Source organism: Micrasema longulum, unplaced genomic scaffold (assembly GCF_059751315.1).
Source record: "Micrasema longulum isolate JH-2025_06_02 unplaced genomic scaffold, ASM5975131v1 h1tg000710l, whole genome shotgun sequence".
Lineage (NCBI taxonomy): Eukaryota > Metazoa > Arthropoda > Insecta > Trichoptera > Brachycentridae > Micrasema > Micrasema longulum.
The window spans coordinates 164,577-289,689 of NW_028277906.1; the positions used below are offsets into that span (position 1 = coordinate 164,577).

The window sequence follows — 125,113 nt, forward strand, 5'->3', positions numbered from 1 at the left end:
AATAATTACTACCTCAAGACAAGATCTGGTCTATCTTAGTGATTGTTTAAATCTATAAAGACTTACATTAAAAAGTTCAGATCTTGTCTCGGCGACACAATCGGGACATTAATGCATGCAAGCAGCAGTTTGTGCTGTGCTGATCAAGGAACAGCACATTATTATTTCGCAACCAGCGTATCGGAACATTGAATGCCACTTGTTCCAGCAAGATTGGTTTGTAACCAAGGATATGTACAAGAGTTTCATTATTTCAACTGATTCAAAATCCTTTATAATAAAATATTTTTTTTAATTGATTTATTATTGAATTATTTTACCGGGTTGTAATCCCGTGGCTAGTGTCTCGGACTCGCGGCTCAATGGTCCGTGGTTCGAATCCCAGTCTCATTTCCTAATAGTGAGTTATTTACAACTCGTTGAAAATGGCCCTCAATATAAATTTTTGGGTAAATCATAAGAACGCAAATATTAATGGAAAAAAAAAATTAAAAAATTAAAGCCTTTACAAGTTTTCCACTCAATGTGCTGATTTCATTGAGAATACGTAACCAAAACGTCTGGCAAATCATTTTGCATATAATTTGGACTTAACACATTTTTATACAATGCTAATTGTTTTATAATTGCCTCTAAATACTTTCACGTAAACTAATTAGAATACCGCTTTATGCATTTGGATTGCTTTGTATCGTTCTACGTATTATTATTTCCTACATTTAAATATTTCTAAAATAATTTGAAAGTATTGTGCCCGCAAAATAAAAACGGAGGAAAGAGAAACGAAAACCCGAAAAAAATATTTTAAATTATTTATGAAATTAATATACAAAAGTAATGAAAATCTAGATCGCTCCTAAAAAATGAAAGTATAAGTCACGTTTCTAATACAAAAAAATACATGAGAAATCGCCATATAAATTAAATAATAAAATCAACAAAAAATCTAATTCAATTGTCCTTTGCTCCAGACTGACCTTATAGTAATAACACGCCATTGGCTAATAGAGTCGCCCGTACGGACAAAACCAAACCAAACTACAAAGCAAAACATAGGCCGTAAGTAGGGGAGAGTTGGATATTGGCGAGCCCCTAAGGTATATTGCATTTTGCAACCACAACTGAACAGATATTTTAATTTCGATTACATTTATAGGTACATACATCTATTAACTCTAATAATATAAAGGAAAATAATAGAAAATCAGCTGTTTGGTAAATTTTCTATGAAAAAACAAAAACGTCATCAAAGCGCGGTATAATCAAACCGGGTTTTTAATAGCGCGCATTTAGTTTGATATTACCGCGCCTTTCTCGATCCACATATAAGTTTAGTTTGAAATAGAGACCTTATTTAAAAAAAACAAAGATAAGTCCAAATTCCCCACAAACAGCGCATAACTCATTGGAATCGTCATTCACCATGTCATCATCAGAATCATCATCATATAGAAAGGATACCTCTTCATCACTCGTTTCGTTGCTGGATTCCAAATGTAATTTCTTCTTGTAACCTGGTTTTACTATATTTTTACATCGTTTATTGCTGTTTTCGTCCTTTTCTTTTTTGATCTTTCGTTTTAAGCATTGTTTTTAGAGGTGTGGCAGTTAGAAATAGCGCGCGCGGCTCAAACACGCTATTAGCCAACTGGGTCATTTTAGTTTTAAAAAAACATATTTGAATAATTATATTATAAATTGAACAAATGTATTGTTTAATGTAAGCATGAATAAATTCAACTCTGTTTACAATCAAACAAATAGTGATATAATATATAAATGCCACATACCTCCAATATTTAAATCTAACGAATATTATTTTTAAAAAACACACCAAAAAAGAGATCGACTGTTCCAACACGTTTTGGACACCGGAAGCTTCTGAAACAAGTGTATACTGGAATCCTACTATAAGTCAATTGTATTACTGTAATCTAAAATGTTCAAACTTGCATTGTTTGGGAGATAGACGGGGGCGCGCCATTATCAACCGCGCGCCAATATCCAACGCTCCCCTACTCAGATCAAGAATGAGGAAGTTCAGTGTTTTTTATTTATTTTTTATATTGTTTGTTAATATACTATCAAACTAAGCCAAAAATATATTTAAAAAAATATATATATCGCATTATCAGCGCTTTAAATTTTTAAAGTTTTCTTTTGCTGAAATTACTCCGCGTGTGACGTCTCAAGTTCTCTCCCGCTTCTTCTCGGTCAGTTCTGCCGATTGGTCCGTTGACGGTAAGTTAACCGGAAATCTTCCTCCACTCTGTTTTCATTGGTTGATTCGTGTGAACTTGTGACGTCGTTCAAAGTAGTTTATTTTTATTAAAATATTTATTATATTTTTTTTCGCACATTTTCTTACATTTTTATACAGCAAAACAGAATCATTGTGGTATCGGCATAACTTTTATTTGTAATTCTAATTGTTCTTCGCATAGTAAGGATAAATATTTTTTGTATTAATCCAGGATATTTATACAAATTTTACTTTTCAAATCCAATCCGAAAATGACAATTTGAAGATTGCAAAAAATACAACTTCATTATTTAATTAATTAAGACAGATATGAGGGTACTATTTGCAATCCCAGCAAAATCCATCTTTCTTTATTTTGAGCAAATCACAAAAATCTGATACAATACTTAACTTCAACTTTTTTTAACTTAATTTTTTTAACAATGTTTGAGCATGTCCAAACGCTTGCAGCCCGGCTGGATCTCCTCCCCAGCGAGTTATTCATATTTAAATTTATTTCAACATAGAGGGAAAACACGTGATAAAGGTTTCAGCTCTTTAACTTCACAAAAGTCAACAGATGGAAGAGTTGAGGAAATGTGGATGTTCAAACGTAGACAGAATGGTGAATGTTACACAGTGTGTAAAGTGGCCACTTAAACCAGCCAATGGCAGGTCATAAGCCCAGTAAATGCCTAGACTTCCATACTCCCTTCTCAGTGGTGTTTTCCATCTCTGTTGAAATAAATTTAAATATGAACAACTCCCTAGGGAGGAAATCCAGCCAGTCTGCAAGAATTTGGACAGAATCAAACATTGTTGAATTACTACCTGGTAAAAGAAGAAGTACAAAAATTTGAAAATTGTTTTCAGTCGTTGCCTAGTTCTGCCGGATGAATCTCACCCACGTGATAAAGGTTTCAGCTCTTTTACTTCACAAAAGTCAACAGATGGAAGTGTTAAGGAAATGTGGATGTTTGTTTATGTTTATGGGCAGAATGGCGAATGTTACACTGTGTGTAAAGTGGCCACTTAAACCAGCCAATGACAGGTCATAAGCCATGTAAATGCCTAGACTTTCATATTCCGTTCTCAAAAATGTTTTCCCTCTCTGTTGAAATAAATTTAAATAATAAATTTAATTTTATACATTACAATTTTGCAATACTCAAGTAGAGGTTGCCATGTTTGCAACACACCCGATAATTTAAAAGTCAAGTTCTTACAAATAAAGCCGGATTTTTAACTGACAATGTTATAATTACTATAAAAAATTGTATTCTGAATAAGTTTCAATTAATATCTCACTTTTTTTAGATTTTGGATTTCGCCGGGTTTGCAAGTATCAATCTCATATATCAAGTCTTGTATCCTATGCCGACTCACACCACAGCCACACAAGAGTTAAATCGATGCTAGCACATTGGTTCGTAAGTACGTATACATCGATTGAGGAGTGGGCGAGGTGTGAGGAATACCTCGTCCCAGAAGTAGGATAATTTAGAGTTGCAACTAAATGGAGGTACTTGACGAGTCCTTCGTTTAGGTGCCTTGAAATTAATGAGAGCTCATAGATTTGAGCAGTTCCATGTAAAGTTAACAATCTTTAAAAAATTCAGAAATTCTTTAACTTTTCTTTTCTCAATTAGTTTTAACAATATTATGTATCTTTTTTGGGTAATACCGTGTATGTTGGATTTGATCCGACGTTTCGGCTACCATTGCAGGAGCCATCTTCAGGGAAAACTGTGTGTTTTATAAAGAAATGTATGTGTTTATGTACTAGTAATTTGTACCGTGTCACAGTCAGCAGTAGGCACATTTCTAGTTTTGTAGGAAAGAATAATTATGTTTCTGTACTAGTAATTTGTACTGTGTCGCAGCCGGCAGTTGGCACATATCTATTCGTTTTTGTCATATGTAGTGCTGGGAACCATGTTGAATTTAATTTAAGCCCGTCGTCATTGTTTATATTATCTGGATGTCTGTGTATTTCGATTGCCTCTTTTATTATTCGTGCACTATAATTACTAGGTTTATGTAGAATTTTTGGTTCAAAGGCGAAAAAATGTCCTGTGTCTATAAAGTGTTCCGCTATTGCGGATTTATCTGGATGCCCAAGTTTACACGCTCTTTTGTGTTCGTCAATTCTCTTCTTTGCTGTGCGCCCTGTTTGTCCAATATACACTTTATCACATCCTTGGCAACTTAGTTTGTACACGGCTTCAGTTTCTAGAGGATTTTTATCTTTTGGGTTTACTCAATGGTCTTTTATTCTTCCCACAGTCCCAAACGTTGTTGCAATATTTTGTTTCTTCAGCACTTTGGCTATCCTGTCAGTTACATTCTGTACATATGGCAGGTATGCAGTCCCTCTGGTAATATCTTCTTCCTTGTTCTTCTTCGGATCAAATCCAACATACACGGTATTACCCAAAAAAGATACATAATATTAATAACAGTGACCGTGAAAACCTTCGCACCTATATAGTTTTAACAAGTTCAAAGTATTTCATAGAAAGTTAAAGTTGTAAATTTATATCTGATTCCAAGTTAAAAGTTGAAAGAATTAAAATGTTTTGTTCAATATTTTGTTTTCTTCGTAGCTGTAGACGTGTGTATTAGGGTGGGCCGATATTTTTTAAATGAAAGGGGTCTTAAAAGTTGCCTTTTAGATAACTCGGAATTAAAAAAATATCAAAAAAATATTTGGTACTACTTTTGGCCCTCCAACCAGAGCTTGGAGTTTTCGAAAAAGTAGATTTTTTGCGCTAAACCGACTGTCATTTCGTATTTAAGTAAGACAATCAGTCCAATAAAATTTTATAATGTGCATTAAACCTTATTAAATAAGCATCTAAGGGCGTGAGTCGCACTTTATAATAAACTTTTTGTTATAAATGGGTAGCATTGTTTTAATGAGCCATTGTTTTCGTCAATATTCGCCAGGCGCTTAACGGAATCCGTTCCGCGGAGTGTAAACTTTTTGCATTTCGGTAGTTTTAAAACGTGTCGAATTTGTAATGTGATTAAGTTATATATTTACTAACAAAAAATAATTTTTAGACTGTGATAAACTTCAAACCTCAGTTGAGGACCAAAGGTAGTATAGAATATTTTTTTTAATATTTTTTTCGTTCAATGCGATCCAAAATGCAAATCTTCAGACCTCTTTCACTTTAATGTCTAAAAAAATAAAAAACTTCATACATCATCGGCCCACTCTTATTTATTTATTTATTTAATGCACAAAATACACAATTTTATCATACAGCACAATTATTATTTTTTATGTCCCGACTTGTTAGAAAATTCCGTGTTAAGTCGGGACTCTTCTATATATAAATCAAAAACATGTATTAACATATTAAACAATATACAAAATAATTTAAAGAATATACAAAATAGTCAAAACAATATACAAAATAATAATAGAAAAATATAATGGACTTTGTCCGTAAATAAATAAATAAATAAATAAATAAATAATATTAAAAATTTATACATATTGAAAAATAGAATGCAGAAAAGTTATATAATAATACATTGCAATATGTATTGCAGTATGAATTGCAACACACAATTCCTCTTTCTTCTCTAACTCATATAGTGTCCATGCGGCTCGACTGTGGAATCATCTCCCATCCACCATCAAAGATGTTCCTACATGATCTCTATTTAAATCACGTCTGAATAAACATCTCCTTTCTCTTCCTTAATCTCTCCTCCTTTCCTTTTTCCTCTTTTTTCCCCTTTCCCATTGAGTAATAGTTTTGATTTAAGGTAATTTATAAATAAATACGTTTATTTCTATTTTTATATATCTTCAGCTTTTTAATCTTTTTTTCTATCGAACATGTTCTGTAACTTGATTTATAAAAATAAAACTTTTATTTTATTGGTTAGTTGGAAGAAATTGCCATTTGGCAATAAGCCCGCCAATGTACAAATAACATTATGTACAAAAAGTTAACTAAAATAAAAATATGTTATTAATCATTTATAGTTATTTGATAATTCAATTCGGTAATTAATTGATAGTAAAAATAAATACAAAGTGTGTATGTATGACGCGTGTGCGTACTACTGGCGAATTCGCCCTATAATAAATATTAGTCGACAATTGACCGCATTACTGTTATTTTTTTCTTATTGCTCTATGTTAAACTTATTATTATTTTTTTATTTTTCATTTATTTATGAACAAATTAAAACACAATATTACAACTAAATACAATTTTTTACAATAATCAAATAAATATATTTACATTAACGTTTCCCGTTACGTAAAAGAAATAAACAATTCTTGTGTACATAATGGGAAGTGACGTCTTACAATATATTATTTTATTTTAATCAATAATGTTTTTAAAATAACATATATAAATTACAAAAAAGATGTTAACGATGTTATCAATCAGTGTTACGTAAAGAAGAATTATAGATGTATTTTTTTACTTCTTTCTTAAATATATTGTATTCCTGACTGTACTTTTAATTATCTTTGTTCATTTCATTAAAGAAAAATGTTCCACTGTAAGTATAATGATGTTGTGCAGTAGTTGTTTTTAATTTAGCAATTAAGATATTACCACCTGTTCAAGGTCGCGTACTTACGTTTTGAGAACTAGAAATACTACTATTTATTTTATCTTTATGTATTTGAAGCTAACAATTCTTTTTATATAGCAATTTTATACCTAAAACCTTAATTTTTTTAAATAATTGAACAGTGGGAAAAGTAGACGGTTTTTTCAAAATAACTTTTATAATTAATTTTTGTATTTTTTCATCTGGTAAAATATTGGTTTTAAAAGCACCACCCCATCCGATTATTCCGTAATGTAACATAGATTGGGCGAATGCAACGTAAATTGATTTTAATTTTTCGATGGTTAATATATTCCTTAATCTAATAAAAACATATTAGATTAAGGAATATTAACAGAAAATTTATGGCATAACACGTAACATAATAATAATAACATATCAAAGCATACGAATATTTTTTACGTACGCTTATTCCAGTATCTCGTGTATAAGATGTGAATTATTTTGAAATCGAATCCACAAATTAGTCACGATCTTTTACTGCTCACCAGACAATACGTCACGCACAGTTCCTGCCTCCTGCGTGATGCGCCGCCCAATAATGGATCCTTATTATGGATCCACTTACATAATAACAAAGGTTGAAAATCTATACGCTCCTGGTATTCCATTTAGCTTATAATACATTCTTTGAAAACAATTGGTGAAAAGTTGAATTTCGCTATAAAATTGTCATTTTCATCGTTTTAAGAAAAACGTAGTATTTTCAAGTATTTAATTTAATCACAATTTATTTCAAAAGCACAACAGTTAAGTAAATAAATGCAAATTCAGTTATTTTATCTAACAAAGATCCTATTTTTTTTTTTATTACATCTATTACTTTATTTTTTAATATGTTTTTTTTTCTCTTTCTACTCGGTATTTTGCTATGTTTTTTTTTATCTTTCTTTAAATATGCTTTTTACCGTACAACATACATTAATTTTTTTATTATGACTTTAAATATGTTTCTTACTATGTATTCTGTTTTTATTTCGCATTTTACTGAGTTTCAAAATATTTTTATAGACATATTTATATATTTTAATGGTTTTTACTATGTTTTCACTGCATTTATTACTTTGTTTTTATTATGTTTTTTCTATGTTTTTTTCTACATTTTTACTATGTTTTAACTACATTTTTACTAAATTTTCCCATGTTTTTACTACAATTTTACTGTGTTTTTATTACATTTTACTATGTTTTTACTACATTTTTTACCATATTGTTACTCCATTTTTAACTTTGTTTTTCACTTTGTCCTGTATCTTTATAACTGTTTCTATATATTGATTACTGTTTTTTATATTTTTTTGACAGTCTTAGAACGGGGTAAATAACTCTAGTTAGACAGTCAAAGCAACTTTGCAGAAATTATAATTTTGTGGATGTAATATAATGATAATAATAAATAAATAAATAAATAATTATATAGAAAGTAATGCTGATATTGATATAATATAATATAATATTTCATTGATCCCAAACTTTCAAAATTTTTCTTCTTTTAAAAAACACGTACACTATACTGGATTGAAACTAAAGATATGAACTCTTTTTTTCTATGATATATTTTGTTGCGCTTTAATGATAAGGAATATTTTTGTGTTTTTTTTAATTTTCTATTTTATTTTTTAATTTTTGTACTATAAAAAAAAAGAAAATACCTACCTAATAATCTTTTACAGAATATTTTTTTTTTTTCTTATTTTACACAAAAATATTATAACTATCTATTTATTATAGGAGCAAAAATTCATAAACATTTCTTGAATACTCACGAACAGGCCGTGCCTTTGTGGGATTTTATTGTTTACTATTTTTACTGTTAATATGAATTTCTTATATTTTTAAAACTCTGTTTTACCTCTTATGTATATGGAAAAAAAAAAGATACATAAAATAATTATTATAGAACTGTAACGCAATGTATTAAATTAATCAAATAGTCCCTTATGTTAGTTAAGTAAAATAATTTGGAAAAAACTTTTAGTATAATTTAGCGTCATAACTTTCACAACATCAATAGAATTTAAGCTAGTAAATTTTAAGAAAAAAATATTTATATGTATATACTTTGTTTTTACTTATTTGCGCATGTTGTGTTTACATATAATTGATGAACAATATCTAAACATAACAAATTGTGATTGTTATACCAATGTCTTAGTATTGCTTATTTTTTGTGAACTATAATGAATAATTAAATTAATTAAAAAACTTAATCTTTATACTGCAAAAAAAAGCTCCAACAACACGCTTCTCCAAGCCACTGCAGGGTGGATGCATTCACCCCTGTTCGAGGTTCAAGCGATGGCTGGAAATGCCGAGACCGCCATAAGTACATAATATATGAGTACATAATATATTACTATTTTTCTTTTTTATTCTTTTCTTACAAGGTAATTATTCCTCGTCATCATCATTCCCTTTCCGCATCTAGTGGTGCATAGGGCACTGCATCGTTACACCAATCGCAGCGTATCTTGATCATTTTTGTTACATGAATTTCGTCCCAACTCAACATAGGACTTTTAGTCCCTTGGAATTGGGACTTATGTCTCAAATAATGTGTAGTAAACTGCCTTCAAGTAAATAAAAAAATAAATGAAGGTACGATGATCAGTTTTACGCTTCCGGTGCCAGTCTAGGGGACTATGAAATATTTTAGTTTAAAAACACCCTTTTAAATAAATATTTCATGTCAACCATATCGGGTATTAAACTTGAGACCTCTTGTGTGGTAGGCAAGTTCGCTGACCACGACACCACGAGGCCGACGTTAAATTTGACGAAATTGATTATTTCTATTCACATTTGTTTTTTACTATAGTTGAATTTTTTTAGAAAGTTGTAACTTTAATTTTTTTTAATGTATTATACATATTATGTAAGTTTCTTCTACATTTTGATATTAAAACTAGCGGACCCGACAGACGTTGTTCTGCCCGAAGATTGGCTTGCCTGCTATTACCTTGGAAAAATACTTTTCATTCATAAATAGGTACCTAGGTACTTGTTTAGGATTGAATTCCAAAATTAAAATTATTAATTTTCAAATATTGAATTTGTGAATGTAACACCGGTGAATCGAAACCAGCCAATGACTAGAAAATGCCTAGATTTTCGTATTCCCTTCTCAAAAACTTTATCTCTCTGTTGCAACAAATTTAGTTATAAATTATGGAATTTATGTATTACTGGCCGGACTTATAATATACCTAGCAAATTATTCTTAGATTCCTTGGCCGGCTATTATCTATTTACAACCCTCGTGATAGTTTTATTATGCACCAATACACGGGTAATGGAATAATTCCACATTCTACCTGATTATCTGCCACACCCCGTATTGGGGTAAGGACTAGGGGTCCTGTGCCCAGCCAACCTGCATTGGTTTATTTCAGACTACAGTAAAAGTCCACACGGCACGGTAAGATAATATTTACGTATTTACTTGTAATATATTTTTATTTTAATAATTCATTTAATAGCAGGCAAACACACTAACCATTATACCTCGAGGCCGACTCATATCCAATTGATTTCCTTTTGCAGGATTTTTACCTAAAAGTTGCTACTGAATAAAAAAAAAAATATAATAATGAAAATAGGTACGTTAGATAGTTTATTCAGCCTTTACTCATAATTTTTACGACATCGTCAGACTGGTGGGAGATCAAACAAATTTCATGTTATAATTATAGAAGTGCAGCGGTTGTAAATCATATTTTTTTATAATTATTTGGTGTAATGTATTTATTTAGATATTGGTAAAAATAAAATTTGAGTACCTAGTTATACCTAAACTAATAAATTAATAAAATAGTTTAAATTTAAATAATTTTTAGTATAAAGTAAACACAATTGTATGAATTTATGTTTCGTTTGAATGTATATAATAAAAATGGATGTAAAATATAAATTTATGAAGTTTTATTAAATACGTATTTGGATGACATGTATTTAAATTGTATTAAAACTATAACAGGGGCCGCTGGTTGGTAATTTCTTCGAAAGCCATGTCCCTGGACCAGGACCCCGATTGCAATGGGAAGTTAACATTTATCTTCAAATTTGTCTACAAAGTAAAATTAAGTTCTCTCTGTGAAATACAGAATATGCATACTATTTTTTCTTCTAAACATGTTTGATTATAGGGTACGGACGAAGATACTTTAAATGTTCATGCAAATATACTCATATTCGTACACAAATATCGGTTTTCTTTATAGACAGTCGAAGATAACTCGGTTAACTTCCAGTTGTAATCAGGGCCTTGGGGGTAATAAAGTGATTCTCTAAAAGTTTAGTCTCCTACCAGTCTGACGATATCGGCCACGACGAAACCCGGTCACTGGTAAAAATTATAAATAAAAGTGGAATAAAACTATACACGTATTTTTATTATTATAATTTAATGCTGTTCCACCAAGAAATGTCAGTAGAAAAACTCAATAATTTTTTTTCTAATGCAGAAATGTCAATCCATCCCCAATTTTACCATGCCGTGTGGATTTGGTCCACCCGTGTGAAATGGGCCGTTGAGTTGCTAATATAAACTGATGGACTTACATAGTACAAAGGCAAAGTAATGTCAGGTAAAAAATATTTATCGTCGCACGCACCCGATCGATGCCGATTGTGCAAAGAGGTAAATCATAATATAACATAAACATTATTCTCTACCTTTCGTAACAAATACAAGAATTACTAGATACTCCACCCTGATGCTGCAAAAAAAATTAATTAATACAACCTTCGGTCAAAGAGGATTGGCCTACTACTCGGTTAAAGTGTACAATCTACTTCCATTATCCATAAGGACAATTAGTTAGTACTCACAGTATAAAATTGCTATTAAGAAATGGATAGTGGAGGTGGGTTGCAAACGGATCGATGAGTGGATCAAGCCAAATACGTAAAATGTGTGTACTGTTTATGAAATTTGGTCTATTGGTCCATATAAATTTGTTATGTTTTTTATGATTATTTTAGTTTTTTATTGTTTATTATGTTAATGATAATTAGGTTAATAAGATTAATTACGTTTTTTTTATTGTTATTATTATGTTAACTTTGTTAAATAACTAATTTAAGGAATGTTTCACATTTGTTAAACGTTTCCCTTGACACGGGATACCCCAGTGAGGGAACATTATTCTGTATAAAAAAAGGAAAACAAACAATGTAAAATTGTGAATAAATAAAAATACAGCGTATCTTAACCACCTTTCAATATTTCATTTCTACAGTATGTTTTTAGCAAAATTTAAACACCATTCGATGGCTGATATAAGCATTAACCTATCCCTTACTATCCCAAAAACATCCGTGCGTTACGGTGCTGCATAAACATTACAAATTAAAAAAAAAAAAAAAAAGGTAATGTAGTATTCATAGGCAATTGCTTCAATTATTTAAAGTTGAAGTCAAAAGTGATAATATATTTAAACTTATGGATAAAAACACGAAAAAAACATGAGTTGATGCTCGCAGTAAGGGCGAAAGAACCGCCCTAGACAAAAGTCGCGTAGCTACTAACTGGCGTCTGGCAGAAGTACTAGAAGCGTTGCTGTTCGCGAGTATGACGCGTAAAATTGTCTCTCTCGCTCCTGAATATACCTGTGTTATCGAAAAAGAGGCGTAAAAAGTGAGCGAGACAATTTTAGATTAAGATTACTCTTTCACTACGTATTCCGCAACATTTAAACACATTGGTAAACATTGATTTATCTCTGTTTTTTGGGAAAATTCTTTTTATGTTCCCAATAAGCATTAATTATTTAATAATAAAATATTTTAACCGATTCGTAAATGTATAACGGAGAAATACCGAAAATCTCAACCCTTAATTTATTAAATTTATGGAGATATTCAAGTTTTAGATGCTATGTGTACTAGCTACACATCACCGGGAAGGGAGAGTTAATATGTTGCTACGAACGTGTCATAGAAATTAAAAACTTACAACCGAAACATTATTCATATTGTTTTATTTTTTAAATATGTTATTCCATAAAAAAGGGTGTGTTTTTTTTGTTTTTCATGATTATTGAAGACATTATAGGGAAATACCACTTTTTTTATTTAAAATTTTAAAATATAAAGGCATGTGAAATACTGTACAGTTAAATTTTTTTTTTTGCTTATTATTAGTAGCATAAAAAATATTTTTCAATTTGTAATTTTGAATTCCTTCAAAAACGGTCATTCCATTGGCCACGCACCTAATACATCACGAATCATGTTTATTTGTTCGTGGCCATTGAAATTTGTTTATAACATTATCACGAATCTTGACGTCACAACCAAACACGTCGCGTTTTTCTGGAAACCTATTTTTATTAAAATTATTTTTTTACATTTATGTATGAAAACATTTCGCTACAATATCCATATTGATTTTTAAAATACAATTAATTTTTCTAAATCCATTTTACAAATCTTTATATGTATTCGTAGTATGTGATATTTCCCTATTATACGTAGAATTAACGAAAAATTCCACAAAATGTATGGAATTTAAAATGCTTGTAATTCTTTTAAAAAAACTAAAATTTAAGATTTTGCCAAGGCGGTTCTTTTGTTCTTAAATTAAATAATATGGAAATTTATCACGTTAAAAAAGCCTTCAAAAATGATATTCCCTTAATAAATAATAAAAAAAAAATTCAGTTATTTGATTATTTATTCAAAATTAATCAATCGGGTACCCCACCTCTACCCCCCCCTCCCTTTCAACTCCCTACCAATTCTTCAATATAAGATTATATATTTTTTAACTAAGCTTAGTGCATGTTTAGACATGGTGGTGTTCGCATCTCTATAAGTCTGCATGTGATTTATGTATTTTTGCCATTTTCATATACTACGGTGATGGTGAAGGTGGTGTATTTTAGTATGTGCATGTTGGTGTAGTGAGTGTCCTGATGAAGAGACGGGTTCGTCTCGAAACCGGTAGACTAAAAAAGTGGTTATATACTAATATTTACCAACATTAGTTAATCTTATATTTTAAACACATTAGACTTCCATATTTCGTTCGTAAAGCGGTTTTCCATCTTCGTTGAAAAGATTTACCAATCTTTTTGCCAGCTCTATACAGGAATAGTTTGTCTATCTCTTTCGTGCTATCCTCTTTCTACTTTTACTATTATAGTAAATGTAGGCACCTACCTTAATTTTAATTTTGACAGGATAAGGTGTGTTACAAAGTAGGTACCTTACCTTAACCACACGTCCGATATTATACCTGTGTGCACTCGTCTTAATGATATTTCGTTCTCTACCCGTGTCCTAGACTATTTTATTATAAAAAAAACAAAACAAAGTACAAATTATTTTTGTGCGGGGAATATGGAAGTCTTGGTGTAATGATCTGTCCTAGGCTGATTTAAGTGACCACATTACACGCTTTGTATTATTTACCATTCTGCCTTTATTTTAAAAACATTTTTTTTTTAAACTTCTTTTTTGCTTCTGTTTCACGCGAATAATGTACCAGGTCCATTTTTTCTACGATTTTGTCCAGTATCAACTTTACCTGCTTATACGATGCGAATCGCTATCCCAGTAATTTAATCCGCGTAGCCTTAAATTTGTTGAAGAAATAATGATAAAATAAAGGTTTAAGTCAAAAATTTCAAAACCTGAGCTCAATAGTTCAAAAGATGTGTTGACTTTAAAAAAAATTCTCTCTATTTTGTATCATTATTATTATAGTAAACCTCGCAATTAATGTTTTAAAATTTATCTCAAGAATATTTTTCATTTCCTTTTAATTTATTATTAGATTTTCAATCATAATTCGTAATATAATACATCAAGAAATATATTTTTTTGCTGAAATAATAAATAAAATTTTGAAAAATAAATTCGATTAATTTTTACATTGCGAAAATAATATTTATTCGATATTTATTTTCATTTATTTATCCTCAATCCGCCAATCTTCCAAGTGTCGACTTTAACGAAGTAAAAGAGCTGAAAACTTAATTTATTTCGGCGAGATCCTGAGTCCTGATGGATGTTCAAACATAAAAAAGTGCAAATGTTGCACAGTGTGTAAAGTAGCAATTTAAACCAGCCAATGGTTAAGCCCCGTAAATGTCTAGGTTGCCATATAAAATTCACAAAAATGTTTTCCCTTTCTTATTTTTATTCATATTTAATAAATTGCAAATATTAGCAAAAGCGTAACAATAAAAAAAAGTTGTTAAAAAAGGTGATATCGAATTTTATTTTAATTAATTTTTTAAAGGTAGGTAAAAGGCAGATAACGTAATTTCTTAATATGCAGCCTTTTTCTGACGCAACTCAGTTCCAAGAAATATTCGGTGAGAAATAATAAAAAAGCTCTTTCATCGTTATTTCAGAAAATTAACAACTCGAAACTTCCCAGCACATTTCAATGAAATGTCGTTTATTTTACCCGCATGTTTTTCTCGATGTGTTGATATTCCCGCCATTCAAACTAACCAAGCGACATTCACTTGCTCTTCGAATTTCAAATCCGTTTCAGTTTGAAATGTGCGTTCGCTCGGTGCTGACGAAGTTCGGTCGGTTGGTTCCCGCCATTTGAAAATAAACAAACAAGACCATAACCTACAAAAGTTTATAAATCATTAACCAAAGATAAAACGCGCAAAAGTGTAATGTTATGATTATTGTACAAAAAACTAAGTTACGTTTTGTGCTCTTTGGAAAATAATCAAAGTTTGTTACATACAGTTCAATAATTATTAATATTTTTTATTCCACCTCAGTTCGTTATTCTTTGCGTTTTGTGATTTTGTGAAAACTGAAAATTTTACGATTGTTGAAAATATATTTTTGTGACAAACGTTAATGGATTTTTAACCACACTATTTTATGGTAAGTTATAATAACAAACATTATTTATTTATTTAAACGCCTTGTAGGCGTAGTAATTAATAATTATAATTATTTAATAATATTATAACATGCATACCTAACCGAAAGTATAAATAATACCATAATATTATTATACTGACTTATTTATTTGACCAATAATTCACCCCCTAACTGGCATCTTCAGACAGGTCTCTCCGACTTCAGACTAGTCGATAAAATCGATTTGATCAGTGATCAGTAATTTCCCATCACTAATGAAATTAGTTTGACAGCTGTCATTCTAATCGAGCTATATTTTAAGGACTATAGTCTACAGTAAAAAAATCACAAAATCAGTCCGGTGTTTATTTTTTATGTAAGACAATGGCACTACAATAACTAATTATTTAAATAGACAACAATCCAATGTCTCCAATCGTGCTAATTTTCCACCCGAGTACAGCTGAACGTAATCCGACACATCCCGACCGCAGGTTTGAGCCGAAGTTACGGCTAATTTTTGGCCGCAACTTGTTTTATTAGCCGAAGCTGAAACCGAAACTTCCTTCGGTCATTTATTTATCTATTATTATATGTCGACGTTATTCGGTGTCCCAGTCTATGTCAGTATATGTCGACCCAGCATCATTATTCTATTCTAATACAATTTTCCCGAGGGAGTGATATTATTTTTCGGGATGACAAAAAATATTTATTGTCTTATTCTATTCCTAAGCAAAAAATCACGGTAATCAGTCGCTCCGCTGTGATGTGACGTAATATGAAAGAAAAAAACAAACACTCTCTCGCATTTATAATATTAGTATTGATAAATATACCTATGTAAATTTAAGTCTTAAAATAGTACAAATAGCACAATATATGAATGTCCTTATCTTAACTTATATCTAATTATAATTAAACTATATTTATTTATATATATATATATATATATACGTCCTAAGCCAATTACAACAGTTACATGAAGAAACATAAATGCAAGAAACTGAACAAAAAGAACATAAAACTATTTAGCAAAGACAAACAAGGGCAAAACAATAACTGTATGCAATATATTTTTTTTTAAAGGGGGGACCTAAAACTTTGAGCTAAACCATGCCAATCCAACTTCATCCCACACTGTTTAGTATATACTAATTATTGACATTAAACTTATTTATTTATTTTATCTAATATAAAATACAAATACATAGTTTATAAAATGTTTATACAATAGGTACGGTACATTCAATATAATTTTATTTTTATTTATGGATGTAGCCACTCCACTGGCCCACAGGCACATTTCTAAACTATATTGGTGTATGTACATTTGGTAATGTATCTGAAATAAAACACGTTCATTGGATTTTAATTATTCTTTTATTATTTTATAAAAGAGGATATATTTAGACGCGTTTCGTCTTGTTATGACATTTTCAAACCAACTTAAATATTTACAAAGTTTCCTTATTAACTAAGTTAGTTATACCCTCATTTATATTTTAAAAAATAAAGTAGAATTAAAATCCAATAAACGTGTTTTATTTTGGATACATTACCTAATTTAATATGAAATTCTACAGATTGTCTGCATGCGCAATAAATATGTATGTACACTCAAAAGAGATTGCAGAGAACAAAACATTTTCAATTTTAGGAAGAACCAGATGATTTTTTGGTATGGGATCATGTAAAATCACATACAACACAATCACTAAACCACACAACCTCTGCAACAGCATATTATCCTATCAAACCACGACAAATTTGAAACTAATTCACATTACAAAAGTAAGCTCCAAGAATTATCCCGAGAAAAAAAAACCTATACACAAGGGTAAAGTCGATGCTTAATTAAATTACTTACTAATTATTAAATACTTATTTAATTTCATGACTCAATTTCAATGGTAATACCAGCATGCGCATGCTTCTTTCCCTTTTGAATGTATTATTATTAAAGTTTAATACATCTCTCGCATTGGCTTCCATGAGACTATTATATAACTTTTAAATTCTATTTATGCATGTTTTTTGCTGCATTAGTGTTCACGTCAGCAGCGTAAAATAATTTGGTGCGGTGAGTACGTTGTGGGTACATGAAAATAACTAAGTAAATTAGCTGAGTCAGTAATTTTATTAATTTAAGAAGATTTTTGATGAATTCGAATATTGTTTTTCTGTCTCTCTTCCGGCCTAAAAGACAATGCAAGTCGGATTGGTTATGCCTAACTAAAATCGACCAAATCGACGTTTCGCCGTTCCGTTTTTCGCACCTCAAAACTTAACCAATGTTCATGTTTCAGAATAAAATTTTCCGTGTCGGTACTTTTTCTATCTTTCAAAATTATTTATCATGTTTGTACACTGTGCGTCCGAAGGCGGCAGATAAAATTGAGCGCTTCTGTGAGTTTTTGGGTGGTCCTAGCTTCCATAAGAAACAATTTATCAAAAAAGCAAAACAATTTAAATACGCCAGTAGTATATATCTGTTAGCTGTAAAAAAAACACCGCTGTAATGTCATAATCCAGAGAGGAAATACGATAATACGTCTATATGAAGAAAAGTCAGACCGCGTTTCCTCTTAAAAGGATGAATAAAAACTTCAAGTCATCAATCTGTGTTAATTAACTCTTGAGTGGCTATGATGTTACACTAGTCGACAAAGGACACAAGACTTAATATATCTCTCTTATTATTTTTAATGATAAATTCGTATTTTTTGAAATATTCAAATGGACATTCTCACATCCGATTTGGAAAGTAAAATTTGTATAACTATGCTAAATGTTAATACAAAAAATGTTTATCCTTGCTACGCGAAGAATGAATGACCGCTAATTCAGCAACACATCTATACAGATACCTTATACAAGAGAGAGCACGAAGGTAACAAGGAAGACAGAGACGCTGTTCTGCGGTGGGTGTTGTCAAAATCAGATTCAGTCTTTAGTCGGACGATGACAGTGATGGGGACGCACGCGCGAACATGAGCGGCGTACTTGTGATTTTTAATTTACTTTGCTATGACAGAGGGAAATTATATGTTTATTCGCGTAAATTATGGAAAAGGAATTATTAAGCAGTATGTCTCCATGTTTTTTTTTTCAAATGTCTGAACTTTAGAATATTCCGTCTTCTACTAGTGGTAACACGATGTTACATCACCGCGCGCAAAGGGATTATTTGCCACAGTCAGTTTAAGAGTCAAAATGAATTATTTATAATTTTGAAGATTCATAAACTTTCAAAATGTATTTTCGCTTCATTGTAATTATTCGATTGGTGATTATTTCAGTATCTTAGACATTGAAATAATAAAATATTTAAATTAATTTTTAAATGATAACACCGAAATGGCTCTTTGTGATACGAACACAGACACAACAATATATTGAAACATGATATTAAGTATAATACTTTCAAAATTATTAACAATAGTGACTACAATAAAAGGTAATTACATATTATGTACACGTGTTATTAAATTTAATATTAAACTAAACACATTATCTTTTAACACTGTACAAGAAACGACCATGAAAATAATAACACATACCTACAAAATTACTTCCTGTTTTGACAACAAAATGATACCGAACATTATATATTATCACAGATACAGAATCAGAACACACCCTGAAATACCTCCAAAAGATCTAAAATGTTGCCCTCGAGAGAAGGACAAAATGTACCTATGTATGTCAGTTGAAATCCATATTCGAAACACTAATTTTCCATTTGAAATAATTTATTTTACAGAAACAAACAGTCAGCAATGATATAATAACATTAAAAAAGATACGGTCTAAAGACAGACAACCTAAATTTCAAAATAAAAATCATACACATTAAATTGTGGTACAACAAATAGGTGTATTTGTATGAGAGTAAGTGTAGAGGTGTATGTTAAGTAAATAACAGCATTTATCGATATTATTTCTGGCCGATTACCTTTCGTTCCCATCCTTCCTTTGACCCATCCTTATGGTACCTACCTAACATCAAGATAGAAGATATTCAAAATTAGAAGATTTGGATTTAGAACAAAAACAAAACAACATTTTTGACTTGACATAAAATCGGATAAAAAGTGGTTGGAATCGTCGCGCGTCGTGGAAAACATTGTTACATTTAGTATTTCATTTTGTCATCCAGTGCCAGAAATTGAAGAACATTCAGATCATATTAAAGGTAGGTATCCATTCCATATTCCTATCCTTTCTCAAATATTTCCCAATAACAAAACTGAATGAAATTCGTCTTTCATTTACAGTCCGCCTTTTCGTTATCAGTGTATTTGTGTGTATTTTTATGGGAGGAAGTGTTCAGGTGAGTGTAAGCGTGAGCATCATTAAATAGCAAGTGGGAGCGTATCGCAACTTGAAATAATGAGTCTGAATTTGTTTTTGAATAAATTAAGGGGCATGTTAAATATTTCAATAGATGAAAAAAAAGCATTTAAGTTTGAGCAAGAACGATAGAAGAAAGAGGGTTGTGAATAGTTAGTGCATAATTAAACAAGTGTTTATTATTTGTATGTCTATATAGGTTGTCTATAACTAATATGTCGTTTTAATTTATTGAATCGGCATTAACTTTGTAAAACTTCGTACTAACACCTTAAACAAAGCTTGTAAAATTCGTAAAAGTATAACTTTTTAAAGTAAACAGTTGTAGATGAAAATTCTGTAGTGTATTTTAGTATTTACATTTTGGGGTAGCGAGTGTCCTGACGAAGAGACGGATACGTCTCGAAACCAATAGACATAATTTAATTCAGGTTGTGGTCCCATGGTTAGTGTTGCGGAATCACGGATCAGAGGTCCGAGGTTCGAACCCCTCTCTACGGCAACTTAATTTCCATTTTCTAAAAATGAGTTATTTACAACTCGTTGAAAATGGCCACCAAAATTAAAATATATTTGGGAAAATCATAAGAACGCTAATATACCGTTAAAAAAAGTCGATAAGTGGTTATATTTATTATATATGATAAAATTTACTAACATTAATTTAAAAGTTTACATAAACAATATTTTTTAATTTATCATTGTGCATACCTGCAAAAATATTACCAGTGATTTAGCCTGTCGTTAAATAACAGACTGTTATATTGGGTAGGTATCTACGAAAATGAAAATCATTTGCAGTTCAAATAATTATGGATATGATCAATGTGATCACTAACCAGACAATAGCCTCCCTTGCTGGACTTCCGGTATTTCATGGTATAATAATAAATGTTTTTTTTTTAAGTGGTTTAAAAATAGTTAAAATGTGTTCTGTTATCTACCTACTGTAAACTATTTTTTGCTAGTTGAACATAATTATTGAATAAAGGCAGTCTAGACTGCTTATATTGCCTTAATGACAGATAAAGATGCACAATGATGCATTCATTCAATGCTGGTACTTTACTTTGTGAATGGATCATTGACATTGACAGGATATTTCAATGTCAAATAGTAAAATTTATATGTACCTACGTATTTATTTGATTTATTAACAAAATTTGCTTAACAATATTTTGAGTTTATCTAAATTTTGTAGACAAGGACTGGATTCAACTCTCTGGGGAGCTTTTAACATTAACATATTACAACAGAGATGAAAAACATTTAAGAGAAGGTGATATAGAAGTCTAGGCATCTACAGGGCTTATGACGTGTCATTGGCTGGTTTAAGTGGCCACTTTACACACTGTGTAACATTCACCTTTCTGCACATATTTGAACATGTATATTCCTTCAATTTTTTCATCTGTTGATGTTTGTGAAGTTAAAGAGCTGAAACCTTTATTTATGCGGGTGAGATTCATCTAATTGAATTATTTCACCTACATACTAGGCAACGCCTTATAATTTTATTTTTTCAATTTCTATACTTCTTCATGGACCAGGTGGATTTATCAACAATATTTTGAGTTTGTCCAAATAGTAGTGCGGGAGTACACTTAACTTAGAAAAAGTTAAGTGTACTTTTACTGTAAATTTACTGTACTGTACTGTAAATATTAGAAATTAGGAAGGCTGTAAATAACAATTCAAATTTTATTGATCATCAAATAAATTTAAGCAATAGTATATTTTCAATATGTTTCCTCTCCCTAAATGCACATATAATCCACCAGTTCCTAACCCCTCCCTTTGCCACACCCACTCTACCCTCACTGTGTAAAATCTCAATATATATATATATATATATATATAACTCTTCTGTACGTGTGATGTCACTGAACTTTTCCTAAATGGCTTCACCGATTTATGTGCGGTTTCAGCGAAATGTAGATCTTTGCGCTGTGCGTGTTCGTAAATATATTTTTTTTTAATCGAATGTTTGAAAAAAAGTTAGAAGTATAAACCTTTTTTTCATCGACCTACCAGGGTTGCATTCGACGAGAACGCATGTACAAAAAAAATGGAAGGATGTTGTTTTTTTGTGTTTGAAAAAATGTTTGTTTTTTAATGTTTACAATTTTTTTATGGATCCCAATCAGATTCTATCCTTACATTCCATATAATTTCTTCCCATTTATATCATTTACTGGATTTTTTGTTATATTAAAACTGACATTAAATACATTGTTGAAAATTGCATTCATGAATAAAGTACTCCCATGTTGGTGAAAAGAGCCCAGTTCGACATTATTACAAAGAATGCTATATTTGAAAATGAATTATTTTATGTTTTGAAATTCAACTATAAACAAATCCTTGGGAATCTACTTAAATTCAATATTTGAATATTAATCATTTTTGGTTTTGGAATTCAATCATAAACAAGTACCTAGGTACCGACTTATCAATGAAAAGTATTTATTCAAGGTAATTTCAATTTCAATTTCAATTTTCATTTTTTTTTTCAATTTTGTTTATTCATATATATGTGCATTACAAAATGGAATATCTTAATTCATACATATAAAAATAATCAAAATAATTAGGTAAAGTTAAGTATATATAAAAAAAACACATAAGTATACATAAAAAACATCCAGATAATAACATGTTAAAAAAGCAAGAGAATCTCCCTCAGAGACGTGAAAAATGACAATGTTTAAAGTAATATTGTTCAACATAGAGATAGCCCTTCCAAAAGGCATAACCATTGGCAGGTTGGTCCTGTTTATTGGAATGTGAAATAGTCTATGCTGACGCTGTCTAAGGCAATTATCCGGAACATAAGTTATTTCGTGCAGGACAACGTCTGTCGGGTTTGCTAGTTTATGTATATAATGTTAGTTTGTATTTCAATATATTGAAATATTTTTGTTGCAATAGTAAACAGTGCCTGGTATTATAACTTTGTTAAACTTTTTAAGCTTTTAGGTGAAAATTTTTAATGGTGGAAGCCTACATATTTCCTTTGTTTAAACGACGCACAAGTTTCTTTAATCCGTTTGTTATAATGAAGTAAAAACGCATTTCTCTAATTTCAACGCGTTTAATAACCGAGACTGTTCCGTATTTTGTACCTGTTACATGTACCGTACACGTGGCGAGTCCATAAAAAACTTTCAAAGTTTATTTTTAAATTCAGTGAATACATGCATATTTAATTATATACTGCGCGGGCGATTATGTACATATATTCTGTCTATTGTAGATAAATACTCCAGTATAAAAATAGTTATTTTACACAATGAGAAAGTTTAGTGTTACGGAAATTGGACATAAAAAAATGATTTCATTCACGCGGTAAAAATTTGATACTTATAGTCCTTAAAATAGAGCTTGATTAGAATGACAGTTGTCAGCAAAAGCGAGGACATAACTTTGTAGTAACGTCTAAGGAGTGATTTATATTGACATACGAAAAATCATTCGTATCTGGCATGTTATTTTTTTTTTTAATACAATGCTTGACATATAAATCAACATAATTATATAAAATCAGCTTAAAAACTGATTTTATTTTTAATAAACTGCATTATTAACGACATTCTTACAAGGCTGCGTCATTTTGCAAAAATTTTAGAGATGAGATAAATTGATCAACGTAAATTGATCTTATAAAAAATAATTAGTTTGTTGTTGTTCATGAAAAAAATATATTTAATGTCTTATTTTTTTGTAAATAATTGTCTTAAACACACTATAATAGGTTTGTTTTTGCGTTTTTATATCAATTTTCGGAAACAGACTTTCATGTTTGCATGAAAAAACTGATAAAATCGATTTGATCGGTACATGATCAGTGATCAGTAATTTCCCATCACTATTGACGTTAGTTTGGGAGCTGTCATTTTAATCAAGCTAAATATGAAGGACAATAGTTATGTCACAATAGATCTTCACAGGTCGCAGTGACGTCGGGAGCTTGCATTGCGCTGACCCCCACCTCTAAGAATGTACGGCGAAATTTCTATAAAATTATTAAAAATGATTTGTATAAAATCGAATTGCTTTTAATGACGTTATAAGTTCTTCTAAATTAATCAACGGTAGAGTGTCGTGATGGATTTCCAGTTTCCGTAAAGCTAACCCACCAATCACGAGAACTCACCGAAGAGACCTAGTGACGTCACGCGCGGAGTGATTACAAAACAATGATATATGATACATACAAATGAGGGCATTGGAAGCAAAGATAGCAACCTCCAAAAAAAAATTTTTTGGTTATGATGCCATTCTGTAGTTAATCAACATTATTTTTAAAAAAATCATGAGTGTATTTGCAAATGTGGTTTGAAATCATACTTCTGATAGTTTGGAAGCAAACATAGCAATATACATCAGCCATTTTATTCGACAGGCTTGAGATTTAAATTTTCAAAATGGCGTACCATACAAATATTAAGATAGTTTTTTGAATTTTTGTTTCTATTAAAGATAATTTATTAGTATCTTAACGGTTAATTTCAGTGAAAATAACATTTCTAACATGAATACTCTTTTAGGCATTAGTGTAGTAGTTTTGGTTAGATTTCTCGAAAACACCAAAACAGGAGTTTGCTATCTTTGCTTCCATTGCCCTCAAATATCATCATTATTTTTTGGCTTAGTATGATAGTTTACAAAGACATGCAGCTTATGAATGAAAAAACCGGTGTATTTAACTAAACTGGTCATAATTTGTATGTCTCCTGCAGATTATAAGTTATTTTCATTCGGTATGTTTTATACCGCAGTCCATTGCGAACCCATACGGTATAATGTGTACGCGAAAGTAGAATGGAATTCGATTAAAAAAAGGCAATACAAGTTCTAATGTATTCATTGAGAATTGTGACGTGACACATTATATTATGGTACTTTCATTCCTAGAAAAATGTTGTTTAAGTTCCTGCTTTGGAAACTTATATAAGATACCATTTTTTAGTTTAAAGGGGTAGGCAGGGAGGATAGAACGCCATGTCACTCTGTCTTTGCATACAGATCTCGCTTCCTCTGCATTTATGGGGTTCATAGTCCATAATCGATGACACACACGTGCTAAAACATTTCACCTGAAATAGTGCGATGACCGAAGAAAGCAATGTCATCATTTTCTATAGAATCCAGTACATCATATTATAATGAGTATTATTCTATTAAAATCTATAACTTACTTCCACTATCTATTAAAGCAATTAGTAATGAGAAAATGTTTAAAAAGGCTATAAAAAAATGGATAGTGGAGCTAGGTAGAAGTAAAATGGATTGTCTCATTCGCCCATACCAATGCTGAATCAACTGCTCCACAACTGTATAGCTTATGTTAGGTTTTTGTTGTTTTCATTGTGTGTTTTGTAATATAAATAATATAGATGTACATAAATACCTTGTTTTTAAAACTGTCTGAATATTTGTTAATTATGTTTGTTTTTTAAGTTAGTCTTCTTTGTTTATTCTCAAATGTAATTTAAAAAAACTAAATTGTTAAGTGTCCTCGGCACGGGAAACCCCAGTGAGGTCACATTATTTTTATTATTAATTATAGTTTGTAAGCGAAAAATATGAATAAATAAATAAATAAATGCTACTCCAACAGTATTGCACATAAAATCGGGAGCATCGTTCTGCGGTAGATTGACGTAGTCTCTATCATGAAGAAATGAACTGCAAAGGAACATGGTCTATAAATAGACCATAGGACGCAGTCAACGTAAGTCAGCCCAACGATTTCAGTGCAGTCAGTCAGTCCAGCTCGACGCAGTCACTTAGTTCCTGCATGTAGTTCAAGTGCAGTCTCTTCAACCCATCATCGCTGCTACGCTTAGGCTACTCAACCGAGTGTTGTATCTTATTCGCCATGTAATAAATACGCATTAAACAACAACCTCGTGCCTTCTGTTAATATCTAACTGGGGTAGGAGCTCCAACTCTCAACAACCTAATTTCTACACATTCATGACCTGTCTATCTTCAAGCATTTGTTGGATTTGGTCGTGTCATGTCTTTCTCAGTTTTCCTCGTTTTCTGCAGCCATCAACATTCGCACCGTAGATCCTTTTAGCCGTTCTTTCGCTGTCCATTCGCTCTACATGTCCGAACCAACGCTGCGCCCGTTTCTTGATTTTGTCGATAATGCTTGTCTCAGCCTTACATAGTTCTACCGCATGCATACCTTACATATGTTCAGTTTATATCTTCATGAAATAAAATATCATGAAGTTGCGATATAGGGTAAAGCTCACCCAACTTTCAAGGGTCTACTGGAGTACCTCAAGGCTCAATGCACTCACGTGGCCGACCTTGGTTGCACTTATTTATACGAAACTTGTACCTAAACAAAACCTTACAAATAACAGTGTTTACCCATCCATAACACAATTCTCAGCTGATTGAATAACCTAAAAAGCGTTAAACTGGTGTCTATGCTCAAGGCTACGACCTTTAACGATTCACTGTGAATTTTACTGTTTTTTATCTACAAAAACAGCAAATAATTTATGGATATTTTCTTACCTTCGTCTAGTACGCGAACGTGACTCATTTATCTATTTAAACTATAGAAAACGGTACACGAAAATAAACAAGGACATATCTATTATGTTATGGAAATTTGAGTAAAATATCAGTACTCTCAGTAAAACGCCACGCTTGCCCGACGAATAATGTTGATATTTAAGTTGGTGGTTTATGATACTTTTGTAGAAACCACAATTTCTGCTACATGTCACACTGTATCACTCACTCCACATTAAGAAATGAGCTGGAATCAACCACCACATGACCAATAGAGGTTCTAATAATAAACAATATGTATTGTTGATAGGTTTTAAGTTGTTATGTCGTAGGTTCAGCTCAGGGGAGTTCATTTTCATCAGATACCTTAAATAGATTTTGTGTAATGTTATGAATTATTTATTTATTTTTGTAACAGTAGCAGATTACCAATTTTATAAATAATAATTATTAATAATCTGTAAACTAGACGAATTCTTGTCTTAACGTCGTCAGTTTTTTTTCATAGCTTTGATTTTTTTAGTTGTATTTTATTTTAATCGTACTTGTACGAAGGTAGGCTGAAAACTAATGAACGAAATGACCTTCAGAAGCACGCCAGGTGGCACGTGGAAGTAACATTCCCCCTCTATACGCATGTGCAGGATTAAAGGTGTTGCGTTTATCCAGTGTATTTTGAGAAGCGAAAATATGGAGACGTGTTTTAGTGCTATGTCAACGCGAGTTAAACAGTGTGCTGTTATCGAACTTTTGAGAGCTGAAAAAGTGACTCCTACTGAGATTCATCGTCACTTAAAGGCTGTTTGTAGTGACGATGCTGTCACTGCTATCCGTGGCCCTGTTATAGGTCCTGTCGGATATACAGATCTGGTGGCTTCCAAAAAGAATTTCAAGGCTTTTAAAAAGTTTTGTAATCATTTCGGCGAATTGATTATATCCAATTAATTAAATCCCAGTCAGTGGAGAATTTACTTCCCGCTTTTCTCAATCCAATGAAGTACATGTTATGTACTTCTAGATTACTTTCTTTCAGCACAAAGATGCTAAGGCTACCGGATTACAGAGAGCTCTTTCGGGCAGCTTTTCTCGTTTGACAACGAGCAAATTATTTGAGCACCGCCAAGGAGACTTATGTCCTCAGATGCGGTGTGCGGTATGTGGTGGGCAAGCTGTTGATAGGGCTACTAAAAATCGACGGGTGATAAAATTTCGTAGTTACGAGTCTGGAAAAGCCATAATTGTTGATGAAACATGCAGCGGACGTCCGATCACTGCCAAAGGCACATATAAATTAAAGTATGTGAACTTCACCAGACGCCTCCAGGAGATCCTATCGCCACCCAGGAGCGTGCAGGTGTGAAGAAAATGCAACTTGGGTCAAGGCTCTCCGGAGGCATTCGCAGCAGGTGTCCAAGCCAGACCCGCTGCCACACCTTCTGGACATTTATTACAGGTTATCGGAGACTGCGTCCGTTCTCGAACTTCAATGCAAGTGGTAAAATCCAATCACCTTCCACCTAATATTTTTCTCTGGAAAACTACTCTCATAACTCAGAAATTTAACATTTTGAGTTTTGGTAAAATCATACAGAGTTGATAGTTGGAATTTCGTTCTTCATATTACGATTCTCTTATTGAAATATGTAGTTGACAGATGCCGAACGAGAGGGTAGGGGTAACAGCGCAGCGGTATAATATTTTACATTCAACATACTTGTCCCTACTCCCCTATTCCAATCCTTAATATCACATGATCCCTATGGGTTAAAAACGTCAATTAAGTTTCCATTGAATCACAAACCCCGGGAGATCTAACTGTATTACTTCAATGCATAGTGCAAGCACTGAATTAATTCGTTTTTGTGTCTCATTGCCAATTTACACACCCAGAAGCCTAAAATAAAGCTGACGTTTATGTTCGATGACAATATACTAGTCAAATAAAGTGCATAAACAAAACTAAACCGACCGTATTGCACACTTTATTTAAAGAGTCTATCTTTTATTCTAGTTTGATAGGGCGGTAGTGTAATACCCATCCAGCCATATTAAAATAAACGCAAAGCATACATGATTTTTTAGTCGAATAAAGTGCATAAACAAAACTAAACCGACCGTATTGCACACTTTATTTAAAGAGTCTATCTTTTATTCTAGTTTGATAGGGCGGTAGTGTAATACCCATCCAGCCATATTAAAATAAACGCAAAGTATACATGATTTTTTAGTCGAATAAAGTGCATAAACAAAACTAAACCGACCGTATTGCACACTTTATTTAAAGAGTCTATCTTTTATTCTAGCTTGATAGGGCGGTAGTGTAATACCCATCCAGCTATATTAAAATAAACGCAAAGCATACATGATTTTTTTCAAATAATAAATTTAATAGTTTTTTAACATTTATTTTAATTTCTCTTTTTCATTTTTATTTTTATTTGCCTTATTTCAACGATTTCTTGTTTTATTTGACTCATTTCTATTAAAATATAGTATACTGTTATAGTTTTACAAAACATTTTTTTTTTTAATGAAATTAGCCATAAAGTTTTGGGTACGTATTTTGATAGGAAGTTAAAATTCATTTTCAATTTTATCTACAAAGTAAAATTAAGTTTTCTGTATGAAAAATAGAATATGTTTACAATTTTTTTTCTAAACATGTTCAATTACCTATTACCGACGAAGATACTTTGAATTTTGACACAAATATTCACAGTTTCGTACATAAATATCGATATTAGTTTATACTGTCTCAGTATATACCGACGAGGAAAGCTGTTCACAATCGCGGCCCTGGTTTTATTTTAATTTTGTTGTACTCTTTACATGTTTGGCAATTATTTTATAAATTTAAATTAATGAAAACATAATTCTTACCTGTATTGTTGTTTCTATGTGAAACTCGTGATTGGTTTTGTTATTTGTTGTTACTTTGTATGTATTGTTTCATTTTGATGACTGCGTTAGTTTGAAATAAATAAACATAATAAAAGGTCAACAATATTTTGAGTTTGTCCAAATTTTTGTAGACAAGGACTGGATTCAACTCCCTGGGGAGCTGTTTACATTAACATATTACAACAGAGATGAAGAACATTTAAGAAAAGGTATTATAGAAGTCTAGGCAAATATAGGCAGAATGGTGAATGTTACACAGTGTGTAAAGTGGCCACTTAAACCAGCCATTGACAGCTCCCCAGGGAGTTGAATCCAGTCCTTGTCTACAAAAAATTGGACAAACTCAAAATATTGTTGATAAATTACCTGGTCCATGAAGAAGTATAGAAATTGAAAAAATAACATTTTCAGGCGTTGCCTAGTATGTAGGTGAAATAATTCAATTAGATGAATCTCACCTGCATAAATAAAGGTTTCAGCTCTTTTACTTCACAAACATCAACAGATGAAAGAATTGAAGGAATATAGATGTTCAAATATAGGCAGAATGGTGAATGTTACACAGTGTGTAAAGTGGCCACTTAAACCAGCCATTGACAGGTCATAAGCCCTGTAGATGCCTAGACTTCCATATTACCTTTTCTCAAATGTTCTTCATCTCTGTTGTAATATGTTAATAATAAAAGGTGTTAAAATGTGCGTGAGTACTATGGACGTTTATAAATTAATAAACGTTTTACTATAAATGGAATGAAAATATGAATTTATGGGGTTCCCTGGATAGTGAATAAGTGTGGTTACATATTACATTTGAATATAATACAGTAATTTATTACACAATACACCGGAGATATTGTGTATGACATGCGACATTTATGGCTGGAGCCAATGTCCAACCAATCTTGACTGGTTTCACATAATTGATTTAATATTCATGATTTCAATCTTCTCCCGAGAAGTTTGAATGTGTTGAATATATGTAATTTATTCAGTACTCAACGTGCTTAATGTAATGAATTTAGAAACACATGTGTGGTTGTCACCTACATTCTCAAAATGTAAATTATTAATTATTATAACCTAAGTTTAAAAATATGTGTGTGGCAAATCAGTAAATATTCCTGAAAAATCTATTATTTATTTTACACTTTAAACATTTTATATACATACTAGCGAACCCGACGGACGTTGTCCTGCCCGAACGTTGGCTTGCCTGCCATTTGCTTGGAAAAATACTTTTCATTGATAAGTAGGTACCTAGGTACTTGTTTATGGTTAAGTTCCAAAACATAAAATAATTTATTTTCAAATATAGAATTCCTTTTTGCAAATGTCAAAGTCGGCTCTTCACACCAACAGGGGTGCACATTATTCATGAATGCAACTTTCGTTTTTCATGAAAAATGTATTGAATGTCAGTTAATATTATTTTAGTACTCGTAGATATTACCGAAAATCCAGAAAAGAATTAAATGGGAAGAAATTATAAGGAATGTAAGGAAATAATCTAATTGGGATCCATAAAAATCTAATGTTGTTTGTAAACATTAAAAAACATTTTTTTTAAACACAAAAAAACAACTTCCTTAATTTTTTTTATATGCATTATTCTCGTCGAATGCAACCCTGGTAGGTCGATGAAAAAAAGATTTATGCCTCTAATTTTTTTTTCAGGTTCAATTGAAAATTTTAATATCTACGAACACGCGCAGCGCAAAGATCTATATTTCGTTGAAAACCCCATGTAAATCGGTTAAGCCGTTTAGGAGGAGTTCAGTGACATCACACGTACAGAATAATTAATTTATTTATACTTACTATAATATTACATACATTTTTTGTACACTTTGCCCAACTAACAAGAGTACATACCCATTTGTATTTAAATGTATAAAGAAAATAAGGGCGGGCATATTGCCTTCCTTTCAAGGCAATTTCTTCCTACCTACCCAAACCGTTCAGTTTGAGAAAATAAGAAGTATGTGGATATCTTCAAGGTATTTAAATACAAAACCTTATAATTTTATACAAAATTTGAAACAAAAAAAAACTAAAAATCTATACTATACTATAAAGAGAGGGGGGGTGGAAGGAGAAAGGAAAAACTCTAATATTTAGATTGTGACATTATTATATAATTTTTCTGCATTATATTTTTCTATTATTATTTTGTATATTGTTTAATATGTTAATAAATATTTTTAATTTTTAATAGAAGAGTCCCGACTTAACACGGAATTTTCTAACAAGTCGGGACATAAACAAATATAATTGTGCTCTATGATAAAATTGTGTATTTTGTGCATAAAATAAATAAATAACATAGGATTTTACATGATGTCACTGAGGATGGTACTATACATTCATACATATATATATATACTAACCATAATATGCATAACCATCCTAAATAACCACATTTCTTACTTACATTCCAAGATGAGCAATCGAACAAATACATCATATTGTTATTTAACATTATCTGCTTCGTGATATTAGTTACAATTGCAAAACATCTATAAAAAATAAATTATAAGAATGAGTTAATTTTACATTAATAAAAAAAATGGCTTAAAATTATTCAGTGCAGATTATGTATTACTTTCGAATCGATAAAACTAATGTGTAATTCAAGAAAGTAAAGTCGGTGCAACTTTCAAAAAGCGAACGTTGCAAATGACGTCAGTGCAAAAGTGCGCGAAACTGGCATTGATCAACAACATAACTTAAAAACTGTGCATTAATATCCACCCGGGGCTACAAAGCACGTTCTTGTCGATCCAAATACCCGCTTGGCGCGTTCTTGTACTATAAATCAGTATCGAGGTATTTTAGTGACACAGTTATCAAAATTTATTCATTGAGTGATTTACGCTCCACTGACTGGCTTCGTTTATTCAATTTCTCGTAAGTCTTCATGATTGACTCTGGTTTTTTTTTCATCTTTATAGATCAGGTTGAGGTTATATTTTCTGACTCGAGCTTCTTTTATTCCTCATAAATACTTTGAAACTGATACCACATGTTTTTAGATGGATTTATTAAATTACCTTAAAAAAACCCATCATTTTCGGTGGTCAGTTAAAAATTGTTTGTCAAATGTTTTGCTGGCCTTTTAACCAACTGGGTTAATAGAATCAAAAAACGTGTTTTTGCTGTAACGCTATGGGATCTGTTCCTGATTTGAATTGCTAATGTTTCTATCGATCGTGATAATATAATAAATGTATGGAGCATAAAGATGATATCCAATCTAATCAGGCTTCAAAATGTCTCAGTTTAGTAAGAAAAATATCTTTAATACATCATTTTATTTGACTGATTGTTTAATTTTTTCAAACAACAGATTACTAAAAATACTCACATGGCCACATACAAAACTTAGTACATCTAGGCCAGTAATCCTTCATAACTGTCCATACCATGCGAGTTATAAAAATCATAACAATTTTCATTAACTAACCAAAAGATTAAATAAAATATCAAAAAATATTGAGAAAAACTTAAAAATGAATTATTTGAAAACCCTCTTCTTGAAAAGGCTCAAGGAGCCTCCAAAGATAATGTAAATGTTTTTCGCAGTACCTTGGTATAAAAAAATAATTAATTTGTGAAAAGAAGTTCGAACCTCAGACCGAAGTTCAAAAAACAGAAAATGTTTTTACAACTAGATTCGGATTAATTACTTTTAATCAATCAGTTTCTTTATCAATTTATGTATAAAAAAGTATTTCAGGTGCTTTTAGAGGTATTTGTTTTATAATTGAAGACAGGAGTGGATAAAGGTGTACAATTAATTATTGATAAAATAACACTTCATTCGCTCTCAAAGTCGGTTTTCTTCGTCTTTTTGAAGGTACATGTAGTTGGCATTATGTCAAACGGCTGGACATTAAATCTTAAATTATCATTTTTTTAATCATCATAGCAAGGCAATGCTCCTTCTGGCCCGCTAACTTGTAATACCAAGCATACCTAAAAGGTACAATGTTGGATACTGCAATGGGTAATATCCCTCATGTTCAGGCATCGAAGATACTTCTTCTGTATTCTCTTCACTATGAGTAAGCGGCTTCTTCAGAACCCCTGTATACTTCTTTCGATCCTCATTACATGACGTATCTAACAGTGATGGATCGAGTCATCGTAAAATCACCGTGCCTTTGAAGCAAAAAAGTGTCATCTAATACTTTTTGATTAATTCCACACTAAGTATGATCTAACGCCTCGTTCGTTTTTGACGGCCGTTAGTACTTATTTGTCAAATAATTATTCTTGTTCGTCGGTTGAGTGACGTGATCTGCTTATTTTGATAAGCCTCTTTCTTAACCCTTTTCTTAGGTAATGCTTCTTTATTTTAGTAACATTGTATCCACGGAGCGGTCGGAATATAAGTACACCATATGAAACAGGGTTGTCTTTTCTTGTAAACTGTTTTGCTTCTGTTTGTCACTATTGTATGGATTGATTTAATCTGGATAAGGATAGTGGAATTCTTTTGTATACGTTTTCTGAATTCTAATTCGTCTAGATCCTTTTTGTCTCCAAGTGCTTTCTCGGTAGCTTGTAGCTTGTAGATTTTTTATTCTTTTAAATTTATTATATCTTTAAGCGGGGATCAGCTTAGAAATTTCGACTCAATGATGGAATTATTATTTTATTACGATGAATTATTATTAAAGACTATTAAAATCAAAGAGAAAATGAATCCAGGGTCAAAAATAAATAGGTAACTAGTGGGGTAACCACCATAATTATTATCTATGAAACCATAAATTAAAAATAATATTTAAATTCGTGTCTTCATAGAAAACACTATAAATAATAGTGTTTGTTCGAATAAAATTATCTACATCATTAATCTTGAGACTTACATTGACCCAGTAAGATCCGCAATGACTGACAGCTTTGTTTTGCATATTTATAGGTAAATTTAATTGGTTATGAACACAGGTGATATTCCGAAGTAGACAATTAAAACATTTCCACCTCGAACTCATTAAAGTATAATGCACAATATAATGAATAAAAATAACGTAGCCTGTCAAATGATAGTAGAAATCGGTAAAAATCTGAGCTACAAGTGGCTTGTTTTGTGATAAGTTACGACAAGGTTACAACGATCTAATTCTACGCTGCTGTATTTCTCATATATATAAATATATATATATATATATATTACAAAAAAAAAACGTATCCCTAACTCTATGAGACCAAGAGCCATGTTTTGAGTTGGGATACAACATAATAGAAAGTGGAAGCATGCATTTTATTAAACAATACAAAAATTAAAAATTATTAGATAAAAATAAATTTTAATAAGCATCTGGACATCACGCTTAAAAACATATAAATCCATGCAATATCTTAGAACCGGGTTGTGGTCTTGTGGTAGTATTGTGGACTCACGGGCCAAAGGTCCGAGGTTCAAATCCCACCCTACCATAATTCGATTTCCATTTTTCCAGCACAAGTTATTTGCGACTTTTAGAAAATGGTCTGAAAATTTAAATATTTGAGTAAATACTAAGAACTCAAGTATTTCTCTTTAAAAATAAAAAAATCTCGCAGCAGTCTCCTGCAATGGTATCTTTCCTTAGACAAAATCTGAACTTGTACACTTCTCCTGAAAACAGCTTGCGTTTTGGAGAACTTAATACGTTCATCCAAGACATTGAACACTCTTGGGGCCACAAAAGAGAAATTTCTCCGATCCAAAACGTACGTGTTTTTGTAATTGAATTATTCAAAGTACAGGAAAACATTGTAAATGCATTCTGCTGGGTTTTCCTTTTGTAACCGCATGACCAGAAACGTGTCAATGAATCTTTTTTTTTAAATGTCTGATGTTATTGTAGTAAAAGTATGAGAGCACCAGTGCCCTCAAGAGGAAACGCGTTCTGACTTTTCTTTATACAAACGTATTCCCATATTTTCTTCCTGGATGGAATAGAGCAATAATTTTTTACACATAAAAAAATATTTAATATTTACCATTGTCGTGTCTCCATTGTTTTTTTTTCCTTTTTATCTGCCATTTTTGGACATGCGGTATACAAATTTGACAAATAATTTTTAAAAACTGAAAACGCGTCAACAAACTATTTTAAACAATCTACAAATACCTAGAATATGCGACCAATATAACAATATATTTACCGAGGCTGATATTTTTTGTGACAATGTATGTAAATTTAGGTCAAAAATTATAGAAATTTTGAGAGAAGCAGACATTTAACATTATTATTATATAAATATTTCTTTATTTCGTTTCTTTTACATTTATTATATTGAACATAATTTAAATTATTGTATTAAGTGTAAACATTTTTTTTGGTGTATGCATTAGTTTATTACACTAATATACAAAGAAATTGGCAATATATGTGTACATACTGTTTGTTTACCTAATAAATAAAAAAATAAAATAAAAAAACGCAGAAGGTAATGATACAGCAAATTTCATTTTGATGCTCTTTCTAAACAACCTAATTGGTTCAGTTTTGTGGTGCGGATGACGGGACAACGAAACCTCGATTTTGTCGATTTTAGCCAGCCATAATCAGTTCGACGTGCAGTTGTCTTTTCACGCAATATCGGAGAGACGTCTGCGAGAGACTGACAGAAAAACTATGCACAAATACCTATTCATTACAAGTATCTGCCACTTGTAACTTCTACTCTTTTTTGGCAGAATCTAGTATTATTGACCTCAGAGTGAGGTTTTTCGTTATCATTTACTTCCAACGATTTACATTAGAAGTTCCGATGGGCGGGGCGTGTCTGTTTACAGAAATCGTTGATTCTTGATCTTACTTTCCCTCTCGTGAGTAATCTGACATATCGCGGTGCGGTCAACGAATTATTATATAGTGTAGGCTCAATGCAAACGCTTAGCTAGAATTACAGCAATTATCTAAATATTTTTTTCAAAACTGGTATTACTAAAATTACACACATTTTATGTATATTTATTTAATACGTTACTTAATAAATTATTTTTTTAAATGATACAATGGTACCGACCGGTTTCTGGGCTACTATGTGTACCTTTATCAAGGTATTATATTTACACGTGCTCATAAAAGAGCACGTGGTAGCTCAAAAACTCGCGGGAAATTAAACAGGTCATAACGAGTTAAAAAAATTAACTAGTTTTTTTTTCGTTAGTTTATATTTATTCGCTTATTTATTTATACACTTCAATTCTGTTGTTTATAGAGTGCTTTAAGATATTAATATGTTGACAAATACCTTTGTGTAATATGTAATATACTAAGCGAATTTATACCAAATAATCGCCAATTAAATAATTGACGATATTAATCATAATTATTTCAACCGATTTGTTCAAGCTGATTTCCTCTTTTTGCCAATAATAAATTGGAAACTTTGTTTTTGAAGCAAGGCAGAGATACATTAGATATATCAAAATATGAGTTTAGTTTATGTGTTTCGCTTTTTATTGATAGTTTTTTCTTAAATCCCTAAGACTTTTTACTCTCTTTTTACTTTAAAAAAAAAATTGTTTTATTTACCATATGTACAAATTTTTAAAATTACATTTTTGATTTTATTTTTTTCTTTTTACTAGGTATTTTGCTGTTTTTGTTTGTAATTAGTTTTTTGGTATACATGTGTATTTTTTTACTATGACAATAACATGTTTCTTTCTAGGTATTTTGTTTTTACTACGTATTTTTCCTGGGTTTTAAAATATGTTTTTTACTATGTCTTTTATTATGTTTTTTACCATGTATCAGGTTGGGGAAAATGTAATTTCGTATTTCGTGCTCTTTTTTTTCAACTGAGTATATCTCGTTCATTATTGGTCACATTGGATCATATGATACGGCGTTGTAAAGGTGTGAATGTATACTACAAACGTTTTTTGACAGTATTGCGCTTGGTCTTTTCAGTCGTGAACTATCGTGCGTTGAGTATGGAGATTTTTAATAAATGAAAATAATAAAAAAACATTTTTTTTGCTAAGCAACTCGAAAATGTTTTATTTCAATAAAATTATGATAAATTAAAAAGTTATTGATTCAAATATAAATTTTATTTTATTTTATAAATAAAGTGTATGATTATTGTAATACAATATTTCTACAAATTAAGCCAACACTTGAGAATCAACAGTAGCGAGATAATAAGTGCACCTGATGGTCTTCTGATGAAGATGTCCCTCTCTGTAACGCGAGCACGGGCGTGTCTCAGGAGTCTCTTGTAATTCCAGTCTGGTAATGAGGCGTTTTCTCCGCTCGAGGCGGGACCCAGTAACCGCTGTAACCAACAAACCTGCATCAGCAACCGCCGACCGCCAACCGTCAACCAGACACGCCGACTGTATAGACGGAAGCGTCTCTCCTCAGAAATCGCAACCCAAATTTACTAAACCTTTATAGGACACCCGGGACTAAGTGGTACATAAATATATTACCAAAACAAAATTAAGACAGTTAATGTTAGCAAATATTAGTATGTAACCACTTACCGACTTTTCATGTCTACCGGTTTTGAGACATACCCGTCCTTCGTCAGAACACTCACTATACCAACATGCAAATACTAAATACGCTTTCACCTTTACCATCGCCTTATTTACAAAAATTACATGAAGAGTTAAAGGGGAAGCGAACACCACTATATCCGAACATGCACTAAAATTAGGTTTATAATATTTAGTGATATGTTGGGGAATGGGTTGCGGTGGGAGTTTGGGAAGGGGAGGGGCGAGGAGTTTGAAAGTTACACGATTTTTTTAAAATTGGGGGTTTTTATTTTCTAATTTATCGTATTACTAAGTCTTATATCTTTATCGAGTATCGTATAATGTACACAATAATATCTCAATAACGTATCAGTCTTCCACTCAACATTTTCAAATGCAATAGGTTTGTTATCTTAAAATAACGTATTTTATTAGGCTTGCAAGACGTAAGTATACTAACACAAAATATGTGTCCGATAAAAGGTTAATAATACTACATTAACATCACTATCGCCAATTGCTGCGTGCTAGGAAATTCGGCCCTTCTGGCACCAATCACACGACCGTGCGGGCCTCATCTTACCCACCCCTTTTCATCATAATTTCATTATCCGCTTCTAAGGCACTGTATTGGCACTGCAATTGGCGCGTATCTAGGTCATTTTGTTACATGAAAAGTAAAGTAACATTGAATTGGGTTGTGGTCCCGTGGCTAGTGTCTCGGGCTCACGGATCAAAGGTCCACAGTTCAAATCCTGACATTTTCTAATAATTAGTTATTTACAACTCGTTGAAATTGGTCCTCAAAATGAAACATTTGGGTAAATCACAACAACGCAAATATTTCGTTTTTAAAGAGAAAAAAAGGTCATCAGTCTAACCCCTCAGGTGCCAATCCAGGAACATTGTAATTTTGCCGGGTTGAACCCCCGTTTAAAACCAATAGTTCAGCCATATTCAGTATTTATTTTAGCTTGTTTTTGAATCACAAATACAAAAACAAATTTTAAATCGTCGGAGATGTGGTAGTGAAACAATATCAAAGTGAAAGTGGGGTGTTTTCATTTTTTAAATTTATTTTTTGACCTTTACAATTTATTCTTTTGGAACCTTTGTATGGTAAAAAGCCGTTGGGAGTGTTCCTATTCAAAAATTTCATGGGCATTGTTTCGGTTATGGCGTGTATAAATTTTAATTCGTCTTGAAGGAGTATGTGAATACAAAACTGTCGCGTTCAAGAATTATACAAAGTATGCAACAATACAACGTACAACCGTCATGTACACACATTGAATTTAAAGTTTTCAAATAACCATTACTTGTTCGAACCCAGTTCCATGGCATATAATAAACGAATGAATTACTTTCTTTGTCAATTGTTTAGCTATGGTTCTTTTGTTTTTTGTTTTAGTGTTGCATAATTTTGTGTTATTAATTTTTATAAGCTTCGTATGTTTCGCCATTAGAATGACGCTTCCAAAAATAACTGAGTAGGAGCTTAACATAGAGGTAACACGTGCGCGAGTAGGTATACTGGTGGATTTTTATAAACTGGCGCGAGCGCTATAGTTACACATACGCATACGCTATACTAACATGCAAAACCCACTATACACCTTCACCACAGTTGTTGCACAAAAATATAAAATCAACACGACATGCGTTTTAATAAGCACAAGCACTGATGCTGGTTGGCATGTTGGTTTAATTGGTGTCCTGACGAAGAGACGGGTACGTCTCGAAACCGGTAGACATAAGAAAGTCGGTAAGTGGTTATGTACAAATATTTAATTACATTTAGTCAACGTATAAAAGTTTTCACATCTATTAGAAAAGTTTTATTTTTGCGTAATATTTATTAATAACTAATGTTTTCATAATGTTTAACCAATTTTAAACGCAAAAAAAAACCACCACAAAAAATGTAAGAAAATCATTTAGGTTATTTGGGGAAAAACCGTTATAATATTGCCTTTTTTGTAGTAACATACTGGTGGATTATTATAAGCTGGCGCGTGCGCTATACTTACACATACGCATTGCGTAGTATCCGTGAATAAACCCATGGTATGACATCGCACGGCATACGCAATATGAAAATAATCTCTGTCTCTCTCGCGCTCAGACGCGCTTATGAGCGTGACATAGACAACTATTGCTTTATTAGTTGCTAATGATATGGTAATACAATATACACAGGATGCTTCTGCGTTCGTCTCAATTTCGCTGCGATTCTCAATAGTAAAAATATAATAATATGTACGAGTATTAAGTTATGGATTAAAAACACTGGTTTATAAATATGTAGGTATTTTCATTTAATGGAATCACGAATAGGTCGATTATGTAGTGATGGCGCTTTCACAAAACTTACACAAAAACATTTTTAATGTACAGAATACTGATTTAAAAAAACTTGAAGTTTTATCTGTTATATTTATATTTATATTTCTGCTGTGTTTATATTTAATCTGTTATAATTTTTAGTTGATCTTAATTGGAAACGAGGAACTAGAATCTAAACCGTCCATGCGCTCTGTGGCTGCTAGGCGTGCTGGGATATTTATTTCCTGTACCGCGCCCTTGAGGTGATTTTCACAAAAATGGCACCATACAAATTATCAAACTAAATATATATATAAATAAGGTGTGCGTTGAACTTGAGTCATGAAAAGTGAAATGAGTGAAGACCTGCAAAATATAAACGGTAAAAATCCTAATTCTCCACTAAAATTAAAAAATAAAAATAGTTTTTGAGCGTACTCATTTACATTTTTCATTATTCCATGTCTGCTCCCTAGTTGGAGCATATGGTGTCCACAAAGATCCTCCAAGCATCTCTATCGGCTGCCGGCTCCTGTGGATCCTCCCAAGTCAGGTTCGCGTCCCGTAGTTCTGACACGAACTGCCGACGAACAGTCAGCAGTGGACGCCCAGGACGTGGAGAACCTGACGCCTTGTAAAGTAGGCAACCGTGGTCAAGGCTCTCAGGAGGCATCCGCAGCACATGGCCAAGCCAACCGTATCGCCTCCGCTTGATGACAGTTATCATTGGACTTTGCTCCATCCATTGTCACGCGTGTACTCAAGATGTCTTTAAATAGTTTTTTTATCATCAGGAAACTAAAACGAAGTACTTAAGTGCTACTGAAAGCAAAAAATGTTTACCAAAATATTTTGAGCGAAAAATGAAAATTCTGTGTTTTTTGTTATTTTTTCAAAACCTCGGCCCTTTGCACGGCAATTTGTGCGATGCTGAATTTTTCAAAGTATATTTGGTTGATATGCTTGCCAATACGCAAGCTTTGAGCCCAGTTTGTATGCCGTAATCGAAAAATAGCTGCTTTCAACCCGCCCTAATTACATATGTACAATTTTAAAAAAAGAGTACATACGTAGGTACTAACTATGCACGACACTCTTCTATTCCGCGTTTACATTCCTTAGCCAACAAATTGACTTGTGATACAGACATTTTTAATACGACAATTATTTATTTTAAAACGTTTTTAAATGCACTGTTTAAAACTAATTATTAATGTCGTAATAAAACTTTCTTTTTCATGCATTTTTTTCTCTGTTTTTGATGTGTATTATTATTATACTATCTCTTTCTTAAATTAATGTATCAAATATTTTTGTGCACCCTACAATATAATTATCTTCGCATATATAATTCCTCTGTACGTGTGATGTCACCGAACTCCTCCTAAACGGCTTAACCGATTTACGTGCGGTTTTCAGAAAAATATAGATCTTTGCGCTGTGCGTGTTCGTAGATATTAAAATCTTCAATCTAATATGTAAAACAGAAGTAAGGAGCATAAATATGTTATTCATATATCTACCAGGGTTGCATTCGAGAAGAAAGCATTTTAAAAAAATGAAAAGATGTTGTTATTTTGTATATAAAAAAGTTTGTTTTTAAATATTTACAAACAGCATTTGTTTTTTGTGGATCTCAATCAGATTCTTTCCTTAAATTCGTTAAAATTTCTACCCATTTTTTTTTTTTACTGGATTTTTGGTAACATTAAAATAATATTCAATTCAACACATTTTTAAAAATCGTATTCCTAAATAAGTACACCGTTTGTTGGTGAGACGACCGGAGTTTGACGTTTGCAAAAAGAATGCCATATTTAAAAAAATATTTATTTTATGTTTTGGAATTCAGCCATTAACAAGTACCTATATAAATGTAATATTTAAATATTAACAATTTTTAGTTTTGGAATATTATCACAAACAGGTACCTAGGTAAGCTAATAGCAGCCAAGCCAACGCGCAATGCTGGGACAGGACAACGTCTGACGGGTCTGCCAGTATCTTATATATACTCACTGTAAACTAATTTTTATTATTTGTTTATAACATTAATTTGTTAGTACCATTTTTTTATACGTATATATGTTTTTTTTTTATTTATTTAATAGCATAATTATACATTTTTACAATTTAAAAAAATTTCACTTGTTATATTTTTACTAAAACTAAAGTCCCACCAAGCCACTTTATGTATAAATATATTTTTGTTTAAATTATTTACAAGTTATTTACAATTTGCTTTTTAATTCAATCACTTTTCTTATATCCATATTTTTTTCTTTTTTACTACGTAAAGTTCGACTTTTTATTTTGCATAGCAGTATGCTTTTTATTGTTTCTACATGTATACAAAAAAGGGTTGTTTATTTTTTAAATTATTACTTGCTATGTTTTGTACTTACCTGTTTATTTTTTGTAAATGCCCCTTGGGCGTATTGTAAAATTAAATAAATAAATAAAATAAATCAATAACATGTTAAGTGAAAAGTCAAAGGAATTTTAAACATGTCCATATTTTCACGGAAATGAATAACGTGCTTAGTTTATAAAATAACTAAGATTTTTAATGTCTAAGAATACGTGATGATGAAGCTTTCACAAACTGTAAGACCAAAGAGCGTTGGTCGCACAGAAATAGGTACTGTGTACTGTGTATCAGTATGACATAGTTTCTTTTGTGATAAAAAATTGATTGGATTCCACCTGATATGATAGTTGTATTGGAAACGTAATAAATAAGTTCAATGGATGTTGATTTTACAAATAATACAGTTGTACATGTTGGCTGTCATGTTATGCGTGAGGTTAAGTGTTGAATTTATTTATTTTATCTTTGAGTTAAAATTTTAATCAACAGTATTTTGTTTATATATATAATATGTATATATAGTTGGATAATTTATATAGCGCCGTTTTTGTGAAAATCACCTCAAGGGCGCTGTACAATAAATAAATATCCCAGCATGTCTTGCAGCTTCAGAGCGCATGAACGGTTGGGATTCTAGTTCCTAGTTTTCAATCAAGATCAATTAAAAATTATAACAGATAGAAGCTAGATTACAGGACGTCTTGCAGCTACAGAGCGCATAGACAGTTAGAAATTTAGCCCCCATTTACACATTTTAAAAATTGAGAAATAAATTTAGTGTATTAATGATTTTTTAAATCGGTTTGTGGTCCTGTGGCTAGTGTCACGGACTCACGGACCAAAGGTCCGTGGTTCGAATCCCACTCGACCCCAACTCGATTCTCAAAATTAAATATTTGGGTAAATCATAAGAACGCAAATATTTATTTTTACTTTTGAAAAAAAAAATAATATATATTTTTAATTTTTTAATTTAATTTTATTTTTGCACCACAACAGGCCAGGAGGCCCAATAACAGCGGTGAATAACATCACAGAACACCCAGGCTTGAGAAAAATCACATTTAATTTTTGTGTTCTCATCGGGAATCGAACCCGGAACCTTCCGTCTGTGAGTCAAGCGTCTTGACCACTACACCACGGAGGCCGCCTAAAAATAATGTCCAAATGCTTGCAGAAAAGACTGCATTTTACTCCCTAGAGAGTTATTAAGATTGACATTTGTTGCAACGGAGAGAGGAAACATTTTTGAGAAGGAAACATAGATGTCTAAGCTTTTACACGGCTTATGACTTGTCATTTACTGGTTTAAGTTGCTACTTTACGCACTGTGTAACTTTTCCCCGTCTGCCTTTTTTTAGTAAATGAGCTTATACACTTATTGATATGGGTGAGATTCGTCAAATACAAACAATCATCAAATACAAACAATAAGTACTTTGGCGGTCTTACTGCTAAAAGCAATATCTTCCAGCCAACCAAAAAAACACAATGGTCAAAAAAAGAGTTGGTCAAAAATTTGTACTAAAAACAAAATATGTATCAAAAGATAGATACATGAAAAAACCCAATTAATTAAAAATAACAGCTGTTTTTGTCAATTAGGACGTCTGAAAAGTAAAGTATTAAACAATTAATTACTAAATTTATCATAATACGGAATTAAAACATTTAAGTTTGTAAGTGAAAATTCTTGATGGAAGTTCATTGTAATTTATTATATAAATAAAACACGAGTGATACTTTAATACCAGTGGTCTCGAGACCAGTCTCGAAGATGTCGCGAAAGCGATGAAACCGGTCACCGGATATTCCAAATTTGTGGATTAAAGTATTTCTCGTGTTTTATTTATATAATAAAATACGGAATCAATATGTGTTATCTGTTCATTTTACATTGGGTTTATTTTTACCGGTCACTTTTTGTTCCAAATTTGTGGATTTAAGTAGGTATCACTGGTTATTTATTTATATAATAAATTAACGTTTTACAACAGAGATGAAGAACATTTAAGAGAAGGTTATATGGAAGTCTAGGCATCTACAGGGCTTATGACCTATCAATGGCTGGTTTAAGAGGCTAACCAGCTAACCAGATAAAGGTTTCAGCTCTTTAACTTCACAAACATCAACAGATGAAAGAATTGAAGGAATATAGATGTTCCAATATAGGCAGAATGGTGAATGTTACGCAGTGTGTAATGTGGCCACTTAAACCAGCCATTGACAGGTCATAAGCCCTGTAGATGCCTAGACTTCCATATTACCTTCTCTTAAATGTTCTTCATCTCTGTTGTAAAATGTTAATATAAACAGCTTCTCTGGGAGTTGAATCCAGTCCTTGTCTACAAAAATTTGGACAAACTCAAAATATTGTTTATATAATAAATCATAATAATTTTTTCACTTTTTTTCTCGTAGATTCCCCCCTTAAAAACTTATTGGGCCATTAATATAACGTATCTATAATATCGTATTTAATTTACATTAGACTTTGGGCCATGCAAACAAGCTTATTTATTCGAAATGATTTTTTAAGCATGATTTATATATTTTTGTTTGTAAAAAATAAGCAGATGTTTGTCAGATAAGTTGTCAGGTGTTGACACAATCAAAATCATTCACAAAAGAGCGACTTGTTCCGCAGACGCAGAGGGGAGTTAAAAGGGTAGCTGTGTTGAAGCTTAACATTATTGTGAAAAGATTTTCGGTCAGACCATGCTATTTGTAGTCTGAGGGTCGAACATTGATGTTTTCTACAAAAAAACTATTAAGTATAGCTTACCTGACTAGAAATACACAATGGCTTGTCAATTTTTTTTATTTTTTATTTTTAAATTTTTTTCAACAGAGGGAAAACATTTTTGAGAAGAGAATTTGGAAGTCTAGGCATTTACAGGGCTTATGACCTGTCATTGGCTGGTTTAAGTGGCCACTTTACACACTGTGTAACATTCACCATTCTGCCCATGTTTGAACACCCACATTTCCTCAACTCTTCCATCTGTTGACTTTTGTGAAGTAAAAGAGCTGAAACCTTTATCAACAGATGGAAGAGTAAATGGAAGCTGAGAACTCACACGAGAGGTAGTATCATACATGGTCAATATAGTGCAGGCAATTTATAAAATAAACCAAAGTTGGGAACAAAATGCCTAACACTCCTCTAGTGGAACGGAAGGCCTGTTGACTGCTGCCAACAGGCCGGCTTCTCCTGAAGAGTTTTAAGTGGTTTCCTCTCCACGTGAGCAAATGCCGAGTTCCTGATTAGCCCACATCAATATATCCCTCCCGATCCCTATAGTTTAGATAAATTTTAAGATATTTAATTGCAGAAAAATCCATTTTTTGAAATATAAACCTTGTATATTATAAGCAAGGTAAATAATAAAGCAACTCCCATTTAAAAAAGGATGGAAGAGTTGAGGAAATGTGGGTGTTCACACATGGGCAGAATGGTGAATGTTACACAGTGTGTAAAGTGGCCACTTAAACCAGCCAATGACATGTCATAAGCCCTGTAAATGCCAAGACTTCCATGTTACCTTCTCAAACTGTTTTCCCTCTGTTGAAATAAATTTGAATATGAATAACTCCTTAGGGAGGAAATCTAGCCAGTCTGCAAGCATTTGGACATACTCAAACATTGTTGAATATTTTTATTGTTTATTATTTATATGTTCAACGGCTTATGGCCGAAGTATTAAATATATAATCGTTAAAACGAAATTCAAAAACTAGTATATGCCTGTACAATAAACAAACGAAATGGAAAAAAAAATATGTATGTAAAATGCGTACTTTATCAATAAATAAAAAAAAGTGAAATCAACAAAACACGCATTTCTAACATTAGGTAGCATTTTACAACTCGAATTTTTTTATTACGTACTTATATTGTATTTAAAATGTATTGATTTATAAAATTAGTTTAAAAATATGGATTTGGCATAAATTAATATAAATGCTAAATATCAGTATTAAGACGACTTTTTTGCATTACAACAGGCCAGGAGGCATAATTACAGTGGTGAATTACAGCACAGGATACCCAGGCTTTAAAAAAAAAAATATATAAAAAGAAATATTTGCGTTCTTATGATTTACCCAAATATTAAATTTTGAGGGCCATTTTCAACGAGTTGTAAATAACTAAGTAACTTACTAGGTTGTAAATAACGAGTTGTAAATAACTCACTATTGGAAAATGGGAATCGTGTTGGGGTAGAGTGGGATTCGAACCACAGACCTTTAGTCCGTGAGTCCGAGACACTAGCCACGGGACCACAACACGATCTATTTTGTGGTCTCACCGAAAATCGAACCCGGAATCTTGGATCTGTGAGTCAAACGTCTTAACAACTACATCGCGGAGGTAGCCTTTAAAAAAATATTCTCAGTGTTATCGAAAGGAGAAAAAATCTTTTCTGATATCTAGAAAAGAAATTAGTCAAAAAAATGGGATTAATTAGATTTTTTTTTCTTTCTCTTTAAACGAAAAAAAAGGTGTTACACATCCATACAAAAGGACTTAAAAGCGGATATATGTGTATAAATATTTTTTGAAACTGGTTCAGTCAAATTAATTTTATTATTAATCATTTTAATAATACACCCAGTAGATAAATAGACGTGTGGTATTTTTACCTTTTAAAGTAGGATCTCGCACCTTAGGTAGGTCAGCCACCTGGCATACTAACTAAGTGGGCCAGATACTTTATTTCTATACTGTCACCTCCTTCACTCTCGTGACGCGGGTGCGTGCCTCGGTCGGCCTTCTCGCTCGCTCGCCCTGCATGTATATATATATTTATATATATATATATATACATCCAACGAAAGTGCTGCCGAAGTAAACCAGTTATGCAAAATAAATTAAAAGTTTAAAGAAATGAACGATTCGCTTAAGGAAAAAACAGGATTATAATAGCAGTTCGTTCCTCATATCGATCAACTTTGCTTTCTTTTCCCACCATCTGGGCCTCGATTACAGAGTTATCTTCGTTTGTCTATAAAGTAAAATAGAATTTCACGTTCGAAAATGAATATAGTTGTATGAAAAATTGAAGTATGTATCTTTGTCGGAAACCTGTAATTGAATATGTTTAAAAATATCAAGAAAGGGCCTCTGAGATGGTTTGGTGATGTAGAACGAATGGACGACGAAAGAGTGGTACAACAAGTATATATGGCGAAAATGAACGGTAACGTGAGACTAGGACGACCAAGGAAGCCGTGGCATGATCAGATAAACCAAAATCTTAACTCTGGTCATGTCAAATGCAGACATAACCGAAAGGCATGTATGACAAGATGTATGAATGTGGAAGAGACTTGACATGTATGTCAGGATAAACGTGTGTGGCGGTCCATTTTCTCTGCCTACTCTTACGGGGAATTGTCGTGATGGTAGTAGTAGTAGTTTTAAAAAAAAAATGGAAGCATATAGAACGGTCCCAATTTTTTTTTGTTTATTTATTTATTATCATGTTATCGTACATAAAATTATACAGTCGTTACAAGTTGCTTTGGCCGTCTAACTATGGTTGGGTTAGGAACATGAAAAGAAATTGATCGCAACAGCAATGGGACATCATTTACAGCATAAAGTATTTTGAAAATGCCTATAAGATCCATCTCAGTTCTACGTTTCTCCAATGAAGACAGATTGAGAGATTGCTCTATTTCAAAATAGGAATAATTACCCCTTCGCAATCCGAGCAACCATGCCACTTTTCTGAGAAAATGGTGTTGGACAGACTCGATATGGTCAATGTAAGTCCTACAGAATGGAGACCAAATCGGAAAAGCGTATTCTAGATGGGGTCGAACTGATAATAAAAACATATCTCGGAACAGAGACACGCACAAAAAAGAAGCTCAATGATTCCTTTAAAAAATAGTACCAAATGTGTTCAAATTGCTGATTTCAACAACGTACGAGTATCTAGCAGACACTCATTGGTATATTTCGCTTTTGCTTAGCGGATTTGAAATAGCCTACCTATTTATTGGTTAGCCTTATTTGGTTCGGCCTTCACAGAAAAATGTGCGCGATATCAAGTATTGATAAAAACTCGAGGCTAAACAACTGCCAGAGCCAGATACGTGCTCGGTATGAATTGAGTAAGAGTCATCTTAATACGATGTTATACGGCGAATAAAAATATCTTATAATCAATCAATGTTTTGAGCGGAATCTCGGCACCTGTTTGGTTAATTAATGCCTTGTGGTTTGTTCCAAATATTATTCAAACGTCTGCGCGTACTGTGTAAGCTTTATTAATAATTATGTATTGCTAAAAATTAGAAAGCCGATAAAAGTTATACTCGGACTAAGCTATTTATGTAGACATGTAATAATATAATAAGGTATGACCATACCGTATGGTATACACACCAGGGGCGAACCGTGTATAGAAGCGATTATGCGCAGCTTACCATTATATTTGACTAACTATAATAATGTTTTATTGTAACTTTATTTACAGAAAAACAAATAAATAATAAACAAATCATTTCCACCGTTTGTATTTTTATCCTAATATAAATATAAATATTAATAAAGCGCGCCCAGCGCTTGCGGTGAGCCAAGAAACTAGCGATTATTGCAGCTTATTTTTTCATACAAATAAGTATACTATATTTTGAATGTACTAACCCCAGTGCGGGTTTTTTCCCCTAGATTAAACATGCAGATTACACAAATCATTCGAAGATTCTTGATTTGGAAAACAGTATTTCAAACATTATTTCTTAAAGGCTATTTTTCTTTAAGATGGTTCTTTTGATATAAGACTATAATTACTTTCGTGCGTCATATTGCAGGACATAATATTATGGCGCTCGACGCGGCCGTTTTTAGCACTATTAATTTCTAGAACAATCTAGCCAGTTGACATTTCAATTGAATACCTAATATCGACTGAATTCATACTGCTATTTTTAATTTATTTTTTGATGAATTATATATTAAAGTAATGGATAATTTATCTATATAATATAATATATCACGAAGTTACATAGTTTGAGTTGATTTTTTTTATATTTTTTTTTATTTAAATCTTAAAGTCACATATCACATATCATACATATTGTTATGTGTGTTCTAATAATAACATTGCAAATATATTTAATTTATAAATTGTTTATCACATATGTCTTGACCATTATTTTAAATTTTGATATGTTTTTTTCTTCATAAATATTTTTTTCCATTTCGTAATACTTTTTAATTGCTTTAAATAATAATAATGCTTTAATTGATTTCATAGATGAGAGTTGTTGTATCACACAGAACCACAGAAAAATATCAATTTCTAGTATAAATTACTTACATTATATTATGTACCTCCTATGTAGATACAAATATATGTCATTTTTTATAGCTTACCTGTAAATAAAATCACCATTTGCCACTGATACACACAGTCATAAGGATATCAAACTAAAATCAATATTGAAACGACACAGGGTCTACGGTACTATAGTATAGTACTGGCAGAAGTTTTCTAAGTGATAAATAATGAAAGCCTCCTGATAAATTGGTGGCTTTCATTATGTAGTTGTCAAGACGCTTGCCTCACACACGGAAGGTTCCGGGTTCGATGCTGTAAAAAAAAATTAAAGAAATATTAGCGTTCTTATAATGTATCCAAATGTTTCAATTTTCGGTGGCCATTTTCAAGGAGTTGTAAATAACTCACTGTAAGAAAATGGAAATCAAGTAGGGGTAGAGTGGGGTTCGAGCCTCGGACCTTTGATCCGTGAGTCCTCAACACTAGCCACGGGATCACAACCAGATCCCAGTGAGAAAACAAAAAACTAATGTTTTTTTTAAGCCAAGTTCATTGATGTAATTCAGTACTGTTATTTAGTTTCCTAGCCTGTCTGTTGTGGTTCAAAAAATCTAGTATAAAAAAAGTTATTTTCATAACGATAATAACGAAGTTTAGTACTACGAAAAATTGGTTTCCGGGTAGCCAATTTTTCTACGTTTAGTGTATATTAACAGGCACGGGGTTCTACCTTTAAATGGCAGCACAACTCACTGACGACAACTCGGGACGTCTTTTTTAATAGTCCACTAAAAAAGTGCCGAACACCCTCATTCTTGCGGCCTCCGTGGTGTAGTGGTCAAGACGCTTGACTCACAGACGGAAGGTTCCGGGTTTGATTCCCGGTGAGAACACAAAAATTAAATGTGATTTTTTTCAAGCCTGGGTGTTCTGTGATGTAATTCACCACTGTAATTGGGCCTCCTGGACTGTTGTGGTGCAAAAAAGAAAAAAAAATCTTCAGATAACCATATCATGCATTTTACGTGTAATGATTGTTTTAGATTTTAAGCTGTCACAAAAATAATATGCATGTTGTATTTATTTATTTATTAATGAAATCATACAGTCTTTATATAAAACAAGGTACAAATTAACAATTTTAAAAAGTAAGACCAATTACAGATTTCACACTAATGAATGCAGGAGGAGAGGGGAAAAATAATTTAATTCTAAAAAAGTAAAAATAAAAATATTACATAAAAAGTTCATAAAAAGGAGAAGACATTGTAAAGCTACTCTACTTTCCTCCCTCTCTCTCTGCTTCCATGAACAATCCAATTTAATTGTAAAAAAAATCACAACTAACTATAAATTATTCGACGCAGGTAGTAGATGTGGGTAAGTATAAATTAAGAGTTGAAATCAAATGATTACAATTAAAAGTAAAAGTTAAAATGAAAAGTTTAAATTAAAATTAAGTTAAAAGTTTAAATTAAAAGTTAAAATTAAAAATTAAAAAGTTAAAATTGAAAGACAAAATTAAGAATCAAATTAAAAGTTAAAAGTCAAGCAGGAGATTAATTTAAAATGTCTTTAACTGATCTGATAAAAATATGGTATTTACAATGTAGTATATCGTTAGTTGTAATATTGAGTTTTAATTTGTTATTAATAAATAAAAAAATATTTTATTTTATTGAAATAAACGGCACTGGGCGCCTTTTACATATTATTTACAAATACAATTAAATATACATACATATAAGTATAATTGAACGTAGTTATGCAGAAAGCAGCCAGTCCACAATTTTGGAAAAATGAGATATTGATGTTATCGGGTGCAGTAAGGTCGATTCTATGTTTTGCTAAAAACAGCCAGTCCGCTTTCATACAAAAAACTGTATTAATCACATTCGGAAAGAGGTGTCGATCACAAAAACAATATTTCTCAATTTGCAGAAAACACCCACAAAACTAGAAAAATCTTATGGAACTTTAAAAATCTTTTAAACTGGTCAAATACATAATAAAATTCTTTTTTGTAATATTTAAAAAAAAACTTATGTATTCATTGTTTATCATTCGTTAAAGTCAAAAACATTCCAACTATTGTGTAGATTTAATGGTTCTTGACTTCCTGGACGCCCACTGCTGACTGTTCGTCGGCAGTTTATGTCAGATCTACTGGACGCGAATCTGACTTTGGAGGACGCAGAGGAACTGGCAGCCAATAGAGATGCGCTTTCTTTGTGCTCTTTGTGGACACCATGTGCTCCAACTAGGGAGCGGACATGGAATGAACGTGTCTGTTTAGTTATGCGTCATTAGATTAGGTAGTATTTTCTTAATTATTAATTTTAAGGCTGGATGTTGAGTTTTTGTACTAAACTGGTATTATATTTATGGTACAGTCAGAAACATATGAATTTAATGTCAAAAGATAGATTTACATTTATGTATGATCCCTAGGTCTGTAATTTCACCACTAACTACAACTTATAAATGTATCTAATAAAATTTTATTGTATTTTCATTTAAAACTAACCTATAATTATTTGAACATCGATGTATTCCACGCAACCACATATCTATTTATTTCCTGGAAAACTGGTTTTCTTTCCGCATTACACAAATTCTTTCGGAAATGTATACCGGATGGTCTACTATAAAATAATGTTATCAACAAAACGAATGCTTAGTTAGAAATAATGTCTATGAAATGCGCATATTTTATCTGTACCCTAAAAAATAAACCAAGGGACAACATTGAACGAAATGTTCACGAAACAGGATTTTGTGATTGCGATTTCCAAAACGTCATAACTTTTGAACCAAATGAGATAATTTCAATATATAAAGAACTTTCTTTGTCAAATTGTGATTTTTTTATTAAATAATAAAACATAGCATATCTTGGACTACTGCAGGTCTACCAATGAACAAAATGACTCGCCTACAGTCTGTATTAAATGCTGCAGCGAGACTTATTTTCAGAATATCTAAATTCAGTCATATCACTCCACTACATTAGGAATTACACTGGCTACATTTTCTACGGAAGATGGAATACAAACTCTGTTAGCTTATGTATAAATCACTGCACAACTCTGCTCCGGATTATCTAAAGGAACTATGCATTCTAGTTGAACTAGCTGACAGGCGCATTATATAAAATCATGATTTACAACCCCTGCTTGCACTTGTATATAACATAGAAATTTGTTTAGTCTCCCACCAGTCTAACGATGTCAGTCACGACGAAACCCGGTCACTGGTAAAAAATTATAAATTAAAGTGGAATTAAACTATATGCGTATTTTTATTATTATAATTAAAATGCAGTTTCACCAAGAAATGTCAGTAGAAAAACTCAATATATTAAAAGGATAAATATTTTAATTTAACTATTTATTTATTAACGGCCGTTACCAATTTGTATAAAATATATAACATAATTGATACATATCACAGTAGAACATAGAAGTTAAGAGGTATTTAAACAGAATAAAGACAATACACAGTAAAATAAATGATTTATGATAAAACAGTGAAACATCGTTAGAAAAGTAATAAAATAATGTTATTTGACCCTAATGAAAACTATTAGTATTTTATATTAATGTTTTTATTCTGCGTTTATGTCTTTTTGTTTATAATATTGTTCTTAAAAAATGTATTGAAAATAAGCTGAGGAATATTTTCTAGCTATCTCAGAACAGGTATTGATATACAGTAAATGTCTAGTAAGATAGCTAAATAGCAACAGTAGCAACCATTCTTACAATTTATATAATTTGCCTTTTTTACCAGAAAAGTTGTAAGAATAAATAAATACAAATAAACCCCGATTGGTCGACACTGAAATTAAATGTGGTCCTATAAAACGTGTAAACTTATATTGTTTTTAAAAGTCTTTGTAATAATGGTTTCAGAAAATGAAAATATCGAAAATCACTTTAAAAAAAAAATTAGTAGCATAAAAAATATTTTTAAATTTCTTATTTTTAATTCCCACGAAAACGGTCAATTGCATTAACCACGCCCCTAATACGTCACGATTCATGTAAATTTTGAACTTTGTGACCGTTTAAATTTAAATAGAACATCGTCACGAATTTTGACGTCACAATTATCAAGGCTAAACATGTCGCGTTTTTGTAGGGACATATTTTTTAATACTTTTTTTTTTTAGTTTGAATGAAAACATTTCTCCACAATATCCATATTGATTTTTAAAATATGTACAATTAATTTTTCTAAATCCATTTCATATATTTGTAGTATACGAACATTTTTAAAAGATAATTTTTACAACCCACAAACTCATTTAGTCATAAGCCACTCAAACGTATTTTCGACGGGTCTCGTTATAAATGCATCTATGAGTAGACCCATGTATATTTTAATTGCGAATCCCGCTCACTACACTATGGAAATCTCAATCTTATAAAATTTATTTATTTATTTATTTATTTATTTATTAACGGACATTGTCCATGTATACAATTTATAAGGTTTAAATATTACAATAAAAGAGTAGTTTGAAACATTTAAAGAAAAAAGAAAGAAGCATTGACAAACATAAGGGACATCGAGACAAGATCTGGACTATTTATTTAGTGCTCGTTTAAATCGTTGTAAACTTAAACCAAAAAAGTCCAGATCCTGTCTTGAGTTAACAATACGACAAAGGCGGGTCATTGGAGAATTTAGGCCATAGTTTGTTCTATGCTGATCGATGAACAGTACTTCATTGTTTCTCAATCTACGAGTCAAATCAAAATAAATTTCTTGGAAATACAGCAAACGAATATATTATTTACTTTGGAATTATCTCGCATTTCCGTTTGACAAGTATGCTAATTTTGGTTAAGTATACGTACAGTTATATTCGACATAAAAAGATATGCAAATTTTCCGATTACATTTTGTGGTTTTATGTTTCAGCAATTGTATTGTGTTTGTCATGGTGGGGAAATATAAAACAATTGGGATTTCACCCTATTCGGTAAACATTCATTTATCTATTATCTAAGTATATCACGTTACCCACTGATTGGTTTGAACTTCTCAATTAACAGCTAATGGCTGCCGCACCTCTTCACAGCTCTCTGCCTTTTGAGGTCTACAAACAACACATTAAACTTTTTAAAAGTTAATCGGTGTTCGGTATCTTCTAAAAATAGGAGTGGACGAAATAAATAACTTTTGTAGCTTCAGTAAACTTTTCATAACGATAATTGATTTTGTTCTGTCGCTTTGTCGAGTCCAGGGCCTTGATTTTTGTTTAGTTCAGTTACATTCAATAGTTTAGTTTTTTAAAACAGTTTCTTTGATTGATGTTGATCGTTTCCATTTTTTTTTTCAAAAATAATTTTAAAATTAATAGTCCCGCTAAATTTTAAGCATTTAATACTATTTTAATAAAATTTGTATAAAACCACTCACCGACTTATCTGTCTACCGGTTTCGAGACGTAACCCGGAGGCGAATTCCATATATAAATACTGTATCCGCTAATGTATCAAAATTTTTACCTAGTAATATCAAACCTGCCTTCTATACTAATAATAATATTGGTAGATTTTTACTAAATAATAAAGATAAAAATAATGTATTTAATAATTCGGGTGTCTACCAATTAAATTGCAATTCTTGTTCTTCAGTCTACATTGGAAGAACGTCAAGAAATTTCGATACTCGTGTTAAAGAACACATGAGATGTCTTAGTAATAATAACTTCTCAGAATTCGCCAACCACATTATAGACTCAAATCATGAATTTAATAAAGATACCGGTGTTCAAGTTTTACACATAAATATGTAATAAAGGACTGAAAGTAAATAATATGGAGATTTTTGACATAAAGAAGGCTTTGAAAAATAATGTCCCATTAATTAATAATCAAGTAACTTTCCAATATAGTCCATTATTCGATATTTCATTGTAATGGTCACCCTACCCTCCCCCTCCCCTTTTCCTCCTTTTCCGATTGTCAATCCTTTTGAAATATTAGCTTCATAAGTCATTAACCCTCGGTGGTGGCGTAGTGAAGCATGTGTCTAACCTGCATGTCGATTTTATATTTTTGCAAATCTACTATGGTGAAGGTGTGTAGTGGTATTTGCATGTTGGTGTAGTGTTGTTGTCCTGACGAAGAGACGGGTTACGTCTCGAAACCGGTAGACAGATAAGTCGGTGAGTGGTTTTATACAAATTTTATTAACATAATATTAAAATGTTGGACCACAAAGTTAATGCTTTGAATATTAATAATATTTAAGCATTTAATTCGTCAGCAGGTTCTTATACATTAACTCATTTAGTAATAATATCGCCCATATACCCAATAACAGTAGGCCAGCATTTTATACTGACTGAAATCACTTCTTTATTGGATATTTATATATTTATTATTAGAGGTGGGGGTCAGTGCTATGCTTTAAGGTCCTGACGTCATTACGACTTATGAAGATCTATTGTGACGGGTCCCCGTGAATAGTTCTCATCTTCCGAACCTGGGTCTATAAAGAGCCTAGCTACTTTCTGGAAGGCGAGAGTTTACATTTTGCTAAATCTCCCCCTTCAAGGTCCTGATCCGTAAAGTATCGGGCAATTAGGTAGGGGGCAAGCTCTTTAACATCCTCAGGTTTAACCAGTGGTCCCCCGAGGATAAGGCTCCTTTTATGATGTAAAGCATCTCATTCACATATAATGTGTTTAAGTGCTTCCTCATCTGCACTGCAGAACCTTCCTTTGGAAGTTTCGGAAAGGTTCGTTCTAGCAAGGTGTTTGTTCAATCTGCAGTGCCCTGTAAAGGCTCTAGTGATAACCCTCACTTGATTTTGGCTGAGTTCTATTAGGTCGAAGGCAAACCTTTGCGAGTACCCTTTCAACGCTGGCTGATGCAGCAAACTTCCATCATCATCACCAAAGTACTTTCGAAACAACCCAAATTTTTACCGGACACGGAGCTATGAGAAGTTATCCATATAGGTTTAAATTAAGGAATGATGACTATTGTCCATGCGATGATATTTCTTCACCGAATATAGAACATCTGTTATTTCAGTGCCCATTTTTCAGTTTGCAACGCCATAATCTTGAAGCAGAATGCAGGAAAGATGGAATATCCTTAACAATAACCACACTGTAGTTAAAAGTAGTTATCACGCGCCATTGTTCTTGAACTTTGCAACAATGGTGATTGGACTCATAAAGGTAATAAACCAAAATCAGTGATCGAACATCCCATTTCCAAGACAAACAAAAACTTTTTTTTTCCGAGTACCTTATCCTTGTACATGACACGTAAGGCTACTAAATACAGGGGTCCAAATATATATATATAAAAAAAAATATAAAAAAAATCCTTTTATCAGTTTCTTCGCATGGTGCTGACCAGCTACTTTTTGCCAAAGCATTATGCATATGTATTTATTAATTATATTACTTCTTTATCACAATTTTTCCCCTTTTTTAGTACATGGCTATTTGCTAATAATATTTTTTAGATCATTTGAAGATAGTTTTTCTTTTTTCTTTTGAATCGAATTCATGATACCTTTGTCAGCTCGCATCAGATGCATTTTATTGCATAATGTAAATAGTAAGTCTATTTCAGTCTTCTGTACGGTTTGTTTATTTAATTCGCCCGGCAATATTTAAACACGTTTTATTCGATTAACGCATCACTGTATTAAAATTAAATTCTTTGCTTTTGCCAACATTACCAATTAACCCTTTCAGACCCTTAATTATTACTGTGAATAACAAAACTGTTTGGTGTGTAATGGCGGCCTCCGTGCCGTAGTGAAATGATTAATAAGCTTGACTCACACACGGAAGGCTCCGGGTTCGATTCTCGGCGGGAAGCAAAATTAAAGTTATGTTTCTCATGCCTGGGTGTTCTGTGCTGTATTCACCGCACTAATTAGGCCTTCTGGTCTGTTAGGTGGTAAAAATAAGTGATGTAACGGATAGTGATTTAGCCGGATACCGGATATTCAGCGAGTCTCCAAGCCGGATAGCCGGATATCGGGACCATTATCTTTTTTTTCACGCGTATATATTTTTTAATAAAAAATCATTTTTGATTAACATTTTTATATTTCCGGGTTAAATTCTTTTTCTAGAGTGCATACTGAACACTGACGAACGTTTTTATGGAAAAATATCAATTTTTCGAATAATTATGGTTTCATCCTTTTTCCCAAACACAGACGATATCCATAAACCAATTTAGAAGCGTTGACTTTATAAAATTTTCGTAGTTTAAATAATATTAGGTACCCACCGCATATAGAGCTGTTAATATCCGGACGGATAGTAAAATAAGGGCGAATAGGCCGGAGACCGGATAGTTTCCGGATATCCGTTTCATCTCTAGTAAAAATATTGAAATGTATGTACTACAGGAATTATTTGAAAATTTTCGTTATTAAAAAAAATACTTCATGTTAATTTGAACGATTTAGAATTTAACAATGTTTGATTATGTCCAAATGCTTGTAGACTGGCTGGATTTCCTCCCTAGGGAGTTGTTCATATTTAAATTCATTTCAACAGAGAGGGAAAAATTTTTGAGAAGGGAATATGGAAGTCTAGGCATTTACAAGGCTTATGACCTGTCATTGGCTGGTTTAAGTGGCCACTTTACACACTGTGTAACATTCACCATTCTGCCCATGTTTAAACATCCACATTTCCTCAACTCTTCCATCTGTTGACTTTTGTAAAGTAAAAGAGCTGAAACCTTTATCACTTCGGTGAGATTCATCCGGCTGAACCAAATCACCTACTAGGCAACGCCTGAAAACAATTTAAAAAATTTTATACTTCTTCTTTTACTTAAACCAGCCAATGACAGGTCATAAGCCCTGTAAATGCCTAGACTTCCATATTCCCTTCTCAAAAATTTACATATAATTTTATGCGCTCTAAAATGTTGAGATTGTAAATGAACTAAAATGTTGATGGTAACTGAACGCCTAAAGACAAGGTGGTGTGTTGTAGGTAGCTCACGGATTGTACGAAATACATCGCGTGTCGAGAATTTTTTTAATGATCTAATTAAACCACCTCCAAAAATCGTTGTTTGATTTCGCCGATTCACCATTGACCTACTGTGGTAAATAACTCCGAAACAAAGCACGAGGAAAATGAATAAATAAATACTAAATACCAAAGCGAGCTCGCGCTTTATAATCATTACAAGTCCTTAGGTGTTTGACATTCAGGGCGCGGCATACGGGCATACTAGCATCAGCCTACGTGCCTCCATAAACATTTAGGCACATCATTTCTTCGCGTTATTACTTCCTGCCTAGGTCGTCTGGTGTTCGAGCGATGTTTTCCGAATAATTGGCCTATATCGGAGGTAATTCAAAGGTTATCTACATCTCTTACCATTAGCCGTCTATTTATCTATCAACTGAAACTCTTTCACCGGATTTGGTACATTGCCAAATCTTATATCAAACTCCCGAACTACTCGTAGATGCAACCGTTTTCTTACGCTGGAATCCGGAACGTAAAATTTCAGCTTCGCGTTTTCTTTTAATAAGTATGGCGTCCATCAATCAAATACCTAATTTTATCTCTTCAAATTTAAAAATATATCTTGGGAGGTTAATACGCCAAAAAAAAATTCATTTCCGCAACATATTTTTCAGAAATAACGGTATGAGAAATGACGATACTATAGTCCTTAAAATATAGCTTGATTAAAAGTGTCAGCTGCCAAACTAATGTGACTAGTGGTGGGAAAGTACTGAGCACTGACCATGTAACGATCAAATCGATTTTATCAGTTTTTACATGCAAACATGAAACCCTGTTTCCGAAAATTTATATAAAAACGCAAAAACAAGCCTATTTACTGTGTTTAAGACAATTATTCGCCAAAAATAAGACGTTTTATACTTTTTTCATGTACAACATAAAATGAATTACAATATTTGAGTTAGTCCAAATGTTTGTAGACAAAAGACTGGATTTCACCCCCTCGGGAGTCATTAAGATTAACAAATTACAACAGGGATGGAGAATACCTTAGAAAATGGAATATAGAAGTCTAGGCATCTACAGGGCCTATGACCTGTCATTGGCTGGTTTAAGTGGCCACTTTACACACTGTGTAACATTCACCATTTTTCCTATGTTTGAACATCCATATTTCTTCCGTTTGTTGATTTTAGTGAAGTTAAAGAAAGAATGCAAAAATGGCGCATTTAGTGGCGCATAATCTAAAAAGTTATTTTACGTTGTGTTGTTTCTGAATTACTGATCATTTTTCCTTCGGTGCTTCGAGTGCTCGGACACTTCTTATTAATATGTACCTGTTATTTCGCTAATCTCCTAATAAGATTAGCGCTTGAAAATAGTTTGCCGTGTGACATTGTTTCAACTCCAGTAGATAACATGTTTTATTGTTTTTCAAGTAGCCGCAGATACTCATTGGGTTTTACGTAACTTTTACAAAATAATTGAACAAGATAGCATGTTACTTAAAGAGGAACGTGCATAAAACATAAACACTCATTAATAACCGAATCAATGAAGTGATCGATGGAAAACTGTTAAACGGTACAAAAAACTACTGTTTAAAAAAAAAGTGCATGTATTTTACGAGGGAACTCCTAATTCTAGATTTTATGAGTATTTAACAAACGGTTGTAAAAAAAAAATCGAAGATAAAATGATTGATTTTACAAACAATATTGGCAAAATGAATGGGTTCATTTAACTTTTTCATGCAACTCATCTAATTTATTTGTGCTTTATATTTATTTTTTTATATTTTTTAAATTTATTTATTCATTCAAAATTAAATATTTATGAACTTATTAAGGCTTTTTAGGCTATGCCCGTGTCAAACCACAATAAATAACAATAAAAATACATAGTAAAATTAATTAGATCAAATTATAATGACATAGAATCACAATCTAGAAAAAAAGGTAAATGTAATAAATAATCAAATTCCAAAGAATACAATGCAAAAAAGATATTCAGAAATAATTTTTAAAATATTAATTATACAAATTAAGAATCACACATAATCAAATATACAAAAAAAGTGGTATCATTAAAATCAACAAAATAATAGTAAAATATAGTAGTATAAAAAAAAAAAAAACAAAATAAGAGCATGATTTAAATCAACAGAAAAAGAATATATATATATATATATATATATATATATATATATAAAAGCATAATTGAGTTATGTTTTCTAGAAATTCACTCAATTATAGTAAGAAATATAAGGAATAGAAGCAATAAATCATATGCCAAATAACAGTACGTACTAAATTAAATTATACAAAAATACATAATAAGAAAAACATAAAAATTATAAAAATATATATATTTATTTGTTTCATTAAGGTATAATGCAAGATAAATAATATTGCTAGAGCCGTCACCGTTTATTTTTGTTCACAGCATGCGATATGTTCCAAATAATAATTAAATAATAATATTTAAAAAATAGTTAATTTTATGTATTCACAGAACTTTATTGAACATTTTTTAAGAACAATATTTGAGTTTGTCCAAATGTTTGTAGACAAAAGGCTGGATTTCACCCTTCCCTTTTTTAACGTATTCTCCATCCACGTTGTAATTTGTTATTTTTTTGAGAAATTAGTCCCAACTCCATTGGGCCAACATCCTGTGTCGAGTAGGGGCGAAAAATCAAATAAAACAACAAATCCCAAAGACCAAAACATTTAATTTGTATGAAAGAAAAAAAATGAGAATAAAGTATTAAAGCTAAAAAGAACTAGTGAAAAAATGGAAAAAGGAAATTTATGTTATACCTATTTTTTTATATTTTTTTTATTTTATTTATTTATTTAGTTCTATGTAACATAGTCTAATATATATTTACAACACAATATTTACATCTATACTTATTCTAACATTATTTATCACTAATATACACTTAGTATCCTAATTTATAATATTAACTGTTTCATATGTACATTTTCATTAATTAAATTCACTATTTACACTATAACTATATACTACCTAATATTTTTCACATATATACTTTTTACATTTAATTTTAAATATATTTACATTAATTTCATTTTTTATGCTTTCTGGCATTTCTTCAAATAGTTTTATTCCCTTGTACATAAGGCAGTTCTGGGACATTGCTTTTGATTTATTTTCCAGTCTTATATTTTTAGATCCTCTTATTGCATAGTTATGAAAGAACTCATTATTTTTTAGTTTATTTTGAAAATATCTCGGAACTATTCCTTTAATAATTTTGTTTATTTCATTGGCAACATTGAATTTGATTCTTTGATCAATTGTCATAATATCTAGAAGTTGAATCATTTTCTGAACACTTGTTATAACAGAACAATGAGTAAAAACAATAATGAAAAAGCATGGGGTAAAATGACATGCGATCGATGATAATTTCTTTTGAATTTCTTTAGTAAATTACCAAAAATAACTGTATCTTTGGCATAGATAATTCTTGTGAACGTTATTGTAAAGAGGAAAATGAAGGATTTTGTTAATCCACCAGCTCAATCACAGTGGCCGCACTTGTAGGTAATTACCGTAGCGATCAAAATTTCTTATGAATAAATGTTGGTTAAGGACTTTCAATTGACGAGATAAACATGTGTGATTGAGCACCAGGGCCCCGATTACAATGAGAAGTTAACAGAGTTATCTTCGACTGTCTTCAAAGAAAAATCGATATTTGTGTACGAAAATGAGTATATTTGCATGAACATTTAAAGTATCTTTATCAGTAACCTATAATTAAACACGTTTAAAATAAAAAAATGTATGCATATTCTGCTTTTCATACAGATCACTTAGTTTTACTTTGTAGATACAATTGAAGATAAATGTTAACTTGCAATCGTAATCGGGGCCCAGGTGAGGTCTATTATATTTCTTTTTACGACTGTCCATTTTGAAAATAATATTAAATATAGCTTTAATCTACTAGATAACTGTTTCAATAAATTCGCGACGAAACTTAAAATTGTATAAGTAAATTTGTTATTTTTTTAATTACGCCTTATTTATTGTGAAAATAAAGCAAAAGCCAATGATTTCTTATTAGTTTAGGCTGTAAAACCACAGTGTTTTATGTAAATAAATATATTTTAATACTAAGCAGCTAAACATACATTGACATGAATTGACGGATTGCGAAAAAATGTAGGTTGGTAATGTTCGTACCATGTATGAATCTCTTCAAATATTACACACGTGTCATTTTATAAACAGCACACCCTCTCAATCGATAAATCAATTTAAGCTCATGTTTGTATGAAGAAATTAGGACAACTTCAAGGTCTCATATCACGATGTTTTATCTCGCATGAAATATGTACGTTGTACAGCCGTACTTGTAGGCACGTAATATTTCATAATAAAAAAGAGCTCCATACAATATACCTTTTACTAATATGTAGTTGACAGTCATTCGACCTTTGTACATATGTAAAGGCGATGTCCCGAGTAAAGTCGCATGAACGATGTTTTGAGTTTATCCAAATGTTTGTAGAAATAGAATGGATTTCACTTCCTAGGGGTTATCAGGATTAACATACAACATCAGAAACAGAGAACATGTTTGAGAAGGATATGGAAGGTTCGGCATTTACAGGATTTATGACATGTCTCTGTCTGTTTAACTACTATTTTTTTTACTCTTTATTTGGATAACTAACAGCTACATTCATCACATATAAAAAACAAAACAAATAACAAATGAGCCAATTACAGGTTTTCATAAGGAGTAACACAGTAAGTTAAAATATATTCTAAAAAATAAAGAAAACAGTAAACTAAATCCAAAAGAAAAAATTAAAACGCCACAAATTATTTCGAAAGCAAACGCCGCACGTCATTGTGTTTATTCAAAAATATTTTTTTTACATTAAAATTATTGAAAGTTCGCCATATACTCGTATTTGAATTTTGCCTAAAATTAGATAAAACAAGAAGAGTATGAAGAAGGTTTTTTTAATAAAATATTAGCGTTTATATAATTTATCCAAATATTTCAATTTTGGTGGCTATTTTCACTGAGTTGTAAAAAACTTACTATTACAAAATGGAAATCAAGTAAGGGTAGAGTTGGATTTGAACCTCGGACCTCTGATCCGTGACTCTCCAACACTAGCCACGGGACGACAACCCGATTCATTTACTATTCGGTTATTCCTATGAACTTTTGGAGGAACATAAATAGAAAGTTTAGATAGTAATTCAGGACAGTCAATTGAACCAGAGGCAATTTTCAATAGATAAGTTATAACAGCATTTTCGCGACGTTTTTGCAGAGGTGATGTGTTTATACATATTTTATTGTATTGATCATTTTTAAAGTCAAGTTTGACAAATTTTCTTTTGTATATTTTCAACGCGTGATATTTGCACATCGTACATAGGATTCCATACGTGTGATGCATATTCCAAGTTGCTTCGCACAAATGCATAGTAAAGGATTTTGAATATCTTTGCCATGGTGAACGACGTGGAGCTACGCATCGCAAAGCCGAGTGCACGTGAGGCCTTTTGTATGATGCTGTCAACATGGGTGTCGAATTTACTATCATGGTAGACAGTAGACACCTAGATCCTTGACACATATTGAGCATTCTCAACGTACACTCTTTATTCCCACACACAATTCCAATTTCTTCTCTTACTCACATAGAGTCCATGCGGCTTGATTGTGGTATTAACTCCCATCCACTATCAAAGATGTTTCTACAGTATTTCTGTTTTAATCACGCCTGAAGAAACGTATCTTTTCTCTTTCGAAATCTCTCCTCTTTTCCTTTCTCTTATCCTTTCTCCTATTTTTCCATTGAAGACTATTATCGATATAAATTATTTTTTATATTGATATTGTTAATCCTATTTTCGTATCTATTTTGTTTTATTATTTATTTAAATGTAGAATACTGTAGGCACTTCTGCCGGTTTCAGTGCACATATATAATTAGGTAATAACAGAAACATGTTTTTTTTTTAAATCATAATAAATTATTAAAGTCCAACATAAAAACAATAGTAAACGAAGACGAATAAGTCACTAATACACATTATGATACATAGTTAGAGAGGAAGAGTCTAAAATTTGTAATCCTAATATGGAAAAGACCCACCTCTCTCGGTAGGCTGTTCAACGGACCAATTATTCTCCCCACACGCATCATCAACGGCAAATTTGTCCTGCATTCAGGATGAACAAATGGTCTGTGTTTGCCTAGCTCTCAAATAATTGCTCGGTGCAGATAATTTTATGCGCTCAAAAATGTTGGGATTATAAACTAACCCGTTCAGAAGTTTTAAGGTCATCATTAGCAAGGCAATGCTCCTTCTGGCCCGCAAACTTGAGATACCAATATTTTATTTTTTCTCGAATGTGTTTTTAAACTTAAATGAATAAATAACACGGTTTGTTACATAGGTTAGCTGAAAAAAGATGCCATTTGACAATAATGCTAATGTACAAGAAATTATTTTTTTTTTTCATACTTTACAACACGTTATCGAGTAAAAACGCCGCTTAATCAAATATGTTGGTACTTTGACAAAACAGTCAAATGATTACATGATCGATTATTTTAATGTTGACACAGTTGGGTGTTAGTGCGAATTACATCTCTCAGCCAATTCAAGACGCTGTCGATAACTGCAATTCATTATACAAGACAAAACAACTGTCTTGTAAAATAAAAAAAATTAAGTTGTTTCAGTTGTGACTGTTATGAGTTTTAAATATTTGTAAGTGTTTTGAATACAGTTAGTCACGAAAAGAAGAAAGAAATCGTTTAGAATGGCAATTGTTGGTTAGTTTAGTTATTTCTACCATTGTGGTCCCTACTTCTGCTACCTGTCTGTTGGTAGAAATGATTGTGACCGAGTAGAAGGTTAATGAATAATTATTATGTTTATTTTTGTTGAATTCCATTAGCAGGTGAAATGCCATTTCTATTCTAGATTACTAGAATTCACAATTAAGTATGCATTGCAATTCAATGCAGTTACTTAGAAATCTGCATGAGTGTGGTGTACTGCCAAGTAAAAATATGTGTAAAGAAATTAATAATAATTGATAATAAATAAGTATTACAAAGAAACGGGAGTTACAATACAATAGACATAAATATAAACATAAAACAAAATTTTATATTTGCAGCACTTATGGTGGTTTTAGCATATCCCGCCACCGGTCGAACAACATTTTAATTTAATTTAATTACTAAAAAGTTTTTTTAACTTTTTTTTTTATTATCATACCCATACTTTAAAATTTAATATTCGCCTTCAGTCAGCAAAAAACTTTTTTAATATTGAAGAAACACAGAAAAAACTTTTCTTTTTTGTGTAATTATTAACAAACATAAAAATACTTTAATTTGACTTTATTTACAGTTAAATTGTTTGCTCACTTTTATATTTTTTGAAAATTAAAAAAAACATTAAAAATATTATTAATATTTAAAGAATAAACTATGTGGTCAAACATTTTACTAAATGCAATGAAATATTTGTATATAGCCACTTACCGAATTTTCTATGTCTACCGGTTTCGAGACGTACCCATCTGTTCGTCAGGACACCAATTAAACCAACATGCAAAACCCACTATACACCTTCACCATAGTTGTTGCACAAAAATATAAAACCAACACGACATGCATTTTAATAGGCACGTGCACCGATGTTGGTTTGCATGTTGGTTCAATTGGTGTCCTGACGAAGAGATGGGTACATCTCGAAACCGGTAGACATAGGAAAGTCGGTAAGTGGTTATGTACAAATATTTAATAACATTTAGTAAACGCATAAAAGTTTTCACATCTATTAGAAAAGTTTGATTCTTGCGTAAAATTTATAAATAACTAATGTTTTCATAATTGTTAACCCATTTTAAACGCAAAAAAAAACCACCACTTAAAATGCAAGAAAAGCATTTAGGTTATTTGGGGAAAAACCGTTATAAAATTGCCTTTTTATAGTAACATACTAGTGGATTCTTATAAGCTGGCGCGTGCGCTATACTTACACATACGCATTGCGTAGTATCCGTGAATAAGCCCATGGTATGACATCGCACGGCATACGCATCATGAAAATAATCTCTATCTCTCTCGCGCTCAGGTGCGCTTATGAGCGTGACATAGACAACTATTGCTTTATTAGTTGCCAATGATATGGTAATACAATATACACAGGAAGCTTCCGCGTTCGTCTGAATTTCGCTGCGATTCTTAATAGTAAAAATACAATAATATGTATGAGTATTAAGTCATGGATCAAAAACACTGGTTTATAAATACATATGTAGGTATTTTCATTTAATCGAATCATGATAAGGTCGATTATGTAGTGATGGCGCTTTTACAAAACATACACAAAAATATTTTTAATGTACAGAATACTGATTTAAAAAATCTTGATGTTATATATTGTTATATTAAATGTTTTTAAAAATATATTTAAAAAAAAAACAATAACTTTTTTCAATATTTTTAAACAAGCATGTTTTTTATTTAATATTTTGTGTTCATCATAATAATAATTAATAGAGTTTAATTAAAATGCACAGTACAAATTATATCGGAAAAAATATGTACACACACTTATTGATAAATATTTATATACTTAAAACAATCTTCACAACTTTGCATTTTAGTTCTAGAGTAATTGACTTAAAAAAAAAAAAACATTTTTTTCAAATTTAAATTGTGCCCCTTGCTCTTGAAAGGACTATAATTAGTAAAATGCAACATTAAAAAAAAATATTTGAAAATTAAAAATAATGAAACAAGGTATTTTAGTAAATTAATATTACATTATCTTAACCCATTTTATTTTTTTTAGATACACAATCCTCAAATCCAAATATTTTTTTTGGTTAAAATTGAATACTACGTTTTTTAAAATCAACATGCTGTAGATTTAAAATGCGTAAGTGTGATTTTTCTGAACGCGCCAGCTTAAGTTAAACCACCAGTACGTATTCCCATTTCAGAACGTCCTGACGAGACCCTAGCGAAATAAAATATGGTAACCAGCTAGCCAGTATGCAAAAGGCAGAGGTCCGTAATGGCGGCATAATGCGGAGTATTCAGAAGAAAATAAAGATTAAAGCCAGAAAGAGGAGCGTGTTGGTTTACAAAAGGTCATTAAGGCTTAATACTTATGTACGTAGGTAGCTGGCGTTGTGAGGTGTGTTTATTATGCGCTAACTGACTTGTCGGCTCCCATTAACGCTCAGCTAATCTTCACCCGAGTGTCTATTTTTGCAGCCATTTGTTATGACGTTTAAATTATCCTGATGAATATTTAGTAGCTAAAAAATTAGGCTGAATTGGTATTTTTTTAATTTTTTGAAATTATTTTTTTTAATTAATTTTTTTGTTTTTTTTCAATAAACATAATAGTAAAACAAAGTATTAAAAAATATAGCACAATAACATAGCAATCAAATTCATATTAATAGAAAAATAGTAAACAAAAAAATCCCACAAAGGCATGGCCTGTTCGTGGATATACAAGAAAATGTTAATGAATTTTTGCTCCTATAATAAATAATGAACAGTTATAATATTTTTGTAAAACATAAGAAAGAAAAAATAAAATATTCTATAAAAGATAATAGGTTTTTTTTATAGTAATCAAAAAAGGAAATAAAAAATAATTTTAAAAAAACACAAAAATATTCCTTATTATTAAAGGGCAACAAAATAAATCATAGAAAAAAAAGAGTTCATATCTTGAGTTTGAATCCAGGATAGTGCATGTTTTTTAAAAAAAGAAAAATTTTGAAAGTTTGTAATTAATTAAATATTATAAATATAATAAATAAATTGTAATTGAAGCAAAAAGTGCTCCGCAGAACCATTTTTTTGTCACTTTTAATGAATGTATATGTGTACCGTGAGGTACTAGACCCGTCCGTATATACCGATGTACTTACATCAAAACTTGAAGGTGAGGGGTTGGTAGTGTATCTTTAGGAGAATTTATCTTCAACTATACCGTCATGGTGTAAGTATGATGTCCTTAACTTCCCATTGTAATCGCGGCCCTGGCGAGGTTACAAGGCGTACTAATGATAGCCACCGTGTGTTGCTTGCAGCGGATTATCCTAGGACTAATTTAACAATAATACCGTTCGCGTGCAGACGCCCATTATATTATGGAACTATCTAGAAGCAAACCTTTTAAACAACCTCGAGTCTAGACTACAGATTCAGACCTATTTTGATAAATTGTTGCCTACCATTATCTGTGAAATTTACGACCTAAACGACTATTAGTGGTGAAACAATGAGGCATTTTAAAAAAGCAATTGAATTGTGGTTACCGGCATTAGTATGAAACGATAGATCGCACCTATAGTTCTTAAAATAGAGCTTGATTAGAATGACAGTTGTCAGAAAAAGTGACGAAATAACTTTGTAGTAACGTCTAAGGAGTGATTTATCATTTATTTATCGAAAAATCATTCGTATCTGGCAAATTGATTTATTTGAAAAAAAGGCTTGACAGACAAATCAACGTAAATGTATAAAATCAGCTTTAAAACAAAAAAAAAACAAAATAAACCTTATTATTAACGACGTTTTTACAAGGTTACATCATTTTCCAAAAATGTTAGAGATGGGACAAATTGATCAATGTAAATTCATCGAATAAAAAGATAGTTCATGAGATATTGTTCATGAAAAAAAGTATAAATGTCTTATTTTGTGAATAATTGTCTTAAACACACTATAATAGGCTTGTTTTTGCGTGTTTATATCAATTTTCGGAAACAGAGTTTCATGTTTGCATGAAAAAACGGATACAATCGATTTGATCAGTGATCAGTAATTTCCCATCACTAGTGACATTCAAGCTATATTTTAAGGATTATAATCATATCTATTACCGATTGGCAAATAACGTAATTTAATCACTTAAAACTCATCAAATGTTTAATTATTTTGATCACTTACGCTGTAGGAATATAACGCAATCAATATTTTATTCAATGTTTTTGTAGCTTGTTTTGAACAGTTCGCAAAGCATGCTCTAAAGACTTATAAAAAAATGTTTGCTTCGGAAAAATTATGAATGAAGAATAATATATTCGGGCATATTTAATTTCAAAATTGTATAAAATGCATACGTTCGCAGACATCTTGAGTTTGCTTATGTTGTTTGAAATCCTCGATATAAAATGTATATATCACAACTAAATAGGATACAAAATAGATTCCTAAAACTTCTGGATCGTTAATCTCATACTTATTTTGACTCGTACGAAGACTCTTCTTTCTTTCATAGTGTAACTTCCCTTGCTAAACGTAGAAGCGTTTCTGATCTGTCTTTCCTCTTCAAAATTTTAAACAATTTTATCGATAGTCCATTCATTTTAATTTATTTACTCAATTAAATTAATTTATTTATTTAAAATGATACATAAATAACAAATTAAAATTTAAGGCGTACATACCTATTATAAAAAGATATAAAATACATAAAGAGACTCTTGTCAAAATAGTAGGAGAATCCTGCTCTGGAGAACCCCTTCGAATACATGGAACAGATCAACATCCAGAGCGATGTTGTTCAGCATAGCGGTAGTCCTTCCAACAGGCATAACCATCGGCAGGTTGGTCCTGTATATCGGAACATGAAACGATCGATGCTAACACTGTCTTAGGTAATTATCAGGAACATACAAACCAATGCTCACCATAATCTCAGAATTATCGATCATTACGCGCAACAATCGATAAAAATGTGTAGTCAAATACACATTCCTTCACAGCATACCCCGGAGAAACTCAGTCGGGTAGAGCCAAGGATAATACCCATATCTCTTAGGCTAACTGTGAAACTGGCGTCCCGGGTTCGATTCCCGCCAGTTGCAAGAAAAAAAATCAAAGTAAGTTTTTTTTCTCAATTGGTCTGGGTGTTGTGGTGTATTTTTCATAACTTCCCTTCATATCCCTTCTTTCTCACCTGCTGACAAGCCTTTAAATAGAGGTTAAGCGGGTTGATCCATAAAAAAAAGCGTATTCAATTAATAAGTTTATGTTCCTTTCATTTATGTTCATGTTATTATAATATTAAAATTTTGAATCGGTCAACTATTTTATGAAAATCCCTCTCCTACTCTGATTCAAAATTTGTGTAGCTACCTTCCTATCGATCTTGTGTAGCTGCGATACGATCCCACTTACTATTTAATTATGCTCACTTTTACACAAACCTGAACACTTACTCCTACACTAATACACATAAACACACATCTACACTTACTCTCATACAAATACACATAAACACACCCTTTTGTTGTAACATAATTTAATAATATATGATTCTTATTTAGAAACTTCGCTGGTCTGTCTTTAAACCGTATTTAAAAAAAATGTTATTATATCATTGTAGACTGTTTGTTTCTTAAAAAAAAAACAAATAAATAATGCAGCATTTTAGGGCGGAACAGAAGACAAAAATTGCATTGTGAAAATTCTTAAGTATTATTTTTCAGTAAAATAATTGTAAAATATAAAATGCACACTGCACATTTGGTTTGAAACCTGTTAGATGTTTAAAAAATATGTTGCGTAAATTGCTAAGCCTACGAACGATTATAATAGCTTGTTATTTGTTTTTCTTTGAACCGATCACGTGTGTCTCGGATAGTTATTGCATACCTCTTCAATAACACGGTCGTTGAACGGGTTGGCAGATAATTATTCATGACAAAAGGAAAATTGCAGCGGTGAAAGTGCATTATTATGTATTTTAAATTTCCAAGAAAAGATAACATTTCGAAATTGGCAGCCATTTTAGCAACAAATAATAACAAGCGTATTGTGAAACTCAGAAATATGTTATTATCATAAAGATTATGAACATTACCTACGAATACCTGAACGGAGAGTATGTACTTACATATTATTGTGCATAGTGCAATTAAAATGAACAATATGAATGAACGATATGAATATTATAATATTTACGTATCGTATTATTCGTATCGGTGATTTAACGGCATTAAACTTTTACTAATATCGTTCAGTAGTAATGAAATATTCATAACTAAAACATGATAATATTATTATAATTACACGTAAAATGGTTTGAACTAAAATATTTCCACTATTTAAATTATTTGAAAGCGATTATTGAAGGCAAAAATTATTTTAACCTAGAATTGTAGAAAAATATCACAATTTATTTTGTGATTAAAATTACTTTTATTTATTATTAATGTTTAAAGCAATAACTTCGTGGGCAAACATTTTACTAAATATTATTCCTTCAATTCTTTCATCTGCTATCTTTAACTTCACAAACATCAACAGATGAAAAAATTAAAGGAATAAAGATGTTCAAAAAAATACCATATTATCTTTTACAGAATATCTTATTTTTTCTTTCTTATGTTACACAAAAATATTATAACTGTTCATTATTTATTATAGGAGCAAAAATTCATTAACATTTTCTTGTATACTTACGAACAGGCCATGCCTTTGTGGGATTTTTTGTTTACTATTTTTACTAATAATATGTATTTCATTGCTATGTAATTATGCTGTATTTTTTTAGTACTCTGTTTAATCATTTATGTTTATTGTAAAAAAACAAATAAAATAAAATAATAATCACAACCAAAACACGATTATATTATTAAAATTACACGTAAAATGGTTTGAACTAAAATATTTCCACTATTTAAATTATTTGAAAGCGATTATTGAAGGCAAAGATTATTTTAACCTAGAATTGTAGAAAAATATCACAATTTATTTTGTGATTAAAATCACTTTTATTTATTATTAATATTTAAAGCATTAACTTTGTGGGCAAATATTTTACTAAATATTATTCCTTCAATTCTTTAATCTGCTGTCTTTAACTTCACAAACATCAACAGATAAAAGAATTAAAGGAATAAAGATGTTCAAATATGGGCAGAATGGTGAATGTTACACATTGTGTAAAGTGGCCACTTAAACCAGCCAATGACAGGGCATAAGCCCTGTAGATGCCCAGACTTCTACATTACTGTCACTAAAATTTTCCTTATCTCTGTTGTAATATGTTAATGTTAACAGCTCCCCAGGGAGTTGAATCCAGTCCTTGTCTACAAAAATTTGGACAAACTCAAAATATTGTTGATAAATCCACCTGGTCCATGAAGAAGTATAGAAATTTAAAAAAATAATAATTTCAGGCGTTGCCTAGTATCTTGGTGAAATAATTCAATAAGATGAATCTCACTCGCATAAAGGTTTCAGCTCTTTAACTTCACAAACATCAACAGATAAAAGAAGCGAAGGAATAAAGATGTTCAAATATGGGCAGAATGGTGAATGTTACACAGTGTGTAAAATGGCCACTTAAACCAGCTAATGACAGGTCATAAGCCCTGTAGATTCTTGGACTTTTATATTGCCTTATCTAAAAGGTTCTTCATCTCTGTTGCAATCTGTTAATCACTAAGTTAGACCGAATCTTGTCTTGAGGTAGATTTTTTTTTGTTTTTTTTTTGTCCTAGCTTTAATAATAATTTTATTTATTTATTTATTTATTTATTTATTTATTTATTTATTTATTTATTTATTTACGGACAAAGTCCATTATAAACATTACAATTAAAAGAAATTTTTACAAAGGAATAAAAAAATATAAGGAACAGAAATAAGCAGCAAAGACAGATGATAGATTTTTTAGATTAAGTAAAAAGCATAGGCTAACTATACAGATTCTTTAGCTGATTTGTAAAGAAAGACATCCTTACACCATAATAATCAAGATCTTGATGATCGTTCACCCGCCTGATCATTCTGGGCAAAGGCGACTGTGCACCATAATTGGTCCTGTAGTGACCGAGGAAAAGCATTTCATTATTTCTTAGTCTACGGGTGGGAACGTTAAAAAGAATCTTTTGCAAAATTTCAGGGGCATCAATGAGACAGTTCATAATTTTATACATGCAGATTATATCTGCAATGCATCTGCGTTTTTCAAGACTTGATATGCTTAAAAACCTCTCCATATCAGAATATGAATAGTCTCCTCTTTCCAATCCCATCTTCCATGCAATTTTTCTTATAAAACGATGTTGAACTGATTCAAGGCGCTTGATATGAACAGCATAATGAGGGGACCAGATTACAGATGCATATTCAAGAATAGGGCGAACTAAAGAGCAATAAAGTGTTTTAAGTGTAAGCATACTTTGGAAATCAGACGTAGTTCTATTAATAAAGCCTAAAATTTTTAAGGATCTGTTTACTATATTATCAAAGTGTTCCAGAAAAGTTAGTTTATTATCTAGGATCACTCCAAGATCTCTTATAGAGGTGACAATCGAAAGAACTTGGCCATTAAGTTTATAATCAAAAATAAAAGGATGTTTACATTTATGGTATGAAATAATTTTGCATTTATCGATGTTAAGTTCCATGTTATTAGTTTTGCACCAAGTATGAAATGCATTTATGTCTTCTTGGAGTCTGACACAGTCATCAATATTTTTAATTAGCTTAAGTATCTTGTTATTTAGATGTATTTTATTTGATTAGTACCTGTATTTAGTATAAAAAAATGTATTTACCAATGTTGAAATGGACTGCATAAGTTCGTCAATAAATGAATAAATAACAGGGTTTTTATTCCACCCTCAGTGCAAAACGTGGCCAATGTAATTCCAACAGTAGTGGAAAGATATGACTGAACTTGGAGATTCGGAAAATAAGCCTTTCTGCAGATTGTGGGCGAGTCATTTTATTAATTGGTAGACCTGCGTCTACTTTGTATCGATCTTTCTAAGTTAAGTCTAAATTTCAAGAGGCGTAATCTGGCGTTTTCTTACTTTTTATCAGATCACTGCCTAAAAAAAAAAGATATCGTAACAGTAATAAGTCACAAAGACTTATCGCATGAGGTAATATCATATATGGTAAAAATAGTAAAGGTGATTGTTTAAATAAATAAAAATTGGACACCAAATGCCAAACGCTCTGAAAGTAGAACGGAAGATCTGCTTATGCCTGTCAATAGTCCAGCTTCTCCTGTATGAGTTTCCACCACCAGATCCTCACTCTATAGTAAAAAAATTAGAAGGAACATACCCTTTGCAGTTACCATAAACCTTGTACATAATAAGCAAGGCAAAAATTGGCAACTCCTTTATTAAAAAAAAAAAAAAAGATTACTCCCTAAACAATTATAAACTCCCTAATGTCGAAGCAAGGCAAAAATTGGCAACTCCGTTATTAAAAATAAAAAAAAGATTACTCCCTAAACAATCATAAACTCCCTAATGTCGAAGCAAGGCAAAAATTGGCAACTCCGTTATTAAAAAAAAAAAAGATCACCCCTTAAAACAATCATAAACTCCCCCAATGTCGAATTTTTAACTCCGCGGAAAGGGTGATTACACAAATTAAAATGAATGTGGTGGCGGGGACAATCAAAATTGAACCCATAAAAAAATACAATGCAATGATACCATAAACACTCGGTTAATAAAAAAATTGTTTTGATTTTGTTGAAAAGTACGTCAATCTCAGGTCAATTTGCCGAAATGTAATGCCTAATCAGAAGGCCCAAGTTGGCGAGGTCAGGGCCAGCGGTTTCCATGGAGACTGCCCAACACAACAAGTGGTGTCGTGTGGAACGTGACCTTGCACCAACACGGAGCCACTAATTCTTTACGCATTCCTTTTGAATAACAATACGAAGATTGAATTAAGTAAAAAAGTTCACGTAAACTCTTAGTTCCTGTACTAACTATATTTGGGAACTATGTTTGGCCGTATTTTGATAGAGTAGGAACAGTTTAAACGATACCACGACCAAATTGACGAATTTAATTTTATTATATTATTTGTAGTGGAAAGGAAGCATATTCGGAATACTGTTGGTAATTTGGAATACCCCCTTAACTTTTCATAAAAGAGGGACACCTACCGGCAATACTTATAAATATTACACGTTACAGTTGCGAGCCCTGATTTCAGTCGATAAATCAGTCTCCCATTGATTTAGGATGAATAGTGACGTATTTTGTGAAATCGTTGCTGTCAAAACTTTTTCCGTAAGTTTGTAATCACGTGTTATCCCTATAACTTGCAGTAGTTTTCATTACATCGTTTTACACTGCACCATCACAGATGACATAGGCTCTAAGGGAGGCTTTAGTGCCTCTTGTGTGGAATTAGTACAAATAATTATTCTAACAATATTTTGAGTTTGTCCAAATTTTTGTAGACAAGGACTGGATTCAACTCCCTGGGGAGCTGTTTTTATTAACATTTTACAACAGAGGTGAGGAACATTTAAGAGAAGGTAATATAGAAGTCTAGGCATCTACAGGGCTTATGACCTGTCAATGGCTGGTTTAAGTGGCCACTTTACACACTGTGTAACATTCACCATTCTGCCCATATTTGAACATCTATAGTCCTTCAATTCTTTCATCTGTTGATGTTTGTGAAGTTAAAGAGTTTCAGCTCTAAAAATACTTCAGGAGCATTGAACGAAATGTTCACGAAACAAGATTTTGTGATAGTGTGAATTTTTAAAATATAACTTTTGAACCAAATGCGATAATTTCAACCTATAAAGAACTTTCAATGTAAAATAATGTTTTTTTTTCATAATAATAGTAGATATATATATTTTTTAAGCCAATCAACAGTCTTATGAAAGCCCCAACAGATTGGCATTATTAAGTATTTAATATAAAGTAACAATTAATCTGAACAATTTTAAATTTCCAAAGGTATAATTATGGCATAATCTAGACGGATATGGTAAGTGGGTCATCGCGAATCAGGAGTGACAACACCGCTTGCTTCTTGAACGCTTACCTTTGCTGTAGGAACACATAGACGAGAATAGTGTATCTAGGACTTCTGATGTTTTTTGCGTTAAAACAAAGTGAATTTCAGATTTTTATTCACGTATAAAACAGCTTATTGCGATGATTTCTGCATTTTAAACTTCATCACGGCAAAAAGTGGACTCTTGTGTTTTATCCTCCGAGGTACGGATATATTTTTAATTCACACGTTGAGCTTCACGAACTGTCTTTTACTGGGAGAAATATAATAATTAGTAATGCAGTTGATATGCAACTGTCGCCAGTGTTGCCATAAAAGAGGAACTAATAGTGATTATTTATGTGCATATTTTTTACTGTATTTAGAATGCAATGTGTATGTCTGTGCTGTAATTTACAGTGATTTAAATTTAAATAATCACCCCATTGCGTCACGGCAAACAATTAAGAAAAGCCGTAATAATATTGTACTATTAAAATCAACTTTACTATTAAGATAGAAATGGGAACGCGATAATTACGCATTCTTTGTTTCGAAGTAGCTAATTCAATAACACTTAAAATATACTTTTACTATCTATCAGATTGCAAAATTTAACTAGGTGGTGTTCTTTTATCTATGACACGATTTCCCACACTATTAGATGAGACGATTACTTTTAAAGATATCATAGACAACGTCTGACAGCTCTTGTTTTAGTTTAATTGTTGCAGACTTAGGAGGTGTTGGTATTCAAAATGGAGGCGTATTTGGATCTGTGTTATCTTGCGGAAAATTGCATAACATCCGTAAATTCGCACGGGCGCCATTATGAAACTATTATACAAATTAGATTCCGGAAAAGACGGTCATTATTGCATTGGTTCCACGGATCTTTGGTTTCTTATTCAATTCGCGTAATTCGAATTCAACATGAATTACACGCGTAATTAAATGTTCTATTAAACAGAGTTCGTTAATATATAAATTTAATTCAGTTAAAAATGACTCATCAATTTTTGAAATCATCTTTACAAGGACTTATGTGTCCCTCAAAAAGTAAAACTCTACCAAAAAATTATGTGTTCACAATTATGTATTATATTTCTGTACCCCTGAGGCAGACGGATGCAAATCCAGAATTTCATGAAATGACATTTTGATTTTCGCATCTGGTTTATGATCATGTCCATTGATTTTGAAAAAATATAAGTCTTATAATGAAAGAACCAATGTATTAAGATACTGAAAATACAAATTAATGCTATAAATTATTAGATATCACTGAGAGAATGTAGATTCTTTAGGCTTTTGTCGAACATTTGACGTTTGGATTTGCATCCGTCTGCCTCTGAGGTACAGATTTTTTCTTACTTCTTCGTTCATTTTTTCTTCCTTCCTATTTTCCGGTCCTACATGTTTTCCATTTTTTTATCGTCTTGGTGGGTTATACGAGTATGTTATATTTTTTTTGCTGAAGCGACTTCAGTAATAATAATAATCAAAAGGTAGACTACTAACTGAGTATGTCCAAATGTTTGTAGACATGCTGGATTCCCTCCCTAGGGAGTTGTTAAGATCTAATTTTGTCAAAAAAATAGCAGGGAGAGAAAACATTTTTGAAAGGATTTAAAAAAAAAAATATTAAAGTAAAATGGCTACATAGTGCAGAGCCAATTCTACCATATAAACATAAAACAAAATTTTATATGAGAAGCACTTATGGTGGTCTCAGCATATCCCGCCATCGCTCGAACAACGGTGAATGTATCCACCCTGCAGTGGCTTGGAGAAGTGCGTTAGTAGAGCTATTCAGGCGTTCCCATAGGCTCCAGGCTCTTTGGCAAAGTAGGGCAGCGACGGTGTTTATTGATTGATGTTGATTTAAATAAAATTTGCACAGTTAGGTACATTTCTTTTTTTTCTATCTTCTTGTATTAAATTGATACTTAAGTACACTCCGTGTAAGCCTGTGACATCCTATCCACATTCCAAAACTTAGTGATAGTATGAGTTTTAGTAGATAAAAACCTTCAAACGCTTTAAATATATGGATTTACGGACACATAGTCAATATTGGAATGTTTTGAATGCTTTATCAATTGTATTATGTTATTATCTGTGTCCGAGAGGATTAAGAATACAGTTTAAAGTGTACAATAGAACCGGAACCCTTGACAAGTACTTAATTAATTAATAACAATGGGTACGCATAGGTAAAAATCCTGGTACCTGAATTGCCACGCAATCTCTAAACTGTCGAACCTCGAAAAATCCACTGTAAATTGCAGTGATATTGAAAAAAACTTTTTCTTTAAATTCATCATAAGTCTGTGATGATAATTGTGTGGGAATGGCGTGTTATATAAGAAAAAAAAATGGTTTTCCAAATTCGCATCAGTTACTACCGACAAAAAGTTGCCCAAAACAGATTTAAGCAGATTTAAAAACCTTTTTCTTTTTTTAATTTTTGTTTTTATTTATCATATATTTTACACGAGGTATACAATAGGTTACAAATACACTATAACATATACATAAAAAAAGAACCCACAAGGGCATGACCTGTGGTTGGGAATATACTTTATTTTATATTTTAATTAAAGCTACTGGAAGAATACGATCGATAAGATTTCAAAAAAATAAAAAAATAGTGCTAAAATTTGAACACAATTTTTTATGAGTAAAAATAAGAAAATTATGATAAAAATATATGCTATTCGTTAAAAAAATAAGGTGTAGAAATCTGCTTTTTTTATCCAATAATTTCAACAAAAATTTAGATCGAAACAAATTCCAATAATATTAATATCTTTCATATTGTCCTTATAAAATTCATTAAACAGTTTTGGAGCTATGAAAAATGCGTGCCCTAGCCCGAGTCTGGATTTACAATAAAGGTATTCAAGTAAACTATTAAATATATATATTTTTTTAAATAAGTGTTCGCGCATAAAAACATATTTTCGACATTGCTGGCAGTAGATTTCTCGTAGCTTCAAAAGTTCAGCTTCCTGAAATAATTGCATGGAGTGAAAAGTTGAATTTTTATGAAATATAATTTTATTAATTAGTATCAGCTTTTTTAATGCATAGCATTTTTTTATTTTATTTTGATTAACAAACATTTGTGTTTAAATACTAGCCCATTTTAAAAAATTTCAATCGATTTTATTCTTCCAGTATCCTTATTGAGATCCTCATGTTAAAATTGTATTTGTGGTATGTTTTTTTTTATTTGTGTGACTAATTTATTTTGTATTTGCAACATTTATTGTAAAAAGCAACAAAAATAAATTGTACCCAAACAAAAAAAAATGCATTTCGAAACATCACCAACGCCTAAATTTTTATTATGATTTTTTGTCTCACGACTTCATTGGAATGTCATAGACTATTCTCGGAACTAAATGGGTTCCCTAAAGCCCCGCTTGTTACCAAACATACAATGTCAAAACAAAACTATTTATGGCCCATCTTATTATTAAACGTCTCCATCGTCATGCCTTATCTCTTTCAGTCCAAACGGCGACGTTTCGTCGTCTCGTCATTCCAAATAATCTGAATGATAGTTTTTGAAAGTATTATTTCTGTGTACAAACGGATGTTTTGTTATACCAGATCTATTGATTAGTGTTTAGTTTTTATTTTGAAAGCATTGGCGCCTCTTCGTTGAGTTGAATGAAACTTTTTATGCAATTAGTTTGTTTGTTCGAGTATTTTTTCGGAATTAGAGACATTACATCTCATCATCATTACCTTTTCGCATCTAATGTGCATAGGATACTGCACTGGTACACTAATCGCAGCGTATCTTGATTATTTTCGTAAAATGAAGGTAAGCCTTTTCAAATCTCAAACAAAAGTGGCCCTTCACAGAATTTGTCAATTAAAATACATTATTTAAAACGCAATGTAGATATCTGTAATAAGTAACTAACAGACAAACAAAACTAACAGACAAACTCAGATATTTATTTTATGTTTTCCAAAGACTGAAAAATATTTTAAACAAAAAAAAATTTAAAATGTTATATTACGCTTTAATTCAATCTTCAATCACATATGGTATAATAGAATGGGGAGGAGTCTTGGACGTGCATAGTCGCTCAACAGAAATTTCACAGAAAAGTATAATTAAGATCATGTAATGGACTATACGTAGAGAGTGGACTCCTTAGTTTTAGAAAATAATGTTTATTTCAGTGTCTGAAATATGTTCACATAAATAGGGAATTATTTCGCAATAATTTAAATCGGATTGGCAATAGATCCGATAGTGTACTGTCAGTTCCAGGATGCAGAACTAAATTCGCACAGAGGCACTCTTTACATATTGGTCCAAGATCATTTTATCTCCTACCTAAGGAATTACAAAACGTTAAACCTCTGATAGAGTTTAAAGTAGGTTTGAGGTCTTGAATGAGCATGGGAGGAACAGATAGACACATTAAAAAAAAATGTATAAATAATATATGTATTGGAAATAAATCCTGTTTTTGTAATAGCAGCATATGTTAATCTTATTTTTCTTTTCATGGTTATGTCATACCATATTTATATACGATAAACTTATAAATTATTAAAAAAGGAATGGCCCACGCTCAGACGCTGAAGTCTTTGTGGGCATTTTTTTTCCAAATTACGGTATAGCTTAATTTTAAGATGTATTTTTTGAAGTGTATTTTTGTGATGAAAATTCCATGTAAATATATGTATGGAAAAATAAACAAATAAAAAATGAGAAAAAAAAAGACGACGAGTTCAGGTACCGGTACGGGGACTTTAAAATATTCTGGTTTTAACACACCCTTTTAAATAAATATTTCATACCAACCATGTCGGGAATCGAACCAGAGACCTCTTGCATGGTAGGCAAATGCGCTGACCATTACACCACAAGGCCGACGTATATTAGATCTACGTATATTAAAAAAAACATATTGTTAAATTTTGTCTGTATGAGATATGTCATCTGTCAATAAATTTAATATTTTAGTGAAAGTTTATTTTAATTTAAACACAAACAAATCATCACACCGTTTCCCCGTGAGAGTAAGCGGTGAGGATAAAACGCCACTTGAATCTATCTTTGCATATATACTCGTACATCGCTTCCTCTACATTATTACATTTTCGCATGCCCGCACAATGATTATTCCGACTTTTGACATGTCCACCTTTAAGTATTTGTTAAATTTGGTAGTTCCATGTCTTTCTCGGTCTTCTTCGTTTTCTACATCCATAATTCGTAACGTAAATCCTTTTAGCCGTTCTTAGGCTGTCCATTCGCTCTATATATCCAAAGCAGCACCCCTTTCTTGATTTTGTCGACAATGCATGCTACAGTTTTACATAATGCACGGATGTCGAGATCTGTGCACTTATTGGGTGCATAGTTTTTATTTACGTTTTTATGACCTTCATACCCGCCCTTACCGGTACCGATAAGGGCGGGCATGAAGGTAATAAAAACGTTAGTAACATATTTTTATAAATTGAATATTACAACCAGAATTATCTTCTTTTTTTAATAAAAGAGAAAAGAATTCTTTAAAAAAAAGATTCAACTAAAATATTTCAATAAATATATAATTTTTAAAGTATTACCGAAAGCATAATTTTACGTAGAAATAAAGGAAAATGTTACAAAAATGTATGTGATTTAAAATGCTTGTATTTCTTTTCAAAATAAAAAATAAAAAAATTGGTTTAAACCACTTTCATGTTCAATTTACTATCTTAAAATTATTTTAACAAATTTTAGTTCAATACTTAGTCTTTATTGAGATCCCAGATACCTAAGTTTAGTCTAAATTTGAAATGGCCTAATCTACCGGTCTAAAAGTAATTATATTTTAGTTACATAAACATTTTAAGTATATTTTATAACAGAAATACCTTTAAAAATGATTGTTTTTATCTAATTTATGTTTTTTTATTATTGCGCGATTAAAAAAAAACATTCGTTTTAAAATGGCAAAATCGTATGATTTCCTCATTTTGCGTGATTTTTACCAGACTACAGCCTTAAGGTGAAATTGTATGAACAAACATCTAAAAAAATGGTTTCAATTGGAATTACCCTATAAAATAAAATAAAAGTTATTATTATATCAGCGTAATTTGGCAACGTAGCAATATTTGCGGTTTAACTGTAAAAACGTTTGTCAGAATTTGACGAAAATGAAATATTGTTTCTATTGTGTGAAAAAAATTCCTCTACGTATTGCGTCAACAAGCTGAAGTCATTAGAATTTAAACAAAACGTTCGCGGTAGTATAGCATTTACTGCTCGTATCTTGGTTGGTCGGCTAACCAAACCATAACGAATGTTTTAACTTATTTTTGAAAATGTGCGTCTTTGTTTATGTATTTCAACATCACGTCTACTGAATGTGTTTTCTTTTTGTTGAATTAAAAATGTGTTCTTTTTTAAAAATATTTGGAGCACTAATTTCGTGGTTATTCACTATGCAATCAAAATTAAAATAAAGCTTTTATTTCTAACCACTTAATATTTATTTGATTACCGTCTGATTTCGAAGTTACACGGGCTTCCTTATCATGGTTTTATTTAGTAAATAATATTATCTTATAAAATTTATATTTGAAGCACTAACTTTGTGGTTATTTATTACAATAAAATAAATAAAAAACTTTGTTTTTAATCACATTTTTTTCCACCGACCGGTTTCAAAGCAAACAAGCTTTATGATGCTTAAATAATAATTTTAGATAGAAAATAATCATAACTTCAATAAAGACACTGGATTAAAAGTACTTCAAGTCTATTATGGTGGCTAGGATTGTCAACCTCAAGATTCACTATCCCCTCAAAAGCCGTAAGCACAGGGGGGAATAGCCAGTCTGGATATATTGTTTATAGATTATCTGGAATAATCATTAAGGTATACAATATTTTGAGTTTGTCCAAATTTTTGTAGACAAGGACTGGATTCAACTCCCTGGGGAGCTGTTTATATTAACATTTTACAACAGAGATAAAGAACATTTAAGAGAAGGTGATATAGAAGTCTAGGCATCTACAGGGCTTATGACCTGTCAATGGCTGGTTTAAGTGGCCACTTTACACACTGTGTTACATTCACAATTCTGCCTATATTTGAACATCTGTATTCCTTCAATTCTTTCATTTGTTGATGTTTGTGAAGTTAAAGAGCTGAAACCTTTATTTATGCGGGTGGGATTCATCTAATTGAATTATTTCACCTACATACTAGGCAACGCCTGAAAAGATTATTTTTTCAATTTCTATACTTCTTCATGGACCAGGTAATTTATCAACAATATTTTGAGTTTTGAATTGAAGGAATACAGATGTTCAAATATAGGCAGAATGGTGAATGTAAGGTAATATAGAAGTTGTAAGGTAATATCTCAATGGGGATGATTTGATTTTTACTCTTATGTTTATTTTTTGCTGTTGTATTTGTATTTGTACTATTTGTGGATGCCATGATGTAAAAGCCTCAAGGGCGTTTATAAATAAACAATAGTTGTGAAATATGTTACCTACATTAAAATCGTAAGGTACTCATGTTAACTGTACTAATACCATTTTCCCGATGTCAACCATTTCCTGTCATTCGTTTCTTAAGTAGTTTTTCATGTTGTGCGTCTCTCCTACTGGAAGCTATTTGAGTGTGTTTGGGGAGAATTAAGTAGACTTACCCAAATAGATCAATTAAACTGCATTAACTGGTTGGTTACTTTTAGTTTAGCTGCAGCAGTGCATTTGACAACTGTTTAACAGTCTCATATCCTGTACTTAGCTATTTACCGCATTTGACATTTTTTATGACATCTCACGAGTCGCACGACCCACAGTATATATTTAATTATTTATTTTTGACTATTATCTCTCGTTATTTATTATTATTATTATTTATTTTTTATTTATTAATGAAATCATACAAACTTTATATAAAAAAAGGTACAAAAGAACAATTAAAAAAAGTAAGACCAATTACAGATTTCACACTAATGAATGCAGGAGGAGAGGGGAAAATAATTTAATTCTAAAAAAGTAAAAATAAAAATATTACACAAAAAGTTCATAAAAAGGAGAAGACATTGTATGGCTACTCTACTTTCCTCCCTCTCTCTCTGCTTCCATGAACATTAAAATTTAATTGTAAAAAATCACAACCAACAATAAATTATTAGATGCAGGTAGTAGATGTAAGTAAGTATAAATTAAGAGTTGAAATCAAATGTTTAAAATTAAAAGTTAAAATTAAAATGAAAAGTTTAAATTAAAAGTTAAAATTAAGAATTAAAATTTAAAGTTAAAATTGAAAGATAAAATTAAAAATCAAATTAAAAGTTAAAAGTCATTTAACTATAGTCCTTAAAATATAGCTTGTTTAGAATGACAGTTGTCAGCAAAAGTGACGACATAACTTTGTAGTAACGTCTAAGGAGTGATTTATATTGACACACGAAAAATCATTCTTATCTGGCATGTTGATTTATTTTTTTTATACCATGCTTGACATATATAAATCAACATAATTATATAAAATCAGCCTTTAAACTAAAAAAAAAAACTATAAAGGTTTATGCTCTTTAACTTCACTCAAATCAACAAATGGAAGAATCGAAGAAATATGAATGTTCAAACATAGGCAAAATGGTGAATGTAACACAGGGTGTAAAGTGGCCACTTAAACCAACCAATGACAGGTCACAAGCCCTGTAAATGCCTAGACTTCCATATTCCCTTATTTAAGATATTCTCCATCCCTTATATAATTTGTTAAAATAAACCTAATTATTAACGACGTTCTTACAAGGTCACGTCATTTTGTAAAAATGTTAGAGATGGGACAAATTGATCAATGTAAATCAATCGAATAAAAAATGATTCATTTGTTGTTGTTCATGAAAGAAAGTATTTTATGTATTATTTTTTAGTAAATAATTGTCTTGAACACAGTATAATAGGCTTGTTTTTGCGTTTCTATATCAATTTTCGGAAACAGAGTTTCATGTTTGCTCAAAAAAACTGATAAAATCGATTTGATCGGTATATGATCAGTGATCAGTAATTTCCATCACTCGTGACATTAGTTTGGCAGCTGTCATTTTATTCAAGCTATATTTTAAGGATTATAGGTGAGCATTTTCTACGTTGTCGAAGAACACTGCAGATAAAAACAAAACAAATAATGCATGCAGATATTTTGAAGAGTTATATTATATTTTTTTAATCATTCTGAGCATTAACATATACTAGGCACGTTCCATCCATAGATACTGTAGATGCGGCGCATCCCTTAAAAATTAAAAAATAATATGAATTTTACAAAACAAAAACATAAATACGAAATAAAACTTTCAAATACACATTAGCTACATATGCGTATTTTCTGTATCAACGTTCGTAATGAATATCTAGGTATCTTGTTCTCGATTGTATTTGTTGTATACGCGGGATGCTGCTTGTCGAGTTGCGTCTAGTTCCCATAACAATTGTCTGAATTTTCACGCACACGCTTTAGGTTCATAAGGTTTTAGATTTTTCTTTCGAGCCTCGGAGAGATAAGAAGCATCCAACTTGTATTATGCAAAGAAAAAACGTTTTAAAATACCTGTATTTCAAAGTACGTCGTATTTTCCTTAATGTAACTAGACATTACAGCACCGTTTGCAAAGCGTTTTTTAGCACAGTAAAAAAAACAAAATAACAATTTTTCATCGGTCAATAAGGTGGTTGATAAGTTTTGCTCATTAAGGTTTAAATAAAAACCAGATGATTTTTAATAATTATTGTTCAATAAGTCCTCTTCTATTCTTTACACATTGTCACATATATACAATACTCCACCCATACACATATAACACACACCCTCACTTAATATATCATGCATAAACTCACCCTCACTAACATGTACAATAATAACACTGATACAGTAAAACGAGTGCATAAATATTATTATGTTATAATTAAAGTTATCCTCATAATGTAATTGATTCACATTTTATAATATATTTATATTTCTTCTGACTTATTGAAACCATTGTATAAATTATATAATGTTTTTTGTTTTTTGTTTTTATGAGAAAAAATAAAATAAAATAAAAATACTCAACGTACAATCAATGATACATTGTGTTTTTTAAAGTTTATTTAGTTAGTATCTAGAAATCATTGGATTTTAAAAGCAAATTACACCGAAAGTTTCAATACCGTCAGTAAAAGCGGTTGATTAAATGTTTTTATTTGACAATAGTCCAACGTAGTGCTTTTTTTGCGAGTACGAACGCTATTATAGTAATATTGTATTTTATTCATTTTATGTTATGCCATTGTCTGTTATAATATATTATGTTCTCCTAGGTGTAAATTTGATTGACATAATCTGCCTTTATAGTTATTTTCTGATTATTTTTGGCTCGGTATTCAAACACAATGATTTGTAGAAGTATCTTTGTTCATGGGCTAAAAAAACCATTATTTCAATATTTATTGAGTAGTTTTATGTAAAAACTAGTTGATGATAAAGTTAGTTTCTAATTTTTATGCTGATTGATATTCTGAAACCGCCACTCAATAGTTGTTTCACAATCTATCATCACTCAGGCAACTAATTTAGTTAGAATTTTTCTGAATATTTCATATATTTCAGTTCTACGATCATCTCTGACTTCTACAATATGCTCTCCGAACACCTCTTGTTTATTTACACAGCACCAGTAAATCTGTAAACATTTCCATCTGACTAGCATTACATTTGGGTCAAGATCTATTCTTTCAACAAGAACTATTAGTTTTGTTCGTCAGTAAACTTTAAGTATTTGGACTAACTATTGGTATGTATATTTTACTGGGTTTTTAATCACCGACTAAAAAAAATACCAACGTATTTCCGTACACAACTGTTATTTGTCAACTTAAAATAAATATTAAGTTTATTTATTTATTGTGTATGCAGACAATTGGTAGAATTCCATTTTAAATTTGGTAATGTATCCAAAATAAAATACGTTTATGGGATTTTAATTCTACTTTCTTTTTAAAAATACACAAGAGAGTATATTGGGACGAGTTTCGATTTGTTAAGACATTTTCAAACTAACTTAAATGTTTACAAAATTTCCTTATATACTAAAAATAATTGCTGTTTAATGATTGAAGATTTCTACACAAGCTAAGATAAGTAAAGTACCCTCTTGTATATTAAAAAAAAAAGTAGAATTAAAATGACAAAAAACCTGTTTTATTTTGAATACATTACCAAAGTTAATATCTATTTTTTTGCAGCAGAGAGGAAAAACATTTTTGAGAAGGGAGTATGGTAGTCTTGACATTTACAGGGCTTATGACATGTCATTGGCTGGTTTAAGTAGCCACTTTACACACTGTGTAACATCAACCGTTCTGCTTATGTTTAAACATCCACATTTTCTCAACTATTCCATCTGTTGACTTTTGTGAAGTAAAAGAGCCGAGACATTTATCACGTGGGCGTGGGTGAGATTCATCCGGGTGAATAAATTCACCCACAAGGCAACGCCTGAAAACAATTTTCCAATTTTTATACGTCTTTTTTTACCAGTTAGTTAATTCAACAATGTTTTTGATATGTCCAAATGTTTGTAGACAGGCTGGGTTTTCTCCGTACGGAGTTGTTTAGATCGTTTTGCAACAGTGATGGCGTACATTTTTGAGGAGGGAATATGGAAGTCGAGGTATTTACAGGGCTTATGACCTGCCATTGGCTGGTTTAAGTGGCCACTTTGCACACTGTGTAACATTCTCCGTTTTGCCTATGTTAAGTCATAACCCCGGTTAATGCCTAGACTTTCATATTACCTTCTCAAAAATATTTTCCCTCTCAGTTGCAAAAAAAAAATAGAGACAAATTACTCCCTGGGGAGGAAATCCAACATGTTCGGAAATATTTAGACATACTTAAAAATTTGTTTAATTAATTTAATAAACACACTTGTAAACTAGTGTGGTTTATTTAATTTATATAATTATAATCATCTGTATGGTGTATATTTACTATTCGTTTTCTCGTCATTGTTTGGGGGTTTAATTAAGTCAACTCCGAACATTTCTATTAAACTCTTTACGCAAATTAATATTCTAAAAGCGACGACTTAAGTCGTGCGAGCTAATGGATTTTTAATGCTGGATAGTCATGTTCTTTAATGAGTTCTAATTGTCAATTATTTCTGTGTAGAACTTTTACCCATAGGTTGAATTTAACTAGGCCAGGAATTGATAACCATAGAGTTAGAAGATGCAATAAACACAATTTTAATTACACAACATTATTTTTGGTACGTGTACTTGTACAATTGTCATCTGCAGGCGATTACTAGTACTTAATTTAACTCGGAAGAGTCTTAACTACATAAAAATAAAGTAATCTGCCTAATTAAAATACTTAACTTCAATATCAATACATAGATGGCGCTCCAACTCGCTTGTGGATGGTTTCTCAAATTTGTAACATAAATACAAAAATCAAAAAAATGTTACCTGGTGTGGATATTCGCTAATAAGCGGAATGGGGAATGTTGTAGTACTTAAAGTGGCCACTTAACCCAGCCAATGACAGGTTATAAGCCCTGTAAACGCTCGAATATCCATAATCCCGAATTTGAAAAAATTCTACCTCATCTCTGTAGGGATATAAATAAAAATATACAATTTTAATTAGCTAACTATTCATTGAAATAATTAACTTGTTCGCCAAAGCGTTTTCTCAGAATAAAATTAGTAAGATTTACTAACATTCAAAATTTTCATATGTCGTGATATTATTATCTATGTATTTAAATATCGATGGTAATAGGTCAAAAAATGTTAACTGAAATTTTGGCGATTTAATGTCATGTGTTAATTTTACATACTTTATACCAATATATTAATTTGATCAAAGCCTGTTGAATTCGTTGAATGAAAAATTACCTTTGGTCCGTAAGTGCACATCAGAATCTTCTCTTAAAGTACACCGCCAACACATGTTTCAATAATTTGTCTCACTCTGTTCCATTGAAACATTGCGTATTGTATATTTTTCAACTTATTTTTAAATGTACCTACATTTAAGATAATATTTAGTTTTATATCAATTATCCTTACACTGTATAATATTCACCAGTCTTTTTTTTTTTTTAAAGAAATATTTGCGTTCTTATGATTTACCCAAATATTTAATTTTGTGGGCCATTTTCAACGAGTTGTAAATAACTCACTATTAAAAAATGGAATCGAGTTGGGGTAGAGTGGGATTCGAACCGCGGACCTTCGGTCCGTAAGTCCGAGACACTAGCCACAGGACCACAACCCGATTAAGATGCCCATTGGAGGGTGAAAGCGCTAATTGGTCAAATAAATAAATGGAAGTGTGCATAGTATTTTTAAATTAATAACTTATAAGTAAATAAAAGTTATTATATCATTACAATGGAATTCCATCAAGAATTGTCAATAAATAATTTAAATAAAATATTTCGAATATGATTCAACACATATTAAGCTACTTGTATATCATAATATATTATCAAACTTACTGAAATATGTTCAGTTTAAATAGATAAAGGTTATTTAATCATTATATTATTTAACGAAATATTAAGTCTGTTGAATTTACCATAGAAAGTCAAAAGGAAAGAGTTTCCCTTGCGTAATTATTAGTTAACTACCCCCGAAGGGCATTTTCATAAATGTGTCGTTTTAAATTTAAAAGAAACATGATTTGATACACATATTTTAGAAAGGAAACTTTCTGTAAGTTTTTACTAAACAAACAAAACGAAACAAACAAACCATCAAGCTGTTTCCCCGTAAGGGTGGGCAGAGAGGATAGAACGCCACGTCACTCTATCTTTCCATACATATCTCGCTTCCTCTACATTCGTACATCTTCTCACGCACGCGCGCTGATTATTCCGACTTTTGACATGTCCGTCTTCAAGTATTTGTTGGATTTAATGCCATGTCTTTCTCGGTCTTCCTCTATTTCTGCATCCATCAACATTTGCATCGTAAATATTTAAGTTGTTCTTTCGCTGTCCATTCGCTCTACATGTCCAAACCAACGCAGAGTTCCTTACTTGATTTTGTCGATAATGCTTATCTCAGCCTTGAATAATGTACGGATCTTAACATTCGTGCATCTATCGTACATAGTTTCACCACACATTCGCTTGAGAGGTCGCATTTCGACAGCATTTAGTCTACTTTTATCCCTGTTTTTCCAAGTCCATACTTCTCTCCTATACATCAGGTTTGGAACCAGGACTCCATTGTGAACTGCTAATTTTGCCTCTTGCGACAAACATTTATTTGCCAAGGTTAATTTAAGTGCACCGTTCACTCTGTTCCCGGCACTCATCCTCCTTTCAATATCATTCTCAGTCATTCCATCCCTAGTAAACATACTTCCTGGATACACAAATTCCTGCACTTGTTTTAGTATAACCCCCCCCCATTCACAGTGATTTCACATTTAGTTATATTTGCATCCCTTTCAAGAACCATCCCTTTATATTTATTGACATTCATCAGCAAATCTAACATCAATTTTTTACTAATAATATTAAATATACTTATTGTAATATAATCTTCAACTAAGTTAGGGTATAATTGATATTGTTTCTTAATTATTTTGTGTATCACGATTTAATCTTTAAATTTGAATTCTGAATAGAACAATCTCGACTTTTTGTTTTTTAATAAAGTATTAAAAAAAATCTTATGTATCATATCGTAGTGGTACGATTTTTAAAAGTTTTGTTTTTTTGAAATTACTCCGCCTGTGACCTATTGAGTTCTCGTCTGTCGGTTCTGCCGATTGGTCAGTTGGCTTCCGGGAAACGATTTCGGAGAACTTGTGACGTCGTTCAAAGTAGTTCCTTTAAATTAAAATCATTTATTTTTACATACATTTTCGAGAAACTTAGCTGTTCAATTGAATGATCTAAATTTTAACGCGCGTATTAAAACTTTTTTTATTCTATTTCCCGTAGCACTAAACTTCCTCATTATCTTTATATTATTATCCTTTTAATTTATGTAACTTTTGAGTAAGTTTGGTAAACTGTTTTTCAGAAAATCTTTATTTATAAAATTCTTCTGTACGTGTGATGTCACTGAACTTCTCTTAAACGGCTTAACCGATTTACGTGCGGTTTCCAGCAAAATATAGATCTTTGCACTATGCGTGTTCGTAGATATTTTCAATCAAATCTGTGAAAAAAAGTTAGACTCCTTAATAAAATCCCATGTTGGTGAGAAGAGCCGAGCTTGATATTTGCAAAAAGAATTCTATATTTGAAAATGAATTATTTTATGTTTTGGAATTCAAATATAAACAAGTACATACATACCTATTTGAATTCAAAATTCAAATATTCATAATTTTTAGTTATGGAATTCAATCATAAACATGTTCCTTGGTACCTACTTGGTAATGAAAACCTTTTTTACAAGGTAATAGCAGGCAAGTTAACGATCGGGCAGGACAACATCTGTCGGGTCCGCTAGTCAATTATATACAATAGTGATATTTGCATGCTATTTTTTTTAATAAGCTTTTATGTGGCGAGAGCGAGAGAGGAAAATCGAAGCTCACAGAACTAAACTCAAAGCTTAGATAAAATTGTGAACTTATTGTTAACTGCGCTTGAATTTGAAATGACGGCATGGTTGGTGGCAGCTGCGAAGAAATTAGGCGTAATTATTACTAAGGGAATTGCGGGTGAGAACTTAGTCTTGTCTGACACAATATTGCACAAGACTCGAGAGTTCTGGGAAGTGGTTTGTGTAATATAAATATATATTTGCATAATTTGTTAAACGATTCCGCCATTTTGTAATACTCTTGTTTTTGTTACATTGTTTCTTACGCAGCTATCGGCCGCAGTAGACAAGTAACTGTCGGATAAATTGAACCGACTTTCGACGTTTTAATTAACACATTGTTATATTTTGACGATTGAACACCACATTAAGTTCAAATGACTGCGTGAAATAGTAAGTTCGTTCGTAAGCTGTTTTTGATTTTAACAACATATTTTTTAATTCAGTACGTCGTTTATTATTTTATTTTCCTATGCGATTTGAGTTCCCCCATCGATACAACGAAGTGTCAGGTAGAAATTTTACTGCATTTTGTAATGGTTTTATAAACCGAAAATAATCATCTTTATTATTCAACGCCAACTATAAATGAATTATTATTAATCCTTAAATCAATGCTTAAAAAATAACATCTGTACATTTGAGGATAAAACACAGGAGTCCTCCTTTTACCGTTAAGCTATTTTAAACGTGATAAAACCCCAAAGCCCACTTTCGTTGTTAAATACTTTTTAAAGTTAAAATAAAAATCTGAAGTCCACTTTGTTTTGTTTTAAAACAAAGTGGATAAACAAATAATCTTACTCTAATAATCTCTAAAGTATTTTCTGCTTTAATTATACGCCACCGGTTAATAAAGTCGCCTATAAGGACAAAAACCATTCTATGATTATCTACTACGAAGTTAGTTACAGTTTACAGCAATACAACGGGCCGTTAGTATTCTGGGCCCATATTACAATGGGAAGTTAACGTTTATCTTAAATTTTATCAACTTAGTAAAATTCCTGTTTCTGTATAAGAAATACAATGTTTTTTATTTATTTTTTAAATTTATTTTTTCACGCAGGCCAGGAAGCCCAATTACAGTGGTGAATTACATCACAGAACACCCAGGCTTGAGAAAAATCACATTTTATTTTTTTTGTGTTCTCACCGGGAATCGAACCCGGAACCTTTCGTGTGTGAGTCAAGCGTCTTGACCACTACACCACGGAGGCCGCCTAATGTGTACATTAAAAAAAAATATGTTCAGTTATAGGTTACAAATAAAGATACTTTCAATTTTCAAACAAATATACACATTTTCATCCATAAATAAAAGTTTAACTACTAATCACAGCCCTGGGGGACAATTACAACGCTATCTTCATCAGTACAATACATATCGATACGGTAATAAATTAACATCGATATTTATGTACGAAGATTTGAATATTTGTATAAAAATTCAAAGTACCTTCGTCGGCAACCTGTGATTCAACACGTTTAGAAAAAAATTGTAAACATATTATATTTTTCATACAGAGAACTTAATTTTACTTTGTAGGTAAAATTTAAGAAAAATTTTAACTTCTCATTTGAATAGGGACCCTGATTGAGAATTGCAAGCGCAAACCAAACCCGTCCGTGACACGTTTGTAGTTAAATTTTAAACCAAAACAAAAATTTGGGACGTTTTTGTTCTATACTATACAATAGAGCGAAGGGGCTAGCGGGAGCGAATTATTGCTCTTAGATTTCCTGTTACAACTCGATAAACTTGAACGACTTCAGAATACATGCATAAGGTATATTTTTGGTCTTAGGAAATATGACCACATTTCTGATTATCGTAGGCAACTGAAATGGCTCAAAATTAGACAGCGGAGAGACTACCACTCCCTCTCACTTCTGTTCAACGTACTTCATAGTCCTAACGCTCCTATATACCTGCGTGAAAAATTTCAACGCTTATCAGTTCATGGTTTACCTCTTCGTTCTAATTCTCAAGGCACTCTCTTAATACCCATCCACAATTCCTCTTTCTTCTCTAACTCATATAGTGTCCATGCGGCTCGACTGTGGAATCATCTCCCACCCACCATCAAAGATGTTACTACATTATCTCTGTTTAAATCACGTCTGAAAAAACATCTCCTTTCTCTTCCTTAATCTCTCCTCCTTTCCTTTTTCCTTTTTCCTCTTTCCTCTTTTTTTCCTTTTTCCCATTGAGTAATAGTTTTGATTTAAGGTAATTTATAAACAAATACGTTTATTTCTATTTTTATATACTTTTAGCTTTTTAATATATTTTTTTCTATTGAATGTGTTCTGTAACTTGAATTATAAAAATAAAACATTTATTTTATTGGTTGGATGGAAGAAATTGCCATTTGGCAATAAGCCCGCCAATGTACAAATAACATTATGTACTAAAGTTAAATAAATAAAATAAATACATGAGATACATACATATTAGATATCAAATATTATTGCGTGTTGTTATCTGTGAATATATGACGATTACGTGTGTTTTTTTATTGGTGATTTCAAGACGTAATGAGTAATTGGTTGTGAATTCTACTCACATAATCATTTGGTTGCAGCTTCATGAACTTAAATCAGTGAAATTACACACTTTTACTGTTTTTTTGTTACCTTACTTGCCCAGGCATTTATATTAGTAATGGGTTATCCAAAATTCGTAGAATCATGCAGCAATAATGCACTGGAACCGATAAGATCACCTGCTGAGTATGAAACGGTTAAGAACATCTGCTTTTAAATAGGTCTTTATTCTTCTCCCACTAAAAATAATAAAGCTAACCCACCTAAACAATGGAGGCGGATTCTTTTTGTAAATGACATTTTTTCTGAACAATTTTCTGATTCCCTACCATCAAACATTAAACCTGCATTCTACGCAACTAATAATATAGGAATATTGTTAAAAATTCCCTAAATAAAATAAATCTGGCATGTATACCAATTTAATTGTAATAATTGCGATTCAATCTACATCGGAAAAACTAAAAGAAACTTTAATATTAAAGTAAAAGACCACTTTAGGTGTCTAAATATTGTCAATTTTGCGGAATTCGCAAACCATCTGATAGAAAATAATCATTATTTCAATAAAGACACTGGATAAAAAGTTCTTCATATTGAAAATAAAATAAAATATTGAAGTTGGACAAATAAAAAAATAAAAAAGTGATTTATAATAAGCAACCAAATAAACAATATTTCCTTTAGTTTACTTCTGTCTATGTAGTTTTAAAGATCGTATCCATCTCATTTTATAATTCCCATATTTAATTATTTTACACATAATACTCATTTATTTATTTTATTTTATTTTATCAGGTAATTCAACAAAGATACATACTAGAAAACATACAATTTGAAAGCATTCGTCGATACAATTTTACATGCATATATATCTTCAATTATAGAATTACACAAAATAGATTTATATATTAAGTTATCATACATATTTTTTATTTATATTTTTTTTTTATATATCCTTATAAAGGCGAGCATGCCTTAAGGCAATTTCTTCCTACCTACCCAAACCGTTCAGTTCAAGAAGATTACAAGTACATGGACATATTTTAACAGAATCTTACATTTTTCTACAACAATTTAAAAATTAACTAAAAAAAATACTATATACTATGAAGAGAGGAGAGGAGAGGTGAAAGAGTATACAGAAGAAGGAGAAAGGAACAACTCAAACATTTAGATAATGACATTTTAATCTCGATTTAAATGTAAATAAAGAAGGGGTGTCTCTAACATTAGTGAGTAGATTATTCTACAACCGAGCAGATACTACTGTGAAAGAAGTGGCAATAAAATTAGAGCGATGAAGGGGTATTAAAATGGTTCTCTCGTTACTAGAGCGAAGAGATAGTCCATGTTGTGATATTTACAGATTCACAAGAGCAGAATGACAAAAAGCTTGGATTTAATATGCGTCGATGTATATTTATCCGATAATATTAAGTAATGACTTAAAAGAAAATCGGATAAGATTCATTAGTTAAGTTTATCTTGATAAAGAAACCCGTGTAGCTTTGAAACCTGTCGATAGAAAAAATAAAAATAAATAGTGAAAAACAAAGTTATTTTTTTATATTCAAACAAATTCACGGTTGATAATGTTTTGTATTAGAAATTACTTGATCAGAAATAAACCAGCGGTAACTCATACTTATGTTTTTAGTCTAGATGGCCCAGTGATATCCATATCATAAATTTTGTACTCTGATCCTACTAATACCTTTCGTTTGATTGCGTTTAATCCCCTATAAAGTAACAGCTTAAATATTCGAAAGACGGTCATGATTTTAGCCTCGTAACAATGCGTGACAAAGGGAGACATATATATCGTGTTACAGTAGATAATTCTACAGAAGCAGATACCCAATTTTAAATTACGTAGGCGCTGTAACTAGTACACGTCAAATTTATGTACGAGAATGTTTTTCTACTCACTGTCGTGTTGTGCCGGCAACAATGACGCCCACGGGAGGAAATATAACACTGAAAATAGTTTAATAAGTGCTCCATCATTATACCGGAGAGTAAGGACACGTGTAGAAGCGAGATTTTGATCGCGACAAACCTTAGAACTTTTTACTATATCTATATATTATTACTCTAAACATGATTAGTTGCGTCTGTCTTGCACGGGTTTATTTTTCCCGCTGGTGAAATTTTTTTTTTTTGTAAATGTACTTCCGAAGCAAAAAGTTTCGTAAGTGAGTTGAAAGTATGTGATTTTGGTTCAAATATTGGAAAAAAAATTGGTTCATATTTAATTGGTCGCCGTTATATACGAGTATATAAAATAGAATATATTATAACTGTGTGGTTTTTGAAGCGTTATTATGAGTGACTGAGGAGCTTGAGTTTAATTGGTTTATGGTGACCATTACAATAGAACATCGTATAACGAGCTATACTGAATGGTTGTTTGATTATTGATCAAAGGAACATTATTTTTTAAACCTTTCCTAATTTGAAATATTTCCGTATTTTTATACCTTTAACAAGAATACTTTTAAATAGAAAACAAAAGAACAACTCAATTTTGGATTTGTATAGTGTCATCTCTTTATATTACCATATATCTCAATGACCGAATATACAATTGTCTCACTCACTCTTGGTACTACATGTATATTTGGGAGCGAGAGAGACAATTTCACGCGTCACACGCGCGAGCAACAAAGTTGCCAGTACTTCTGCCAGACATCCGAATTCCGTCAGGGGTGGTTTTTTCGTTCGCGTTGCGAGCATGAGTTGATGGTTTTTCACGTGTTTAGCAATTACATTTAAAATCTTTCATTTAGACTTCTACTATAAATAATACTGTTATTTAATTTTTATTATTTATTTTGCATAGTAATATGTCAACACCATTTTTATATTTTTTGAAAATAAAAATTATTTACAATCTGCTTTTTAATTTTTCTTATTTGGGTACCTACTGTTTTTCATTATTATTATTTTTTAATACATATTTAAATTATTTTTTGTATACCTATAAGTGTTACATTATATAGATATTTTCATATTTTTTTATTACTCAAAGTTTTACTTTTGATTTTGCATGGCAGTATGATTTTTGGTTTTAACATGTCTTAAAATAATAAAAAAATAGTGTTAATATTTATTTTTCAATTACTACTATTTTTTTCACTTGCCTGAATTATTTTTGTAAATGCCCCTTGGGCGTATTGTAAAATTTTTCGATTTAAAATCTCTCATTTGTTATGACTACACAGCACCGCAATGCGCGGATGTTTTTGGTACAGTACGGGAAGGGTTAAAGTGGAACAATGCGTGAAGATATTCTAGATGTACCTATGTATATGCGACTTGTTACTGCATTTTTTGTATCAGATTTCTTTGTTATTGTACGATATGCAGATTATCGGGCTCATCGTCGTCAAATAATATGCGCGCATTATTCTCTCCGGTTGCAAATGTCTCCAGTTCCTGGTTGGCTGCATTATCCCGAGCAGCCGTGTGCGCATAATGAGTCGGCTGCATAGCAAATAATGTCTCGACGTCTTGTACAGACAGCTCTGCACGCTGGCCAATATGTATTGGCAGACGTGTAGAAGGGGGTATTTGTGGCTGGCAGAGCTGGCACGCGTGCTGGTACACGCTTATTCAGTGTTTAGTACCGTTGCACAACTCTACCGATTTTCCGGTAAATCTGCCGATCTACCAAATTCGATGGAATTTCTACCGATTCTTAGATATCTTGAATTTTTGTTTTTTTTCATGACATAACAGCAGTCAACCCTTTCACTCCGCCGCTCATCACGGTTTTTGAACTGCTTGTGATAGTTATTTATACATCAACAGTTTGAAGAACCTTTAACAAAAAAATGATTCACAGAAATAATCACAGCAGTGCACAAAAATTACGTAGTACATAATATTAAATAATAGAATAAGTAAAACTTAGAAAATTAGTGAGCATATAATACAAAAAACAAAAAAAGTAAAAAAGAAACATCACACCTCTAAATAAAAGATAACAGTAACCCTGGGAAAATCTTTTGTTCTAAATACAAATGTAGGAATAAGTAGTTAGGTGTTCGGTTGGAGTTTCTACCCCAGTTAGAGATAGACAGAGAAAACACGAGGTTGCTGTTTAATGCGTATTCATTACATGGCGAATAAGATACAGCACTTGGTTGTGTGGCACGAGCGTAGCGGCGATGATAGGTAGAAGTAGCTGCTCTTGAACTACATGCTGGAACTGAGTGAACTGCACTGATCTTGTTAGGCTGATTGAACGAGCTGACTGACGTTGGCTGCGTCCTCTGGTATCTTTATAGACGACGTTCCTTTGTATTTCATTTCTTCATGGTAGGGACGATGTGAATATAATGTAGAACGATGCCCTCCGATTTCATGTGAAATACTGATTGAGTTGCATTTTACGAATGTATTGGATTCGATTGAAAATGATGACATTGCATCGTCGGTCATTAGTCTATTTTAGGTGAACTAATTTAACACGTGTGTGTCATCGACTATGGACAATAGACCCTATACAAATATAACACAGTAATGTTGGGAATAACTAGATAGGTAATAATAATAATAAAATAATACAAAATTAGTACTTTATAAATTATTTTTTTTGACCTCTAAAAAAAAAAACTTAAATTAACTAATTAATACTTTTACTTGGTGAAATCTTCATCATTAGTTGGTTGGAAAAAGTTGCCAACCAACAAGAAGTTGTAGTTGATGTTGATGCTTTCCATACATAATACTTAATTTTACTTTGTAGATAAAATTGAAGATAAATGTTAACTTCCCATTGTAATCGGGGCCCTGAGATTAAACACATCCGCACATTGGCCCGTATCGAGAGACATAGAACGACTCACGAACGTGTGGGCAGTGTAGTGATTTCGTTACCAATACGCGCACCAGCGTACTGGTGAACGTATTGGCCAGCGTGTTGAGCTGTCTTAAGATATGCTTAATATTATAATATAATGGAGGCAGAATGTTTAGAAAATATCGCCTAGTCTCTGTGTCTATGTGTTGAATGTGTCGGATTACATCCGTTGGAATATGGTCAGAATATGGTCAGGTTTCAGTGACCAATTCAGACAGATTTATGATAAATGATTTATTAACAATATTGTTCATTCCTATCTCAAGAACGAAGCGATAAAAATACTTGACTCGTTTGCCCCACATGTTTAGATTTAATATTTAGTAGACACTATTAAAATGATGTATGGTAACAGGCATTAACATGCACAAAATAATAATAAAAGATTGTAGTAAATTGAGATAGTTTGAAACAGGTCGAAAAAATTTGTATATCTGGGTAGTATGTTTACTAGAGATGGAAATATGGACAAGAATATTAAAAGGAGGGTTAGTGCCGGTAAAAGAGTTAATGGTGCCTTAAAGTCTGTCGTAGCAAATAAGTGTCTATCGCAAGAGGCTAAATTAGCAGTTCATAATGGAGTTCTGGTACCAACCCTAATGTATGGAAGCGAAGCATGGAGTTGGAAAAAAAGGGACGAAAGTAGACTGAATGCTGTTGAAATGCGATCCCTCAGGCGAATGTGCGGAAAAACAATGTATGATAGGTGCCCTAATGTCGAAATTAGAGCAGAATGCAAGGCTGAGTTAAGCATTATCGACAAAATTAAGAAAGGTCTTTTGCGATGGTTCGGTCATGTGGAGCGAATGAATGATGAAAGAACGGCTAAAAAGATTTATGATGCGAATGTGTCTGGTTGTAGAAGTCGAGGAAGGCCGAGAAAGACATGGCATGATCGAGTACAACAAATTCTTGAAAGTGGTCATGTGAAAAGTCGGAATAATCGACGTGCATGCATGAGAAGATGTATGAATGTGAAGGAAGCAAAGGAAGTGTGCCAGGACAGAGTGGTGTGGCGTTCTATCCTCTCTGCCTACCCCTCTGGGGAAATGGCGTGATGGTTAGTTAGTTAGTTAGTTAAATAATAATAATAATATTTGGCTGGTTTATATAGCGCCATTTTTGTGAAAATCACCTAAAGGGCGCTTTACAATTGTACACTTAAACTTACATTCAAATTAAGCTCAAGTGACATATTATATTTTCTGATTTAAAATTAAGGGTATGATAAATTAAAGAAGTGGGATTTTAGTTGGAATCGGAACTGACTGGGACTGTCGATGATTCGTATGTTTGAAGGCAGTGGTTCTAGGCAGAGGGGCCGGCAACGGCAAAAGCACGATCTGCGAATCTAGTGTTTGGGGAGCGCCAGATTTCATAAAGTTTTCCTATGCCTGAATCAAATACTGATCTAAGAGTAGATTTTCTTTGACATGTGTTTTCCCTAATACAAAGGTCCGATAGGTATCTTGGAGCCATTTGATTTAAATACTGTCCAGCAAAGCTTGTATTTTATTCTCTCTGGGATGTTTAACCAGTGCAAATCTCGAAGATGTTGTGAGATGTAAGAATATTTTTTTACTCCCGTAATAAGCCTCGCTGCTGCATTGAAAACAGATTGAAGTTCATCAGTTTGGTATTTTGGGAGATTTGCGTATATTCCATTACAGTAATTTAGACGCGAAACGACATAAGCATTAACAAGAGCTTAAGTTGCGTCTGTAGGAATATTTCTCCGCACGGATTTGATCAGTCGGAGATGGAAAAAACCAGCACTTACCGTTTTATTGACTTGATAATGAAGACAAAGATCTGAATCTAAATGAACACCCAGTAGTTTAACATTTTTACTAGGGGTAAGATCACAACCTGTGATTGAAATTGGCGTAGCTTCGAAACTTGCTTCTCCTACATTATTTTACAATACATCAATACACAATACCGAAAATGCTCACTTTAGTCTATTTGACATTACAATTTAAAGGCTTGAAATCAAATAAAGTAATATGTCGTTGTTGCGCTGTCAATATCTGTTAAGTGATTTATTTTTTAAAAGTATTTTTAACTTCTTATTAAGATTTCACAATTTTGTTTCAGCAAAATATAGTTAAATATTTTGTCAAAATAAAATTACGTACTTTTCCTTTTTGACATGAAAAAAAAAATTAATTTAAAAATAAAATCTATCATCAAAAGATACATTGTTTAAATTATCTCCTTAAAAAAATTCAAAATGTATCGGTAACAGATATTGCCGGCGTAACGACGATATGTAATTATTACTATTATGAATAAATTATGCAGCGCTATTTTCGTAATATAATACCTCAAGGGCGCTTTTAATGACGAATAATCTTTACCATTTTTTTTTACTTACGCGCACAACTTATGTTAACACTTAAAAAGGGTGTTCTTTAAACCCTGTCACATCCGAAACTACGATTATCAGTATTGTCAAGAAGACATAATAGCATATTTAAAAAAATATTTAGAACAAAGATTAAAAAAAAAAAAATATTTAAAAAAAAACAAATGGTTGCTTACTTCTGCAGGGGAGAAGTGAAGGGAGCGCGGCGCAGTGTCAGACTCCCCTCTTCCCCCTCCTCGTTTCACCACTGCAGAAGTAAGCAACCATTTGCTTTTTGATGTTTTATTTTTTTAAATTTTATTCGTTCTAAAAAAATATTTTAATGTGCCAATATGTCTTCTTGCTCATACTGATCATCGTGGATTCGGATGTGACAGGGTTTAAAGAACACCTGTATATCGACAAAGTGAGTAAATACTGTCTAAAATAATGCCTACAACTGTTGGACGGTTTTTCGCTTGCAATCTGAGTCGGACGAAGTATAAATAAATATATTTTTCTCACAAAGGCTTTATTGAATCTCAGGACGAAGACCCTTTCAGCTTCTATTTTGGTAGATGTTCTGATGCTTCACTTCTCATGTTATATGCGTATTATATATAATTATGTTCTGTTACTCACTCACTGTGAAATGCAAATTCTAACTATACGTATAGTACATTTGTATTCTTTGTATGCGATTTGTAAATACTAAATATAAAACATATCGACGCCGACGCAGGAAAGGAAAAAGTTACCAAGCGACATGCAGCAACTTAACAGAAGAGCCAATTATTTTATTTAAAAAAATAATAATAAAGAATTCCGTATTTTAAATGTATAATGTAGGAATCATGCCAAAATAATACGTTTGTATGAGATTTTTTCATGAATAGAAAAAAACAAGTAAACTTAAATTGGCTCTTCTGTAAAGTTGCTACATGTCGCTTCGTAACTTTTCGTTTCCAGCTGTATACTTTATGCCTTCTTTTTTTACACAATAAAACTTTCAAATTATTAAGTAAAATTGTTTTCAATTTTTTGACCAATGAATACAGATTTGTAAAAAATTACACTTAAATTGTACCAAGCCTATGTCAAAAGTAAATTGAGTTACATGATCGCCTTCTGGGGAACTGGTAACAAGACAGACATAACAAGAATACAAAGACAACAAAATAAAGTTCTTAAACTAACATACAACCTACTCTACCTGACCTCTACGACTGAACTGTACAAAAAAACACACCAGTTTGACATAAACTACTTGACTAAAATTGAGACCTTAAAAATTGTGCACAAAATAACATTGGGAAACATACAAGACGACGACATAATATTAGTCAAAAATGCTGACATACACAAATATAACACCAGACAACAACAACACTATCATATTGAAAAAGCAAAGACAAACACAGGACAGTCAAAAATACTACATAATGGACTTAAACACTACAACGACTTACCTTACTACTTGAAAACTTTTACTGGAGACGAATTTAAAATCAATCTAAAAAAGCACATGATGACTGAACTAACTAGACTAGACGAGCCATAAAATGACTAAACAATAAAAAATTTCTAATGTAACCCTAACGGGTTTATTAAAATTGTAAATAAAATATATATATATATATATATATAATATATATATATATTTATAGATTTTATAACAATTGGCATATAAATTACATGGCTTAGTGTAATTACGAAAACAAATTAAGTTCGTTTTCTGACATTTCTTAGTAGAACAGCAATCAATATATTTTCATAAAAAGTACATGTTTTTTTTATTCTAATACAAACCTACTTTTATACATCTAGTACATGTTATGACTGTAACTCTCAAAAAAAAGACCAGCTCTTGTGTTCCGAGAGTGACTTACACTGTTATAGGTATTTATTTATTAGAATTTATATAGTTTTTAATATACGAGTACACGAGGGAAAAAAAGCTCATAGGATATAAAAAGAAAAATAGAAATAAAAATACATTTAAACTAATATAATCTATAATTTTCTCATCGTAACGAGCTTAGGTCATGGGCCAGGAAGCAAAGCGTTCTTAATTTATTTATTTTAATTTTATTTTATTTGGGAAATCAATAGTCCTACACACATATTTATAGAAAACAAACAGATATAGTGTATAAACTCAGGACTAATAACAGATTTTCACAAAGTATACAAAGTTAGCAAAGAAAATATATTACATATTAAATAAATACTTTATTTATTTTATTTCATAAGCTTATATCTTTGCATTTTTTGTTTATATGCTTCCTGTTTTTTCTTGCATACCTTTGTTATTATTGTTTTTTTTTTTTTTTTTTTTTTTTTACTTTGTAAAACTTTTTATCATATTCTTTCTAACTAATTTCACATATTTTTTCTGTATATTCTGTTTATTATTTAGTATGTAATTCATTTTTATTTTTTGTAAATGCCTTTTGGGCGTTAATGAACAAAATAAATAAATAAATACAAATAAGTTTATACTTATAAAAATGTTATTTTCATGTACTCGTAAATATTATTCAATAATCAAATAATTTTTTTAAGAACAGTAAGTTATTGTAAATTGGGCGGGATTGAGACAGGAATGCTCGAAGAGAGGACAAGGAGAGGAAGGGATATGTAAATATTTATTATTATAATGTATACTAAGTTACATAATGCATTTTTAGGGTAAATTTTAAATCTGACAGAGTGATGTTTGTGTAATCTATATCTTTAAATTTGGTTATACTCTGGCAAAAAGAAACTGGTCAGCACCGTGCGAAGGAACTGATAAAAAGGTACTCGAAAAGGTTTGCCTTTGACCTTACAAAGCTCAGCCAAAATCAAGTGAGGGTTATCACTAGAGCCCGCCCAGGACACTGCAGATTAAACAAACACCTTGCTAGAATGAATATTTCCAAAACTAGATGTAGGTTCTGTAGTGCTGATAAGGAAACTCCTATACACATTATACGTGAATGTGATGGTTGACATCATAAAATAAGCCTCATCCTCGGGGGACCACTGGTTAAACCTAAGGACATTAAAGAGCTCGCCCCCTACCTAATAGCTCGATACTTTACGGATCTGGGCTTGGAGGGAGAGATTACGCAACAAAAAAAATAATCTCTCGCCTTCCAGACAGTAGCAAGGCTCTTTATTGACCTGGGCTTGGCGGGGGAGATTTGGCATAATTTAAACTCTCGCCTTCCACACAATAGCCTGGCTATTCACGGGACCCGTCACAATGGATCTCCACAGGTCGCACTGACGTCAGGAGCTTGAATAGCTCTGACCCCTACCTCTAAGAATAATAATAACATAATATATTTTATTAAAATTTTATCAAGTCCCCGCAAGAGGCTCTTCGTGTAAATAATAACTTTTCAAATAATTTCAATGTTTTTGATAGAACTGTGCCAAAATAGAAAGCGCGACACGTCGTCGCTTAAATCTAGGTATCGTAATAATTCATATAGATTTATTGATACCAATAAAAAATGTGTTACATTTTCCGCCACAATTTTTTATAGCGTGCAAAGTAGATGAGACAGATGTTCTGATAAAATTATAATTTAAATAGCATACTGCTATTAGCATGATTTATTAGTTCTGGGTTGGACAAACTGCTTCAGTAGATTTTCTAGGCGGGAGCTTTGGTGTCTGGTATTTACGTCAAATATGCGACTTAAGTTATTTTAAGAACCGTTTACTTGAAATTGTCACCGGAGTAATGACCGCACTAATTTGTATATTAACGATCTCATCTTTCAACTGGCAAAATGTTCGATCTTACCTTCTAGGAATTAACGATTTTTTGCACCACAGCAGGTCAACAAGCCCATTTATGTAATGAATTACAGCACAAAACAACTGCCTTGTGAAAAATCAGACTTAGTTTTTGGTTACCGACAGAAGCAAGAAACCGAATTTCGGGTTCTGTTCATGTTTCGGCCGAAAGCGAAACTTATTTAAATAAGTTAAAAGTCACTTCAGAACGTTCAAAATTAGGCGTTTTATTGTTAAACCTTACGAGTTCATTAAAATGTCGAGCTCTCTATTTCATGTGTTCGTTCAGTTCGTAGGAACTATGCTCAGAACTCTCCACTTATACGTTTTGCTAGTGAATATAATTTGAACTTTCCCCTTATTGATCCATTTTATTGTAAAAAAATAACATTTAAAATGCGCGTCTGAAAACATACTTTTTTGTCTTATACTTAGTTTCAATAATAAAGTCTTATTTTATCTTATTTTATATTATTTTATTATATTTTATCTCCAATTCTTAATATTTTAAATATATATATATTTTCGACACTTGACACTTGTGCAATATTTACACACATGTCCACCCTCATTCCAATATAACACCCACCCTCTCACTCACTTACACTTACAGAAACACACTGGTATGTATTGTACGTGTATTTAATGTATTTCTGTGGATATCTGTCATTTGTTTTATTCTCTGTATATTTTATTTGTTGTATTTTTGTTACATGTATTACTGTTGATATCCCCAATAAATGTAAAAAAAAAATAAGTGTTAAATAAATAGGCATGAATTTTTTAAAAACATTTTTTTTAATATTTTGAAATGGGGTAAATCATTGTTTTTTGGAACTAGCATCCCTTCTACAAACCCCTACCCTTTCCCTACAAACCAACGAAGCGGTACGCACCAGACGCGGAGATAAGGGAAGCGGCTGTGTAGGGGAGGGGTAAGAGTTTTTGGAAGATGCTAGTCCAAGAAATTAAGGATTTCCTCTATTTTAAGAGTGTAAAAAAAATATTTTTTTTACATGAAAAAAATGTTTTTCGAATAAAACTTGTACGCTTTAGAAACTTTAACTAATTAGCTGTAAAGGAATTACAAAAATATAAATATGAAATCAGTCTAGTGTTTTTTTTTATGTTAGGCAATGGCAATACAATAACTAATTAATTTAATGAATTACAATCCAATGTCTCTAAAAGGGAAATATCACATACTATGAATACCGATAAAAATATAAAAAATGGATTTAGAATAATTAATTGTATTTTCAAAATCAATATGGATTTTGTGGAGAAATGTTTTCATACATAAATGTAAAATATGAATTCAATAAAAATACGTTCGTAGAAAAACGCGTTACGGTTGATGTAACGTCAAAATTTGTGATGTTGTTCTACACATATTTCAATGGCAAGGAGCAAATAAACATGAATCGTGACGTATCAAGTAAAATTATTGTTAATGTAGGTTAAGTGTAAATAATCAATGTAATTTATAAGAACCTGCTGACGAGTTGTATGTATGCAACTCAGCAGGACTTTGATTTAAGAATATTTTGTAAATATTTTTGAAAAATAAATAAAAAAAGAATATATATATATATTTATATTAGGGGCGTGGCCAATGAAACGACCATTTTTGGGGGAGATCAAAATTACAAATTTAAAAGTATTTTTTTTGTTACTTTATGCTGTGCTTTTTTAAATTTTATACTGGACAGTATTTCATACCTTTATTAATTAAACTCGATATTTCCCTATTGTGTTTATTTTAATATGTGGATAGTAACGAATATTTGAGATACATCAGTAAAAAAATAAAAAATAAAACTATTTTAAAGTCTAAATAAGATGCACCCGAGTACAGCCGAACGTAATCCGACACATCCCGATCGCAGGAAACGAACCAGAAGTGATGCTTAAAATATAGCTTGATTAAAATGACAGCTGCCAAACTAATGTTACTAGTGATGGGAAATTACTGATTAATGATCGTGTACCGATCAAATCGATTTTATCCGTTTTTTCATGCAAACGTGATACTCCGTTTCCGAAAATTGATATAAAAACGCAAAAACAAGCCTATTATAGTGTGTTTAAGACAATTATTCACCAGAAAATAAGACATTTATACTTTTCTCATAAACAACATCAAATGAATTATTTTTTTCGATCGATTTACATTGACCAATTTGTCCGATGGGACTTTTAGGGATTCTAACATTTTGGCAAAATGATGTAATCTTGTAAGAACATCATTAATAATAAGGTTTATTTTAGTTTTTTCTAGTTTTAAAGCTGATTTTATATAATTATGTTGATTTATATGTCAAGCATTGTATAAAAAAAAATTAACACGCCAGATACGAATGATTTTTCGTGTGTTAATATAAATCAATCCTTAGACGTTACTAGAAAGTTATGTCGTCACTTTTGCTGACAACTGTCATTTTAATCAAGCTATATTTTAAGGACTATAGAATACATCTATCTCTACTACTACTACTACTACCATCACGCCATTTCCCCGTAGGGGTAGGCAAAGAGAATGGACCGCCTCACACGTCTATCCTGGCATACAATCCTAGCCTCTTCCACATTTATACATCTTGACATACATGCCCTTCGGTTCTGTCTGCTTTTGACATGACCAGACTTAAGATTTTGGTTTATCTGATCATGCCACGTCTTCCTTGGTCGTCCTCGTCTAACGTTGCCGTTCATTTTTGCCATATATACTTGTTTTACCATTCTCTCGTCGTCCAATACATCTATCTCAGTTAGTATAAAGTCTTGATGCCTAAGAAATATTATACGGTACGATATATGTATTTTTTTATTTATTTCTTAAGTTGGCTTATATTAAAACTAATAAAAACTATAATGTACATTTACATCATCTATATATATTTACATTTCCTTACAGTAACTTATACATTTATTTTTAAATTCTTTCAGACACTTTTCATTCTTCATACATTCAGGCATCTCATCATACATTTTTAAACCCTTATACATCAAACAATTTTGCGACTCAGCTCTTTTCAATAATGGTAGTCTTATTTTATCCTTTTGTCTAGTAGCATATTCATGACAATTTTTGTTTAAGACAACTTTAACCTTAAAATATTTTGGTAATTTATCGTGAAAAAATTTATGTATAAATATCAACATATTAAATTTAAGTCTCCTTCTTACAGATAACCATTTTAGTTAATCTCTCATTTTTTTTACATTGCTATATTTATTTTTCTTAAGAACTATTCTCATCGCTTTATTTTGTAAAATTTCTAGTTTATTTAAATTTCCTTCGTTTGCTAAAAATAATATTGTTGAGCAGTAATCTATATGTGGAAGAATGATTGTTTTGTAAATTAGTTCTGCAGTATCTTTATTTAATTTATTTCTCAATCTACTAAGGAAAAATATTTTTTTTGATATTTTTTTATTAACGTGTTCAAAATTTGCATTTAATGTCAATTTTGAATCAAGTATTATCCCCAAATATTTCATTTCATTAACCTTTTCTATGGTTTCATTATCAATAAGTACATTCATCCTTGGGTTTGGCTTTTTCCTTCCTAACTCCATGTATTTTGTTTTTCCAACATTAAGCTGAAGTTTATTAATTTTGAGCCACTCAGATATTCTGTTTAAGTCCTCGTTTAATTTTTGTAAAGTCTCTGTATAATTTTCTCCCGCTATATAGATTAATGTATCATCGGCAAATAATTGTAGTTTGCAGTGTTTTATTATATACATGAAGATTGGAAGCAAGGTTCGGATATACAAAACGTGTGTCAGATAACCTGCTGGAATTATCAGCTATTACGCTGTTATCAATCACGATTAATGAGATAATTGACCTTCAGATACTGCCAGGCAAAACCAATAAAAAGTTCTGACCTTTGGATTTTATCGCCCTTTGACTTCACAATAAAACAATTATTTATGTATCACGTAATGCGGGAAAGTAAATAAAATAAAGATACGGAACTACGGACGTACGAACCATATTTATTGCAAAGATTTATTCGCAATTCGTTTGTCGCAAGAGGCAAAGAGGCAAAGAGGTTTTTGAAAGGAATGCAAATATAACTAAATGAGAAATCACTGTGAATGGGGGGGGGGGGGGGGGTTATACTAAAACAAGTGCAGGAATTTGTGTATCCAGGAAGTATGTTTACTAGGAATGGAATGACTGAGAATGATATTGAAAGGAGGATGAGTGCCGGGAACAGAGTGAACGGTGCACTTAAATTAACCTTGGCAAATAAATGTTTGTCGCAAGAGGCAAAATTAGCAGTTCACAATGGAGTCCTGGTCCCGACCCTGATGTATGGGAGTGAAGTATAGACTTGGGAAAACATGGATGAAACTAGGCTGAATGCTGTCGAAATGCGATCTCTCGGGCGAATGCGTGGTAAAACTATGTACGATAGATGCACAAATGTTGAGATCCGTACATTATGCAAGGCTGAGATAAGCATTATCGACAACATCAAGAAAGGAGCTCTGCGCTGGTTTGGACATGTAGAGCGAATAGACAGCGAAAGAACGGCTAAGAATATTTACAATGTGAGTTATGATGGATGCAGAAATATAGGAAGACCGAGAAAGTTCTCTTTTATTTTCTTTTAAAAAAAAGTAGTTTTTTTATATTTAACTCAATCTTTATTCTTATCTTTCTGTAAACTTAATCTTTATTATTACTTATACTGATTTTACGCACTTATTTTATATAATTTATGAAATATGGTAGAGTTCTATAATTGATGATATATATAAAGAATGTTAGTAATGCTTGCTTAAAAATTGTACGTATTTTATGTATCCTTGTTGAAATTCCAAATAATAAAAAAAATAAAAAAAGAGATGGCATGACCAAATCTAACAAATACTTGAAGATGGACATCTTAAAAGTCGGAATAATCGGCGTGCGTGCATGAGAAGATGTAGAGATGTAGAGAAAGCGTTAGCGAGATCTGTATGCAAAGATAGAGTGATGTGGCGTTCTAACCTCTCTGCCTACCCGAACGGGGAAACGGCATGATGGTTTTGTTTTTTTTTTTCATTCGATGAACCTTAATTAATGTTACACATATATTTTATTTAGATGTTAGATGAGGTTTAAAATATTTGCTGTAGTTATTTAAAGATTAGTTAATCTGTTGGCGATTTTATTGAATAAATTTTTTAAAATTATACTGATTGTTTAAAAGTCAAACTTTTAGGGAAGATTCAGGACCCGCAGTCGGGAAGTTCGCTGGACCACCAGGATAGCGTCTGCACATATTACGCATATTTTATTCTGTATCCGGCCGGATGAACACAGTTTTGAGTGAAAAAAGAACCAGAACTCTGAACGGGCGTTTTTGACTCAATAGCTACTCCGGTAAAAATCCTGAAATAGGAAATTGAGTGGAGATAGATCCACGTCGTTGTGTGTCGGTTGGCGCGTTCGCCCACCATTCTTGAGGTCCTCGTTTCGATTCCTGGCAGAATGGAAGTGATATATTGGTTTTAAAGGTAGTTCTACACTGGAATTTTAAATCCTCTGGACTGCACATTTTTCGAAAACTATTATTATGGATAACTTATAAAGCGCTATTTTCGTAATGTAATACCTAAAGGGCACTTGCTTAAAAGGTGCTTACATAAACAAATATGATCTAGATACGCTGCATACACGCAATGTGGAAGTTCAGTGGTTTTGTTTAAAGAATATTGTATTTGTTAATAGACTATCAAACTAAGTAAAAAAAAAAGTTTTATATTATCAGCGCTATGACATTTTAAAGTTTGTAATTTTGAAATTACTCCGCCCGTGGGAACCGGAAATCTATCACGACACTATTATTGGTTGATACGGAAGAACCTGTGACGCAGTTCAAAGTAGTTCATTTTTATTAAAATCGTTTTTATTATTTTTTTCATAGATTTTCGAGAAACTTTGCCATACACTTAAAGGCTCTAATTTTTACCGCGTGCGCGTGCGCGAAAACATTGTTATATCCAATTTGCCGTAGCACTAAACTTCCTTATTACAGCGTACAAACTAGTAAAACTTATTATTTATTTATTTATTATATACACGGCCCAAGCCTATTACAACAGTTACATGAAGAAACATAAATGCAAGAAACTGAACAAAAAGAACATAACACTATTTAGCAAAGACAAACAAGGGCAAAACAATAACTGTACACAATATATTTAAAAAACGAAAGACCTAAAACTTTGAGCTAAACCATGCCAATCCAACTTCATCCCACACTGTTTAGTCGCGAAGAGATCTACGAAAAGCCGGAAGATCCATCCCAAAGAATTCCAAGTCGTGTGATGAATTGACTAATCTACACATTCTGGACATTGAGGCTTAAAAACCAAAGTTGCTTTTAGAAGATTTTATGAATAGCAGATTTTGACTTCTGGTGACACGGTTGGGAACATGAAAATAAATTGATTGCAACAGAGATGGGACATCACTTAAAGCATTAAGTATTTTGAAAATGCATATAACGTCCATCTCAGTTCTACGTCTCTCCAATGAAGACAGATTAAGAGATTGCTCTATTTAAAAATAGGAATAATTACCTCTTTGTAATCCAAGCAACCATGCCACTTTTCTTAGAAAACGGTGTTGGACAGACTCGATATGGTCAATATGAGTTCTGTAGAATGGAGACCAAATGGGAGAAGCGTATTCTAGATGGGGTCGAACTAGTGAGCAATAAAGAGTTTTGATGGTATTAATATTTTTGAAGTTATTAATTGTTATATAATTGTTATGTAAAATTATGAAAACATAAATCGTATAAAATAAAACAATTAAGCCTTATCGTATGAAAAACAGTTTTATAAATTGGTAGCATAAAGTTTTATAAGGCGTATTTAAGTTTGATACGATGCAAAACGGAATTTAAGATTCCGCTTGTAGTAATATTAAAACTTGTTCAAGTTTAATTAACTCTCTTTAACGAAACTTCGTGACTATCGACTATCCATAACAGTATGGACGATTAACAAAATGTAAATTTATCAATATCAGAATAATAGATGTTAATAGCTTTAATCCGCTGTGTAATTATTGAAATCATCGGCCGTGATTGATTCGACCATTTCAATTTCATATCTCTTCGCTGATCCAATCATCTTCTCTCATATTTCCTGCCACGAATACTTTCTTTTGTATCACTTTCCAACGGGATGGGCTTGACGTGTTATATCCGCAGTATGGTTTCTATAACTGTACCTGATCAAACGAAAAACGCTTAAGGAATTACAAACATAAAACAAATTATATAAACAATAATAAAAATAATGTAACCTCACTGGGGTTACCCATGCCGAGGACACTTAAAAACATTACGCGTGAGAATATGCAAAGAAGACGAATACAGAGAGAAATCGCAAAATGTTAAGACAGCTTTAAACACTAAGAATTTATGTATATATTTAATTAATGTATATCTATACTATTTATATTATAAAACGCACAATAAAAGAACAAAAACATAACATAAACTATACGTTTGTTCAGCTGGTGATTCAATATTAGTTTGGGCAAAAGAGACAATCCATTTTACTTCTACCCAGCTCCGCTATCCGTTTTTTATAGCCTTTTTGAACATTGTCTCGTTACTCATTGTTTCAATGGACAGTGGAAGTAGATTATAGATTTTAATTGCATAATACTCGAAATCCCTTTGTCTGAAAGTGGTATAAGTTTGTGTTTGTTTAAGCTGTATTTGTGTTTAGGATCTAGAGATTATATTATTTGTATGTGTTGTATTGTTGGAGTTATGTCCTTCGTTTGAGTAAGATAAGTTTTTGAATCCATAAACAAGTATTGTTTTAGCTTATAATTGCTTTGGTGTCATAAGTTGTGATTTGTGGAATATTCCTTCAGTAGATATCTGTATCGGGGCTCTAAGTATAATTTTAACTATGGATTTTTGTGAAACACTCGCACCACCCCATCCGATTATACCGTACTGTAAATTTAATTGGCACAATGCATAATAAATCTCTAAAAGTTCTTTTACATGAAGTGTATTTTGAATTGTTTCGAATATATCTCAACTAGAAACCTCAGATAAAACTTACTCTTTCATACCGATAACCATAGAACTAACTATGGTTTTCATTCCCCTATGCCTAGAATTCTTAGGTCTGCCAACAAACATATCAATCTTGATTTCTTTGATAACAAGTTGTCTTCTTTCAAACGATCACTGAATCAAATTCAATTGTAAGCACTTCTCTCCCGCTTCTACTCCCACCAAGTCTACTGTATATCATTGTCTTTCTACTTTCTTTTATAATAATTTTCTCAGTATAAATATGTCATTTAAAATGCCCATTGGGCGTAAATATAAATAAATAAATATAAACATTAGTCTAAATATGAAGATTTTGTGACTTTCTGTGTGTATTAAGCATTTTTTTTTATGATTGATGCACCTATATTTTGCATGATTGGCTAATTTTTTGAGAAAGCATAGTAAAAATCTAAAAGATAAAATTAATATTTGAGGCGCTAACTTTGTGGTTATTCATTTAAATAAAATAGATAAAAACAACATTGTTTTTAATCACTTTTTTTCTACTGACCTGTTCCAAAGCTACACAGGTGGCGAATTATATTTTCAAAAGAAATTTCAACCAACTAAGTGGACTTTTTTTCGACTTTAAAAATGTGTACATTTGTATGAAAATTAAAAGTATCTTCGTCGCTAACCCATAATTTATTTATTTATTTATTTATTGATTTACACGCCCAATGGGCTTTTACATATTTTAGAAATTACATTTAAGTGCAGCAGTGGAACATAAGTATGTAAATTTGGTAAAAATAAAAGATAACATAAGAAAAGCTAAAAGATACAATAATAAGTAAAAATCAGGAAATGTACCAACATAGGTATATGGTACATAGAAAAATATTTAAAAAATTTACATATGAAAACATACACGCATACATATACATACATATAAGTTTATACATTATTAAAGAGATACATGAGAAAAAGAAATAGTAAAAAAAGAAAAATATTAAGAAATTTTACATAAATTAATTTATAACCTTTTGAATACTTAACCTATATTTATATAAAGACAGACAAAATATATCAACCTCACCATACTCGTTACCTAGCCGGTGTAGTCTAGGTATTGGTGAATTGTAATAATAATTGTGACTGCCAGGAGATTCAAAAAATAACGTTAGCTGCCGAGTATTTCGAAGAGGTACTTTCAAGCTGATAACACTAGTTAATTCCGGGACGTCCAATACGCCATTCGCTATTTTATATAAATTTAATAAGTCATTTATAATTCTTCTTTTACATAGAGTTGACATATTTAGTGTACATAATAAATTATCATAATCAATATTTTCAGCGGGTATATTAAGTTTGTAATTGATGAATCTAAGGAATTTACGTTGTACTCTTTCTAACTTTAAAATATGAACATTGTAATAAGGTGACCAAATTGTTGAATTGAATTCTAAATTACTTCTAACCAAGGCAGTAAATAGCACTTTGAGGGTAGTGATGGAATTAAAATCCTTAACGGTTCGCTGCAAATATCCAAGACATTTCATTGCCTTATTAGTGATGGTATCAATGTGAGGAATAAATGTCAATTTTTCGTCAAAAACTATCCCCAAATCCTTTATTTGTGTAACTCTTCCCAGATTGATATTATTAATGTTGTAATCGAATAATCGAATATTGAACACGTTTAGAAAAATAAATTGTACGCATATTCTATTTCACATATAGCAAACTTAACACATTTACTGTTAGCCTAAAATAATTCTATCTCAAGTATAAATTTGTCACTTTATTGTCATTTTTGATTGCGAGATCGAATAATAAAAAAAATGCAAAATGAAGCTAAAATGTGTATATATTTTTGTGGAAAAACGTAATAATGATAACCACCAATAGGTGGAGTGGCATGGCGTGTGGAGTGTGGATTGAAATAATCTTCCCAACTCCGAACGAAGGTAGTGAGCCTGTTAATTTGACTTTGTCGGCAAAATTGACGCTAAATGTCAACTTCTTATTATGATAAGAATAATAAATCTTTATTAACCCATAATAAACAAAGGTGTACATGGTTTAATGGCGGACTTTAATACGGGCAAAGGTGACTTTTTCCAGATTTGCGTGTAATAAACATAGATCAATAATATTTTTCTACTTGTCTCATTAGGAAATAAAGGAGAAAACGAAGTATATTTTTTATTTATGAATGTGGAAGTTGCTACAATATAATAATTATGTTTCTATTTCTTCATGATAATGAAATCGTTTAATTATTTAATAATGCGTACGTAATCAAAAATTAAAATGACTAGCATTTAAATAATTACTATAACCTTTAATTCTAATACGTACGTGCTATTAGCAGATCGTTTCATGAATTAGATAACCTTTATTTTCTATTCGATAAAACATTTATAATGTAATGCCTTTCTTAAATACTTAAACAGGTATGAATATAATTGTTTTCTTATAACTTCTTGTTTCGAAATGAAATTTCTTTACATCTTCTCATTTTTAAGCTATTAACTACAATTTCTCATCATACGTAATTTTATTTACTAACGAATATTAATAAAAAAACAATAAATTACTCTGTGGATGCACGGCGTACGTGTTGTTTATTTTACATAGATAATTCAACAAAGCTGCATACTTTTAAAAATATGATTTATAGATATTTGCCGATACAATAGGGAAATATCACATACTACGAATACCGATAAAAATATATGAATTGGATTCAGAATTATTAATTGTTTTTTCCAAATCAATATGGATATTGCGGAGAAATGTTTTCAAATATAACTTTTTTTTAAATATATATAAAAATATGTTACAAGAAAATCCATTCATCATCATCACGCATTTCCCTGTAGGGGTAGGTAAAGAGAATGGACCGCACACACGTCTATCCTGGCATACATTCCTAGCTTCTTCCACATTCATACATCTTGTCATACATGCCCTTCGGTTCTGCCGGCTTTTGGTATGACCAGATTTACGATTTTGGTTTATCTGACCACGCCACGCCTTCCTTGGTCGTCCTCGTCTCACGTTACCGTTCATATTTGCCATATTATGCATATACTTGTTTTAACATTCATTCGTTGTCCATTCGTTCTACATGACCACACCATCTCAGAGACCCATTCTTAATCTTATCAATTATACTTGACTCAGATTTACACTATCGCCTGATTTCACCATTCGTAACCATGGCATACATTGATTTCCCACACATTCATGTAAGAGATCGCATTTCAATCTCGTTTAATCTGCTTTCATCCTTCCTCTACCAGTTCCATGTTTGAATGGGTTAAATATTAGGTATATCTTACAAGAAATTTCGAACCATTTAATATCAAGCAAAAAAAACATATTTTAGGCATGACACAGTATGTAGAGAAACATAAGCAAAAACACAGTGTAGATACACACACTGGTTTTATATTTACTTAGAAACGATTTACATTCTGCGTTTTTATTTTATGATTACGGTTTTCAATAATTTGCCTAAAGTTGATAACTACTTAAAAGCGTCATATCTCAAAATACGACTTTTGCAAATAGCTGCTTTTTTGCTTGTGATGGAAATTTTGTCTTCGCACAGTATCGAGGAGGCATTTGCGATGAGTAACCTAAAAATACCTATTCATCAAAATTGTCTGGCATCCTACATCCTCTTAAAGAAAGTGCTTTAGTTCATATATTTTGTTCAGGATCGATGAACTGTTTACACTTTCTCATTATAACAGAGCTCAAATAATAAATAGCCTATTTTAATTCTACTGTTGAAAAGATCTCAAAGTTGAAATCGGCTATTTTTCAAAGGTCTTCCTACGGACGGAAAGCAGATGGCTGGTCCAGTCTATTTGCGTTACCTGCATACTACATCAAGTTAAGTCAATAGTGGAGCTCTGTACACGAGCAGATGGTGTGTTCTGTATAATTTAATTATCATCACGTAGATTAATGCATCGGAAAATACGATCCTTATTTTATGATTCGCGTTGAGAAAGCCGTAAATTCTAAATGGAAACGTTATACTACATAAATTATATAAAGATGGAACATTTTTTTCAACGTACTAGATGTCCATTTCTTAATCATTTGCCAAAACATATTTATTATGTTTTGTCGAGCATGGCGCATTGTATTTCGATCATATCGCACCTTTAGGATGAAAACGACTCAATTGTGCCGCATGTAATGTATATTTTATATGTGCGTTCATGTGTGTGGCTCGGAGTGTGCATTCGATATTTTTATTTATTACTAACGATAACCCCCATGGAAAACGAAAATCTTAACAATTATTATTTTCTCACATAAATTTCATATTTTTTGTCACATTTAATGTATGTATCTTTTGCATAATTTATGAAAACTTAATTGGTCTTTTAATGTTAAAAAATTGTTGTTTCAATACTTATTATGTATGACTGTATGTTTTCTTAATAAAATAAAATCAACTCTTAAAATCAACTTTTTGTGAACATGCAAAATAAGAATGTAAATGGTGACACCTTCGTATTATTTTGTAGATTGTTCGTATTTTTCGAAGTAAGCACCAAATTTTGAGTTAAAAATTATAACGAAAGCTTTCAGCTACGAATTTATGAAAAAAAAAGCATAATAAAAAGAAATTATTGTAGGTTTAAACAAGACATTTATTTAATGAGTCATTAAAAGATTTTAAAAAAAAACTATCAAAAGCACTTTGATAAATAAGATAATGACATAATTTTTACTTGGTCAGATCAGGTCACCAAACACATGTTTTTATTTATTTACGAAATGACATAAACGTAAATAAGTTACTAAGATTACCGATAATTTGAATAATAAAATGACATTAACTTAAATAAGTCACTAAGATTATCGGTAAGTCGGAACGAAACAATCACCAAGCTAAATTGGACGTTTTAATACATTAAAAAATAAAGTAAACATGCCTTTTGTATCGGAATAAAATCGACTCAACGGGCTTTCGGTCACTATAACTCAGACGGAATCTAAATTCTCCGAGTAATAAAGAAACCGATGTAACGGTTTTGTTCTATTCCCACCCGAATGTTGCGTTTTTTTAAATGCAGAAAGATGTATAGTGTTCATTGATGTCGTCTTATGATATTAATACATTTAAAGATTTTTTGAGTTAAGTCGTTTTCGTTCTAAAGGTGCGATATGTTAAATTAATGTAAGATGATCTGTCTTTTCTTTCACGTGCCGTTCTATTCAAAATCAAATAATATCAGATTTCATTTTTTTCATACCAACATTTTGTAGCGGGTCGATGTTAATAAAAAAAGTGTATGTAAACACTGTGTTTCAGGGTCAAACCGCGAAACTTCAGAGGAATATTCCTCATAGTAAACACGTTTTCATCAGAAAAAAAAAATTTAATTTGAAAATTGATTCATAGGATGAATTGCCAAAAAAAAAAAAATGAAATTTGAGAAAATCTTTTATGCCTCTTTGACTAGCATGCCTTCCACAAATCTCAACCCCTCCGTTACCCAACCCCTAGTCTCGTTGCGTTGGTCAAATGCGTTTGGATTAAAAATAAATTTATTATACTATCCATATTTCGAATTGACAATTCGAACTAAATACGGCTTTTTAGTCCTATTTAAAATCCTGAATTGACTCTATAATGCGCCTGAATCACTCAGCTCTAAAAAATTACGACAAAACATACTTTTTCTTACTGAAAACCATAGAAATAATAGGAAAATATCACATACTACGAATACCGATAGAAATATATGAAATAGATTTAGAATTATTAATTGTTTTTTTCCAAATCAATATGGATATTGCGGAGAAATGTTTTCATATATAACTTTAAAAAATAAAATATAAAAAAGTGTGTCACAAGAAAAACGCGACATGTTTGGCATTGATAGTTGTGACGTCAAAATTCGTGACGATGTTTTGAAAAAGTTGAAAAAAAGTTTAGAACAATGTTGAAAATGAAGATGAATCGCGACTTATTAGAGGCGTGGTCAATATGACGTTTTTGCGGGAATTCAAAATTAAAAATATTTTTTATGCTACCAATAAGCAGCAAAACATTTTTTTTACTGGACAGTAGTTTAAAGACCCTTTTTACTTAAAAAATGTTTTAAAAAAACGTGATATTTACCTATTACGGTTTTTACTTAGCCTTGCCCAGAATTCTTAGGTCTGCGAATAAGTCTTGATTTCTTTGATAACAAATTGTCTTCTTACATGCGATCACTGAATCAAATTCAACTACATATAACCATCTCTGTCCATCTGTCACTCTCACCTAGTCCAATTTTCCCTTTCTTCCTTGATATTATATAAATAATCTTAGTATATTCTTGTACTTTTACTATGTATAGATATTACTACATATTACTAGCTTTTAACCGCCTCGCGGCTTAGCTCGCATCGTATTAGGGAGAAATTTGTTCATTAATTAGTTTTGTCGTTTAACAATAAAAAGAATCCCAATGGAATAGTATGTTTTTATACAAAAAGTAGCCTGTTCGATTGCCGTCCAAAAAATAGCTATAGAAAAATACGACGGTCCTTTATTATATGTTAACGTAGAATCGTTATTCTGTTTTAATACTGGTTATTTTTTTTTCCACTTAGAATTTCCCCGTGGGAATGAGATGTTTTTTCTGGATAAAAAGTATTTTTTGACACTTATTAGCTTCGACTATCCCTATGCAAAAACTCACATCATTCAGTTACTCCGTTGCTACGTGAAAAAATAATAATATTTTTTGTCAATGTTTTCAAGAGAGTAATAATTTTTTGCACTTCTCATATTTTCAGCTATGCTTATACAAAAAATCATATCAATCGGTTGCTCCGTTGCGACGTGAAGGAAACGCAAACAAACAAACACACTTTCGCATTTATGAGTGTGGATTACAATTAGAGTAATAATTAGCCACTGGTTAATAGAGTCGCCTGTACGGACAAAAGCCATTATATAATTATCAACTACGAAGTCATCTACAGTTTACATTATTTCGAGCTGACCAAACCGTCAGTTACACGTTTGTTGTTGTACTAAAAACTAAACAAAAAATTCGGAAAGCTTTTGTTCCTATGCAATAGAGCCTAAAAGGCTTCTCTAGAGAATTGTTATTCTAAGGGATCAAGTCTATTTTTTTTCTATCGTTCTTAAAATGCCTACTGGGCGTATATTTAGATAAAATAGTAAAGTATTTATGGCTTTGCTCTAATTGTGTTATTTTTTTTGTTTCAGGTGTGTGGAATATCATTAAAAAATTGATTGTATAACCAACGAAACGACAATGTTTATATTGGAAAAATATGCTGACAAAAATGAAAAGGATTAGTCTACCGTCACCATAAATTTTACAACAATCGGACGCAATATTGACGTTATGTATTTAATACAGGTGAGCACAATAAAATTATTCATATTTTACTTAGTTTAAATCCATTAACAGTGGGTTAACGAATAAAAATGATTGACCATACAATATGGTGTTGTTGGATGAGGTGGTGCATATACCAATATGTTAAACCCCCTTAAAATAGTACAAAGATTAATTATCAAAGTAATTAAAAAAAACCTTCAACATTCAACACAGAAAATCTCTATAAATTATTTAAAATCCATATAGTAGATAAATTCTATTATACAAATTTACAAAGAAGAAAAAATAAACGAATTTGAGATGAATAAGTCACCCAGACACTAAAATAATATCCAAATTCATATATTCCACACAATTCATGGTAAACATAGTTTTGTTTTCAAAGGAATAAAAAATTTACAATAGTCTCTTCAATGAATTAAAAACTATTAAAACTAATATAGGGTCAAAGCACCAGTAAATGACCATCTCCCAGTAAATGACCATTGGTTAATAAAACACAATATAATAAGAATTGCTACATGTGTCCAGTCAAAAAACTTTTAACTCTAGAAACTATGACAAAAGCAGTAGGCGGACAAATCTTTTGGTAAGAAACAAATCTATCAGTTTTCAACTGTGAGTTGTCAAAAGGTAATAGTGCGTCTTCCCGTTATTGTTCTGAGATTGATAGTGTTTTTATAAGGAAAGGTGTGGTAAGTGTTTTATTTGATGCTATTTCTTATGCAATTCTTTGAATATATCCATATTCTAATGTGTTAAGGTGTTTTATAATGTTATGATGCAACTAAATCTAAGTATTATTTTTACTGGGGTAGTAGCGGTCATTCACTGGTGATTCTGCTTTTTTTTTAGAGTAATATTAATTATAATTGTAATACTCGTATTTCTATAAAAAAGTAAAAGTACTTAAACAATCAGTGTGTTTTTTTATTGTTTTCTTTTATTTTGTACGCTTACATAATGAAATTTATACCTTTAATGTGGATTTCACTACAAGCTGAGCCTTAAACAGTCATTCATTGGTGCTTTGACCCTATCAGTAAATAAATTCAAAGTAAATTTAAATAAATTTTTAAAACCCGAGTATAAACAGCTTTCTATTTTAATTAGTAGGTATGACTGTATTATTATTTTTTGTTTTTTTTTTTTTTCTCATAAATATTCGAAATTATATGCCTTCAAATTACTACACAAATATAATAGTGTAAGTCACTTTCCAAGCACAAGAGCTAGTCTCTTTTTTGGAAAGTAGCAGCTTTAACAGTAAAACAATATAAAACTAGATTGTATAGAAAAAAAACACGTATCAATTATGTGATTATGTTTTTTTTCATGTTTTCGGGCTGATAAATAATTAAGTTCTGTGAGTAAATTAGAACCCTGGAGTTGAGTGTTTCGACTCGGTGGCTGCCGAAAGAAATCGAGTGGAGATAAGTTCGCCTCGTTGTGTAGTGGTCGGGGCGTTCGCCTACCATTATTGAGGTCCTGGGTTCGATTCCTGGCACGGGGGATGTGAGACGAATCACCTCACTTTCCATGTAATAAAAATAAACCAGATACATTGCATTAAAGCATCAATGTGATGCCCTATACACGACCGGGTAGGGGTATGAAGATTTTAACTTCATTTTTATTAAATATTATTTTGCTCCATAACACTGGGTAGCATACGTATTTTTTTAATATTTTTTTTTAGACCAATTAACAGTATTTTAAGGGTTAAAATAAAACTCGTCAAGGTTCTGAAATAAAAATAAAATTATTATGTATTCATTATAAACACTAAAAACTGTCTGTCTGACACTGGCTCAGTAATAATGATTATTTTGGGTCAACGATCTTACTACTTTACCCCTTAACTGGTGACATGATTTATTATAATCCAATAAGGGAGATTATTTTACAAACCCTCTCTACATAAATACCATATTATTTTCTGTTGCAATGATTGTTATTCTTGGTTATATAATAAAATGATTAAAACTAACCTCAATTTATTAAATAAAACAACTTTGTTTTAGCCACTATTTTTTTTTTGTATTTTTTTCCACCGACCGGTTTCAAAGCAAACAAGATCCGTCGTAAGGTTTACGTAAATATTTTTTTTCCTATTCTATTTTATCCATGTTTACTAAATACCACACGCGGAGCTAATAAATCAAGTATTTTTTTTCCTAATAGGATGGTCATTTGAAATGCATATTTTCTAAACTAGACTGGAGTGGACTGAAAGAAATATTGTTTATTTGGTTATTAATTATTTTTTTCTTATAATTTAATGAAGATTCCCAAGTTTTAACCTCTCGGTGGTAAAAAATAAAAAAATAGTGGTTAAAAACAAAGTTGTTTTATTTATTTTATTAAAATGAATAATTATTATTTATCTTGTTTTGATTACATTTATGAGCACACGCTATTTATATGTGCGCCTAAAAAATTTTTCCTTTATTTAAAATATATTTTAGTATTTACTTATTTACTAGCCATTTGGCTATTCTTTAATTTTAATTGTATTATTTTACTATATTTTCTTACTTTTAAAAAAATATTTCTTTAAACCATTATTATCTGGTTTTGTTAAGTTTTTTCTTCTTAGTAATATTTTTCAAATCATCAAAGATAAAATAATATATGTATGGTCATTATTTTATACGTATACAGTATTATGTCTGTATTCTTTTATTTGATTATTAAATAAAACTAATATCTGAGCACCCGATGACAAACTATTTTTAAATAGTTTATCGGGACAAAATATGTTTTAATACTTTGTTTTCTTTATTACGTTTTAATATTTTATTCAATAAACTATATAAAAAATAAAAAAAACACAAAGTTAGATTATATATAAAATTTATACTCAATTGATTGACTTACTCGTACAAGTAGTTTATTGCACCTTTTTTGAGAGATAATTTCCAACTCCATTGAACTAGAAGTCCTATGTTGAGTTAGGACGAATAATTAGTTGCACAGACATACGGGTATATCATCACAAATATTATATTGGGTCGGAACATAATAATAATTTTAAAAAATGAATACTATGGCAAATCAATGTGGTAAACAGTAAACTTAAACATTCGGAAAATCATCAAGGAATTTTCTACTCAAATCCCCCCCACTCAGGAAAATACAGTCCTTACCTCCTGTCTCTAAAATAGTTTTTGTATCTGAGAGCAGATGAGACATAACATGCCTAGACCTTAAAATATTTCTTATTTAACCCTAACGGGTTTTACTTCTTCGCAGTCTCAATCCTGGGGATTGGTTTGCAGCAAAGTCCAGCTTCTCGTCTTCCACTGGTCTATCTTCTCTACAGCCCTCTTCAGCTCGATATATGAGGCTCAGTTGAAATCCTCGCACACTTGTTCCGAATGCTCCAAATGCTCCCGTCGGCGGCGCTCTATGTAATTTGTCCCCTCAGCCATTCCCTATAATAATGTGACTATCCATTAGGCTCGCCTCTCTGAGATGGTTTTGATTAGGTGCCTCTCTTCGCCGATTCTGCTGAGAACCTTCTCATTACTGATGTGGTCTCTCCAAGAAATTCCTAATATTCTTCTGTAGCACCACATCTCAAAGGCCTCTAGTCTTTTTTTATCGCTTTCGGTAAGGCACCATGTCTCACAACCGTACATCAATATGCTCCATCTCCATCATGACTTGACAA

The 125,113-nt window shown here is 31.5% G+C and overlaps 1 long non-coding RNA gene across 1 annotated transcript; it reads left to right on the forward strand.

The window, feature by feature from the left end:
- Window positions 1-15,359: 15,359 nt before the first annotated feature.
- Window positions 15,360-121,379, forward strand: LOC148279522 (uncharacterized). The gene is made up of 2 exons (XR_015822846.1): window positions 15,360-15,715; window positions 121,299-121,379. It is a non-coding gene; the product is annotated as an uncharacterized LOC148279522 (long non-coding RNA).
- The last annotated feature ends 3,734 nt before the right edge of the window (window positions 121,380-125,113 follow it).